At 38.8% G+C, this 130053-nt stretch overlaps 1 protein-coding gene, 1 long non-coding RNA gene and 1 other non-coding gene across 3 annotated transcripts; 2 read left to right on the top strand and 1 right to left on the bottom strand.

The window, feature by feature from the left end:
- Nucleotides 1–9138: 9138 nt before the first annotated feature.
- LOC121067153 lies at nucleotides 9139–29455 on the top strand. Its single transcript, XR_005818137.1, has 4 exons — nucleotides 9139–9308; nucleotides 27428–27517; nucleotides 28911–29016; nucleotides 29157–29455. It is a non-coding gene; the product is annotated as an uncharacterized LOC121067153 (long non-coding RNA).
- Nucleotides 29456–40497: 11042 nt separating this feature from the next.
- HAAO (3-hydroxyanthranilate 3,4-dioxygenase) lies at nucleotides 40498–80146 on the bottom strand. The gene is made up of 10 exons (XM_040551539.1): nucleotides 79883–80146; nucleotides 75502–75580; nucleotides 67215–67298; nucleotides 65454–65560; nucleotides 62485–62574; nucleotides 61672–61715; nucleotides 49762–49907; nucleotides 48573–48641; nucleotides 47317–47399; nucleotides 40498–45907 (listed from the first exon to the last, which is right to left on the bottom strand). The coding sequence occupies exons 1-10, from the start codon at nucleotides 80110–80112 to the stop codon at nucleotides 45829–45831; spliced, it is 1011 nt and encodes a 336-aa protein (XP_040407473.1). The 5' UTR covers nucleotides 80113–80146; the 3' UTR covers nucleotides 40498–45828.
- Nucleotides 80147–84495: 4349 nt separating this feature from the next.
- TRNAI-UAU lies at nucleotides 84496–84590 on the top strand. The gene is made up of 2 exons: nucleotides 84496–84533; nucleotides 84555–84590. It is a non-coding gene; the product is annotated as a tRNA-Ile (tRNA).
- Nucleotides 84591–130053: the final 45463 nt, after the last annotated feature.

The following is a 130053-nucleotide window of genomic DNA, read 5'->3' as shown; positions in this document are numbered from 1 at the left end:
TGATTTTAAATTATCTAAGCTCTTGATCTTTCGTCAGGGACTAGGCACAACCAATCTGACTTTTGCTGCTTAAGACAGTTCCTGTCTCCATTGGTTTATCAGCACAGATCTCTGACTCCATTTCATACCATCAGATTTGTCTATCATGTCAGATCCACAGCCAACTCTTAGCAGCTGTAAATCAATGCACCTTTTCTTGGTTTTGGTGTTAACATATTTCCTGTTCACCAGCTGAAGACCAGACCAAGAATTCGCTGGCTTGCTTTCTCATGTGGATTGTATTCTCTATTTATAGTTAGATGCTCACAGAAACTGTATTTTTTTCTGGCTTCAACTTTTGCTCTGGGTTTATTTGCTAGATTACAGCTGTATTTTAATGCATTCCTCCTATTCTAGCAAGTTACCTTGAAGTAGCTTACTGAACCAGAAATTACAGCAGTATGTTTTTATGATATAAGAAAATTTGGAATCTCCATCATAAAATTTCCGGTCTTCAGAATTATTGCCCGTAAGTAGTTGGTACACTTCTGGGCTTTGGTTTAATCCAACCTTTATTTTGAATTTTTTTTTTATCAAGCATTTCCAGACTGTAGTAGACAGTGATGTAGGTGTGTGAAGCTGTATAGCTTCTCTTTCTTGTGAAAAAGTACAGAGCAGAATAGTGGTAGTATGATTTTGTGTCTTTCTTTTCATAGATGTACATAAAAACTGTGGAACAAGTCCAAGGATTTCCTTAAAAGCAAAAAGTTGCAATATATTAACTTGCCAGTTCTGCACAGAGCCCCACTAAATCACAGAACTATAGAATGGTTTGGGTTGGAAGGGACCTTAAAGACCATCCAATTCCAACCCCCCTGCCATGGGCAGGGACACCTCCCACCAGACCAGGCTGCCCAAAGCCCCATCCGGCCTGGCCTTGAGCACCTCCAGGGATGGGGCATCCACAGCTTCTCTGGGCAGCCTGTGCCAGTGCCTCACCACCCTCTGAGTGAAGAATTTCCGCCTAACATCTAATCTAAAATATGTTTGTAAAGGCTGGAGAGGTTCATTTTGTAAAGCGGACATTTCCATTTGCAGTAAGTGAACAGAAAATGTGGACCTACATTTAATTAAAATTTTATAGATGTTTAGGCTTCTTAGTAATAAAGTGTGAGAAAAGGTATCCCACATTTTACTGGCAATGCATATTTGGACCATCCATGTTTCAGTACTCATTTAGCTGTTGTTATCCCTTGATCCTGAGCCTTAGCAAGAAGTGTTGCTTAAACAACATGATTTCTTTGTGAAAGTTTTCTGTTCTGTGAGAGATGCTTCTTTCCAGCCCACCTGTAGGTATACTGTGAGCCATGCTTCTCCAAGACTCTCAAGAGGGAAGGCTGCTATCAGTGCATAATGCACCCATTTAAACAGTTCAGTCATAACCAAAACCTCAGATTCAAGCCCCTGTGTTTATCACTTGCTGGAGGGAAAATTTGGAGCTAGGTGGCTTTTCATGTTCCTACTCAAGCTTTTTAAAAATCTAAAGATTAGGATTCAAATATATGTTTTATTGTATTAGAATCATATTCAAATGCATATTTTCTTGTATTTTCTATTACAAAAGCAGTATCTCAGCAAGCGTTTGCAGATGTAGCAACTATTATAAGTGTGTTACTTGGGGTGAATGTTCTCTTTGTGCTGTAACCTTTTAGTAGATGTGCATTTAGCTCTCTTTATGCAGAAAGCTTTTCTGAAGAAGCTCACCTCATTTTTCACCTCATCCAGAAATCAGTGTATCAAATTGCTGTCTTCTGTTCAAAGCTTTCAGAAGTGGAGATGCCAGCTGGAAAGGGCATTGTCTTCCCTTCCCAAGTACTTACTCAAGATACGCTCTTGCCATTAAGCAATGGCAAGTATTACTTAAAATAACTAGTGTAGCTACAGGTAGTGAGCTCTTTTCACTTCAAAATTGGATTGGAGGTACATTTACAGGCACTTAGGAATGTTCTGATAGAGGTTTTTGAGAAAGAAGGGGAAAACACCTTCCTAGGGCCTCCTTCATCATGAATGGTTGTGATGCTGTACAGTCAGGGTCAAGAAGAGAACATTAGGATCTCTCTGTATCCCTTTTACTGTTTTGTCTTCGGGGTAAACTCCCTCTCAAAAGCCTAACAGAGGGATGCTGTCTACTTGCTGACAGTAGACTCTGAACTTTTGAAAGGGGTAAGTGATCTGTGGCAGTACCTGAGTCATGATCACTGCACAGCGTGATGTGCAGTGTCATGGGTTGACTGTCAGGCTTATGGAAGAGGAAACAAAGGGAACTCTGTTTTCAGTCAAAAGGAAAGTGACCAAACCTCCAGCTCCTTGAAAGTTGTTTTTTTTTTTTTTTTTTTTTTTTAGCAATTCATTTCAATTTAAAATGAAGGAAGTAGATTTATTGCTGTGAAAATCACGCTTCCTGAAATGATACAGCTCCTTGGATGAGCAGGACAAAAAAACAGGCATTTGCAATGCCACTCATCGTAAAGAATGCAATAATGTGCTGTTAAAAATGTCATTGACACAGTGTAGACTGTGTGGCAGAAACATACTCAAGCGCTGAAAAATAGCTGGGTATGAGTGTCCATTGTTACAAGCTCTCATTACAGTCTGGATAATTTTCAATGGGTGGAATAGAACATTGTCAATAGGCTCTTGCTAAGTTTCAAAGTAAGAATTTTGATGTGGTTCAAACATGAATGATATTTTTGTCTGTATGAAACCGGTGACTTTTCCTAGATAGGGTGGGGAATAAATAGCAATGGTTGGTTTTGTTTTGCATAAAAATATAGCTTTGAGCATTATGTTCATATTGGTAGGAAAGGGGTGCCAGCTGCTTGTAAAGGCTTTTCTTTAGATTTAAGTGTGCTTATTAATGACTTTATCTTTTACTATTTCCTACGGCATGAGGATTAGTAGGATGCCTTTTACAGTTGATTCTGTTTTACAGTTCTGCTGCTCGGATATGGCATGGGGTAGTAAGGGAATTTCTGAGCTCTTAAAGCTGGGAAGTGCTTCCGTGTCCATTTTAACACAGCTTGGCTGTGGTTGGAGTTTCTAACCGGTGATTAGATGGGGTGTTCTGGTGTAACTCCATTCCCACAGAACAGCTTGGATGAACTGCTCCATTTCCTAGAGGGGGCAGTTCATCATGGCTCCTTTGAGTTAGGGAGGAGAGGACAGTATTTCCACTGTACTGAAGACATCATGTCATATCTGCCAGATTGAATGGGTAACCTAGTATCTGATTGAGACAGATATATCAAGTAGGATAAACAAACAGATGTTTGAACAAATATAAAGTTGAAAAGTTAAGAAAATAGCTATGTTTTGTATTAGCACTTGATACTTGCATTTTATATTAGCATTTATGTGCTGCTGTTTATTCTGCTTCATCCTTTAGAAACCTTATTAGCTTCTGGACAGGTTCTGGATGTTCTCAATAGCTGCAGTCAAGAAGAACGAAGAGTCTTTTTCCAGGTCTCGGCTTTGATGTAATTGCCATTTTTGCTGTAATGCTTTTATTTATTGTTATTTATATTTATTTATATTTTTATTTATGCTAATGATAACATTCCATCTTTGGGCTCTGATCTCTCCAACTCACTCTGTTTTGCTTTGCAGGGCAATATGTCAAAATATAAAGTAAAAAATCTCACAGATCACATAACAAATTTTGGCCATTGGCTTCCTTGCTGTGGGATGTGCCATAGTGCCTTGCTCTTCTGTAACTTGCACTGGCTGTCCAACATAGCTGACTGGTGTTTGTATCTGTAGACAAAATACCTACAGCTACTCAATGAGTTCCAGAAAAGGTCCGTAGTTGAGTCACTGATATGGCAAATTTCATTTGACACAACAGGTAGGGTGTGGGACAAACCCTTGCGACATTTCTTAGCAAATGGAAAGCAGTCACCTAAAATGACTTTCGTGTGTTCACAAAAATGATGAGGGATTTTAACAAGGCAAAGAGAAAGTGAGAACAGCTCATGCACTTTCCCCTGCTCTGTTATGTAGTGCACAATGGAGACATGCTGTGGAGGGACAAGTTTGATGTGTGAATCACCAAGAACTGGTCACAAAAGATATATTAGTACTTGAGTATTCTTGATGTGGGATGTTTAAGTATATTTATATTTCTCTCTTTTTTTTTTTTTTTTTTTCTCCTTTGGTAGAGGTTTTCTTGGTGTCTGCCCCTCCTCTACCCCACAGTGTAGTAGCGTAGTGACATGTTTTGTGTGTTTAACCTGTGCTGCTTCACAGGTCAAAACAGTCAGTTCATAGAGGCTGGGGGCCCTACACCTCCTTGGACCTTCACAGGATGAGAACAGGGCTTGTGTGGGGCTTAGCTGCCTGCTGGGGTTAAACCACACCACAGATATATGTTCCAGGGAGCATCCCTCTGCCTCAGCTACCAGGGGGAAGTCCAGTCAAAAAATTTCATACTGCCCTTTCAGGGCGGATGGAGCAGCTGCTCCTCCCTTCGCCCATCTGCTGGTGGCACATCTGTGCGGTCCCAGAGGGCTGCCTCTGGGAAAGCGCTGCTCTGCCTTCCAGCTACTGCTGGCTTTGGCAGCTGCTCAAGAGTTCTGCATGAATTTTGACTGTGCCTTTAGACCAGAAGGTTTTGAATTCCAGTGGAGTTGTGCTGGTGTAATACAAGGGAGAACAGCATCTGCTTCCCACTTGCTTTCAAATGGGTTACTAAATGAAGATGTTGGGTTGTGTATATTGCAGACTATTCCATACTACTCATATAACAACCTGATGTGTAAGTACCATTGCATACAAAGAATTAGAGTGTAAACCTTTTAGGAGGTTCTTTCAGTATATTACAGGAACTAATATTTAGGTCACATGGATCCCAAATTAATTAGGAAATTGAAATAAAAGGCAATGGAAAAAAAAATCTTTTTTTTTTTTTTTTTAACGTAAATTCACTCTACTCTTTAAAACTTGAGGATATAAATAAAATTATAGAACAGTAATTAATCCATTAAATGATAAATTAAATGAAATGTCTAAAGGGGAATTTTTCAATGTCATCTCAGTAGCCAAAAAAAACCATTAGGGTAAATAAGCAAAGTTGGATATCTTTACTCAAGAGTGCATGCTACATTTGTCACTTCCATCGAATAGTCTGCAATTCATCTGGATTGCTATTTTTAATTAAATTTGGTGTTTAGTTTTTTTTTTTTTTTTTTTTTTTTTTTTTTAATACTACAACAGAAGTCTAAGAACAAAGCATAAAAATGTATATAGGCTGTGTACAACTCAGATCAGCAACAACAAAATCTTTCCTTGTATCTAAGATAGTACAAGAAGGAATTAAGTAACGGGTATTAAGTAATGGCTACTCTGGAAATCACCTTCAGCCAGGGACTATCGTTTGTTCATAGATGTGTAAGGGCAAAATGTAAATTCAAGGATGTGACATACCACAGTGCTTCACAGTAAAACATTTCCTTTCTCTACTTCCTAAACTTTGCATCTAAAAATTGGAGGGGAAGATGAAGGGGAAGGAATCAGGCTCTGTTCTCCTGGAGGTATTCAGCCATTTTCCTATCTATGTGAAATGAATCCCATTTATTTTTTGACTTCAGGAGGCTTCTGTATCAGAAACATGAAAGAAACCAAACCAAACTCTGTGTGTTTGTGTATAATGTATCCTAATTTAGGGATTGTCTGAAACTTAAGAAAATGGTAAAAATCTTATTTTGAAATTAAAAAAAAAAAAAAAAAAAAGCCTTTTATATGAATAACTTGTACCCAGCTCTAAGATTCTGTTGGTAAACATAAAACATATATTTTTATGTTACATAAAACTGTTTTTCCAGGACTTGGTATTAGCCAGGAGTTCATAAGTGTCAGCGCAAGCACATCCCAAGAAATTAAGTTGTCAAAGTATGCAAAATCTTATCTCTAATTTCTAATCTCCATCAGAAGATAGACAAAAAGCTAATGAGATAAAAATATTACATAAAACAATCCCATCAAATGTTCTACTTTTGTAAGTTTTTAAATCTAGATATCTCCTGTGATCCTAAACTTAGCCTATGTAAATACCACAGGCCTGCAAGTGGCTGGAAGCACATAATTTCGTAAGGCTTCATTGTGATATTTGAACATTTTATCCATAACTTTAGATATGCAAGGAATATCATTAAGTTGGTTGACTGCAAGGTCCTTGGACAAAGTTTTCTAGAAAAATTGCTATTTTAATATTTTGTGATGACCCATGGTGCTATTACGTGCAAAAGAAAAATCTACATATTCAATTGATTTTTTAATTAATTATACTGTGTGAATATATTTGTATTAGTGTAATAAACTCATTTCCTTTATTATTTGCTACCTTAAAATGGCTAAACATTTTTAAGAAACAGTTTAAATCTCTGAAAATAAATTCTCAAGAAATACTTCAGAAATAAATTTTTTGAAGCCAAACTGATAATGTTTGCTGTTGGCAAGTACCAATAAACCTTTCTATTTCAAAGGCAGAACAGTCTTCTACCAGAAAGGTTGAAGCATGAATAAATGCAGTTACTCTAAAGCAAATAATATTTCTTTTCTGTGCTGGAGATCTTTTCTCCCCATAACACATGTTCGTATTGTGTCCAAATCAATTATTTCACATAATGACAGTAAAGGCGTGGTAATGGTTCTGTCACAGTAGGAATATTTCCCCCTTTAAAAATGAATGTCTTGTCTTTGCTGTGTTTGTTGACAATGTGAGCGAGACCATTTATTATTGAATAACATGGCATTATCTCTCCACTAAATTACAAGAGCCTTATTTAAAGACAGCTTTGTTCAACACAGTTTGTTTTTTTTTTGGCAAGCAAAGAATGGCTCATCCTAGTTGCACATGCAAGCTATGTTCCTAACATTGTGCATGTTTTTGGAAGCTTTCTCTGATCTTATTGCATGAAAATGTTATTTTAAAGACATGAGCTAGCAAAAATAAGCTCTTCTTTCAATATTTATTACAACAGCAAACAATAATTCAAATCCTCAAACAGTTTATTATCTTGTTGACATCATTTCAACATGCACCTGGGTCTCCCCAAACAAGATATAATTTTTTATGTTGACAAATACTGTTGACCCTGCTCTAAGCAGTAGGCTGGATTAGGTGACCTTCTGAAGTGTCTTCTAATCTAAATTATCCTATGACATCTTCTAATTTTATTTGGAAAATATTAAAAGTCACTTTTAATTAAAAGTTGAATAAAGTATCAAATGCGTCATTTTCCGCAAAGCTTACTTTATTTTAAGCAATATTTATTGCCCTTTTGTTGCTGAAATGCTGCTGATTTTCACAGGTATATGCTGTATTGGCAGGTTCCTATGCAATCTATTTGTATTCTTTGATCAAAGCTGCATCCCTAAATAAATTTAACCAGATGATAGCTGCAGTTACATAATCTAAAAATATCATTGATGGAAAATTTTAAAGCATTTGGTTGCTGTAAGGAACACAGGCCCAGTGAGAGTGACAGGTAACTGGATTCTTCATTTGATGAGGCATCCTGGAGCATTCAGAGCTGATTACCTGGATGCAGGCCACCATGCTGCATGGCAGACAGCATGGGGCATGTTTGTGCATCAAAATGGAGAGGGAAGGTAGCGAGAAATGTGACTTCCCACCACCCCTATGGCTTCCAGCTGGGAACACCTCTGTGAGCTGAGAGCCCTGAAATGGCTGCCCTGAAATGGCCGCCATTCAGGTGAGCTGTCATGGAGGCCAGTGGGTGGGCGTGCCTCAGGTGGGCACCTGGGCCTTGATGGCCTGCATTTATAGCACTGTGCTCATAGCACACACATGAGTGCTGTGGTAAAATCTCCAGAGTTCTAGTGATGGATATTCCCTTGGTGTGCTACAGAGGTTTTTTTTTTTTTTTTTTTAAGTAATACTAGTAGTGCTTTCTGCCTTGCCCTGCTACTTTAGGAAAAAGCTTTTCAAAATCTGAAGCACTTTCAGTCACTTGAGGAGTTTGGGCAGTAAAGTCCCATGGGCTGCTAATGGAAGTAGGGATAGTGTTTTATGCCTGCTTCAGGTCCTGGCCTGAGACAGATTGCTCTTCAAAGTCCATTACAAACTAGTCATGAAGGGGCTGTTGCTTCAGTAAAAGTCTGTAATGCAGATGGTTTTATTCCTTTGTCTGGAGTGGAAAAAGTGGCTTTTCACATGTGTAACTCTGCTAGACCTGGGCTGCTTACTGCATTGGACACCCACCCTGTACCATATTAAATAGACAACTTCTTTTACATAACAAAGAGCTAATCAAACTCATATTTAAAAAAAAAAAAAAAGTCAGAATGGAGTCATACTTCTAAAAAAACCCTAAACTTTCAGACTCAGTAAAAATATACATTTTTTTTTTCAAAAAGCATTCAGCTCTCTGAACCTTGAGATTGTGTGTGAGATGTATTCTCACGTCTTTCTGTCCCCTTTAAAAAAATTGTTATGTTTTTCTTCTAGTTTCTGGACTGTAGAAAAGTGGGCATTGAAAGTGTGCTCATTGTGGTAATCAGGATATAAGAATTCACACTCTGCTGTTTGGTTTCTTCTGGGATTGATTTCTCATGTACTTTTGGATCGACAGTTCAGTTAAGAGAAAAGAAGTGGATAAATAAGGTGAAGAAAGCAATGACAATTCTTTTTCTAGTTTTTTTTTTTTTTTTTTTTTTTTAACTAAGCCACTGCAAAATGCATAATTAGAAAATGCACTATTTTCTGTGTCTGATTTATGACAAAGCTTTGAATTAATAATTGGGTAATCCATTATACGAACTATTTTAGAACTAGCAAGAGCAATGTTCAAATGCATTTCAATACAGTAAACATTCAAAAGAAGCAATAACACTATTGGTAGATGGCAAGCAGAGACATAATTGCCTTTGGATCAAAAACTGCAGTTTAGGCCCCCATCAAAGGTTGTCTGTTAGATGTTCTTTCAACCCAGGTGCATGCAATTAATCTCACAGAAATCAATGAAATTGTATGTGGGTGCGTGAGAGAAAAAAAGATCTTATTAAATAAGAAATTATTCTATTTAATAAAGTTCCCTGCTTATGTTTATCTTGCTTCCACATTTCAAAAGCTTCTAAATAGTATTTACTTTAAAGGTTGGTCTGCATGTCACTCATTCTACATGCACAGTGTCAGAGTGAGCTGTGGGTATTGTTTCTTTCTCCACCACTGAACTGCTGGAGCAATATACTGCTGTGAAACCGAGCCTTTCCAACAGAAATAGAAATACTGTCACACCTTAAATGCAAAGGTAAAGAGGTAAATAGTTTCTAGGAGCAATATAGCTATTTTTATTTACATCTATTTCCTCTAAATAGTTGGGCTGACTGTACTTTTTTTTTTCTTTTTTAGTAATATAGTTATTTTGTAGAAAAAGTGGATTTTGTTTGACAAAAATATTTTCAGAGGTGTCTTACTTGGGTGGATTACTTTCCTTCAAATGGTTTACCATGCCAGTATTTGGCTGATAATAAGGTATTTCATTCAAATATTCTGTTACAGTACGTTCTGGAAATCATGGTTGTTTTTTCTTAGGTTATTATAAGATTGGGCTCCCCAGCTCTGCTAAATTTTTCCTGATGTGCTCTGTCCACAGACTTCCGTGATATACCTGGCTTTTGTCATGGTGAGAAAGAGTATGTTGCACCATTGAAAACGTAGTGCAACCTAGAAAAAAATAATCTGTGAACGAGACTAATAATATGAAATGTTAGAACTACAACTCCACTGGATCTCCCAGTTGGCAATATTTCTGATCTGAAATATATTTTCTTCTCTAATATTTCTTTTCAGCTTCTTTTAAAGGAGTGGGAATGGTTGTGAAGAACAGAAGTAGTTCCATATAGAAGTGCTGATAGCTCTGTTTCATTGTTTTTCATTTCTGTTAGCATTTTTCTGGGAAAAATCCATTCTTTTTCTGCCAGCCTTTTTAATCAGGTACTTAGTATTCATGATTAATAATCAAGCTGTGTGATATGTTATGAATGTACTTCACTTCTTTAGTTCTTTAGCTATACAAATGAACCTTTAAAAATGTCTTACACATGGAGGAAAAAAAAGAAATCTCCTTCTGTATCTCAGCCGTGCACCCAGAAATCATTTCTGTGAATATTCTTATGAACAAAATGTCAAACATATGGATGTTTTAAAACGGAAACAAAAAAGGCTGTTAAAAACATTAAGCCACATTTCTAATTAGAAGCCAGTTGAATCTGTTTGGTGATGTTAATGCTACTCAAACTGTTGCACTGGCAACTCTTGGCAAATATTTATTTTTGAAATGGTGACTACCGTGTGGTTGTTGTAGGGAACTGACTTGATAGTTATATTTAATGCTGAAAGAAAGGATAAGACAATCTAAATTGGAGTTGTGAATATGATCTCCAGGTTCAGATGTGTACACTGAACTTTTGTCTTGGTGCTTTCTTCCATATTGGAAGGAAATATGATAACAAGAAATGGGAAGGAGCTATAGTTCAGGCCACTGGGTTGAATGTACCATGGAAAATATTTGGGTTTTACTGAATAATACGTGCAAATTAGGTTATATGGCAGTCACATAGCTGTAATAAGTGTAAACTCAAATGATATGGCAAATATTCCCCAGGGAATATGGTCTGACTTCTAGGAATATACATGTTTTTTGTTTTGTTTTGTTTTTAAATTCATGTTTTGAATAGTTGCAGAAAAGCAACAAATTGCTAATTACTAAAAAAAACTCTGCTCATGGATCATTTGCAAGAAGGGAAAACTGTTAAGAAGTACTTCAATCAGTGCAATGTTTCATCTGTAATTGATGAGGAAGGCACGCAGAGGCAGCTGAAAGGCAGTCTACAGTCACTGATCTGAAATCTAAAAGTACTGGCTTCTTATTCCAACGGGATTGCCAACTCTGATTTGGTAGTCAGTTCAGGTTGTGCTGTTTTTATCCTGGCTAGTATTTGGCATCATGTGAGCTATAGATAATAACAGAAGGGTGAGCTATACACTGTAGGTAGCTCATCTGGCTCAGCCATTATTCCCCTGTGAAGGAAATGGCACCTGGAAGGGGAAAGCTGGAAATATGTGCCAGTGGAAAAGATAAACAAAAAGTTACAAGTTGAGCAATAAACGCTGTCCATAGGATAGCAATAGCATGATTTAGTAACACATGCAACAGCCATTGTTTTTGAGATGAGAGCAACCATTGTTTGTCGTGTGTCAGGATGATCAATGGATTGTTTTTCTGTTACAATAACACAGCTTTACTTCAATATGTTGCAGCATTGAATCAACATATTACAATGCCTGAACGCAACTCTGAAGAGAACAAAGGTTGTTGGTCCAGTGGCAGGAACTAATACTTTTCTTGTATAAGACATCAATTATTACAATGAATAGATGCCCTGAAAGTATATTCTCCAAAAGCTGGCTGCTACCGTGTACTTCGAGAGATATGTTGAACAGAGTAAAAGCTCTCCTGGTAGCTGTTGTAAATGAGGATTTGTCTCTCATCTCGGTACATGCAAATTGCCTCAGGGTTTTCTTATGGAAAAATGTCAACAGCAAACAGAGCCTGTGCTGAAAGGAAATCATGCCAGAGGATCATAGAAAACCAGAGTTTGGAAAGGACCTTGTAGACTGGGAAGGGCATCTGATCCAGTCCCTAATCAAAGTAAGGCCAAATTGGAAAAGTTTTCTCAGGGCATTGCCTAGCTGGATTTGTGTGGGGACTTCCTTTTGGAATAGATGGATCATTTGCTACCTGATCATGTGCACAAGCACTCTCAGTAAAGTCTGGATATTTAAGGTGTATCTAGACAATGGGAACGGAGCTCTGTGCAGAGCATGCTATGGGAACTTCTTTGTATTTTCTGGTTTCCTTCTCTGAATGATTCCTCAAGAAGTCAGAGAGACTGTTAGAGGGAAAATAAAGAGGAAAAAGGGGCCCGGCCAGTTGTTGCAGGAGCATCCTAGCTATGCCTTGATCCTGAGCTGAGATACTGAGTATGACTAATTGCAGACGGGACAACGCAAGCGAGAGCTGAGTGTATTGAGCCTTGGCATGGGCTGGAAAGATGTATAGTGATATTGCTGGTACCGATTTAGTTGGCAGCCTGTGCCAACACCTGGCTAGAAACCCCTCCAGCATTTGAGATCAAGGGAAGCACTGCTGTGCAGACATCCAACGCTGCATAGAAGAAGAGGACCCAAGGTGAAACTGCCGCTTGTTGGTGCACAGCTGATGGGTATCCTGCTTTCTCCAGGTCATACTGTGCTGACTAACTGCTGCGGTACCTGGGTCGAGGCTCAGTTTGCGTCTATGAGAGTGTAACACTTTTGCAGCCAAACCCAATGCCTGCTTGGTCTGCTTAATCAGTTCAGTTTAGCAGCGTCACATTGCCTGGTGTTCTCTTTCCCTGTGACACTGGTCAACATCACTCTGTGGGTCAGTAGCTCCCAGCACAGCTTTTTGGCTGCTGCAAAACATGGCAGTGGGCTAGGCTGATGACAGATGAGCAGATGTGGATCAGCTGAAAACTACTTTTGCATGCAATGCAAGCACCAATCTTCACCCCCTGATTGTGGAAGCAGATTGCTTGCGAAGATGTTATTTTAATAGTAGTTGAACTTGCGTCCCAGAAATCTTTCTTTCCTTTTTCAGATAAGTGAAAAGCTTATAATTAATTCAAAACTCTGAGCATTGTGTTACTGATAAGCATTCTCTCTGGCTAGAGTCTTGTATACTTCACATTACGTCAAAAGAAAGCAAAGCAAGTGCAAGATACTTCAAAAGGAAAAAGGCTGCTAACTAAACAGAAATATTTCCCATTATTGTTTTAGCATAATAAATGCCTCAAAAAAAAAATGTATGCAAATTTGTTTGTTCTTGACCAGGGCCAGTGTACGTAGCTGTTTTGCTCCTTTGCAGGGAAAAATTTCAGGAAGTATAGGAATATCCTGAAGTATGACTGATGCACCTGTCATTGACTGTTTTGACAGTCTGAATCAGAATGTATGGTAATACTCTGTAGGCACAGGAAAAACACTTCATGCCAAATAGGTTTAGCAAGTTTTAATTTTACACAGTTATACCCAACTACAGCATACTTAGAATAATAACCCATTCAGTGAGGAAAACATGTTTGGACAGGTGTTTGGCGGAGAACTCCCATTGCATACAAGAATTGCAATAAACCCAATCACTGGTTACCAAAGTTTTTGGAGTAATGCCCACTGCATCTTACTCTGTACCAGCTGAAAGCCAAAAATATAAGACTAGCATACTGGAGGAACCCTTGTCAGTTTAAAATACTCCTTGAAATACATATCAGCAGATTCCATACCATCAGTTGCTCTTTGCTTAACTTCGTGGTGCATAGCGTGCAAGGTATCAGTGAATGCAAGCAGCGCTTGGTTGTCTCTGCTGAATAAGTTCTTCATTTCTGCTCAGTTGTCTGGCTACAAAAATATCATGAGATGTAATTAAATACTACGGAGGAATCACTTTAGCCCACAAGGAAGGAGCTAATTCCACACACAAATGAAAGGCTTATGGAACTCAGCTGTGGCTCTGGCCATGTGCAGGGTTTGAAATTTACCATAAAAACCCAACATATTTTATCAGGGTTTTTAAGCAGCTTCTCCCTTTAAAGCAGAGGGCCTGACTTTATCCTCATGGTATCAGCATAAGGTAGATTTCATTCAGTTGGAAGAAGATCAGCTCAGCGTTTTGTAGCAATATGGCATTGCCTTTCCTTCTGGAATTTTTAAATGAAAATTGAATCTGGATGGTAATTCTGAATATATCCACAGTGAGCCTCTCTAATAAGAATTACTGCTGATCTGTTACCACTTCCCACCCAGCAGCCTATCAAGGAACTAATTTAACAACAAACCTTTAAGGTAGAAATGAACATTAGAGGGATGTACGGGTGGTGGGAGGTGGGGAGAGCTGGAAGTAGAGTTAAATTATTTTTCTCAAAGAATCCCTTCTTTTCCATGGCCATTTAAAAGAATACCTAAAAGGGTCAAGTTCCTCTTACCACTAGCTACTAAGTTCACTTAGCTCTGGAATAAGCAGAGAAGCAGGTGAGGTTAACTATATTTCTCCTACTGAAGGTGTTTTGTTTTATTTTGTCTTAATGCTTTCAGCCACTTAACTATAGTCTGCTCTGTGATAGTTTAGAAATTTTAAATTAACTTTGAACTCTAGCGAGCTTTGTAACTGATGTAATTCGACGTTGCTCCATTGACTTTGCAGTGTCAACTGTCACCAAAGGAAGAGATGGCGTGCCATTTCCAATGTTTGCAGAGGCAAGAAGAGTTCAGCCCTTACAAAAATTTAAACATTGTGATCTTTGAAGGAAGTGTATGTGAATTCTAAGTAACCTCATCTCTCTTTGAAAGTAACAAGCATGCCCTGAAAAGTAAACATTAAAAAAAAAAAGTCTTGTGTTAACACAGAGTTAACACAAGGTTAATCAATGGTAACAGAACTGAGCTGCTGCTTTGGGAAAATACTGTGAAACCATAGCTGGATCAGCTGGTTCCACTAACAAAAGCATATTCCTGGGTTATTTTCTGCATGACTTGAAGGCGATAATTCATAACATGATATGTGCATCCTAAAAGAAACTGCTCTTGCAATCTAGCTGTTTTCTAGAGATTAGGTAGTAATGGAAACAAGGGACTTGGACCTGACTTCTCAAAGCCCGCTCTTCGCTGCGTTGTTCGTTCTGCACTGGATACTCAGAGAAGCAAATTTGGATTAAGAAATTTGGCTTGATTCTAGATTGTAATAATCAAGTCACAGAAAATTGATTTTTTTTTTTTTTTTTTTATAACCCAGGCAAAATTCACTCTATGAGAAGCCATCTCATTAGTTGAGTGTCAGTCTGGAGCGGTCCCATGACTTCAAAGCCCTTTTTCTCTTTTTTTCTGCTAATGCTCCATCTGTTCCTCTCCGCCTTCACTTTATGATTGTGTCTTCTGCTTCATACCTCAGTGCTTCTTTTGATGTATGTCCCATGCCTGGACCAGCCTTTCATTTTGTGTGTCAAGCATGTAAACTGCATTATTGAAAGTGCCTCTGAAAACCTGTTTCTGATACTTTGATTCTCATTGCATATTTCTATTTCATAAATGAAATTTTGACCGTATTGAAATAATGACAAAACTCCCAATGGCACCATGAGAGACAGGATTCATTGTCTGTGTCTGGATTTGTATACAAGAGATTGAAAAGTTTTTGGGACAGAGACAATTGGATAGATTTCCAGTTCCTGTGGTGGTACATTGGCCAGATTTTTAATATTTAGAGTGCCTAGCTCTTCTAAAAAGATTTTTCCACTCCTGTTAAATGAAAGCTTAGGCCCATCTGAGATTGGGACATTTTTATTTGCCAGACACTTTATTTGCCATACACATTTTAAAAATGTGTATTTCCACTACCTAAAAAAAAATATAAATGCCTCGACTCCTTGATTATCATTAATTTCAGAGGTAATAACATTTACACCCTGATTCATCCTACCTGCTATCAGCAATTTAGCTAAGGTCTGTATTGAGATCTGCATCATGCTACATTTCCTCTGTAACTGGTAGCTAGAGAGAAGCAGTTTAGGGAGACAGGTCTGCTTCTCTATGATCTGCATCACCCTCTGATGTGCTGCTACTCTCTTGTGTGACTATACAGTGTAGTTTTTGTCTGACTAGGCTCCTACTCTGAGCAACTTGGATAAGATGAAACCTTAATGCCTCAGAAAATCAAACAAAGCTTTAGCTGAATACATACAAAAGTAAGTGAAGCCAAGTCCACAACTCAGGCCTATTGGCTTACCCAAAGTTTTACCTGGTGAATAAAGACTATAAATGCTATCCAAGGGTTCCTTCACACTCCTTTTCTCTAAGTGCAGGGCCACAATGCCCTATTGTATCCAACTCACACCATGTGCTTTCTGTATACGTACTTTTTACATACTGCCTGATACTCAGCAATGACCCCAATGCTCACGTACCGTTGCAGTCACCTTGACCTTGTGTAAGCAACAGTGCTCAGACTGAGGCTGTGTATCAGACTTGTCTCTTACCTCTGTGTTTCATTGTCTAGCCACCTCCTTTGGCTGTAAAATCCAAAAGCAACCTTTTCATTTAGTGAATAATTATCAGGAGTCACAGGGGGATGCAAACACAATTCTGAAGTAGTTCTACCATCACAGCATTAATGCTTTGAGAGACTGCTGTCTTCATTCTACATTTTTTGCAGAACCCTCATTTTCATCTGTCTAAACAGGTGCAGCTTTTTTTTTTTGCTTTTTTTTTTTTTTCTCATCTCTTTATGAACTCTGGACTTTAGAAACAACACAGAGCTGATTCAGGCATACTCGTTAGATATGTAAGGGCAACTGAGACATGGAGTAAGGCAGCTACAGCAGTCTTTGGTATGCTTTCCATAGTGCTGATCAGAACAAACAGAAGAGCAGGAAGGAAGCAGGTGATTTATATAATAATGTACAAAGAACATTGCCTGTTAGCACTTTTTAGTACTTTGGACTGTGTTCCTTTTAGCCAACTGCTTCAGTTTAAGATGATGCAGAAAATACTGAAGAAAATACCTAAGAAACAGGAAAGAAATCAAGAAAAAGGTGAAGTTTTAAGCCATACAACTGCTGCTTGCATCTTACTGGTCAGGTATGTAATTTTAACAAGTGAAAAATGAAAAACGTTTATGTCAACAATGTGGAGGTAGATCACCACAGCAGTAATCCAGACCATAACTGCTATTTTTATAGCACAAGGTGTTGGTATTTTATTCAACTGGTAGTGCAGATGAACCACTTTAAATAACCTATCTAATGTGATGGCAGCAATGAATACAACCACGCCCTGTCCTGTTCAGTGGCAACATGAATAGATTAAAACTGTAGAGAAATTCTTTGGAAGACCAGTACTCTCTGTTCAGGTAGTACCCCATATGAAATGACAGACTGATCAGCATTAAGAAATAAGCAAATATGCTGAATAGATATATGGTGATTGGTCTCCAGCTATTCCTCTAAAAGCTCAAAAGATGCTGCGAGCAATTTCACTGCCAAGCGCAGGGACAAGAATGATCAAAAATGTTCACTTGTCATTTTACTCATTGCTGCAGTTCTAGAGCTTTTCCTGGCTTCACTGTTGTTGTTGCTCGAAGTCTGCTGCCCACATTTGGATGGTAAATTCAGCTGCTTTCTAGCCAAGAGTCTGTGAAGTGAGCTGCAGAGGAAGTACAATGAAGTCTCAAGATGTGATATATTTATTAGCATGTTATGAGTCACTATGAGTATGATGGACTCTTTCAAACTGTGGAAACAAGTATCTTATGAACATCAAACAAATATCTTAGTGGCTAGTGAAATACTTGCTCAGAGAAAGAATGCAAAACCTAGCAGTACTGGCTTTAGGTCTCCAGCAAAACTACATTTAGATGAAAAACATTAGTTTTGTTCTTGCTCTCTTTCATTTGGTAAGAATTGGTCCATCACCAACAAATGGCTTCCATTTTTTTGGGGTGGGAAGGTGAGAATACCAAGTGTCTATACCTGTGTAAATTCAGCAACAAGTACAACATAATCATCGGAGTCGTATCTGCCAAAACATTTAGTCATCCGACATCCTTTTGATGTACGTTAATATCCATTGGTCTTTGTATGTGACAGCTCCGTACTTTGTTCCTAAAAGTGCTGTAAGCACCTGTATCACAGGGAAGGAACTCATATTGCTAAGAAGCCAGCTCATAAAGAAAGACATCTTGTGCTCCATTATCAGATGTACTGGACTATTCCGTGAAACAAAATGTTTAATGTTTTGATATCTGTGGGGTTTTTGTTTGTTTGTTCATTTAATTTTAAATTGTCATTAATTAAACTTATTTTCTTTCCTTTTGTTCCTTAAAATATTTCTGGGGAATCTTTCTAAGCCTTTCACTTTATTCTATTTATTGTACTGTGTAGCAGACACCCTTTGCTTGCATATGGTCTTATCTGCCAGCAGTTGAATCAAAGTATGAACAGGGGCTTAGACTGAAGGTTTATAGAAAGACTAGATGTAGTTGAAGCTATCTAGCAGAATTAAGTTTTAGAGGCATGACTGTACCTCATAAAATGATGTGTTCTTATGGATTAATTTCAGGTACATTGTCTTGTGGAATACCCCCTTGTTCTTGAGCTGTCAGGGGAAATAAGAAAGGGCTTCTTTATTTTCAAAGTGTTTATCGCAGTACTTCTTATTCATTTTATCAGTGATGTAAATAATTTGGGTTTTATTATTATATCACAGCTGTCAGAACACCAGAAGTTCTCAAATTGAGACAAACCATCCTGAAATAGAATTTAAAAAGGCATGATTTTATGTCATACAATGTGAAGTAAGACCTTTATTTTGAAGGAGAGAATAAGAAAATGGTGATTTGACCTTTACAAAACATTTCTACAGTTGTCTAGGATGTTCAGAACACCTACAGCCTGTTAGTTTGCTAGCTTAACAGCAGTGAAAAGCCAGAGACGGAGTTTCCTAGGCTTCTTCATCACTGGGAGTGATGTTGCCTGTTTTGGGAGCCCAGAGGGAGGTAGGACCCATGAAGCTGACCCATGAACTGGTAGGACCCAAGAAGATGAGGTCTAAAGGAGTTGCCCGTGAGAAAGGCAACCAGCATGCTTGCTATCAGTCAGATGTAAGCAACGCTACCCCCATGCTACTTGATTCTAGACCTCCAAATCAACCTTCGTGTGGGAAAGCAGCATTTAGGGGACAACAGTCAGCCCGCTGTTTTTTCCTACAGCTACACTTTTGTCTGTGCTCTGGTCCATTTCATTCTGTATCTTTCACTCTGGTCAACTAATTAAGGATCATGACATGGTTTTGTGAGGATCTTTCATTGGAACTTTTATAAATTAAAGGTTGTTTTGCCTATGACCTCTGAAGGAGGGAATTTGCTCTCCGTTGTCTTTGTTACACAATGTTACATGTGCAGTCAGGGTCCATGCTGCCTCGAAGGTAGTAGGAGCTTAGTGTCACTCTCTGGATTTCATTTCTGAGGAATTCTTGAGATTTAGCAAAAGGAAATTGCTCTGTAAATTTGAGTTAACAGTAGTATGTTTGACATAGCAGCAATGGAAAGATTAGACTGAATGGTTTCTTAGCATAACCCCCGACTAAAATTTACAGCAGCATTTGTCTTTCATGACACGTTTCAGAACTGTTACAGTTTGCTAATATGAAAAATTGCATAATTTTGCAGGGGTTTATCGAGTTTAACAGGATGGTTCCACCTGCAGAGCTTCTGACTTTCTTTGAACTTTTGGTGCCTCATTATATTCTAGACATGTTGGTTATTCTTGATGCAGCTTCTACATATGCAAGAAAGTGACAGTTTATACAAGATTTCTCAAATATATAAAAAACAACAAACAAATTTCTTCTGTTTATACACAGCTACCTTTGGATAACATAAGGCCAAATGAAGTGTGTGATTGGCAAGCCATGATCCTGGATGTAGAAAAGTACCAGTAACGTCAGACATAGGTTCAGCATGGATGTATGTTTAAAATTAATCTTGGGGAAAATCTAGAATCAAAGTGGCATTTTTATGGGTTTTTGTCAGTTATTGCATATATATTGTGTTGCACATGTGTGTTCGTAGAATATTAAAAAAAAATTTAAAAAAAGTTGTCTATGGGATGGCATTGGTGTTCCAGTTTATTCCTAAAATTCTGGTTTCTTCTCCCAATATTACTGACTTAGAAATAGTTGTGAAGAAATGCATTATTCTGGAGCGTTAAGAAGAGCAAGCATTACAGAGTGTAGCAAACAGCTAATTTTGACATGTTTCTCTTCCCCTTCTCCTGGCATTGACCATAAAAAGAGTGACCCAAGTTAACACAGGAAGCAGCCAAAGAGACTGCGTGGCACCAATCAATAAGGTTAATTTTGTGCACGTTAATCCCAGTAAAAGTTTCCGAATGACAGATTGTCCTCTTGATTGAAACGTGTTTGGCTGTGAGAGAGAGCTGGGGTGACAGTGACCCCATCCTGCGCTGCTCCGATCACCTTCTAGTGCTGTGCCACGCGTTGTGGCAGCTGTCCTAGCTGCAGTCTAAGACACCTGTAACTGCTTGCTGACAAAACACCCAGGATACCTGCGGCAGCTGGATGTTTTGACAGTATGGGGGACACAGCTGTGTTCGATCACGATTGCAGTCACCTTCGAGTGAAGGATGGAGGTTTGTGCACACTCAGTGTATCTTTGGGCTGTGGGTTTGGAGCCCGTGCTCTCCAGATGTGGAAACCAAATCCTGTCTCACTTGGCTCACCCCGAGCCTGTCTTGTCCAGGATGCTCTCTGAGTGCTTGTTTGTACGAGGCTTGAGAAACGAAACAGGATTATTGGACTGTGGCTCGACTGTACATAACTGCTGTTTAGTTTTTGTTCCAACTGTTTACGTTAATTGAATTTTTAATAAAAGCCCAAGCAATTCACACAGCTGGTGTTCTCTGAGGCTACTCGTAGCCAGAGGTCATCATGGCTTTCATGTGCAATTTTGCATCTTTTTATTTGTTCCCTGCAGTTTTGCTTTGTTTTGTTTTCTGTAGGTGCCCAAGAGAGAAATAATTTTGTTTTCTTTCTCATTGACTGTGTTTGTAGAGAGATTGTACAACCTTGTGATCATTCCAGTACTTCCTCTGTGAGTCCCTCCTCAGATCGTTGTGGTGAAAGTATAATGTGCTTTTCTAACTACTGGCTCACTGACTGCTTGTTGTAGTGTTTCCTCTTTTCTGCTACTCATTCTACCCATAATTCCATTGATTTTTCTAGCTCCCCTTTCTAAATTAGACTTTGGCTAATGCAGACTTCTCAAGAGTCTCCTGTTCTGTAAGACTCTGGGCACTAATCAGTGTAAGAAACTTGACAGGTTATTATTATTATTATTTAAGTGCTCCTTTCTACCAGAGAAGCCATTAGACAAAATGCAATATATATACGTGTATGTGTGCGTGTGTTTATATATATATATATATATATATATATTCCCCCACCCCCCCCCCCCCCCCCCCCCCCCCCCAAATTTTAGGGGGAGAAACATGAGTGAGGCACAGGCAAGTATCTGGAATTGCCAGACTGCAGAATGGTCCCTAGGATGCAGGAATGTTGTGAGCCTTTTGGCTCCATGGGTTTGTACCCTACCAAGCAGAGAGCGTTGTGCACATCTCAGGGCTGCAGCTCATGAATCCTATGTTTGCTTCCCTGCACAGAAGCTCCCAGAGGATCCCTGGAAGTTCACCTTGATTCTTCCAAGGCCTTCAGATGGTCTGGATTTGTCTATGAGCTTCCTGGCCTTCTATAGCACAGCAGACTATAAGAGAAACCTAGGTGTTACTGCTTTGGTCTCCCTAAATATTCATATCTTTAGCTGCTTTATGTGGTCTCTCTAGACATGAGCAGACTCCAAATCACATGCTTTAGCATTTAAGCCAATGACTACTGATAGATGATAGGCAGGAAGGTATTAAGGCCTGATCTTGTAACAGTCCTGATACTGGGAGTATGCAACCACTTACTGAAAATCATTGCCTTCCTGTAACAGTATCTTCATGTACCAGTGAGACCTCAAGTTGGCTTTCTCAAAGATGGAATGGCTTTTAGGACCAAGATCTTCACGTAAATGCATTTACTTCAATTTATATTCTAAGAAAAGTTAAATAACCATTGATGAGACTTCTTAAGTACCATGTACTGAAGGTTTGATCTGCATGCAGTTTTTTCCTGGCACAAAAGTTTGTCCTGGGTATGACTTTTTTTTTTTTTTTTAATCTTCTCTTCCAGATTTGTTATTCCTGATGAGACATATGAATAAAATTGCAATGATATAATTTAATTTGCTTCTCATACTTGAATTAGCCCAAAATACTGCTATGATTGCATGGGTACTAATGCATGGGAATAAAGCAACTTTTCTATGCACAGGCAATCCCTAAGATATATCTTTCTCTAACATTTAATATCATAGGAGATCCTGCTAGTGTTTTGAGAACATTAAGGGAAGCTAGATGAACTATTTTATCTTAAAAGCAGTCCTGCTGTCTTTCCTTGTGTGCTATGAAAAGGGACAGCTGATGTTAATAAAATCCCCTTATCCCAGCTTTTGAAATTACTTTTTTTCTCCACTTTAAGTCCTGAATATCTGAAAAAAACTTTAGTCCTCTGAAAATAAATTCCAGTTATTTCCACTGTAAAGGAGCTGAGCTTCTTCTTGAGTACTACAAAAAAAAAAAAAAAAAGAAAAAAAAAAGGTCGTATGGGGATAGAAATGAGTGCAATAATATGAATTTTACTAATACACACAGGCACAACCTATTTTCTGATTGTATATTATTATTATTTTTTTTAGGTATTTCATTATTTATAGGCCTTTATGCAGACAAAAGGGCTCGTTAGAAATACATTTAATGTACATCAAGGTCATGCCTGAACTGCCTTTTCCACATGCAGGGAAAATTTAAAAGTTGAGATTGCCTGAGTTGTGAGCATGGTGTAATACTTATCAACAGCTGTTTTTAGCAGAGCTGACCACGGAGTTCATTTATTCTTCTTTAAACAATAAGAGACTTTTGGCTCTTGGTTCCTTTAGAACAAGCTAATTTGCATTCCCAAGTCTGCTCCCTGGATTTGTGCCCCACAGAGCTCTTGCTTAATAGACACCCAATATTGCCCTCACAGTGCAAGTGTGAGCATGGTACTGCAGCAGCTGGCAAGACCAGGTAATGTTAAGCTGATTGCAAGATGTCTGTACTGAAGATGAGAGAGGAAAGGGGGTCTTCTGATCTTTCTGAACATCAAACACTGCTCAGAAGACCCTTTGTTCCAAAGGGCACTGGCATCTGTGATACAGTTTAGCATGTTTAGATGATCTATTCAATACTAGACATCTGAGTATAACAGTGTTACCATCCTGATAGCAAATCCTTGCAGAATTTTTGAAATAAAAGAAATATCTACTCTGGTATATTATAAGTCTTAAACTGTTGGGTTGTCCTCGTACTTTCCTACAGACCATTAAATAATGTTTCCTTACGATGATCTATAATGATATGAAGCCTGTATTTTATTTGTTTTGAGGGCGTGATTGATATCAGCATGGCTTCAGCTGCTGTTTTAAGCAAGATATAGACCTGTAGGTCTAACAACCCTAGCTGCAGCTTTGCTTTCCTTTTTTTTTTTTTTTTTTTGCTAATTACTTTGTTTTTTCTTTTTCAAGTGTAGCTTCAGTCATATGCCTAACCTGTGTCCTCATGTTGCACCTTGTGAGCTGCTAACGCACCCCTGCACCCTTTCCCCTCTCCAAAACCTTTGCACTCTGGTTTCTCCATAGCTCAGTCTGGCAATATTCCTTGTAGTAATAGCTGAAAGCTGTCTAACACAAATGAGAAGTGAAAAATACATTTCAGTGGAGATGGGCTGTCAAATGTATAATGATGTCATGAACTTTAAGTCTCTGTTGTTGGATTTTTTGTGCCATATGGGAAGAACAGCATAGCAACATAACTGCTACTCCTAATTGCATAATATAAATGTCAAGCTTGTTCAAAATTCAAGGATTACATATTGCCAGAAGAAACTCTTTTCTGTAGACTGAAGCTTTTTGGCAAAAGGGTCTGAAGGCAGAAGCACTTACTGTCTATGATCTCATCAGCCTATTTCTTCAACAGCAGGGCGATGGACAGAAAAAGGCATTTTTACAATGTCTCTGCCAAGGGACAAGATAATTTCTTGCTTTCAGCTCTGAAAAACTTCCAAGATACTTCCAAAAATTTCCAGTACACAAATCTTCATCTTAAGATTAGAAGAGTTAACAAATATTGACTGGGGGCTTAAGCATAACAATGTTATACAGCACATTCATAGAAAATTCACAGATGAATATAACTAGCTGTCTTTTTTGTTGCAGAAATGTAAGAAAAAAATGCTTAGAAATGATTAGCTGAGTATTTATCAAAGGTTTATAAATTATTGCTGAGAAAAATAAAAGATTTATTATTTTGGTAATTTTAATATACCTACTGGAATTAATAAAAATAAAATATATAGTGCCTGTGGTAAAAAGCTATCACTATCCAAGGATCTTATGAGTTTAAAAGCACACAAAACAGTATATTTATAAAGGAAAAAGTCTTATCTCCACTGCACAGTGGAGAACTGAAAGTGAGGTTTATGCCAATGTTATAAGGGAAATCTATGACAAAAATGATCATCTGCTAAGTGATGTCTTAGAGAGCTTCGCAACTGCTTCTTGTAGAATAGATAGTGCATGAAAAGCTGGGTAGGTGCTTGTCTTGATTCAAGTTGATTCTGAACAGCTTTTATTTAAGTTATTCGTAATCCACTTAATGACTTCCGCAGTGATTGTTTCATAAGCAGTGACAAATCAACTGGATTTCTTAAGAAACCTTTTTTATTTGTTTTTCAATAAAATTGCAGGTCAAGCAATATACAATCCATTATTTTAAAAGTCTGTTTCATATAGACATTCTTATTAAAATTACCTGAAAAGACACTTTGCAGAAAAATGGAATGTTAAGTGACTTACGTGGCATTTTAATTTAATTTAAATGGTTAGGGAAATTCTTACCAGACCCTTTTATTTATTACCTAATGTAGCTTGAGTTAAAGACAGCAAAACATATCGGTCAAATTTCTGACTTGACCAAGTGGCAGAGGACACACATATCATGTATTTAGAATTGGCAAAGGCTTGTCTTGGTGAAGAGTGCTTTAAATTACTTTTGATTAAAAAAATCAGCAGAGGAAATGAAAAATCAGTACGACCAGAACAAGAGCAATAAAACATTAATTCTGTGTGTAAAGATTGATGGGTAGTTGAGAAGCTGATTTGTAAAAGTCACCAGTACCACAGGGCATGAGTTTATTAAGCGTATGAAAGAGGCAGAGTGAAAAATGAAGTCATACTTTAATCAACGGAAATGGAAAATAAACAATTCAATATTTGTAGGCTTCTTTCAGTGCAATTTTAGTTTGAAGTAAGCTACCTCTGCAAACCACTTCCCAAAGAATTTCACCACTTGAAGATGAGCCTCCCCAAACCCTGTTTTGTCTGAGCAGCTAAAGACAGATGATAATGGGTGGAGAGGGATACGGGGAATGTTGGCACTTCATCTTCTTTCTGATAATTATAGTATATATGGAAATACATGGAAAATGTGTGATTTCTTCTTCTCTGCTTCCTACATAAGCTGTCGTTTTCATTACCTTATTTGTATTATATGTAGTACCTTACACAAAGAAATAAATTGCTCATTCCTAGTGGGACAAGCTGTGACTCATGCAGAAATAGACAAGAGAATTAGAGCTCTAGGTTTGGAAGCTGGTAGCTGGGCTCCTACCTTCATATCTCTTTCTACACAAGCACCCTATAAATTGTGCCATCTTACTGGTGGTCTGACCACTCCAGTGTTATACAAACTCATAGTAGCTTTATCTGCTCTAGAAAGAAGTAAAAATACTAAATACTTCAGTGAAAACAATTGTCTAAAATCAGCGATTAGTTGACCAGGCCTTCACAGTCCCAGAAACAGCTATCATATGTTTGACACTAATTGTATTTGGTGTCCTAGCTGAAAAGTCAGACCAGAAAGCCTGAGGATCTCACAGGCATATAACGTCTTCTATTTGGAGGGATGAGTCACGCAGATAAGGAAGTACAGAGATGCTGGTGACTACATGTATTTCTGTGTACTGTTTCCACTGTTGCTCTAGAACAGGAAACTTTCCAGATAAAAGTCCATGTACAAAATTATAGTCTTGTAAGCTGCCAAACCAACAGCCTTCATACCACTGGCAGAGGTAACATGCATTTCTTATTCTATCTAGCCAATATGCCTATATTTTACTCTGATCTAAAAGCACTGAGATACAGTATAAGGAATATATTTTGTCTTCTTGCTCATTTATGGTTACTGCAAGATGCTGAGCTTTTCTGGGAGCTGGTGGGATTTTTTAACTCCCACTGGCTTCGTTGAAAATTTGGTATAAATATTTCACAAGAATGCCTGCCATTTTGTGGAGACAAACTGAGTCCTTCACCTCTCCTCTGAGAGTTCAACAAGCACTTCACTACAAGCTCACCAAATATATTGGTGTAATTATCAGACATAGATTTCCAAGTATCTAATTGTTTAGTTAACTTCCCTTTCAGTAAGCTTATTTATATGCCTTTATGTTTGCGTGATCTGGATTTCATCTAGAAGCGGGGCTAAGTCTAAAAGAGTCTTTCAGTGCCTGAAAGGGGGAGGCACCATTTAACCTTGGAAAAGCCTCAAAGTCAGAAGTCAGTTCCCTCTTTGGCCTAAGAAATGATCAACCTTTTCTAAAAATGCATGATATCATGTCTCTGTCATATATATAGTAATTATATATGACTATTTCCATTCACGCTTTAATGCCATTTATAGTTCAATATTCCTGGGATTTCATGGGTTTTTGTTGAGGTGTAGTCATTTTTGTCATTTATCTTTCATGAGGTTTTATATTCATCATCTATACATTTTTTATTTTTTTTTTAACGGCGGGTGGATTATATGCATCTCTTTCTAAAAAGCTTAGTATTTTAAAAATGAAAATGTGTGGTAAATGTCACAATTTGAAATAAAGAGTAATATAACTGCATTTTTCAGACATAAAGGGAATAAAATGAGACCTGGGGAGAAGAGGGTACACTATTTTCCTTCATTAGGGCCACTCTTATGAGCTATAATGTGTAGAAAGATAAGGAACAAATTAATGTTAGCTTTCCAGAAATTGACTTTCTGTATGAATAGTTATTGAAACTTTACTACTGTGGACAAAACTACTGCTGCTAGAGTATAAAGTTTTCAAACATCAGTTTTTAAACAGCAGTGAAATGAATAAGGAGCTAATATGGATCAATACATCATTTTTGTGTAATGGCAATACTAATACACAGCACTCCTGTGTTTCTTATAACAGCTGGATGCTACGGAAGTCATGGCATACCCGCTATTCCCTGGGCATTAGCAATAGCGAATGTCTTGTTACAAAGCAGACTTAGGTAGAATAACAGTGCAATATATAGCCCCTGCTGAAACCATGGTGAACTTCTCTGTCTGTGTGATTAATTTGGTGAGCCCCTTCCAGGAGACAAATAGCGGTAACAAGAGCTTTGTAGAGCTTGTGGAACATGGCTGGTTTAGCATTGCACTACGGGGCAAAAAGGCTAAGAATTTGTGTAGCTGCTTATTTTTCTGGGGAAGCATCAACAAAAAGTGCTGGGTGATTGAACAGGAGATCTGATACATATGCTTTTTTTTTCATGAACAGAGCTACAGCCAGATCCACCAAGAAGAACAGATCCACCAAGTCCAGCCTTGTCAAGTTCTTTGAAGAGGAATGGGAGGGGAAAAAATAGTGGTAAACTATGTGATAAATTTTCTATATAAAGTATGAATCACTCAGCTTTCAGTTAAACATCTTAATCACAATGATTAAAAAAAAAAAACTTGCCTGGTCAACCACGAGGAGGCAGACGTAATTTTGCAAATGGTCTGTGTCTCAGATGACATTTACAAATTAATTGTACTCTGAACCTAGAGATGACTGTTCAGCAACAGATTACCCTACAAACTGATCCTGCTTACAAATATGGGAAAATGTTTAATCATCTGTTTTAATCTGATCTTTGTCCAGTGATACTGGGATTCTTTCTCCAAAGAGCTCCATGTGAAAAAAAGTACTTAGCTACTTTTGGCCCTTTCAAAAGCTGTTTTATTATGATGGTAGAGAGCACTGCCAAGTATTGTTAGTATTGTTAAGACACCTGAAGTTCTCTTTCAGTGTAACACAAGTGCTCAGGGGGCAAGGTGTATTTGTCCCATTCTTCTCCAGGCTGAACCATAAATTCTCTTGCTGAACATATAGCTGTTGTCACAACCAAAGTCCTTCAACTCTCACGTCCTGAATCATAGGTGAAATGCTGTTTTTTTTAGCACGTTTCTCTGGACATGTGGTGTTGAATACTGTTTCTATGGCTTCGAGGAGACTATTTAGTCTTGGACTCTTTTAAAATAGCAGATATACGTGGCTGCATTTTGGTATCATATTGTCATCTCAGTTTCTGAATCATTCCCTAGAACACTGTAGAGAAAATTATCTCTCTATGAGGCTGTCAGTTTGAGTACGTGCAGAACGTGGCTTCCAAAACAACACTTTCACTTACCTGCCAGGATGCTGCTAGGGCATTCCAAGTTAGTGTCTAGGGCTTGGTATTTTTAATGTTATTGGAAAGGGAGCATCTATTCATATAGGGCAGTGCGATTTTTTTTTCCATATTTACATCTAATACTTGCTCTCTTCTGCATTATAACTTTTAGCCCTGTAATTCTTTGGCAAATCCTTTTGTTTAATTGACAGTTGGTAGTTTGTATGTTACTTAAAAGGAAGCTTGAGCACAATGGAGCTGAGCTTCTTTTGGTTCCTATCTATTAAGCTGGTACTTTCCCGCACATTTTTAATAGCTTTTGTAAATCTCACTGTTTTTCTGAAAAACCTCGTCTGAGCGCCACTGTTATGACAATTTCATTATTTTCAGGTGTGGGGTTTGTTGTTTTTCTTTTTGACCCTCCTTTTCTTCACTGTTATGCATTTTTCCCTTTCTCACACATTTCTTCAGTCTGTTCTGGTTCTTTTACTTCTGTTTGACCTTCAGTGTCATAAACTATTCCCATTGAAGAAGTTTCTGTTTACATCTCACAAATGGGTGACAAGCATGAACACAGGAGTGCTGGCTGTACTTCATGTACTTCAGTGTCTTCAGGAGTCCGTGAAAGGCAAAACCTGCCTCAGACTGACCCCAGTGATCTCTCCTACTCTTCTCCTTGACTGAAGAGCATTTCTGTGACTTGAAGAAACAGGTCTGTTGAGAGCAAGCGGAGTTATTGTATTTTATCTATTTATTTTGGGGGGTAGGTGGCAGGGTTATGCCTTTAACCTAAAGTTAGACTTGTTAAAGATTTCTTGCTTGGTTACAGATTTCCTGTTTTCTGCCTTACAGAGATTGCAGTCTTTTCTGCCTGGAAAGAGAAGCTAATCTGTGAAAGAGGAATGAAGTTGGATAGCCTAACTCATCAATGACAGCAAAAATGCTTTAATACCTGGACAGTAACGCTGGATATATGTTGTTTCTGTGGTACTTCATCGTGACAGTACGGGAATTTTGATCCACTCCTAAAGGATGCCTCGTAATCTTGTGCTGTCTTTTACTAATAGAGATTGTGGTAACAGAAGTGTACAGTTGCAATTTTTTTTTCTGAAGGAGAGAGAAAAAATTGTCCCTCCAGAAATCCTGCAGAAGGCCTGTGTAATTTTGATGTCTTTTAAGTTTTGGTTTGAAAACTTCTGGCCCTTTACACAGTAATTACTTTCATTGAGGAAGTGCACACATTCTGCTACTCGCTAATTACTGATAAGGAAAATGCAGGAAAGCTCAGTGATGAAACATGTCTCATGTGCTTGTCTTTCTTTTACTGAGCCAAGTTCTGCAGAGCTAGCAGCAGTTGCAAAGAGTGCCTTCTGAAATCATTCCCCCCTCCCTGTGACTTGAAATATCCTTCTTTTCTTTCCATCAAAAATAAAATGGCAGCAGCTCGTGTCTTGTCAAAACGGGCTTCGCATGCTACATGCCCTGTGTGGCAGGCAGGTAGTTAGGCAAGAAGCCAAGCAGATGAGGAAGAAAAAGGGAAAATTTCCTCATTTCTTTAACTTTGCTACTCACTATGAAGACTCAAGGAACAGATGCTGTTATAAATATGAGGAAAGGGAGGGAGCAACAGCTTGGCTGGATTACGGATATGGACCCCAGACATCCAGTTTGTCATCTTAATTCAGATAATCAGGATTGCCAACTCTTCTTCAGTCACATACTTGGCAGTGAGAAAGTGAGTGAGAGAAATCCCAGCAGACTTCCTGCTTTCTAGATGTCTCTAGCTCTTGAGATAATGCTGTTAAGTTTGTAAATGAGATGGGTTAAACCTTAACTAGATGGATAAAAATAAAAATCCTAAATACATTTTAAAAAACAATTTTTAAATCAGTTTTGTGACTCAGATTTTTTAAATATCTAAGAGTAGCAATATTGACTATTAAGGGATAAACTCATACATTTTTTTTTTAAACTTTTCATCTGAGATGATAGAAATGTTTTGTTATATCCAGTACAATGTCTAAGTATTGTTTTTTTGTTTGTTTTGTTTAGAAAATATATTCTGATATAACTTGAGGTTATTGAAAATAGCACCGATTCCCCTAACTTTATTTGGTATTACTTTAGATTTACGTTAATAAAAGTGGGGCCAAAATTAGATTTTTCTTGCTGTATGTCAAAGCAACAAGCCTGAGAATATTTAAAAAAAAATCTAAGCAGCCTTAATATTCACAGAGCAGTGGCCAAGTGTGGAGAGTTTTGCCTGGAGTTTATAAGGTTTTATAATTTTAAAGAAATTCTAAGGATGGGGAAAGAAGGATAAAAAAAGAAGGATAAAAAGAAGGATAAATTGCCCTCAGAGGAATGAAACAGTAATTATGCCCTCTTGGGCGGTAATAGCAGAAATTGAAATAATTTTACATTGACAGAAATTTTACAAATTTTACAATGACAGAAATTGAATAATTTTACTGTGCTTCAGTTCAACATTAACACAGGCAGTCTTTTGGCTACTCTGAGGTCATTTTCATTTAAGGTTCTTGATTTCTGCTTGGTATCGTTAGCTAGATACAGCTCTCTTTTTGTCTGTTATGGCTTCCGTGGTGTCTGTATCAGGGATGAATAGATCAAGTCTTTCTAATTTGAAGCCTGTGAGGAATGACAAAAAGAATAACCACTTGATACAGAGAAGCCCCTTTGCTAATCAAAGCTTTTCACATTTTATAAGCCATACTTAAAACTAATATTTGTGTGAAGAAATAACCTATATCTAGATAATAAAATGGTTTTTGTATCAGTTTTGGGAAGAAAACTAACAAGTTTTTTAAATCTGAAAATAACAATTTGGAGATTTAAGAAAGTGTACAATATCATAGGAATCATTGAAAATGCTTTGTTGTTACAAGTCTAACATTTTTTATGAAGACTCATGAACAAGTGTCTCTTCTATCTTAGCATAAAAAGTATTCAGATTTTGCATATTATCAGAATTGCATATTATCTTTTTTTTTCAGATTTTTTTTTTTTGGGTTGTTGAGGATAACTATGTATTTCAAACTTTCCCAGAAGACTGCTTGATTCTAGTGTTCCTATGTCAGACCTCTTCAAGTTACCCCTCAGGATGATGGCCTTCCTTTCCCTGAGAAACCTGCCTCAGTGATCGGTGTAAACCACTGAATGATTTTCCAGCATCATATGTGAGAAGAAAACGTGATACAATACAGTAAGATGCATCTTTATCTAATCCATCCTGCTCCCTGAGAATGACTTTTCTAAAAAAATGCTTTTTTACCTGATTTTTGTAAAGTAGCATTAGTGGTGAACATTCACAAACTCCAAGGCCACGTACATTGCCTCTAGACTTTCAGAAATGTTTTCTTGCTATGCTTATCTTATTATATTGTGTCATAGCTTCCACAGTCATGTAGAAACAAACTTTCCTCTTTCTACCAGCCTTTTAGATACTGAATAGGTATTCTTGCTGTGTCTGTCTCTTCTCACAATTACCTCTTTTTTTGAGGTAGCCAATTCTTGTATCTTCCAACTTTCCCCACAGGACTTGCCACCCTTGTTCATTTTCTTGTCTGGAGTCTTTCCAGTTGGCCAATCTCTCTCCTTCGACGTACACACAACTGGAAACAAGCCTTACCTGTGGCACTGTGAACCACAGTCCCCCATAGACTGGAAGGAATTCCTTCAGGAGTTGCTTGTACATCTCCTTATAGTGTGTACTTTCCTTTCCAGTAGTCTACTCATGGTTTGTTTTCATCTTGCAGTCCACAAAGACCTCCAAATATTTTCCTGAAAAGCTTTCACGTAATGAGTTGACTTTGTTTCTATGCACTTGATTTGTTTATGTACATAACATTATAGTTGCCCCCACTGAATTTCACTCTGTTGTTTTAGAACAGATTTATGAAGAAAGTTTTGAATTCTAATCCTGCTCTTTAGTTTACTGCAGTTCATACCCATTTGGGATCATTTTAAAACCATATGTTGTTTAATACATCATCTAGGTTACTGTGACCATGCAGCATTGAACGCAGGACCATTTGGCCAGTCAATGACTAACAAGTCTCTGTAGTATTTAATTCTCTGTAATATTTTATTCAACTACCTTTCAGTATTGCTTTAATTTCAACTGAGAGTATTTTCATCTAGCTTGTACTTTTTTGATTTTCTTTTCACTTATGAGAACCAGTGTTTGGGGCCTTACTGTGGTCAAAATACACTTTTTAAAATATTTTTTATTATTATTATTTTATTTCCCTTGTCTCTAGAAGGGCATTAGATTGGCTTCACCAAATTTCAGTGCTAACCAATTCTAGTTGCTAACCTATTCAAACAACTGTAGACTTAAACATTATTAACTTATACATTCTATGCATTTTTGTAGAAAAAATACTGATTTGTTACACTGTTCTATGCTGGGTGTCAAGAAGACTAATAATATACAGAAAAATATTTAAAAAACCTGGTAGCCTCTATAAACCACGCATAATATCAGTAATACCCAAAGACCAAACAAGGAGGACTATTCCTGGTTGAACTATGGTGTAGTCAAATGTGTTCATTAATAATATAAAACACCTGGATCATTGTCTTTAACCAGTCTAAAGGATGTTTAACAGAAGCAATGAGAAATAATAGGAATTGCAAACAAGATACCTCCAGGAAGCTGAAAGGACGTTTTTCATAACTGCATAATATCTGGGAGCCACAGATTTGAACGTGGTGAAACAATCCCATATTTATTAAGTGGATTCTGTTGCCAAGATTGGACTATAGCAGTGTTTTGATACAGTGTGATGTGAGAGGGAAAAGCTCTTGCTGCATATTTGGAGATTATGTTCATATGGCTTATTAATTCTAGGAAAAAGAATATGAAGTGCAGCTGAACAAATGCTCAGGAAAAAAAAAAGTGGAATAGTCAATCATCCCTGGAGAAGATAGGTAAAATATGAATATAGTGCAACTGTGCAGTGCTTTGCCATAGAAAATCTTAATTTAATTATCGAAAGGTTTTCAAAAACACTTCATAGTATAGCCAGCTCTTCCAGATCTCAAAACAGGTAGTGTTTTTCCGAATTCCAGCGGAAGTGACTTGCTTAAAGAAAACTTAAACTGCTTAAAGGGGTCCTACAGAAAAGCTGGGGAAGAACTCTTCATCAGGGATAGTGTAGATTTAGATTATATTTAAGGAAGAAATTCTTTACCATGAGGGTGGTGAGGCATCAGAACAGGGCAGTGAAGTTGTGGATGCCCCATCCCTAGAAGTTTTCAAGGCCAGGTTGGATGGGGCTCTAAGCAACCTGACCTGGTGGGAGGTGTCCCTGCCCATGGCAGGGGGGTTGGATTAGATGTTCTTTAAGGTCCCTTCCAACCCAAACTATTCTGTCATTCTATGAAATCAAAACTTTTATTTTAAAAAAAAAAGAGAGAAAAGAAAAAAAAAGAAATAAAGGAAAAGAAAAATACCCTACTCTAGCCCTTGTCATTATTGAGAAGAATTAATTGTGACCTTATCTCAGAGTAAGATCTGAAAGATCAGGACTAGGAAGGTGAATAAAATGAAACTGTAAGAAATTGGCATGAAAAACAAGATCATGGAGTGGTAGGTCTACTAGTTTTTGAGTGCATTGGTGGGATTGTATAATACTCAAATGTACAGCTAAACCTAAATATTGTGTTAGATTAACAGTGCAAAGACCAAACCATGGAGGGACGTATAGCAAACAGATGATATATACAGAATGATTAAAGAGAAGGTAATGTGGTATTGATCACAGTCCAGTAAATCTAACTCAATCTTCCTTAAAGGCATAAATATTAGGGGAATAAAAATCTATTAGTGTATAAGGGTAATAGACCAAGGAGCATGAGATGATGATGGAGGAAAAATCATGTCACATAAACTTGATTAATATTTTGGAGATTGAATTACAGATGGCTGCAATGAAACAGATGTAATTTGTATGGCTGTCAGATCCTGCTCATATTTATACAGATGAAAATCCCAACTGACTCTGTTGACATCCATTGAATTTTTGTTGATTGAACTCAGAGACCAGGGAACACATCTCTGGCCTTCACTGAAACAATGTTTTTATTGTAAATGTTCATTCAAAAATGATTATGTGTATTGGCATAGTTGGGTAAATTTATACCTCATAGAAAGAGGATAAATGTATAAATATGTGGTACTGGAGAAAGTGGGAAGATGAGCTGTGGACAGTAACACAAGCTTGTGATTTGAAAACAAGATGGTCTAAATGAGAAGTTTCCAAAAGATAGCACATTTACTGAGAGGACATGGATAAATATGTTGTAATATTTATATATATTATATATTGTAATATTTATATATATTATATTTATGTTGCAGGAAGTGGTCCTTAAGAATGCCCCTTCCTCAAAATATTCCCTAGTTTTGAAGAAAGTCAGACAGAAGACCCCAGAACAGAGCTGCGGGATGACTGGGAACAGCTCCCAGCCCCCCTTCCTGCACTAGCCTGTTCAGCAATGGAGATGCATCCTGAATAATGGGATAGTCTAAGGCAATTTACTGAGTGCACTTATGCCATGCTCATGGTGTCCAAAATGTTTCCTTTTTTGCAATGGAATTAAGATCCCCTAGACAATGTCTAAGCTGATGATAAAGTGTGTACTCAGATTATGAAGGTTATTAAGCTATGAGGTAGTGACAGGACAGTAAGTCAGGACTTACTGATCAGTCACCACAGATCTGATTAAAGCAGAAATATGGGTAAAAACATTGCCTGACAGGACAGTAATATTATAGAAACTGATCTGATTAAAGTAAAAATATGGGTTAAAAAGTTGCCTTGGATAAAAGTTATTTTTTAAGGCTAGGAAATATTAGGATTATTTTTAAGCAGTCCTCTGAAACTGGTTTGGATAATGCTGGATTCCAGATTCCCTACAACAAATTCAAGTGGTGTGTGAGAGAGTCCTGAGTGTAGGAAAACAGGTCTCGAAGTAACGTCCTGGCTCACTGACCCCTGCTACTGCAGCCAGCTGTGGCATACACTTCTCTCTCTAAAATGGCAGCACAAGTGCTGATAAGATTCAAAGTTATGAAGTTAGTACAGACAGATAGAATAATTGGAATTTAATAGGGTCTGCAGCACAGGGATACATTTTGAAGTATACTCGGTGTGCCAAATACTGAGGAAAAGACAGTAGGACAAGAGAGCGCCTAGCTGTCGCTGTATAGCTGGAAGGAATTATTTGATTGCAGTGTTACTGTTCACCCTGAGAATATTGCTAATTTGATGTTTACACATCAAGAGGTAATATCTTGATACAAAGCAATTAAAGTGGCAGGAATCTTTTTCTTAGCCATCTCTGCTGTACCCTAGATGTTTTTTTCTCAGTCAGACACTTGAATTTTCACAACATAGAGTGATTAGACAAGCAAAGGCTTAACGCGATAACTCAGAGGGCTATGCAGTCTTTGTTTCTCACTGCTGGATACTCAGGATAAGCATTGAGCATACAGACCTACAGAAATGCCAGCTCTGAGAAGAAACAAACATATGCTGTGGGTAAAGGAAATGACACGCTAATGAGGCTTTTGTCAGATGCCTTTCTCTGCTTGTTGTGCAGCTCCATTTTTCTCGCTTGCTATTTAGCCTATAAACCTCAGGGAAACAGATTGTCTCAATCTAAGTTTGTGCAGTGCCTTGCTGAGCATGGGAGCCTTATATCATAGAGTATTTGCTTTATTTATCACTTAAATATAGCAGGATTTGCCTTCTGTGCAGCTTTTCTTCTCCTTCCTGGTCTCCAGCAACAGCACAAGCCTATGGAGAGAGAGGGTTAGCTTTCTGCCACAGCACAGGGAATCCTAAAGGAAAACTCCTCTGAGCATCCAGCAATAGCAATATCTATCCAAGCCACGGGGGACCACACTGTGTTATCTACATGCTTTGTAGCTGAATGTGGTAGTGAATGCAGTAGAAAACCTACACACAGCATGTTCAGGAGCTCACTATTTTCATCACTGGTGAAGAAAAGCATTTAATGAACTCAGTGGGAACAAATAAAGACAAGGAGGATATGCCATGTTCCAGTACCCAGCTTGAGATGTAGTGCATTATCTGCGGGAGGCAGCAAGGATGAATATCCGCTCCCCAGTCAGCTCTGGCAATGGATTTGTTTCAGTGCTCAGTCCCTGCTTTGAGGACACTAGCTGATGAGAAGGTATGGGAATTTTGTATTAGCAAATTCTGCCTTAGTACTAGCTCAGCTCATCCTTTCCTTTGTCCCATCTGAAGGGTACTTGTGGCAAAGGCTCTGATGCCTATCAGTACCATCCCAGGACGAGCCCCTTTAAACCTTGCCATCTTCTTCCCAAAAGAAGAAAATAGTTTTTCAGAATTGTTCCGCCTGTTCCTGTGCAGCCTGACTGTATGTGGCTTCCTCCAGCTTGATGTGGCTGCTCACAATCTGCCCCACTGCTCTTCCTTGATATCTGTTTCTCCATCACTGTTATGCCTCTCATGAATGAGTCCTTAAATGTCCTTTTGAAATGAATTATACAGTTTTGCCACTGTTTGACCATTCAGAGGGTAAGGAGATGAGATGGTGCATCACAGAGAACAGTTATTTCCAGGATTTTTTACTTATACTGTAAGACACAGTCTCTGTGAGCATAGCTCTGAATTATAACCCTTACAAGAAAAAAAGGACACCTGTTCAGGCCATTAACATTAACTTCATGCAGAAAAGTTCCAACAGGAGACTACAACACTTTCTTGAATAAATCAACATTATGGGGTTTTAATGGATGTCTGAAATATATGTGAGAATTAAAGAGAATATAAAAACTAGGTTTTCTGTTGAGCTTTACTTTCATTGGTATAAAATTATCTCTTTCAAATGACTGCATAAAAGTAAACTGTATTTTTCAAGCTAGCTTTAATGATCTATATCAGCTGTACTATGTTGCAGAAGGAAAGCTATTTAAGTATTACTTTAGCTGATGAGTAAAGGTATCATCCATCAGCTCTGAGAGATGAATACATTCAGCTGGATTAAACAATCACTTGGAAGACTGGGGCAGGGAAATGTTAGATGGGGCCAAGAGGTTTTAGAGCTTGTTGCATATCAGCCCCATCCCATTACAAATTAACCTTGAATTAAGTCTGTGCTGAGTGGTTGTGATCTCTAAAGAGTCTGCAGGTTGAGATTATCAGATTGCACTTACCTCCCGCCCCTACCTCATGCCTGGTAAAACCTGGACTACATCTGAAGGAGAGGGAAACATGTATAAAGGATCTGGCTGCTGGCCTTTTGGGTTTGCTAAGGCAGGTGTTGGGTTGTTTGTTTTTGCTTCTTTCCTCTGGAGCAAAGCTTGTTAATTTAGACCCCCTATTTTTACCGCTATACTGTCAGAACTTCAGTATGTTATAGCAGCTTCAATTCAATTCAAGACATTGGTGAGTACTTATTTCCTAAATATTTTCATTAAGGATGAGAGAGAACTTGTCATCTTTTTGGAATCTCTTTGCAGGTTGATTTCAATAGAATTGGAAATGTTCTCGAAAATCCATTTTTGTCTCTTTGGGTTGACCTCATTATAGTCTTCTTCATGTAGACTTTCATCAGGCCACCTGATGTAGTTTGTAATTTTAAGAACTTATCAGTTCATCTGTATCTGTGTATGTAAACACATTATTGTTTCTTGTAAAGAAAAAAAAAAGGAATTTAATGGTTTTTTTTTTCTAATTTAGTGGATGATTCTGAAGTTGGTTGCCATGGAGGAAAAGGCAAGTTGGTTTACTTGGCCCTGAACAAAAGATCTCTGTTTGGGTGGTTTACATAGTATAATTGCTGTAGCTAATCATGTCCCTGGACTCTCAATTTCAAAAAGGAACACTTATGTCAATGTAAGTAGTTGCCATGGAAATCCTCACAGCATGAACCTCCTCAGTGAAGACCTTATGGCAGGTAACACAAACTATGTCTATGATTTCCCTAAACACATCAGACACCAAAGTGAAAGGTTTTTTGTATGCCTTTAAAACGTGTGCAATAACTACTATTTGCCTGTTCTAGCATACTTTTCCTAACCTTACTTCTTTAAGTCAGATAAAATGAAGGTCACATTCTAACAGCATGTATTCATTTGAAGAAACAATACAAGGAATTGAAGAAATCTCTTTCAATTGCTAGTGCCCTAAAATATTTTCAGGTGAAACTTTTCCATCCATTCATTCATCTATCCATCCAAAGACTTCTACATATTGAGCTTTTAAAAATACAAGCATGAGAAGCACTGTTGGCATTTGAATGCCTCCTTCTTTCCTTTTCTTCTCACTGATCTACAGTGCTTTCTTCTGTGTAGATCTAGATGTTAACATTTCAGTCATCTAGAAGGTGCTTCTTTTCAACAGGATGCAGCTGCCAATTTTTGGTTTTATAGCATTTCTGGAAAGCCAAATTCAGCTGTAACAAAAATTACAAAGTTTCCAAAAGGATTGTTCTATTATCTTGAATAAGGTGCAGTATTAGAGTGAAATTATAACCTGCAGAAGATTAGAAGCAGTATATTGGTGCATACCCTTTGTTAAGCAGTATTCGTGTGCCAATGCAGTTCCACCTTGTGTCAAGAATTAGATTTGGAAAATAACAGTTTAATGACAGAATGCGCAAGATGCATAAATTAATCTGTAAAACAGCTTTTTCAAATATATCTGACTGTTTCTGTGTGTCTTATATTAAGCAAGAAGAATATTATCACCTTTTACAAAGAGTTTATTTTTTTTGTTCTGCAGGGCAAGGAACTTTAAGATGACCATTCAAGTGATCACACAAACTGTATTTATCTCTGTCCAGCTCCCACTGGACTGATGTTGATGTCATGGAAATACCATTCATGACTAACTTGGTGCCAGCTGTAGCAAAGGCCAATTCCAAGCAGAGGTGGAGATGTCAGTGATGGTGGGTTTAAGCACACAGACGAGCAAGAATAGAGAAGTTCACTTTAACAGCTGCCCCCATAGTAGATAAAAGAAGTACTTCATTCCCCAGAGCTTTCAGTCTGTCTCTCCATTCACTATATTCTTTTAAAATTGAGTCTGTTTAGCTTCCACTGCCAGACACTCTGGCACAGTTCCTCAGGCACTTAAATATCATTGCAGATTTGGGCTTCCGAGCCTACATCTTATTTCCCTCTGAGGGGGAGGAAGCTTTGCAAGTAGAGTTAATTTTGCTATGGAGGAAATAAATGCCATGAAACCTTTCTATTAGATTAAAACTGATAATAAAAAAACAACCTCTGGCCCTCCATGAGGTATGTCTGTGAGCTGCAAAGCCCCGATTCCCTGGGATGCTGTGGAAAGGCTGGCTTAGGTGAGCATCTTATGTGGTTGGCTTCCAGTGAATCCCAGGATAGTTCTTTCCTCCTGTACAATCTCCTCCTTTTTCTGTCCTCCAGCAGCATGTATGGAGTGCATCCAACCCTCAGAGAGCACAGATGTAGCTACTCCATAAAAGCTTCTGAAACATCCTGTGTCTGACATAAATAAAAATGACCTTTAGTATCAATCTCTATCTCTGGCTGACAATAATTGGCTAGTCGTTTTATAAAATGACAAGTACACGCAGTATGCTTGGCACAAACTTCACCAGTATGGGCAAGATGAGATTTCACAATTCTTTACTGCACAAAGATACTCAGAAGGCATATATGTGTGTTTGTATTTATGTCTCTGTGTCTGTATATGTGTGTACACACATACACACACGTATATAGTCTACAAAACTATGCAATAGTATTTTGCACACAGAAAACCAACACTTATTGTAGTGTAGCAGCCTGATTCTGTTAACATGCCAGCATAAATCAAGGCAGCTGTATCTAAATCAGCGAAGATGTAAGTAGAGGCAAACTGCTTTCAGTGAAGAATTGGGTGTAGATTGCCTAGCTTATCTGGAAGATGGAAGAAATAGCTTTAGACAGTTTAATATTGTCATTTGTCTTGGAAATAGAAACCAGAGAGTTGGCTAATTTTTGTTTTAAACTCCTAGGTCTGATGGGATAAGGCTGTCTGATTCTAATGCTAGCATATAATTTCCTGTCCTGATTTAAAAATACAGCTAATCTAGTAGATTTTTGGATTAAATAAAATCTTGTCACTGCAGTGTGTGTGATATTTCTGGAAATCACTATATGATTTATTGAGTGAAACCTAGTAGCTGAAAATACTTTATGAATATTAAAAATATATTCTAGGAAGTTTCATGTTTTCTCTGAAATGTCTATGGCAGTTTCATTTCCTGTGGTTTCATAGTTATTAAATGTCATTGTTTCCTCTTGGAGCATATGATCTGAGCTCTCTAAACCAAAAGTATGTCTGGAAGGGACTCATTCAATTTTCTTGCTTTATATCCTGTGTCTTTCCACTACATAAAAGAACTTTGAATCAATGCTTTCTGCATCATTCAGCATTTCTAATTACCTACACTTTCAACATCAGTTACTCTCTTATGTCACACTGCAGGTTCACTGTTTGTCTGTTGGGGTTCTTGATTACAGATGATAGTTAATGCTGGCCAGTTTATGACTCCTACAGGTCTCATCAGGTGTTAGCAAGTTCTCATTTTCTTCTGCTTCCACTTACATGCTGTGGATGGAGAGAGATAGTGGTCCTGAAATGAGCTTGCATGGGTTTTGCTTAATATTCAGGTGCATGTGCTTGTCCTTTTTAATGATGTGTCTCTCAGACTTCACAATGTCATACAAAAAGCAGAGAGTTTTCAAGCTTTTACTTAGTTTCATTCAATATTTGCCATTCTTCTTCTTCTGAAGAGAATAACAGGATATTATCCGGTACAGGGCCTGATGCATTTGATGTTTATCTGCCATTCACTAATAAAGCACATAGGGTTTGAACCATGTGGGTTGTTAGTCACCAGTATCAAGAAGCAATCGGTAACTGTTAACATTTTTCTCAGATTGATGTAAACAAACTGATCTATTTGTGGTCTGACAATCTGCTGATTATTTTTCCCAAGTCAAAATGTGTTGTTTACTTTCATTTTGTAATGTATGCCAAGATGCTAACAGGCAGCTCAGATCACAAATGTGTTCAGGCAAATAATTGTCACTGAAACAATGGCTTTGTAATGATATGTGCTTTCTGTCAGTGCTAGCTTTTATTTTATAGAGTAATGTTTTCTGTAACTCCATTCGGGGAGTAGGAATTATCCTCTAGTTCACTAGCAATACTGGGGTATGAGCAACCCTGTATGGCTCAGTTTATTTTGCCACAGTAGCACAGAGCTTTACCAAGTGGGCATGGAGATGCCCCTAACAGTGTGCCCTGCGATGGGGATGTTCCTGCAAGACACCAAAATAAGTGTTTGACTTCCCACCTCTGCACAGAGATAGGAGCTGTCTCTAGGTCGTCGTCTTGTGACATTGACCTTTTCCTGAGACTTTTGGGTTATAGATCTCTGGCTGTGATTTGCAAGAAGAGAATGAGCTTGGCTCAAATCTTGGAAAGAGTAGAAACCAAGCCCTGTGGGTCCTCAGTGGAGGTGGCTGCACCCTCAAAGCAAAGCATGGCAGGGTGGCATTTAAATGTTTGTAGAACCCAAATAATTTTGCCCTGACTTCAGCATAATTTGTCTCCCAAACCTGGGACATATGTTTTTATTTAGCTATGTAATGGTCATATATATACACCTGTTGAGTTGCTCTTCAAAAATATAAAGTGGTGTTCAAATCTTTGTGGTTGTGATACAATTTAATTGAATTACCTGGTCAAAGATCTTGGAGGTATATTTAACCTAAAGCAACATCAATTTGGAAAGAGTTGTTTTATATGATTCACAGATCTCTGAACAGGACAGCTGTCTGCAGAAGTGAATCTGATGCATGCATTTGGGTTTGATTTACCTAACAGCAGGGTTTATTTCTGCGAAGGTGCTGAACAGGAACTGTTGGATACATATTGATTTGATATGTATTTTCCCCCTAGCTTTCAAGCTTTAATAAAAATTTCAGTAATACTAAAAGGGAGAGTTTTTATGCACTTCCACAATTTCTGTACAATCACTGATATCACTGGCTGGATCCACCATAAGATTGTTTTGTGCCAGATAGTGCTGGCACTTGTGGGTTGAGATATTTACTCTGAGCTGCAGGGTGTATATTAACTTTGTATTCTTCATTATTACTTTAAAATCAACACTTTTAATTTGGGTCCAACCAGCTGTTATTCTGCATAGTTTGATGCTGAAGAATTGCTTTACAACTGTGTGTGTCTTCAATCAGAAACAGTCCAGGAGGCGATGACCTTTATTAGCCTGGTATGTTTATTAAAGTGCACTCTGAATTATTAACTGGAAATAAAATAAGTAGAAAGAACCCACAACTCACTGAAATCTGCATCATGAACACAAGCTGGTTTCGTAGGAATTTGTAAAAAAAAAAAAAAAAAAAAAAAAAAATATGCTATGATGGTGGGAGTGTTGTTTTACGTGCATCTGTTCTACAACATAAATGTGGTTGGAGATCTGAAATTGGACTACAATGAATGCTTTTAACACCAGAATGAAAGTATTATCTTCATAAAATTAGAGAAGATTGGTTTACAAGCATTAATAAATGCTGTATGGGTTTGAGGAAAGAGTTTACTACAACACACCTGATCAGTTAATTGATCCATCTAGTCTGGTTTTCTGGCTCTGGTAGTTTGTTACTTCAAAGGAACAAGCAGGATCTAAAAATAAAGCAAGCATGGAGGAAGGAGAGTTCATCTTTTGACTTTTGCAAGCTATCAATTTATTCATTGCAACATGAAATGTAGTTGGCATCTGATCATTATCTTGCCTTAACTGTTCTCTGTCACTTTTAAGAACAATGGGATAGTCTTGAGCTCTGCTGTTGATTTCTGTGATATGTTACAACATGATCTGTGAGGGTCACTGTTTACCTGTGTTTTGCATAAAGTTGTGTTGGATTTTACTGGTGCAGATACATAATGTAACTGTGCTAATCAACATATTTTATTATTGTCTCATAATTCAACACTTAATAAGGAAGAATATATTGAGACTGTATCGAAATTTATTTCAATAATTTTTATAATGCAGCTTAGCTCAAAACAAGAAAAAAAAGTACACTATCAGGTCAGACCTATCTAGCTTAGTTGGCAATTGGAGGCAGTAGTTACTATAAATATTTCTGATCTACGTTGCTGATTTATAACTGACTCTAACGTAAGGTCTCTTGCTCAATTTGAAATGCTATCATAATGTTTATATCGCTCATATAAATTTAAATGCTGTGATAATAGAAAACAATATATTAGTAGCTAAAAGGGTGTGTCTTATCTTTCTTTTCACAAAACTTAGCATTTTTCTCACTGTGTTCAAACATTTTAAAGGCACTGAAAAATCCACAACCTCTCTTGATAGTTTGCCAAACAACTGGCAACATTGGGCCACTTGCCTCTTCCCATTTGAAGTTAAAGGGAAAACTCCAGCTGACTTCCAGGCTAGGTGAAATACAGGCTTGGGTAACTGCAGATGCCTGTAGGTAGGTTCAGACTCCTTTGAGTGTGCTTCTAAGTTTTCAGGTCAGCCAGCTCTGGTTTGTGACTCTGGACAGTCCTGAGTGTGTCGCAGTAATAATTCATTTTTGAAGTGTAGTGCAGGTATGTTTTTTCTCTTCTGTGTAGTAGAGTAAATTGTAGTTTAGAATTCATATTTGTATAAAGGCATTGTTTCTGAGTCTTGGAGAAACCATGGGCAATAGATGGACTGAATAGGTGTATGATTCGGATTGAAAATCAGTACCCAAATCAAACAGCAGGTGCGCCTTATTTAGAAAGAGAAGGAATATGTTTGAGTGGAGCCTTAATTCTAAACCCTGAAGTCTTTAAAGATGCAAAGTATCTGTAATCTAGAGGTGCTTAAATTTGCATTCTGAAATTTCCATGGCTCACAGTGCTTCTGAATGTGTGAAGAGCTGCTGCAGATCATCCTACATACTAGTGTATCTTATCCAATTACCATTGTGTGAAATACAAACATTTCTGTGATATGAAGTAAACCCAGAACTAGCACTGCAGTAGTTACCTCCAAACTGGTAAACTGAAAATACAACGCTTTGGTACCCTAGATGGTACCCTAGATTCTTCAGCTGTAGATGTTGACTCAGGGAGCAGGCAATCCTGCAGGCAGACAGGCCTATCAATACCAAAGGTAATCAGATAAATTACTCCCTCATTCAAGGGACACTTGTCTGTTGTAGGTCGCAACCATAATAGTCTTAAGGACAGGGCTCAGGTTCTCAAATTAGATCCCCTGTTATTAGGAGAACGGAGCAAAATTCTGCTGTATGCTTTACTAGAAAAGCTAATGAACCTAAATATATTATAAATTAAGGCCAACATATCTCAGTTTTTCTCACCAGAAGTACGAACACTTGTGTAAAACACATACAACATTTCAGTTTACTGATCTTTGTGGGTGATAGATATATTAAAGAAATATTTTCTGAACTTTCATTAGAGTTATTACAAAAATCAAGACATGGTAACTTCATGCTTTTTCAAGCATGTAATTGATAAAGCTCAACATCAGAAAACAGGTTAGTTAAATGTTTAATAATGTAAAGTGCAACATGTTTTTTTTTTTTTTAAACAAACAAAACCCACATGTTTTAGGCTATTTTAAATAGAGACTGCTACAGCTGGAAATTCAGGACCAAGATGCCATGATGATAGTGTGGTGCATAGGCAGCAACCCACACGGTATATCTGGCATGTTACTACCAGCTGTGATTGGTACTGCATTGCCAGATTTGCTAAGCAGCTAAAGTTACCTGAAGCAAGTACAGTGATGATCTAAGTAATGTGTGATGTTACTGCTTCTACTGCTTCCCCCTTTACTAACACACATTCCACTTTGCACCAAGGGATTGAGATCCTCAAGTAGTAGAGCAGATAAAGCTTTTTTTTTTTTTAATTTTTAAGGGCTTTTTATCTAAAGATCTCAGAAGATCTGTAAACTACCACAAATATAAGCCCCTGTGCTGTGGGTTTGATAACTAACATACCTAATCTATTACTAATGGCAAAATTGAGGCAAAGAAATGAAGAATGTTCTGTAAATAAGCACAACAATATCTGTCCTATCTCCTTTTCTTCACCTCACAGAGGACACTTGCACTTGAAAAGCTTTCAATTTATTCCAGATACTAACACTTATATTACTATATAGCTAATCCTGCTACATGGATCTGTTTTCATTTGCTTTCATGTAAGAATTCTTGCTTTGCTTGTTTTTAACAAAATTACAGATTGTAGATTTTGCTGAAACATTAACTACTTGGGGAAAAAAAAGTTACAATAGGGTATAGCACTTGATTCCAGTGTAATTATTGTGTTAGACTGTTCAGATTTACAGGTGTTCTGACTATAAATTTATTAAGATGACACAAATAGGTTAAAATTTTTCTCATCAATGTCAACTGTTACGGAAACTAACTATAAGGCTGCTTGCGTTTTGGATCCTGAGCAATGTAAAGAGCAACACATTCTTCTTCTCTTTTCCAGAAGTACCTGGAAAAATAGAAAGAGAGGTGATTGAATGTGTAGGGGAGGTGGGGAGGACAAACCAACTACCAAACCTAACAACTAAATACCTTGATGCTCCTGAAAAGTAGAGGAATTACAAACAATTTCTCTTCTGACTACATTTGTTCTATTTCCATATGGGTATATCTTGCTATATTTTTCAGAACAGCTCTTCGTAATCATCCATGTAAGCCAAACATCATGACACAATGGGGAAGAACATCTCTCTTCTTATAGATGAAGCAAGGGGAAATTCTGATCTCGGTGATGTAAGGATTTAAACAGATATTATTTTAACAATATAAGCATCTAAGAATTGAGGAGTATTTTTGCCTTGTGGTCATCACCTTTGTATTAGGTGTTTATGCCAGTTTCAGAGATGGCCAGAGATCAGTATCAGCATACAGCAGTGACATGTACAATAGTATGTGCCTGCTGTACAGGTCTGATAAATGTCTTAATCCAATATGATCTGTGCTGGCAGATCTCTGCACATGCATCATGCCAGGATTTTGAAAACAGTCTCATTGATTGACTGCAGGACTGGGAATTAATTTAAGAGAAGTGATTTCATAAAAGCAGTGGACATAATGGTAGAGGGAGGAGGGGAGGAGGTGCTTGTTGGAATCACAGGTGCAGAGAACCATTCTGTGCAGCTTGACGGTTTCAGGTCTTTCAGCAATGGCTTCTGGTGTTATTTAGTGATTAGCAAACATAATCATTACTACTTATTAGTTTTTGTTTGTTTGCTTGCCTTTTTTTTTTTTTTTCCTGCAGGAAAGCAGGCCATTTGTAATCATCTGCCTATAGTTTGCTGCATTGTATTACCAGTGGGTGTATGCAATTCTTCACGATGGGCACTTTATCGACCTATGCCACTTTTCACAAGAGTTGGCAAATACTTTCCGTTCCTTCTGGAAACTATTTTCACCAGTTTTTCTTTTTACATATATTATGTGTACCATGATTGTGAAACAGCCTTATGCATCCTACTACAGGAAGAAAACTGTGCTGTTGGTCTGGCACCCAGATCTCACTGTATTGATTTTGATTAAGGCTGATCTGAAGCTTAGAGTATTTGCTGTTGCCATTTAGTATTAGTATTCTTGCTATCTACCTTTATGCATGGTCTTTTGTGTGCTGCCTTTTCTTGGTGTTTATCTTTTATTTTCCCCAGCTTAACCATACAAGGTGAACTAGAATGAATGCCTGGCTTTGTTTCCTCCAAAAGACACTTCTGCCCTAAGGAATAATGCAGGCTATTGCGAATCCTGCAATCACAGAGGCTATGTTTCTGCACCAGCTGATGCCCAGCTTGATATGGACCAAATAGACAGAATTTATGTTGTCGGAGTCTGGAAAATCATGCTGTTGAATTGCTAGTCTCTACTCACAGAGATTGGGCACGGACAAGCAGGCTGTCACCAGCAGTTAGAGTCAGGGTTTTACCATCCATAGTAACTGTAGATGCACCCTCCTGAAGGGAAAGAAGAGACAGACAGCTTTTAGTTTTCCATGTCCTATCACCAGCAGAAAGAAAATGCTGCAGGTAAGTATGGAAATCTTTCCTGCTGAAAGATACTTCAAACAAAACACTGTTTTACAAGGCCTAGTTAAATATTCAGCTGATCTTCCCCATCTGACGCTATTAGCATCAATAAAAACATGCTTCATGGTTCGTTGTTCCTCATCATAAAGCAGCAACCTATTGCCTGATGCCTTGGGGATGTGCTGCTACCAATCTAACACAGCAGCCTGCAAGTTGGTATGACTCTCTGGAAACTTACAGGGATAACCTGCTGGAGTACTTCAAGCTCCTCTTCTACTTCCCTGATTCCTAATACCTTTTTAAGTCTTGAAAAGAAATTCACAAGTCAGCAGGGAGCTGACAGAAATCAGTAATAGGCATCCGTCTGCACTGGAACAGACTCATCATTATCTTGTCAAGCAGAGGAACCAGATTCCTGCCAGCAGCAAGGTCTTGATTGCACAGGCTGCAGTGTAAACAAGTGTCTTTCAAGAATATTATGTCTTTAATTAGTATTTGATAGTCCCTGTGAATTTCAACAGAACAGGAACTGATGGAAATACCTGCCTTTTGAGCTAGTTTGACTTGTGTAAAGGGAAACCAGCTTTTCTCTGCTGTTTTTCCCTTGGGCTGCAGGTGTTTCTTTGAAGCCAGGAGAAAGAAGAGCATCTGGATCAACCACCACTGTGCTTTAGCATAAAAATGTTCTTGAATTTTTACTAGCTTTGTCTACTTAATTCCAGCTGGAGTTCAGTATGAGGACAAAAACTTCAAGGCAAGTACTAATAGGTGATGATTTTATCACCCAGAGGCATTCTGATGTATTTGCAAGGTACACCCTAGCAGGAATCAAAATCCCCACCTAGAACTGATAGAAGATGGCAGTAGTTTTGTCCTCCTAATACAAGATGAGGGAAAAGAGGGATTATTTTTATGGTGGCAGTTTACAGACTTTTTTTCTTCATGATAGTTTAAAGTCAAACGATGATTCCTGTCAATGATGGTTTCTGTGAGAAGGAAGGTAATCATTAATTTTTGTTGCTGGTAGTAAGAGGCTTTACAACTGTGCAGTTTGCTCTGAAATGTGAATTCATGGGTTAATATGTGTGAATTGTCACATACCAGCTGCCATATCCAGATATCTGAATTACTTTTACTTTTTTCAGTTGTTCCTAGTCCATAAGCTATAACCTAGAAAAAAAAAAAAGGGGAAAGAAAAGTAATGGATTCATCCCAGTGACTGAAGTGTACACATTCATCTTTCTACAGCATTTAAACATTCTATTTTTAAAGAAAAATGTTCATAGAGGATGACATTATTTTTACAGACATTAAAATTCACATTACGTTTGGTATTCTCATATTGATTCCTACTGATAAAAAGGGAACTGATCACACCTGCCACTCCTTATGCTCTTCTGCATCCTCACTTATCTACTCCTTCTGCCTCCTCCCACTCTCTGCTTTGCATCTATATCCTTCCTGCTTCTGTTCTTGGAACAGGCGCTTCCTCCTCATGAACTCGGGGCCCTGTCAAGAGTGTGTTGAAGTCAAAAAGATTCTTCCATTAACATTAAAAAGGCTATAGACCAGACCTTATTTTTCTCATTATCTGCCCTTTTTGTGTTCTTCCTGACAGTCCCACACTCTCTGTCACTCTGCTGTCAAACGTATTGGATTCTTCAGAATACGACTCCAAGTAACCCAGGGAGAAAATATGTTTTGTAAACCATAGTGCGTGCAGCACAGACATCAGATGGTGACAGCTTCATTTACACTCAAGCTGGACTGCGTTTGACAAGGCTGAGAAGTACAGTGCTCTAGCATGGCCTGGGCTGTCCAGGGGCTGTCCAGGTCTTTGTTTCCATTTTATGTAGATTAAGGAGGGAAAAAAAAAGTGTATTTACACACTTGAATTAGATTTGGCACCAAGAGTGCTGTACAAACATATAGGGAAGCTGAACACACTTGTGAGCAGTGTTAGCATCTTGCTGGTATTTCTGCTGTGGGAAATAAGGGGGCGGGGGAGCTCTTTTAATCCCAAAGGAGGTGAGTGGAAATAAAGTTCGGGTTGATTCTGCAAATGGAAGTATCTGAGACAGGAGTCCCCCGCCCTAGGCGAGTCGGATCAGTGGCCAAAGGTGGGCATTTCCAAGGGGGCAGGGCAGGCTACAAGTGAATTGCTTTTTAAAGGTGCATGATTTTCTCAGCAGATAGGGTTGCAAGGCCTGGATTCGTTCAGTCTGAACACGAGGCACCTATTACCTGTACCTTTAAAAATCTCCTCTTTCATAGAAATTAAAACACCTACCTCTGTTTCAAAGTTATCTCCAAAGATACTCAAGGATTGCTTCTGTTTTATTTCTCCGCGATGGTCGTTCAACCAGCCGTGTAAGGATAATGGCTCCATAACAGAAGTGGAATTCAGTGGGAAAGGCATTTCTTTCAGGAGTTCGTCTGTAAACGCAGCAGAGGACTATCAGTCGCATTTCCCTTGAGCTTTGCAAACTTTTTACGGTTGCTTACAGCTTGAAGTGTTCGATTCACAGGCATTACCTAGGTAAAAGTCAATGACCATAGCACTGTTTGCTATTACAGTTATCACGATGTACCGCTTGAGTTTAAGACGCGTCTTACTTGCCTGTCTTGGTGAAGTTGCTTCTCTGAAGCTGTTGTCAGAATTGTGCATCCAGGCTTCTTAAAAACAAGTTCAAACAGTATGTGATAGACTAGATAGTCCTTCTGGACATGCTCTTTGCTCTCTTTCAGACCAGCTTGTGCCTTTCTAAAAACTGATGTATTGTTTTTGAGCCTTTGCTGAGCAAACCCTAACACGTCCCCATAGGAGAGGAATGAGACCCCCTGAATCACCTTCCTCTCTTTCACATAGTCAGTACTGGCCTTTGTGCTTCTTCTCCCCTATGTGCTAAAAACACTGGCCACAATGAAGCAACCTGGTTATCACAATGTTAAATTGAATATAAAGGCTTTTCTTGTGGTGCTCTTGGATTTGTAGGTGGATTTAATTTCCAGTAATTCTCCTTCATAACTGATTTACTTTAAAATAGCTGGAGGACTGAATGCAGTTTCACTGTAGCTAGTAAAATTCAAGACTTGTGCTCCGTGTTGCTGTGAGTTGGTAAATGACTAAAGTTAAAATTGTCTAGCAATGAAGTTCAGAGACAGGGTAATCACCTTGGGGATCCTAGGTAGATCCTAGGATCCTCAGATCCTAGGCTTCTGAGAAGCCACAGGGGAACACCTCTAGAACAATTTCATGTCAGGATGCCAACTAGATGCAGGAAAAGCTCACCATATGTCTGTCTCCCAAAGGCATTGAGCTAATAAACTCACAGCTGAATTCTAGTTACAACACAAGGAAGAGTAGGTTTTTTCAAGTATTAGGGTATTTCTTAGGCAGAATTCTTCTGGTTCTTTTCTAAAACCACATTTCATGGCACTGGAGTGTTTTGAAAGCATCACTGCAGTTTTTCATGGAAGGCCATTTCAGATGCAGTTTTTGAACAGTGTGAGAAGGTGGTCAGTGCATCCAGGCCACGGCAGTATATTGCATAAGCTGCTGCTATTTGATGGATCATAGTATGCACCAAATATCCATGTTTATCTCCAGAAGATCTGGATGGGATGTTAGCTCTTTTTTGTTGTGGAAACAGGTTTTGTCATTAGAATAAATTCTCTTTAAGACTAAATTCTATTCTAAATAGAATTTATTTATTTAATTTTTTTTTAAGAACAAAAAAACCCAACACTTTACATTAGATTTATTCTAATCTGGGCCTGGAAACAGTAACAGGAGCTAGTCTAAACACTAGATTTTATTGTTTTATGACACTACAAAGCAATGTTAGGGTCCTTGCTTCGTGATTTATTTTCACACTGCAATATGTCTGATTTTATTTCTCAATTTCACAGGTTCATCAAACTTGCTTTGGAGGTATTTAGAAACACTTGTACACTTTGTCCTTAAATTATAGATACATCCAACTATACCCACTGCAAAGTTATTGTTTTTTTTTGGTTAGGGAGTAATACAAAATAAATATCTAAAACATCATGATGCATAATCTCACACAGAAGAAAAAAAAATCAAGATGTTTTATCAAAAGGTACTCAGAGCAATTAGGATTCCGATAGCTTTTAAATACTTCATTAATAGTAGCAATCTTCACTTTCTAAAGTAATATGAAGATAGCAGAGATTTTTCTGTTATCAGACTAAAACAGGTCACTTGAAATTAGAAAAGCCTTTTGTAATACAAGAAAGACAATAGTAGGGCTTTAGTAAAAAAAATAGTATTTTGTAATACATGTGTGTTTGTGTATATATACACATGCACACATATATATATATATAGATTTTTCATCTCTTACTCTATCACATACTATATCTATCTGTATCTACATCTCTCCCTATATATATATATATATATATATATAGGTATACATATAGACACACACACACACACCAAGATGCCATGACAGTCCTGCTCAGCTCATGGGGTTACACCTTGATCAAGAATTCCAGCATCAGGCCAACATCAGTTCTGGCTTCATATGCTGGAGAGTGGATAGCAACAGGTTGAGTCTCTAGGATGGGCACTGTGAAGTTTTTTGCAAGCGGAACTATAAATGCTCCCAATGATTTACAAGGAATTTGGGGTTAAAAAAAAAGGAAAAAAAAAAAAGTGTTCTGAGCAAGAAGCAACACAAATCTAACAATGAAAATTAATTATCAATTTCTTAGTCGGTATCTTAACTTCTGTCACTTATTCATAGTAAGCATAATTTTGCTAGTTTTCCTCTTTCTAGTGATCAACTCTTGATCAACAGGATACAGGATGTCCCATTACACAGGGCTACAGGAAAGCAATCTACTCATACTTAGGGTCAAGGCAGAGTGTAACACATCCTGCTTTTTTTTTATTATTATTTTTTACAAAGAGCCCACACATTGCAAGTAGAGCTTCATTTCACGTGAAGCCCTGAAGAAGTTTCAGTCTTCTGATATTTTCTTGTCAGTGGGCCGTAGTTTGTGATGGGGTTTGAGTTTATTCCTAATTCAGACAAGTTAACAATACTTGGCCAGTAGTAGGACAATGACCTCTGAAAACAGTCTGGATGAAGTCGATGTTTGTTGTGAGCCACTATGATGATTCTCTTGCCTGTTATTGCAGAACAAATAGGAGAGCACTGTGATGATGGCGTATATGACATGATGCGTCTGACATTGTTAATGACCTGCTTGACTGAGTCCTCATCTAAAGTCCTCATCTGCAGATTATCCCTTGAAGCTGAAAGCTGCGCATGCCCTGATCCCTGTGAACTTGAGCTAATAAAATACAATGAGGAGGATCCTGTACTTTGCAATCTCACATGTACTGGGATTAAAGCCTGGTGCTTTCAAAGGAACTGAGTCTTTCTTATCAGCCCAATGGCTTAAATTTAGCTACTGTTGCATATATTTCTGCTTAGCCTGTATATTGGCTTTCAGTAACAGGATATGTGAGTTGGTGTGTTTCTGGATTTATTACTTTATATTAACACTGTGAGACAAGGAGACCTTAGTGATAATAAGGGTAAAAAATAAAAAATGCTAGAATTGACATCTTACATTTTGCTAAGCTAGTCAGCTGAAAGCCTTGTGTATTTGTCTCCAAGTGATGCATCACTAAGTGGAATATCAAATCTAATATGTTCCTACATGTTGCACTGTTCAGGAGATCCATTTAAATAGTTCAATAGTTAAGTCCATTTTTGGAGTTCATTACTATTAAATATTCATACCCCAGCAATGCATTCTTTATGGTTTTTATAGCTCTTTCCAGCTTTAAATTAGAATGTGATGATATCATGTTAAGCTGAAAAATACATCATGTTTACGGAATGAATTTATAAATATTTAAAAACAGAAAATTACAGTTTTCATTGGATGTTGATTTCAGTTAAACAATAGAGACTCTATTGAGACCGAGAATATGAAGTTGTGGGGAAAAAAGGAAAAGGACAGACGGTATGCAATAAAACTGCCAGTGCTCATACGGCTTGTTCCTGTCTCAGCTTTCCAACGTGCATGGTCCCAGGTTTTGTGAGCACAACCTTGACAGAGACAGTCTAAGGGAGAGCTGGGGACTTGCTGGGATTACTGTATTTCTGATAGCAATAAAGAGGATTGCTATTGGCTAACAGGTAGATGTGTGTGCATTTGTTTACCCTAAACTTGCATGCTACTTGGGAGCTCCCCTTCCCCTACTCCAGTGATATACCTAAACTTTCTTGTCAAGCATCATCTCATTCTCCCAGAGCGTTTCTTAAGATCTACTAACCCCAAGCTCTTTCCATAGCTTTCTTGCAAACCTTGTTTTTTGAGATTTGTTGCAAAGGAAAAAAAAGCAATAAAGTCTATAAAATACAATACACTGAAATAGTGTCAACTATGAAACTGATTACGTTGGCTTTATGAAAAACTGTATTTTTTCAGTGACGTGGCATTCTTCACTTCTAGGCAGTGCAGTCTAGATGGAAAAATCATTGACTCTTTAAATCACCTGGTATGTTCTTACTAATTGAGAAAGGCCCTCCACCCTGAGTGACGGTGCTGCCTTAGAAACAACCCATCTCTGCATGCTGTGGGCCCATCTCTGAACAAGGACATGAGAAATTCCCTTACGAATAGTGTCTCCTTCTGTAAAAGAGGTAGGCATCCTTATCCAAAGGGGAACACTTAGATCCTCTTTATTTTGTTCTTATCCTTTAAAAAGCATAAAAATGGCCCATGCTAGGGATAAGGAGTTATTTTAGAATTGTGTATTCATTTATTTCTATCTACTTTATAAGCATCCCTTCCATCTCTTAAATAATACTATATAGTAATGAATAGTTCTGACATGACAGTTTTGCAGATTTTCATGTTAAATTGCCAATGCTGGCAATAATTTATACACTGGGATGTTATTCCCAACATGCCTACCTAATTCCTTTGAAAAGTCAGCTTCATTCTCAGTGCTAACAGAAAAGTCAATGAGACTAGTAGGAGTTTAATACCTCTGCAAATCAAGTCAGTTAGAACCTGTGGACCCAGGGACATAATTCTAGGCACCTGTGTTTAAAAAAAAAAACAAAAACAAACAAACAAACAAAAAAAAGTAGTTAACTCATTCCATATAAAAATCCAGAATGAGAGCACTGATGATGACTGATTACATAGGAGGTTAGTTAGTTCATTTCAGTGTTGTTAAGTATAGATGTGGAAAAATTTAGCTGAAAATTCAGCACTCACATGGTGTAATCATACCTTTCCCTGTGTAACTGTATTTGTTTCTGTAGTGTGCCCTGAGAGCTGGCACGACTGCTAACTTATGACTCGTCCATGTAATTATTTCTGGGCACATTTTTCTTTGTGTCATTAAATCTATGTTAGAGACTAAACAACATTTTTTTTCCTAATTGAAACAGGAGTTTGATGTAGAAAGCCTTGAAAAATATTTTTGTAATAAAGAAATATTGCATCTTCAAAAGGAGACATCACCAGCCAGGAGGAAGGGAGTAAATTAGAACAACAAAAATGCAGGATTTAGGCCATATTTCTGTTTAAAGGCTTGTCGTGATCTAGCTGGGTCATTGTAATTAAGAATGCTAAACTGTATTGAGATACACTGGCTAGGGTTCCAAGTACAATCCTAAACTCGGGAATCTTACCTTTTGTTTCTGAATCTGCCTTTTATATGACTGTGGGCATTTCATTAATTGTCTTTGTGTGTAACTTCTCCCCCCATAGAAGAGGAAGTCCTGTGAGACCTCGCTACATTTGTGAGATAAGGCTTTTTACAGCATGTGTGAGCTATTATTACTAAATAGCCTTAGAAACACTAGTGAAAATGTCAGACTGACACTATAAGTGAGTTTTCTGATTCAGATGTTACTGTCTGGGGGACACTTAAGAACATGAGGATAAAAAGAAGCTACCTTATTAGAGAAGATGTACCTGCTGTGAAACTGCTCTGAGCTTTAGAGCTTTAAAAATATTATATATATATATATATATATATATATATATATATATATTTACCAAAGTCTGAACAGAAAGGAAAACAATTTTATATGGTGTTTCTTTCAATTTCCACGATGTGTTTATTATATACATTATGTACTTAAGGGTCAGCAGTGGCTTGTTTCCCACGGTGAAGCATTGGGATAGATCTCAGAGAATACGGTTTATGTTCTGCCTTCCTTTGAGGAGGCTCAGCTGTGACTATTGTAGGAGACGCACTCTTCTTCCCAGAGATTTTTTGTTGTTGTTGTTTGATGACTGCTGTCATTAGTGGTTCTGGGTCCCTAATGAACTGCTTGGAGTGCTCCTGGCTTCAGGAAACATGCAGCCGGCAGGCCTGGCTTTTGGATGATACCAGGTTTGGGATTGAAGAGTTTAGCAGAAGTTTTCATATGACAAATTATAGCAGCCAGTGTATTTCAGACATAGTAAAGGTATTTTATTAGTGTGTTAAGTGTTACTAACTTAGGTTGGTTGTGGCCTATCTGGTTTGTCTGAACTCTTCATCTACAGTATTAGCTATATACTCACTGGGTGTATATATACCTGTGTGGTATAGAGAGTTGTTAAATATGAAGGAAGGGGAAATGGATGAAGCCAGTGAGAGGCTGTGTGGTTATATAGGACTGTAGGAGTATGTTAGATGATTCTAGTCCCTTCTTCAACTTAGGCAGCCTTTGCTGTTCAAGTGGGCTTCAGGAGAGAGATGAACGTGACTTAGGAAATTCTTACAGTTTCTTGTGCAATTTTGGTGGGTCCAGGCAGTTCAAAATGCTTGACCATTTTTGTCACCTTGAATACCATTCTGTCCTGGAGATCTCCTGCTGGCTGTTTGCAAAATACATTCCCAAGAGAAACACTTAATGTCTAAATGCTCATATGCTTGTTCTTTTAATACAAGCGTTTGAATCAGAAGGAAGTCACATATTATAGAAGACAAGTAGTAATCTAGTTATGTTGGAAGTACTTAAAAGACGAGAGGAAAGAGAATCAAATATTCAGTTTTCTAAGCTACGTTTTCTACCAAATTAAACTTATTTCCAAAACGTTTGTTATTATTTAAAATAAAATTTAAAAAAAACATATCTTTAGAATTATTTCAGTGTACCTTCAACAGAACAATAAATACCTATATAATTATATTAAATTCAAAAGAATGACCATATATTTGCCGTTTTGTAAATGAAGACAGAATTTCTTCCTTTCCCTCTTTTTATTATTCAGAGGTACAGTTTTAATTGAACTCATTTTTCCCCCTAGCCAGTTATCTTTATAATTTATTTTTTCTTATTTTCAGTTATACTTTTCTTTTGATCCACTTGACTTTGTATGCCAGTGAAACAACTGCAAATACTGTCTACAGAGGTTGTACTAGATTAGTTACAGACTTCTATAGCACTGAGCTTACTCTTATATCTTGTTTAATAGCAGTACTGAAACTAGAAACATTTATTTATAGGCTATACCTTAGGCTGTATGGTATTCCTACTCCAACAGATTGAATAAACTGTTCAATTTTTCCTACACATTCAGATACTTGGGTTTTGTCAGGTCTGAATCACAAGCATAGAACTGTGGTGTACTCTAACAATACTAACCGAATTTAAAGTCCAAATGGTGAATTACCCTAGATACTCCTAGAATCAATGCAAGTTTTGGAAGTGAAGTCACTACAGGACTGGTATTCGTGTCATATTTCTTCTACATGTCCATTGACTATAAATCTTTTATGGGAATTAAAATCTCATTGATGATTAGAAGTAGATTAAATAATTTGGATAAGTCAAAAAATGATATTCTGCCTACACCATCAATATTCCTAAAGAACATTTAAAATCCTAACTTAGGAAAAGTCTTTTCTCACACCTTTTCTTCCATCATATTTCACATAAAAAGCTTGGATTATTTCAGTGAGTACTAGCAAGGTAAACTTTTGAACTTCTGAGTACTTTTGTGAACAAAGTTCAGCCATTACTGTTTCTTAGAACCAGTGTTTGTGTCTGTCTGAACTGTATTTAAATGTCTCTTGCCCGCACTATAAAATTGTGATGAAATAGAAACTGTGAGAGCCTTGCTTCCAGGCTGGTTCAACCAAAACCAGCAAGAATTGTTTTGATAACTGTCATTCCTGATGTCAAAATTTGTGTAAAGGAAAACAAACAGGCAAACATACCTTGAGTGATCCATGTTTAGCCTATGTCCTAAATATATTCATCCTTATTGATAAAGGAAGCGAGACGTTTTCTCAGGCCTTACCTCTATACAAAAGAGGCTAATAATTTAGTAAAAAACAGTTCCACGGAAAGTGCCTCAGGTAAGGACTGCATGAAATGTGTGTTTCTGATTGATTGTACTTGAATATTCTTAACTCACTCTTCTAAAAATGTGTCTTTTTAATAGCTATTGCTGCCTCTTCATATGTTCTGAGTACCCTGGTTTGAGGGACTTGCCGTAGTGTTGGCCGAGACAGAAAGCATAAATAAATCAAGAAGTCTGGACTTAGATGTGGTGGGTTTTTTTCCTTTTTTTTTTTATTTGTTATTTTTTTAAAAAGGCAATTGAAGCTTGATTGGTTCCATTTATAGCTTTCCCGTATGAATAAGCTGCAATCAAGGTTTTCTTTGAAGATGTTTGTCATCCCTTTCTCTCTGAAAAGGGGAGGCAACAGTTCAGATTTATGTAAAGAAGAACCTGAGAGTGCTTCAGCTGACACTTTAACACTGAAGAGATCCTGGATTTTCAGAAGAGAAACTAAAAGAGGCTGAAATCCAGCTCTCTGCATAGATCAACTTAAATTTTGTTAAAACATGTCGTGAGTGAAACATCATGAGACACTGGTGGTAGCTTGTTAAATATTACAAGTGTTATTCTGATTGTTGAATTCTGCTTCTTAGGGAAAAAAGAAAGAAAGAGAGAGGAGGAGAGGGAGAGATGTGCAAGAGAGGGAGAGAGAGGAGAAAGAGGAAAAGAAGGAATGGGAGAATGCTTAAAGGGGGAGAGAGCAAGCAAGCGAGCGAGAGTGTGAGAAGGGGGGAGGGAGGGGAGAAGGAGAAAGAGAAGCTGAGAAAGAATGAGAGAGAGAGAGATGGGGAAAGGGAGAAGAGGGGAAGAAAGAGGCAAGTGAGAAAATGAGCGAGAAGGGGGGAGCATGAGCAAGGAAGGAGGAGGGAGAGGATGCAAGCAAGAGAGAAAGCAGGAGAGGAAAAGAACAAGCAGGAGAGAAAAAATGAAAGCAAGAGAGTGAGAACAGGGAGGGCAAGGAGAGAGGAGGTGTGAGAAAGTGAGAGGGCAAGAGTGTGCAAGAAAGAGGGAAGCCAAGAGAGAATGAGAGAATGTGAGAAAGAGAGAAGGAGGAGAGAGTGAGAGCAGAAGAAAGCTAGTGGGAAAGAGAAGTAAGCAAGAAGTGGAGAGAAAGTGCATGACTGAGAAAGGAAGTTTTTAGTTTTTCTGCTTGCTTGCTTGTTTCTCACAAGTCTCACTGACAGGAGCTGCTACCTTAAAATTCTGTAACTAACGATGTGGGGTCTTTTTGCCATGTACAAGACACCACTGAGACTTTCAACTTCTTATTGTCAATGAGTACTGAAAATTGCAAAACCTGAGCTGTTTGGTAGGCTGAAGTTCTGCCATTGAAGTTTGTTGACTCCCTTTTGCTTGTAGCGATAGTTAAGTCACGAACATTTCAAATATTTGTTGTCTTGACTTGGAGGCTAATCCAAAGGAAGAAACTATTCAGGGAAAAAAGATGTATTGAGCTCTGAGCAAAACAGGTACCTTTATTGCTTTACTGTTTTCTTTGTTGTTGTTGTTGTTTTTCCTCTTGAAAGAAACAAAACTTTTTTCAGCTTTAATTAAAGTTTTATGGCTTTTGGCTTTTGCACAGCTTTTGAATAACTTACAAGGAAAGGACTTTACTGGATTTATCAATAAGAATTTCTCAGAGTTCTGTGCTTAAAAAAAAAGGCAGGAATATATATTATAACTTCTGATTGGCTGTCAGGTCTATTCTTTAGCTCTAATCTTCTGCAAAAATATTGACAATATAAATCTTTAATCTCCTTTCTTTTCTGCTTTGATATTTAATAGTTGGTTTCTGTCATAAGCTCTTACTTCATACTGGTGAGGGACACTTACTGGAAATCACCGTATTGAACAAGATAGCAAGTGTGAGAGGATTTTTTTTTTTTATTACAGCAGCATCTAGAGGCTTCATCTGAAATTATACTTCCTGTGCTAGACACTGTGAAGACAGTGAGACAGTAGCTGCCCTAACACCATCCCTCCCCCACCCAAAAAAAAAAAAAAAGGTGGGGGGGGCAAAAGGCAAATATAAAGGAATTATTTGCCTATTGGGATAGTAAGGCATGCCATTTGGGTCATCTAGATCTGTGAGTGCTAATTTAATGCGTTAACCAAGATCACTACTACCTGGACAACCTTGAGGAGTGGGCCCATGTGAAGCTAATGAGGTTCAACAAGGTCAAGTGGAAGGTGCTGCACCTGGGTTGTGGCAATCCCAGACATGAGCACAAACTGGGAGAAGAACTCATTCAGAGAAAGACTTGGGGTTTCTGGTGGACAAAAAGCTCCACATGATCCAGCAGTGAGCGCTTGCAGCCCAGATGGCCAACTGCATCCTGGGCTGCCTCAACAGAGGAGTGGCCAGCAGGGCAAGGGAGGGGATTGTCCCCCCCTGCTCTGCCCTCGTGAGGCCCCACCTGGAGTGCAGCATCCAGCCCTGCAGTCTCCAGTACAAGGAACAACGTGGATCTGTTAGAGAGGGTTCAGAGGAGACCATGGAAGTGAACACAGGGCTGGAGCACCTCTCCTATGAAGAAAGGCTGAAAGAGCTGGGGATGTTCAGCCTGAAGAGGACAAGGCTCCAGGGAGACCTCATTGCAGCCCTTCAGTGCTTAAGGAGGGCTTATAAAAAAGATGGAGAACAACTTTTTACTCAGACAGATAATGATAGTACGAGGAGTAATGGCTTTAAACTAAAAGACGGTAAATTCAGATTAGATGTTAGGAGGAAATTCTTTGCTTAGAGGGTGGTGAGGCACTGGCACAGGCTGCCCAGAGAAGCTGTGGATGTCCCATCCCTGGAGGTGTTCAAGGCCAGACTGGATGGGGCTTTAGGCAGCCTGGTCTGGTGGGAGGTGTCCCTGCCCATGGCAGCGGGGTTGGAACTAGGTGGTTTTTAAGGTCCCTTCCAACCCAAGCTGTTCTATGATTCAGGCTGGTGTGATAATAGCCTTTTGGAAGACTGGAAAAGCCCAAATTAAGAGAGAAGCATTTTCATGGTGCATATAGATAGAGAGAAGTAAGATTATGGAGACAAGACTTTCTCTTTTAAGAAACAGAGAGTCTTTTTGGAGAAGAACATTTCCTAGTCAAAGACACAATGCTGAAAGCTGCTTCAGCTGCAGTCTTTCAGGCAGTTTTTTGTCTGGCTTACTGTTCCCTAAGTGCAGGGGCTTGTAGGGTTGCTGTCCTGTATACAGGACTCTTCTGTGAATTTTTCATTTTGGTCGGGATTATTACCTATCACTATCCATGTTCTAGGTCTCTGCCCAACAAACTCAAGAGTGCAGTTATGACTGGAGTGTCTACTCCAGTGTGGAAGTTTCAGTTTTTATCCAAAAATAGATGCAAAATAAAAATAGGGCAAGACAGCATGGAAATGAAATATTAAATGAATCAGACCCTACATGAACTAAAAGCACATGTCTTTCCTTGGGCATCTTTATTTCCTGAGTGTATAGTTATAGGTAAAGGAGAACAAGTAGCTATATAGTGTGTAGGACCAACTCACTAAAACCTCATTCTCCAAAGTCAGAGATGATTTTTTCTTAATATAAGACTGGAATCGCATGCAAGAAAAATATAAATACTGAGGTTTCACACTGTAGAGTTAACTGATAGGTCATTGTGATGTCCTCACATGAACAGACAGGATTTTGGCTTTTTCTTTTTGATAATCATGTATATGGATTTTATTTGTGGTTGGGGTAATGAAAGGAAGTACTTCCCCAAACAATTTTCATTTACATCACAGAGAAAGAAAAACAGAAACTTAGTCATTTTACGTGGACAGAATCCTTGTTGTTCAATCAGATATAAGAATTGTTCTAATTCTGAAATTAATTTACATTACCTGGATTTGGTTTTCCAGTTTTATACTGCCTTGAATTGAAAAACCTGAAATAATAAACATTAAGCAAGAGTAAAAATTTATGTTCATGTTCTGTAGGTTAACAGAGATTAGGCAGCAATGCAAAAAAATAGCTGTGCCAGATCCTCAGCTACTATCAAATATATTCAACAGGGCTACCCCTATTTTGTTGACAGAGGGTTTGGCTGAAAATCCTCAAAAATTCATGCCACTAAAAAATTTCCTATTCTGGTGTTATACTGATTTTGATTTTCCTTGCTTGCTACTTGCACAAGTTTACTTGGATCATAGTTCACATTTAGCAAACGTTTCACAAATCAATAAGTTAATTGATGACATTCACACATTTCCTGGAAAGCAGCTGCTTTTTACAATATCTAACAAATTTGCCACAGTCCTGATTATTGATGAATAATATGGATTAACAGTATTTAAACTAAGGCAAGCAGTAAGAGTGAAAAGCTCTGAGTTAGCTTAGAGTTTTACCTAGTTAACCTAGCATCAATTTAGTCTTAAATTTTCATTCAGTTTTTGTATTTAGCAAAAATGTATGCTTACTTGTTCACAAAGTATGTTCCAAGTTTCAGTGGGTGACATTTTTTTTTTTTTAAATCTGATTTAATGATTTTAGGGTATACAAGATAAAATTAAAGATCTACAGAGCAGCAATTAACTTCTAACAAGGCTATGAAAAATGCAGCATAAATAGAAAATGAAGTATATAAGTCACAGGCTGATAAAGATCCATTAGATCATTTCAAATGTCTTTTAAAATTTACACAGAAAAAGGCTTACTCTTGAATTATTGGTGTAAGTTGAGTGCCAAGATCTTCACAGTGAAACCACTTTTCAAATAGGACATTAGTTGATTCTCCAACATAGTACCTGACAAAGTAAAAACATTATTCATTTTTTTTTTATTAACTAACAGATCACACATTCTTTTCAATAAAATATCTACTTGATGTATGTAAGTGTGTATTATTCTCAAGCGTGGTGTACTTCATTCTGAAATGTGGTTATTTAGGGAAGCTTTATTTTTCCCTTATTAGCTGACTGGTGAGGTGCTTAAATTTCTGTCAAGGGCCTAGTAGTTCTGCTGATCAACTACGGATAAGTCACCAAATTCCTTTCGCAAACTTTCCAGATTTAATCCTAGAAATTGTTTTGTGCCATAACTCTTTGGGACCAATAAACCCCACTTCGGGTATGGTTACTACAAAAATACCTGTCCCCAAATACAGTTTCCAATAACAGCTTCCAAGCAGCTGTTAGATAAATGTTCATTTCTAAGAGAGTCCTCTTGCTTATTGCTCATGCATGGGCAGATAAGAATACAAGATGGCTTATGGATGTGTTTGAAAAAATTTGGTTGCATAAATTTGGAAAGTGTTGTTTAGCTTGCCACTCTGCAAAGTCACTTTGTGTTTTACTTGCATTATTTTGTCTTAATGAATAAATAAATTGTACTGAGATCAACAGGACAAAGTAGCTGTTGTCTCTGGGATGACAAATATAGAATTTACCTACAGATTAAAAAAGAATGACTACATGGCAAGGGAGGGATATTCCAGCACAGTCACTCATAGTGACAAGTGATTGTAAATAGGACCTGTGTCCTTTGGGTTAAAGTGACTGGAATTCAGGTTTAAAGGGGTAAACAAGGCTTATATGATTATACTCTGCATATATGTGTATTTGTGTATTCATGTCTGTCTTATATATCCGTATTAGTATTGTCCAGCAACTTTCTAAGAGCTCTGCACTTCTTCCAGTTTTGCAAAAAGAGTGTACTGGGAAGAGAGTAACGTTATTAATGCCTCCAACATAAGAAAAGCTGTGCTATGAGCACAAATTTTGGATACCTGAGAATCTACAGAGAAGGGAAATGTTATAAATGTCTCTGTTGGAAGAAATATGCACCTTGGTAGGCGTTAAAGAAAGAATACAATCTAAAAACTAAAATCAAACTTAGATGGCTTAGTTTGCCATAGGATTAAGTTTTGTTAGTGCACTTTTATTATAATACAAGGCATGTAATCATTACCTAGGTTGAAACACTGAAACAGGCTCTTTATTCTTCACTTGCACAATAATCAGCATGCTAGTGTCTCTGATTTATGACTGAAGCTTGTAGGCATGGTAAATAATGTAATGGTAACATAACATTAGACCTCGAGTCTGCATACTTCAAAGCAATCTTTGCTGCAGGTGGGTGGAAGTGAGAAGCTTCACAAGAACAGAAGTTCTGGTTGTAAATCCCATCTCCCAGGAGCATGCACAGAGCCAGTGTCACTTCAAAAGTACAACATGATTGTTCACTTCCCAAACTTCAGGCATCTTTGTTCGTGTCAGTGTGAAACCATGGCCACTAAACACCTCTAAGTGATTTATTTTCAGGTACTTGATTAGATATTTTCAATTAAGAGTGTGTTTTGTTAATCCAATTATTTTTTCCACCTGCAAACCATATGGTAGCTTCTAATTAGTTTAAATTCTCACCAAAAGGATGACTATATCAAAGTGCAAATCCCTAGATCTACCTGGGGTTCCTTGTAAAGCCGTTCAGTATCTTTGTAACTCATGGCATCCACAAGCTTCATGTATGAGGTAGGTTACTTTATTTGAAGTTACCTACAGCTACTTATGTTCTTTTATTACAAGTGAACGTCATTTTCTGAATCACTAGCCAATTGTTTCTAGCTCAAAATATCTTTTTTAATAATGCCAGTGCTCAGGATTTATGGACCTGCTATGAAAATAAAAATAAAAAAAAGTGCACGGATAAACGCTGCTTCAAGTTAAGTGGATTTGTCTTCAGCTTCAAATCCATTCAGGTGACTTTCTGAATTATCCTCCTCTTAATTTCCTATTTCTTTCTCTAGAGTTCTTTGTTTGAAAAGTGTGTGTATATATATATACGCATATATATATACACACACACACATATATATATATATATTTCTAGCTCACATATTCAAAATTCCCCTGTTTTGATATGGCCCATGCAACAATCAAAACTGTAGACAAAAGGACAAAACAGCACATTACAGATATTACTGCAATTTTAAATCTTTATAAACTACGTGAGTAGCTGCGAACTCACTTTGGTCAGCTGAATCCAGTTAATAACAAATCAGCTTTTCTAACTTGGCTATCACTGCTGTGACTTGCATTCTTAGACTTATGAATTTTGCAAGGCTACAGAACAAGGCTCAGTCCTGCTCCCACTAGAATAGAAAATAAATCTCTTGTTTATTTGAAGACATTGTTCTCATAAGGCAATAAAAGCTAGGCAGAGGTGTTTACAATGTAGAGGGGTTAGTGTTAAGAAAATTGACTTTTGTTTCTAGCTACCCACACACTTGCCAGGAAAGCTGCTCTTCATCTTTTTGTTTTCAGTGCCTACCAAGGAATTAACGTTCTACTTGCCAGAACTGATATGAAAATCTCTTTTGATTTGTGCTGTTACAAAACTCTGAGATTTTAAACTTCAGGTGATATTCATACGCAATATATAGGTTGATAGCTCTAACCACAGGACATGTTGTAAAGATAACTCAATGTGTTCCTTGCTAGACTAAACCAAATGCTAAATGAGATCTGTTTGTGTATTGATAAACACATGTGTGGACAAAACTAGTAAAAAATTGCCAGGGTGAATCTATTGAATTATTGCAAATGTATAATACAGTATTGTATTGACATGAGAAATTAATTCTATATTATGTATCCTAATAAAATAGCCAACAGTTATACTTCACCTGAGCCCATCAATTTCTGTCTTTAATCTTTCCCTCTCAATCACGAGACCCACAGTGTCTGCGTATCTCTGAGGAGAATGAGGTATCCTGGCAGGTAGGAGAAACATCTGTTCAGACAAAGAAATGGGAAAGCATCAGTGGTAGGAGGTCTTTGTTTTGCGTATCATCCTTCTCCTGTCCCAAACCTGCAAAGTCCTCTGTTCACTGTCCCCACCTTCCCCCTGCTCCTTGTTGATCTGTGCTGCTCCCTTGCAGCTGCATTCAATTTGGTACCAACAGCCAAGCAGATACTGCTTTTTGCTTTCTCAATGAATGATGACCATTGATTCAGCAATCAGGATTGCCTTTATTGCAGTGAGGTGCTCTCCTCCCAGACTGATCATTGTTGCTAGACACAATTAAAATGAAAATCTAACCAGTTACTCTATCTGGAATCTGTAAATTTACTGCAATTTCTCAGTAGCAGAAATGGAAATAAAAAGCAAGTTTGTTGTCAGCTCAAGAAGACTTCTAACGTAATCATCTGTGTGTGTCCCTCCAACACAGTGAGACCTGTGATTGTGTGATGAGGAGAATTCTCCAGAATTAATTAACAAACACAAGGGGCTACTTACTCATGCAAGTCACAGAGAATGGGCAACATTTGGCTGGGAGAAGCCTATTACTGAAGCCTGAAAATAAATTTTCTTCTAGCAGCTATTTGACTATGTAGGAAGGTGGTAAGCATGTGCTGTTTTTGAGTGTAACAGATTTCATAGCTGAGTTTGGGCACGTCATTGCAACTTCACTGTCTGCAGGACAGAGCGAATGATAGAGCAAGACTGGTGTTGGTCTTCCCGCTACAGATATCGTGTGCTCCTCCTTATTAATGCTTCTGGTAAATGCCCAGATCTCAGGTGTGGAGTCTATTACCAGACTGAAAGTTTAGATCTGTTTCTTCATTGAAAAGGTCGTAATGCTTCTTCTAGTGACTGTGCTTTGTCACAATGCTTCTTCTAGTGACTTTAAGCTGTTGGGTCTAATACATGTCCTTCCCTTTAAAGACTGACCCCATTAGATCTAATATTTGATCCTCTCAAAGACTGAGAGCAGTTCAAGCTTTTGACAATGATAATGAGTAGCAGTAGTGACACATCTAATAACTTGTAGTAACAGCAAGTAAAACATCTAGTCACAAGCTCATTAATAGCATTGAAATCTGTGCTTTAGTAAGTCTGCTACTACATGGAAAAACATCTGAATGAAGGTGGATACATTTTGTCCATAAATTGCTCTTTAAAAACTGTTCTGGTATTATGATGGTTGTGAAAGCTAGCTGTGATGACTAAAGAAGGCTGAAAATAGCCCAATCTCTTAACTTCTAACATTCTAAGTAGTTTATTTAATGTGGTGTTTGGGTGGGTGGGCAGTATTTACCTGACAGTGTGTAAGTAAAAGACTAATTCGCTTGAATTCACGTGGCTGATTCTATGCCATGAAGGGGAGTAAGAACTCCTTTCAGTATTTTCTTGGCTGTCTGAATGGATATCCCAAGTACCCACAGATTTTTATCTCTTACTGAAATTGTGAAATGTTGGACAGAGTATTGTATTTTGCTGTTACTTATAAAGAATTTGTTATAGCACATTCAAGCACTTATTTATTTTTTAATCCTGATGCCATTTCTTACACAGCAGCAATAAATTGATTTTGATATACTTCATGAAATATAAATTTAGCATACCTATGTACAACAATAACAGAAAAACAAGTGTGTTTTACCTCCCCTTCTCGGATGACAATGTCTTTTTGCTTCCCATTTTCAATTATCTTTAAACACATGTCTCCTTTCACTTGGTAAAAAAGCTGAAGGAATAGGAAAATAGCAATAGGTCAACTGCTCCAAAACATTCTGTACTTCATATTCTGTTTTTAAAGGATGTATGTACGAATACATTCAATCTGTTTGCAAATACTTACAGCTTTTTTTCTAACAATACATAACAGACTTCCAACCTTCATTGCTTTTGAAAATTTTCTGAAATATGTATTATTTCCATTATCCGCATACATATGACAGTCTGTACAAGAGATCTGTAATTGCTTGAAGAACTCTTCCACAAACACAGTGGAACCCTGCTCTACTGTCTTTAATCCTGGGGATTACACTTTGTAGGGCCAGGACTTTATGGTTGAGACATCTGTTAATTGTACTGCATATAAAGCTTAATTTCTGTTGTTTTTCAGCTCAGATGTATCAGGGTCTTCACTTTTACATTCAGTCAGATTAAGCGCCCCTTTTCCAAAAATAATTCAGATATGCATGCCCACTTTTTTTTTTTTTCTTTTAACAGAGCTTTCTCACGTGGGAATAATTGCTCATTTAGAAGCTGTTCTGCTTTATTTCTGTGGTCACTCTGAAGCCCTGCAACAGCTGCTCCTCATCCTACTGTGTGTGTAAAAGGATTATGTTCTAAGCTTACATAAGGACAGGGCTACTGAACCTGTAATTCTGCCTTCAGTGACCTTTCCACGGTTCTGTTTTCAGAGTAGCTTTGTGAGGGCTCAGAGGTGCTCAGACCTGGCCTTGTGCTTCATGGAAGAGCTGTCCTATGATCTGTAAGCAGGTCTGTCGTTGACCTGGAATAATGGGCACATTTTTACTCGTACTGTATAATGATGGGCAATAATACTTCAAAAAGTCAACTTTACCTTTCTCATTCTGCCTCTCTGCCCAATTTCTGTATACTTTTCATATTCTGTCTGCTGTAGCTAGAAACCAAGCAGACTAATACATATAGTTGCTGAAATTCAGGTTAAAATTGCCTGAAATCTGACTCAAGGTTAGAACTACAGTGGAAATTATTTTATCTGTAGTTATTCACTATAATTTTAGCAAAATGGAAATAAAGAGCTCATGAAATATAAATAAGAGAAAGAAGAAATCACCCAAGTATTATGAAAACCCTGAAACAAACCTTTTCCATTAGAAAAGCTTAATCAAATTTTTAAATCAGTTTTTTTTTCTGACACAGTTTTTGATATATTGATTGATATATGTCTGAAAATCCAAGGAACACACTTACGAACATAAGAATAAATACACTACCAAGGGAATGAAACAGTGGAGAGAACTGAAGATGCACTGGAAAAAAGCTCATGCTGAGAGCTCTTACATGAGTGGAAAGCTCACCTTGTGCCAAGGAGATCACCACGGCTAAATTAAACTCTTGTCTGGATGGCCATATTGCCAGGTTACTTATCCTCATTGCACTCCATTTCCCGGTGTTCTTTTCATATCATTTTCTTGCGTGTTACTGAATGACTGTATAAATGCAATATTAGCCCTCGTTACAGAGCGTGTCAGGCTCCTTGTACAACATAGTCATTTGGGTGGAGAGATGATCTCTCCTCCATTTCAAAAAAGACCCATCTTATCTAAGAATATAAGGTTCTGATGGATTATCACACAGGCCATTGGTAATATGGCACCGGCAATGCAGAAATTGAAAGATCTTTTTGGAAATGACGACTTTTGGAGTGGTATCTTCCCTATAGCTACTGAGGGAACTGTTTCTAAATGCTTGCACAGACATGTTGATGATGCAAAGAACAACAGGAGGAGAGTTTTGTGCTGCTCGTGAGTACAAATTGCACGGATAAGCATCTTTCTGGTAATGGAAGGCTGAGGAGTGGAAAGGAGCCTTTCAGCTCAACAGTAGAGCATTGCAGTCACAAGAAAAGATTCTTGACACAGCACTGAATTTTGAATTAAAAGAATTATTTTGTAGTGGGAAAGGAGGAGGGAGGTGGGCTATGCATTGTTCCATTGTCAATATATATATATATATTTTTTAATGTCTGAACTACCTACCATTGTAAATTATGGTCTGTTCTTCAAAAAGCTTTTTTTTTCTTTGAATAACGTCTGAGTGCTTTAGGCTTCCATAAATCATCTGATGTCACTGTGATGCATTAAAGTGGCAGTAATTACTGAATCTACTGATGTCCTTATATTATACCCTGAACTTTTATTGAGGAAACTGTCAAATGTTTAACATCTCTGTGAGTTATAGTCCATGCCTGTTTCATAGGACAGTTTGCCAATATAGTATTATACTGTCATTTTACTGGGACTTTTTCCTTTTTTTTTCCTTATTTTATTTTTTCCTTTTTCCTTTTTTTATTTTTTCCTTTTTCCTTTTTTTATTTTTTCCTTTTTCCTTTTTTCCTCAGTGCTGACCAAGCTTTGCATTCCAGGCAAATATAAGCTCTTCCTACATATCCCCCCGCCCGCCCCCCCCCCCCAAAAAAAAAAAAAAAAAAAAGACACATGAGTAATGAAGTAGTGGTGTGTGTGTGCGTGTGCTTGATTGTGCTTCAAACTGGATAGCATTGTGTCAAACTGTGATGAAAGGCAGTGGGATCAGTGCTGAATTTCTGTCTGGTTTGCACAGTCCAAGTACAATACAAGATGTGCTCTAGGTGATCCTGCTCGGCAGGGGGGTGATGACGATCTTCAGAGGCCCCTTCCAACCTCAGCCATTCTGTGATTCTGTTTTATGCTCAGAAGTTCAGTGTATGGCTTGCTAATTTAGATCCACATTTGATATCAAACTCTGCCTAGATATAGTAGCCCAGAGCTCTGTGAGCACTCTTCTGGCTGACAATTTATTCATGGGCCTCTAAAGAAATCTACAGTTTGCAGTATACTTTGATCACTGATTTTGAAAGTGGAATTTAGGATTGCTTAGCCACTTCTGGAATGAGGTTCTGACTTGGCGTATCCTGGTTTGCATTGCATGTCAGATTGTTAAGTACTAAATTAATATGAAGAGCAAATCAAATTCTGAAGTGGGAGTAAAGGCTGGGTGTTCTCCAGACTTCAGCAGTGACTGATCTATATGAGCACAGAAAAACAATTTTCTCCCTTACTCATCACAAGGCTTTTCAGCCATCAGAAGTCTGGAAGGCAAATAGATGAGGAAGGCAGAGCAAACTGTTTGTTTTTTCTCTGCTCATTTACATGTCACCTGTGAAACATGAATACTAGCCAAGACTCATCCCAACAATTTTATGCAGCAAACATATTTCTGAAGACACAATCTCTTTCTGATGCAAGGGGATCATCACTCTTATTGCTTTCTAATATGAGCTTTGTTTCTTATTAAAATATTCAGAGTTTTCACCAGATCAATGTGTTTTTAAAATATAAGGAGCAAAAAGATCTCGCTTGCTTTGCTGAGACTCGTGTTCTTAATTTTACTCGGGAGATAAGCACTGCAATACCACCTACTGGAATGATCGTTCTAGCCACTTTCCCCGCTCCTTAGGCATCCATTATCCGCATACAATCTAAAGGGAGAATGAAGTTGCTCGGGGAGTTTCTCCAAAGCATGCTGCCTGGAGAGCAGCATAAGCTAGAAGAAGGGGTCAGGCTTCATTTAAGCAGATTTGTCAGAAACTGGAGCCAAATCCTACTTGTGGTGTGTATGTGAGGAGGAGAAAAAGAGAAATCAAAGCTCAGGCTAGGAAATGCAGACGAGCTGTGACAGATACGACTTGAAATTTTTATCGCTTTTCAGAGCACAACAACTGTATCCCAAACAGAAAGTGTAAATATGCTATAAGAAGCTGAAGGGATTGGCCAAGGTGATCAGAGGAGAGGGGGTTTCTGTTCTGAAAATCCTCTGCAGGAGTGCAGTGTTAGGGCTCCGACCTGTGGGCCTGCATCAGTTTGTAGATGGCTGCATACACTGGAAACAACCTAGATGCCAAGAGCAGAAACTTCAGGCACTCATGCCACAATGAGAAGCAGGGCTTTGAACACCAAGTGCAGTATTGTGCCAATGCAATTGTGTTGCAGGTGGTAGATGAAAGGCTGATTTGAATTTCTCTGCATGGAACTGCGCTGTTATATGTAGACTCAACATCAGGTGTGAGGAGAATATGAATTGTTATGAAAGTAAAGGCAGCTATTGGAGATGTTATGTTTAAGTGGGGGACTGAAATGGGTAAAGAGATGGGAGCCTAACTACTTTTCTGATCCTAGATTTAGCATATCTCACCTTCCCCCAAAGCAGCCCACACTGTGCAATAAATAAAATCTGAAACTGATTTTACTACAGTTAAGCTTTGTTATGATCATGGTTTTTATATGTCATTAATGTCCTTTGAAGCAAACAGTTCCCTTCATCTTTCACTTATCGTATAAATTCCCAGAAATAAGGTGAATAAGATAAAAGAATAGCTTTTCCCCTACTCAGGCTTTGCAAGTAAGCAAAAATGCAGTAAATACACTGTGAATTTTGAGAGCTGTGTGAACACCTTAACTCTTCACATCACAAATGCTATCATATGATGAAAAGTTCAAGAGACCAAGTTATGTCCAGGACTGGAACCTGAAAAACACCTATGACCCTCAGCCACGAGGGGCTGAGCATTGTCAGGACTGCCCTACAATCTTTCCATACAAGCTTTTCATTAGTACTTCATGAAGGGTTTGTATAAAAACTTACAAAACTAGATATGTATATATAGCACAATCTATTTAGCGCATATTAAGAAAGTCTTGTCTGTGTAGCTATACAAATGTTTTCTCACAGCATTTTGCTGTTTTAACAGAAGATGTATGTCCTAAAGCAAATACAGGAAAAAGAATGAATATGACATAGTGGTAAATTCAAGCCTAAGAATGTGACTAGCTTATCTCTTGTAAGGTGCAGCTAAATTTTACCATTTATAAAATCTGTCTGATAGAAAACAATGTCCTGGGTATGAGACAGTACTTCTCTGCAGAAGGCTGGCAAATAAGTAGTGCATGGAAAATTAGAAGGAGCGAGATATCAAGCTACAGATTTAGGAAACCCCTGATAAGCAGGAAAAAATTTGTGAGACTGGGCACTGTTTTAGTCTCCATGGATTCCAAATCAAATCTCCAGACCCTCTCATAATTAGAACCGATTTTTCTGATACACCTGCACACTAAAGGTGCCAGCAGAGAACAGCTCAGGAGGAGGAGGATGCTCCTAAACCCTCATCTCTGCATGTGAACTGCTTCCTGTTGTGAACTGCAGGCTGACAGCACACGTACCATAGGACACAATATAAGCTGTGTCTGATAACAGGCACAAAATCATGTCTGAACAAATACAAACAATCCTAAAGTTAACTTTCTTTTCTAAACCATTTTTTTGAGGGTATCAGAATACTAGTAGAACAGTATCAGCTACATTTGCGAAGAGGACTGTGAGTTTTTGCATTCATGATTTGGTTAACAGTATGCCTCTATTTTGGGTTTCAAATTATCACTCAGAACTATAAAGGACCTGTTTTGAATGTTTGGGTTTTTCTTCTTTTCTTGTTTGTTTTGTTTTTAATCCCAAATTCTATTTAGGAATATGCCCTTTTACTAGGAAACTCTCTCACAATTTTTAAATGAAAAACATAAATTTAAAGGATTAATTAGGTCACAGGAAGGTGCATATGTATTTGGTAAAATACAACATGGGACTGTACTGCATCTATGTGAAATCGGGCAAAATTGGCCCATCTGATATTGCAAATTCTCCTATGTTCCGGGGGCACAAATGGTATCCATGATGGGAATTTTACATTTCCATTCATTATCACTAAGTAATTGTTGAAAAATTGCTATGTAAAAGAAAATTTTAGTTATTAATACATCTTCAATCTAGATGAATTAGCAATGATTTACTTATGCACATTGATATATATTATGACTTCACATATATGTCTAAATTTTATGCTGTTGGAAAGTCATAAGTCACCCTTATTAAAGGTTGGTCAAATTCTCCAATACATGAGCATCTTGAAGAAAAAAAAAAAAAAACTGATGTAAATGATATTCATCTGACTTTTGTTTTATGGGAAGAAGAAAAGAAATTTTTAAAACGCGACAGGACAGAAACTAGTCAGGGACCACAGACAATCTAGCATAAACTGGGAGATGCAGAGAGAAACAAGATCATAAAAAAGAGAAATAAATATATCGTATTTATATACCTCACAGTTGGAAGGTATCCCTACCCGTGGGAGGGAGGTTGGAACTAGGTGATCTTTAAGGTCCCTTTCAACACAAACCAGTCTGTGATTCTGTGATATTTAACACTTTAGTGCAGACTGTTATTTCAGTTAAACTTTAGCTTTTTTTTTTTTTTTCCTGTTTTGCTCTTAGTATATGCCTCTTGCACATTCTTCAGAGCACGAAAATAAGTTAATTGTATAAAAACAATTTTGTTAAGTTGCAGGAAAAAATTATTTGGACTCATTCATTTCCATACCTACATTTAGTTTATGCTTGGTAGAAACTTAATGTCACTGACCTTAACAAAATTCACTTTGTTAATCTAACACATAACGCTTAAAAACATGCTAAATAGATGTGATATTCTTTTCAGTGCTTTCTGAGCAGTCATGCTACAGATGTGGTTAATCCTTTCCCAAGGACGCAATTGTGTTGACAAAACCACACTTTGTTTTCCCCAACTAAGTATCTCTGGAATTTCCTTGTCAAATACGTGCTGGATGCTAAATTCCTCTGGTCAGTGACAACTGCTTTGTACTGCGCTGCCCTGAGGTCTGCCCTCCATGCTTCCCACCCTGAGGGACCTGCTGGCATGGTACAGCTGACGAAAAGGGATATCCTGAGCGTGGTGGGTAGCCCGGTGCCTTACCAGACATGGCTGTGCCCACAGGCAAGGGCAGGCTGTGAGACCCATGTTACAATTTTGATAGGTTTCTACCTTTTCTTCCTATATTCTGCACTTGGCCCAACAACTTCTCACAACTCAAAGCTTTGAGTTGGATGGCTTTGTTTCGATACAGAAGATGTCAGAGAGGGGGACTGATTTGAAAAATATGGAGAGATTCTATTCTCATAGAACCATTGGATATCCTGAGTTGGAAGGGACCCACAAGGATCATGGAAACCAACTCATGGGTCCCCCAAGGACCACCCAGAGCTTTGTCTGAGATCTTTGTCCAAATAGTTCTTGAACTCTGGTAGGCTTAGGGCTGTGACTACTGCCCTGGGGAGCCTGTCCCAGTGCCTGACCACCCTCTGGGTGCAGAACCTCTCCCTAACACCCAGCCTCACCCTCCCCTGTCCCAGCTCCATGCCGTTCCCTCGGGTCCTGTCTCTGTCCCCAGAGAGCAGAGCTCAGCGCCTGCCCCTCCGCTCCCCTCGTGAGGGAGCTGCAGGCTGCCATGAGGCCTCCCCTCAGCCTGCTCTGCTAGGCTGAACAAACCAAGGGACCTCAGTTGTCCCTCATACATCTTCCCCTCTAGGCCTTTCATCACCTTTATAGCCCTCCTTTGGACACTCTCTAACAGTTTTATGTCCTTCTTATATTGTGGGGCCCAAAACTGCACATAGTACTTGAGGTGAGGCCGCACCAGCACAGAGCAGAGTGGGACAATCCCTTCCCTGGACTGGCTGGCAGTGCTGTGCCTGATGCACCCCAGAGTATGGTTGGTTCTCCTGGCTGCCAGAGGACACACTGCTGGCTCATAGTCAACATGACATCAGTTAGAACCCACAGATCTCTTTCTTTGGGAAAAGAGCATATTCCGCAGGATATTCTTTATCCTTCAAAATATGAATGAAAGTAGAATATGCTGTTATCTTTCACAGAGTCCACTGGCTTGAAATTATTATTTTTTTCTGAAAATAATATTGATTTTTGAATTTCAAAATTATTTTTGAAATATAAACTGATACTCTGTAACAAAATATCACTTTAAAAATATTCGTACCTTTCTAAAGTTTCATTCCAAAATATTGATGTGACACATTTTGATGTGTAAGAGTACTTTCTGTAGTTTCCTGTTGGAAATGAACTATAGCAAAATAGATCTGATCTCATCACGTAGTTTGTTTAAAAGGAAATGAACAGATGGTTTATGGTTCAGGTGCATAATTCTGCTCAAGTCTTTGAATAGATCTAGTAAGTACAACCCCACAGAGCCTGGCATTGCTAGGCTTCTGTAGCTTCAAATGTAGCTGCATTATAACCATACAGATCAATTAAAACAACCTATAGGTTACCTCTTCTCCTTCTTCAATATGATAATCCTTCCTTTCATTTGGTCCTCCAACAAACATCACATTCAATTGATGTCGATGCCTAGAAAAGAAAAGTGACAATTTAAAGCTACCTCTATACGTGGTTTCCCTTATTTCATGGATTTTTTTTTTTAATGCTTTGACTACAGCGAGTCAATGAAACAATAGCAAGTGACAAGTAGTAACCAGAATGAGAGAAAAGACCTAGATGCATCTTCCTGCTCTGCCACTGGCCTGCTGGATGACCTGAGGCCATCTACTTCCCACCTGGTGTTTCCTCCAGCTGTGAAAAGGTAACCAAGATACTTACCAACAGTGGAAAGAGCTTTGAAATGTAAAGACAAAGAATGATATGTAAGAGACAGGAAAGACAGGAAAAATGCTGTCTCAATGTGATTTGATTAATTCAGGATTCTGTAAAGGTAATCTCTTTTTAAGCTTAATAAAGGTAAAATCATACTTGGTTCCCAGTGGCAGAATTACTAGAGATTCTGATGGTAGGAATTATCAGCTAATTTCTCTTCTATTTATATCGGTTTTGCTGAGGTGGAACAACATTACAATGGTTTCTTTGTGGCTGTGGTTGATTCAGAAAAAAGAGATTCAGGTCCTTTATCTTAATTCTGTCCCTTGTAAGAGCCTCAGCGAGCTCTTTTCTCAGCTGTCACAAAGAATAGATAGAACCCCAATTATCTATCAGTACGCGTATATTAATAAAGAGGTAAGGTAGCAGTTTTCCATTTCCTATGTGTGGGGAAAAAAAAAACAACACTATAAACCAGAATTGTTAACTGTGATTCAGAATTTATCCTTAAGCTCTCTTTGATGTGTGAGCTGAAGGGTGTTGACCTCTACTTTTCAATGAGGAAATACTTGAGCTAACTGGAGATCCCAGTAATACAGAACCAGCAGGACTATGCTCTCCTGCAATTCAGGAAAGAAATACGTGCCTCTGTGTCAGCACTTCAAAGCCTTAATTGAGAGAAACCAAACTATTCTGAATTGCTGAACATATCTATGTGATCTGGTACTTATATCATGCTTGCTTTGAAGAGAAGTTAAATTATAAAGAACACCACAGTAAGGATTAGTAAAGCAGAAATAACAATTGTGACAAACTATTCCTTGATCAAATTAAAATCTAAAGAAATAAATTAGATTACAATACTTAAATTTACTATTCTCACCATAGGAACTTGTACACATTACAGCTCCTGGCTTCATGCCAATATCTTAAAATAAGGAACTGAAATCAGAACTGGCTGTATCAGGCAGATTTAATACTTGTTTTCAAGGACATGCTGAAATACTTCTGTATTAATGAACCCTTCCACTAGAGAAGGGTAGGAAGACCAAAACAGTAAAAAACATAGCTAATTATTCATGAAATAAATTCAAAGCAACTCTGAAGAATAAGAGAAATATGATCTATGTGCATCTTGTAGCCTACTTTTAAGATTAATTAATTTTTACAGAAACCCATTGAATTTGATTCAAATGATTAATTTTATTAGTTCAATAATTAAAAGGGAAACTATTTCTCTCAAAACCATTGTTCCTTAACATTTTTTTAAAACTGTTTAGCAAATCTAACATCAATTCTGGTACCCTATGGATTTAGCTGGGTTTTGCATAATAAACTGGCAACAATGGGTTAATTCTTGCTATCATTAAGAGTTATATAATGGCACTATCAAAAAACTCTAACTATCAAATACAAGCAGGAATTCAACGAGGTTTGTTTGTCCACACTGCTAAATAAAGTTGTCCAGTTAATATAATTGCATTGAAATAAGAGAAATCATAAGAAAGAAAAGGAAGTTCAGCTAAGACCGTCTGGGAGATAGTTAATGCGGTTTCAGTATCATAAAGGTTACAGGAGTGTGGAAATTACTTGATTGCATTATTTTTAGAATGAGCTGCAAATCAATGGCCTATTAAGTTTTACATACCCTTATATTTTTCTTCCTAATCACATAAAGAAAATATGACCAGCAGGCAACCTTTTGAAAATGTCTCAAGACCACGAAGAATGAGATACTCCATGACCGTAATGAGGTCTCCTTACAGTAAGTATCATATTCTGAACTCAAAGAAAAGCTTTAAAAGTGCCTTAGCAACCCTGTAAAAATCAGCTATCACAAGGGTTCTGATTTTGCACTAATTGTTCCTTGAGGTTAAAAAGTATTTAAGCTTGCAAGACAGCGTAATTAAAATATATATAATTAAATTGTAGCTCTTACATCACATTGTTTTCTTGACTCCGGCAAAACTCTAAGCAGATGAAGATTCAGTAACTGAGGTTTTGTTTTGAAATCCCATATAGGTACTTAAAACTTTCGATCATCACAATTGTGTGGAACATAACTGAATAAAAGTCTGAAAGCTGTAACAAATTTATAGATGGGAAGTCCTACTGGTACACTGTAAGACCTAGATTTTAACCTTTAATTCTCTTTTGAAACTTAGGATCATAAGTTACTTAATTTTTTTAAGGTGTTTGCCTTCTTGCGGCGTAGAAGGCAGTGAGAAGATTTCTTTACACATCTGCACTCGGCACATAAAGTATCATAGCCTTTGAAAACAATCTTGGAAATCTATTAGTCACATCTTGGAAAACTGCCTAAAGCTTTTTTGGAAAATCCAAAAAAAAAAAATGTAGATATCACTAGGAGCAGGTGGTGAGAAACTCAGAATCTATATAGTACATGGTTTTTCTCTCCTCCTCCACAGGCTGAAGCTTCAATGGAGAAATTGATTTTTATTTTTTTTTTTAATCTATGCAAACTTTATCATGAAAAAAATGTTCCTTGTTTCACTCTAGCTTCTTGCAGTGTTTATGGGGGAGACTTATCAACACCAACTACTTAGGGATACGTGTAACTTTCTGACCTCTGACAGACCTCATATTCCAGAGCTACTTCAGAATTACACAGAGCTGCTGGTAGGCTGTGCAGAATAGTGCAGTAATAACAAAAAGGTTAATCTTACTGATGAAGAATGAAAAAATGAATATTTCACATGCTCTAAAATACTAAAGCTTTACCACTGTCATTGGTAAGCTTTAGAAATAGCTATGCTTTTATGCTTCCTAAATCCATTCCCAAAATGAAATAAATGAAAGCACTTGTAAAAAGACATTTTCTTCTCTTTCCCACTGTGAAACTATTGCAGTGATTCAAGTTTCATAATTTCTCATTTAGAACATAAACTGTAGTTTCAACAGAGACATCTTGCTAAGGATGTACCTCTTACCTTATTTTTGTCTTGCAACCATTACTTTGAAAAGCAAACTCTTGCAGCTTTGAATGGAAATTAATATCACTGCCACTGCTACAGTAGTGCCCAATCAGCTTTTGATTAGAAGTAGCAGTGCAGGGTAGGGGCAACAGGCACATTCTTTGCTTTTTGTAGTCGTTAAAATTCAAATGCAAGAAAAATAAATATAGAAGAGCAAGAACACCTGCTTTTTATGTTCTTCATAAAACTCAGTCTTCTGTAATTTCTGGTACATTATCCTTTCTTATGAAAACCTTTATACAGAGGCAGTGTTGGACTAAATGTATTGTCCTCAAGTTCACTGATAAAAGAAATCCTTGGTAACATGACCAGAATGTGCCACACATTGGACCACTTACACTGGAACTTGTTCATGGGCTTTGACGCTGGCAATATGCATACTGTAAACCTGCATAATACACACACTTTTTTCTTATATTCGCTGTATAATTATTCAGGATACAGTTCATAGCTCCAAGTTCTCAGTCAGTGCCCCGAAATGTTGCCTTTTCAGCCTCATGCTGAACAGAGCATCCTACCCTGCCCTGACAGCTCTGAAATGCCCTGGAAACCTGCTCTTTCAGCCCTGCTCCCCTTCGATTCTCCTTATCTTCATGTGATATATCCTGTCAGTTTTGATTGCTCCTGCAGATTCAGCTCCTCTGCAATATTGGAATGACCCTTAGCAGCTCTAGCAGCTGTTCCAGGTTGTAGGATGGTAGCATGAATCTATTTGCTAAATCTTACAGTCTATGGATGCAATGCCATCTCCTCAGATTTCTATGAGGTTATTGTCAAAGGGCATGACACAAAGTCCCTTAGCAGCCTAATTGCCTACAAGGGACTTTGAATTGAGGCAGACATATTGAAACTGATCTTCACAGCTTCTGCAGAGTTACCACAAAAAGATTTCAGTTACTTCCTGTCCTTCAAAACTGTGGTATGACTGGCTGTAGCCTGAGAGGAACTACGGTTCCTTACTAGTCTTTACCATGTATGCATTTTAGCAGCTTCCTCTGGTAGCTAAGAATATTTACATATCTAAGAACAAAATTAAAACAAAACAAAACCTTCATTTACTCACATAAGTTTATTGCACACAGGAGGTAAAAAGGCTGCCTTGTTTTCTTCAATCCATTTTCTGACATTTACCAGAAGCTCCATGGTCCACCAGCTATGAAACTTCTGATGAAGATGGAGTTTGCCTAGTGCTCGCTCCGTTAGCAAGCTACATGTGACTCCATCCCCCCAGTTCAGGGATTGGTTGGTAGAAGAGGTGTCTTCAGGCTTGAGTGTCAAAGGGGACAGGTCCATCGGCCAAAGGTCACTTTGCAAAGAGTGCTGGTGCTCCAGCAGCTTAGCTAATAATTGACCAGTGTTTTTTTAAAAAAATTATTTTCATCTGAGACTCATACTGCCCACAGGAGGTTGCTTCCTTCTCTTTACTGCATCAGCTGCAGTAACTTTCTCTCTACAGAAACTGCCTTGCTACATACGGTTATGAAAACTTGGGCACTTAATATAAAAACATCAGGTTTCAAAGCTAAATGCATGTTGAGAGCCATTGCTCAAAGTTTAGTTACATGTATACAATATAGATAAAATTTATTTTTATACATACTTAAATATCTACATGTTTCGGGCATGATAATAGAGTCCTATTTCCTTTTCCCACTTTCCCTCAACCTTGTTAGGCTGAATGATTGAGGTTGTGATTGAAAATACTGGGAACTACTTCTGCCAAATAACAAAAATAAAGATATCTCCTGTATTTGTAAGACCAAAAGCAGTTGTTCATAAATGATCTTTTTAATTTGTCTTACTCTTTGCCAGGGTTGTGGCAGGCCTTGCTGGAGAGCTGAATGTGATTCTTTGATGACCTTTGGGAAAATGCAGCATGCTGTCAACAAATTAGCAGGCAAAGAAGAAATGGAGAATTATCAGGCATTCCTGGTCTGTATTAGGCTTTATTCCTTCATTGGTTTCTTTTCCATGTCTATGGAGTTTCTAACAGATTGATCACTGCTCCCCCCTCCCCCTTCACTTTTAATAACCAAATCTATAAACATTTCTTTTCAAACTTGGAATACACAAAAAGGGTGGTTGACAAAAAAACAAAAATTCATTACTAAATATGAGAGTTTTTCAGTTGCTCTTGATATAGCTTAGTCTTCTGACTACATCTATACTGTGCTTAGCATGTCAGTGTGCATGGGTATAAAAGTATCATATGATTTGTTTAGAAGTGAGCTGTATAGCCGCCGTGACTTGTGCATATGGGCTGTGTAGCTTCTGGATTGATGAGTCAGGATGCTGGAATGGTATAACCTTGGGAGTTCTTTAGCTTGTACCATTGTAACTTTCCTATGAGTGGGAAAAAAAAGGTGACGGAATGTGAATTGAAACTAATACTGTACTCTTCTTTCAGTAAGTGTGAGGGTGACTTTCTGCTTTACTTTCATCTCTATGACTTCTTTGCAATTTAATTTAAACTCCTTACATAATTGATCCAAAAAACTCCATTCATTTTGGGATACAAAAATCCACATGAGGATTACAGTTCTGCTATATTTGTACAATCATAATGGTATTGGCAATACTTTTCTCTGATGTAAGCCCAGAGTATGCATTATTTCACTCAATTATAAATAATAATAAAAAATGTAACATTATTTATTTAGCACATGGAATTTCTACCATCAGAATGACTGTGGTGAGACATCACTGTGTAGCAAAGTCATTAGGCCTGGTTTTGGACCTAGACCGGAACATTTTGGTGCTTTTTGCACTGTAGGCTGACGGCATGCTATTTAGCTATGAAGGAAAGCAATCTTCCATTTAAAATGCTTTCACTGAGAGGATTGTGACCCAGCCAGAACTGAAGACTCTCTTAATGACAATGGTTTTGTAAAGCTCTACCTCATTGTTAGTAACAGGTATTGAAGAGCAGGACTCCATTTGTCAGGCCTAAAAACCAAGAGGTTGTACAGATCCACAGCAGGAAAAAAACAAAGGTCCTGGACTTGATAGAGCTGATATTAATGCACAAGTTTTAACTGCAGGGTTATTCTGTCTCAAACTCCTACTTTCATCACTAGACTCTGCTCTTTTCCCCGCTAGGCAGAATACAAGGTGCTATTACCTGCAGAGAAAACTATCTCAGTCACAGGCTGATAAATCCATTTTTATGGCTAAAGTGGGGGTGGGTGTGGGGGGGAAATATATAGCTAGAACTATGCAGGGAGGGCACCAATGAAGTTCACTTATAAAATCCACCATTACCAGGAATCTGAGGTTACTGTCACAGGAGAAGTACTTTCTGCAACCCTCGGAAATCAGTGCATTTTGAAAAAAGCAGTTAATGGGCTCTCCATGTGTGCAGCAGGTATAAGGGAACATTGTTTCTTTTGAGGAGGGATAAGAAATGGTCTGTGCAGCCTGGAAGTAGTGGGCCATGAAACCTTATTTCTGTGAAGTAAGTGTATTGGAGAGGCAAAGAAAAAAGCGAGTGTTGCAGGCTCTGTGAGTTTCAAGTAAGTACGGACACTTCATGACCTGACTGGGGACCTGGATTTTTCTAGCTAGTCCGCTTTGCTGTGGCCCTTCACATCCATCAAAGTCTGTTCCAGAAGCTCAGGTTTCTACATCTGCTTTTGGCTCAGATCCTTCCCTCAGGTAGGGAAGGAAAAGGCTCTTGACTTGTCAGCTTTTGCTGACAGAGTTGTGCAAGACTACTGAAGCACAAAACTGCTCCTCAAAAATAAGCCATCTTTTACATTGTGGGTGCAGGAAAAAGCATTAGTGGAAAAAAACCAAACACCTGAACATGCTTCCTTTTTTTTTTTTTTTTTATCAATTCTATTCTTTCTCTGCTGTGAAAGATTCTTTGAGAACAAATATATATATATATATTTACTTTATTAAAATGAAAACATTATATAATTATTTATAGTTTTAAAATCCTGCATAGTTGTTGGAAATAAAGTCAAATTGGTAACAAACCTACTACATGAGTACAGTTATGTTCCCACCTAACTAATTCACATGGCCAATTTTTGACTATTTGAATTATAAACATATTATCAAGGGCCTCAGTCTTGGTGGGGACACATGCAGGAAACAAGTGGATCACATAGCACAGTAGAAGAATTAAATATCCCACAAAATTTACTAGGATCTTTACTATTGCTCTCACTATTACGGGAAGGCTGATTGAAATACAACAGCAGTGATTATCATCTATATGTAAATAACAAAAGCAGATTCACTTGGTCCTCCTCTTGCCTGAGTCTAAGGCTGAAGCTGCAGTAAAGAACTTGTCATAGCTTCAGCTTTGATTCTTCCTGACAATTTTTCATTCACCAAAAGGGCACCTGTTTGGATGAAATTGTACAAAGATTGCTGCAAACATAATACAGTATATTTTATTTGCTAGTGTAATGATGCACTGGTAAGGGTAATGAAGGTAGCTGCAGTTTTCTGGTATGCCAACTAAATATATGTGATGATGTAAAATTGCTCTAAAAAATGAACTGACAGCAATTTTCTTCTCTCTGCCATCATCTTCATCAACAGCCAGATACAGCAATTGCACATTACTTCACCTGTCAGTGGTGTATACTACTGAAACATGTTCTAAGTAGCGCCCACAGTAATAGTACTAGCAGCAGAACAGCTGTGTTGACAAGTGAGAAGCATCCTGTCTCCATCCAGAACAGTCTCAAAATGTTTCTGCTCTGTTAGGAATAGGAGGAGGAGGTAATGAAGTCATGTATACCTGCCACTCAATCTTGGAGGTCACTGCTATCTACTTGAAACTGTCCAAGTGCCTGTCCCCTGCTGCCAGGCCATAAATATTTCAGTTTAGAAGCCATGGAAGTCCAGGCACTGTGCGGCACTGTACAATCATCCACTCGGTAATGACAGGTCCAGAGCTTGTTACTTTGCCCATGCTTCGCAGATGTAGAAAGCAGAATGCTTTCTGGTAATTGTGTCCGTAACCCAGCAGAGCTGTCTCAGTTCTAGGAACATAAATACGGTGACAAAGCTTAATGATAGCAAGAAAAATAGAAAGGGTATGTCTTTGTGTCAACTGTAACAGGACTGGAGCATTAAATAGGGTTTAAATGTCTGCTGATGCCGATTCCATTTCTCTTCTTCCTGTCACTCAGCGATAGTGGAAGTGACAGAGCTTACTGCAGAAGTTCACGCTTTATCAACAAACACGTACATAAGGCTGTTTTTTTTTCTAATAACTGTTTCTCAGCAAGTAATACACCATATGCATACATTGTGCTTTGTTCTACGTATAAGCAACGGTTGGCTTTTAGCAATGGTTGCTGACAATTCAGCATTTTCTGAGCAGGGTACCTGCCCGGGGCCCTACCAGCTGAGGGGCCGAGCCCTCCCCGCCGCCACCGGCCGGCGGGCACGCAGGGGGCGGGAGGCCTCATCCCGGGCCCCGCCGCCGCTCCCCGCCCTCCTGCACCTCACGGCACCGCCCTCCCAGGACGGGAGCCTCCCGCCCGGCCGTTCCGGCCCCCTCCTCGCGCCGCTGGTAACGGCGAGGGCCCGGCGTCGGCCGGGGGTCGGGGCGCGGCGGGGCCATTACGCGTAGCGGGCGGGCGGCTCGCCGCCATTTCCCGGCCCGCGCGCAGCGAGTGGTTGATAAAGCGTTCGGGAGCAGCCGGTGTCAGGGCTCCAGTGGCGCAATCGGTTAGCGCGCGGTACTTATACAGCAGTACTAAAGCCGAGCAATGCCGAGGTTGTGAGTTCGAGCCTCACCTGGAGCACAGAGCTTTTTTGGGAGGAGGAACCCGGTTTTTTTGGGGAGTGCTCAACAGGAAGAGAAGAAATGCGAAAGTTCACGGAAAAATTATGCGTGGGCCCGCACGCGTGCACCCTGCAGGGCCGGAGAGGTGCTGGAGCACGTCCAGGGGGCGGCAGCTTGCAGCTGAACGGACTGGTGGTGGTGGTCGGGAACGCAGGCAGCGCCTGCGTGAGGCCGGGCTTTAAAAGATGCACGTATGGAAACACTCTGAGGTCTATGCTCGGTTGGTTTAGCGTAGCTTTTCGGTGTGGAATAGTTATCGGTTTCCTTGTAACAGCTGCATGTGACACACTGCAGGAAATAAAAGATTATTTTATTGGAGGTTACTTAATACAGGGTAAATAAATAGTCACCAGTAGCGTCACTACAACTGAAGAGTAACAAAATCTCCTTTACTTTGCTTCCTTCAGCAGTGATATTCATTGTAACTACTTACTACCACAGTAATCTTTTAGGAATGTGTAGTCCAGAGGAAGAGAAGAATTCAAATAATTTTACCTTCATAATTGAAGAGGTGGCAGGGCCACAGAAAAAGGCAATTTCCAGAAAGAGAAAGTTGAGGGACACTGCCCCGCAGGTTTAGGCCCAGATCTTGTAAACATGCATGTTAACATCTAATCTACTATTGCAGCAGTGCAGTTTATACTAAAAAGCTCTGCGAGAACCTCAGGATCATGCAGCCAGACACATCACCATTGCCCGATCAGCCCATTAGTGTGTGTGCTGCAGGGGTTAGCTCCATATTGTACCACTTTTAATTACCATGCCTTCCCTGTTCTAGGAACCACCTTGTCCCCTCAGAACTTTGCAGGAACTTTGCCACTGATTTCAGTGGCGGTACGCTCATGCCTGAACTGCACACCATATTAATATAATAACGTCTAAATAAACAGAGATCTGTACTATATCAAAGTGTAAATACAATTCATCCTTTCTCTGCTGGGAGTTTCACATTTTCTCTGTCATATATGAGTACCATGTCAAAATGCTGGGGAGTAAAGACAGCATGGAGGAATATTTGCAGAGATATTAGAAACAGTAAAAAATGAAAATACTGTTTTTGTGTAACTGAAAAAAATAGCAGAAGGCTTATTGATTGTCATTGCAGAGGGACTCCATTCCCCAGGTTAGACCCACTTTTTTAACCTTTTTAATTAACTCTCACCTTCCTACTTGTCTTTATGCTTTCAGGAACACTATAGCTCCTGCTCTCCATGGCTGAGGAGGAGCCTTGTGTTTGTAATTGGGGCTTGGGTTTGGTTTGCTGGGGTGATTGTGCAATTTTTGCCAAATACAAGGAGCATAAAACAGATGCTGTTTGGTGCATGCACAGCAGTGATCCAGCTTGTCTACAACTTGTTTCCACCACACCAGAGAGCGGCAGGACAAGCGGTTGGAATTGGCACAGTGCTGCAGCCTCCTTCACAAGGCCTCCCTCATCTGCTCCATCCTACCTGGCTCTTAGTCTGTCTCCAAAGTGATTTTATCTGAAAAAAAAAAGTAGAAAAGAAAAAAAAAAGAAAAAAAAAATTGCCAAGTAAGCAATACCTGTTATCATTTCTGTAACAGAGGCCTATGCTCCTGTTTGACTCCAATGCTTAACACCTGAGAGAAACAGTCTGAGATGGGGATTTCACACAGAAAATTATGTAACATTAGGACAACTAATGGTGAATTTACTAGGCTAACACAATGAAAGAATGTTATTTATCTGTGTGCAGTGGCTGTTCATGAAATAAAGTGAACAGAACTGCTACGAAAGCGTGAGAGCATCCTGATGGAGGCAGGGCTGTGAGATAAGATAAATTAAAGCACCTGGGGTGGGGTGGCTCATTGTGACCTGGCTGTGGGCACCTGGGCTGGGGTGGTGCTGGGCCCTTCTCCTGTCCCATTGTGAGGGGCCTTGCAGGGCTTGTGGAAGAAGGGTGCTGTTTTGGAACCGGGGTTGGTGAGCTTGTGCTTTCTTTGCTTACTGGAGGGGGGTCTGCTGGCTTGTTTGTTGTAATATGCCTTGTTCTTTGCTGCAGGGAGGATGTGAGGTTGGGGCCGGGGGCCTGTGCCTGCTGGGGAAGCTGTGGTGCTGATAGGGTGAGAACCAGAGTACCTCTGGTTGTCATTGATATTTATAACTTTTTCCTGAGGAGTAAGCATTTTAGGGCTTATGAGATGAAAGTGTATGCTGTTGTTTACAGTGAGGTGTGTTTTTTGTTGGGCTTCTTGGTCCTGAATTATTGCTTAGTGCTTTAATTCTAGTTGATAGTGACCTGTAACTGTAAGCACATATATATTTATGTATATATGTGTGAAGATATCTTTATACTGTTACTGGAAAGCTCCCAGTGCTTGTGTGTGATCACTATCTTCTTTTTTTAAAGCTTTAATATAAGTAGATGACACATTAAGAAGGCACTTGCATGTGTGATGCAATGTGTCAGCTGTACCAAGCTGTATCTAGGGAGAGCTATCAGCTTCTTCTCCTTCCCACCTCTTCCCCTTACAATAACTTGCTTACCTGTGCCACATTTTCCATTTGAAAGTAGATGGCGAGATGTTGTCTGTCTCCCTCTGAGCCACTGCTATATGTCACCGTCCTCGCAGGGCGACATTGGCTTGGCCAGGGTTATGAGCTGCTGGGCACTTGGACAGTCCCTGGGTGTTGCTGGAGGCTTCCTCAGGAGGATTTCCCCATGTAGGCACTGTGTTGATTACTCTGTGCTCTTCTGTTTACTTAGGGATGTACATCTTGTAGCCTATACTATATATATATATTATTTCTCTTTTAATATGTCTGGTGTGAATGTCATGCTTGCAGGTCTATAACCACCTAGCTCCTCTGAAATCTTTCAAGGATCCCTCTTTTTAAACTTCTTTTTGCTATTTATTCAATGTCATGTATGGACTGTAGTTGCTCTGCGGTATTTTTCTGGTTACTTTGTGTTCCTGCTGACTGTGGAATTAGAACTCACTTTATAGATACATAGAGAAACTTTATGTACCTGTTGCTTTTTGCTCAGGGGAGAATTTACAAAGATCCCGCTATTGTGTGGTTTTAATAAACAGCTAGGGAGCAGGCTTAAAGTGTTTGCATGATACTTCTCACCTGAGGAGTCCCACTGGAGCGGGAGATGCAGGGTGTAGGAGAAGGAAAGGCAGGACTATTGCACAGGCTTACTCATGATATCCCTTCCTGACATTTATTTTTAAAAGTGGCAACTTCTTTTTCTCACATGTTTTTCTAGTTCTGAGCTTTGTGAGGCTCTTAAGTGTTTGCTTAACTTGGTTTATTTGAACGTATTGGTCTTGAACTTTGAACAGTATGGGGTTTTGTATATTGTAACAAATGTCTATAAAAGCTTATGATAAAGACCTGGTACACTTAGTTATTTTGAAACTAAAATAATAAATGTTTTAGTCTTAACTTAAAAATGCGTGTATGTGTTAAACAGCAAATAGGAGTACGTTTTTCTTTTTTTCCGATAGATGGCACTGTGATCACACAAAGTGAAAAAGAAAACCGAAGCAAAGCATTCCCAGACATCCTAAAAATAGAACTCACTTGCCAAATGGTTCGTTGTGGGCAGCAGAGAACAATAGGCAAAAATTCCAAGGGTTGCTTAGAAAACAAAGTCAACTAGAGGTGCAGATACTTTTGTGTGTGTGTGTGTGGTGGTGTTTTTTGTTTTTGCTTTTTGTTTTCATTTTGTGTGTAACATCTTGAGGACCTTTCTGAAATTAAAAATCTATTGATTAGTTGTGTTTGGAGCAGCAGAGGTAGATGGGATGTGCCATGTGTTTTAAAGTCTGTATGAATTCAGTACTGTTTCAAAGTGCCAACAAAGCAGGCCAAGCTTAGATTCTCTTAAGCTAGTTCAAGAAGAGCTGCTGCTGCTTGAGGCTTTCATGCAGCGCTGCCTGAAGTCCAGGCAGCTGCTTCCCATCGAGGCTCTCCATGCTGTGGAGGTATTAGACTAGGATACAACAGCTGGGGGGAGAGGAACAAAGTGCAGATGCTTGCAAACTAAGGGGAAGGACTTGTTTAGCCCAAATATTAATATGCGGTGGAGGAGAAGGATAACGAAGGATGCATCTGTCCAATGGTGACATGAAAGCTTCCTTGGTGAAAAGAATGGCTGAAAGATGAAGGGGGTCCTTGGGCTTATATGGGTTGACAGAAGGAAGAGAAATAAGGAAAAACTAGATAGAATCCATCTATTCATCTATTGCTCTCTGAAACCCAGGAAGTGGGTGTTACAAGGAGGGAATGAGCAAAGGAGAGGGGAGACAACAAAAAAAAAAAAAAAGGAAAGGAGGAGGGAACAGAGGGAGCTGGTAAAAGAACATAGGTGAGGAAGCTTTTTTAAAAAAAGATAGAACTAGACAATCCACTATATGAATGTGCTGTGTAGGGCAATGAAAAACAAATGAATAAGCATGAGCCAAGCGTATTAGTCTAAGATAGAGTTCCTATAGAAAGTAAATTGGCCTGCCCATTTTGCCTGAGCAAAGAGTGATCTCAAAAGGTTTTTCTTCTCCGTGTGTTCTGAGTGGTTACTTCAGTGTGCTAATGTAAGGGACCCCTCGGCCTCTCTCAGGATTAGAGCTGGTGTTGGGAGGGCTGGAGAGCTCGGCTTTCTGGTTTGGAAAAGGAAGGAAGTGGACAATCAGCACTGGTGTTTGTGCCCATGTAATTTTCTTGCTTATGCTGAGTTTTCTGTGTTAGGTTCTGCTCTTAAGGTGGAAAAAGTCTCTTGGTTTCCTCAAATAGTTTTGGTGCAGCCTAAATATTTGGAACCTTGGAAAAGGCTCAAAACACAGTAAGACGAACTAAACCAGATCCAGAGAGAGAACAAGCTAGCGAAGTGGCTGAAATGGCAGGGGATAGTCTGTTTGTCTGTAATTAAAAATGCTGGTGGAGGCATGCTCTCTTGAAGGAGGGAGTTGAGCCTGCACTGCCTGCTTTGTATGAGGTCTTTGTTCATTGGCAGCCAATTTAGGATATTGCTAGGAAATGTATTTAAAATTTTTAACATGGAATTAGACATATGAAGGTTGTTGAGGAGGGGAGAAACAATTTTTAAAGGTTTATCTTCTGAAAAAAAATGAGTAAAATATCAGAGGCATTGTGCTGCAGGTCATGTAGGCATGTGTGACTTGGAGACTTGGCTGGTTTTTGTTTTTTTGTGAAGAGAGGCTGTCAAACCGATCAACATTAAAAACTAAAAGTACTTGCAAGGAAGAGAATAATAAAACTGAGTCAATTGACTTCATTGCTTGCATTTGCTTTCTGTATATCCCGGCCATTGGATGAGGATTAGAGTTGGTTAACTATAATGCTTGATTTTTTAAGTACTGTTTACACACAGTTTGAAAGAATTTAAAGAAGGATGTGCCTTTATCTTTAAGCAGAGGCATGCCAGGCTTGTTCCAGCAAGGGTAAAGCCTGGTTAATATTGAAGTTGCATTACTGAAAGCTTTTTATATAGCTTTGCCTGTGAACTGCATCCTGCAAAGGGCATCTGCAGCTTTCGTGTACAGTTGTATGCCGTTGCACCAAGCTGAAAGCATGTTCCAAGTGAAAATATGAGTCCTCGTTTAGGGCCTGGGGAGCTTTGTAGCAAAGTGGTGCTAGATTCAAGGGCTCTTTCAGCTGAGGGGAGCAGTGAGTGTCTCTCTGCTCAGTGCCCGGGCCCAAGGCCGGGGTCTTGCCTCTCCCCGCTGGCTTTGCTCTGCCTCTCCTTCCCATCACAGGGGGCTCAGCTTCAGGAGGAGAGGGGCACCTGCTGGGGGAAAGCTCTCATCACCGGAGTCATTGACAGGGTTTTTTTTTAGATTCTTAGAGCACTTGGCCAAATTTTCAAGGCTGCTTAGGACATGCCCATGCGATGTTGATATTTGTCTGCTTCTAAGCATCTGATGTTGCAAAAAGTTGTTCTGATACAAGTGTGACATTTTAAGTGTTCTTGCCTGAGTGGTTACTCTGGGGCTTGGAAAATCAGTATTTGTAACTCCTGCTTTCTTTCTGTTGTTTCTTGTCCCTGTACGTTAGGCTCAACATTGGTACTCCTTTTTCCAGGCATGTCGTTAACCAACTCTGAAGAATGCTGTCCTGTCTGAGAGCTGTGTGGCTGCCCAGTACTGCAGAGCTCACTTGCTGGGGCTCGTGGCTGCTATGAGGCAAATGTGAAACCTGATGGCTTGCACACAGCTGTGTGCGCAAATTGCCTGTGCATGGTGGTGTGGGTGGCTTCACTTTTCAGGAATGTAAAGCTCGAAAGTCTTGTGAGATGGTCGGACATAAAAATCCTCTTAAATGATGTTTGGGCACCTCAGTGTTCTCCTGCGGTTTTCTGAATGCACTCGATCTGTAGCCTGTCATCTAAATGCCTCCAAAAGTGAAGATAAAACTGTCAAGGAATGGAGATTGGTGCCTGTTTTTGAGATGTAGTATTAAAGAATAATACAAACGGGTACATTTTCACTATGTCAGTGAACTTGCCTCATGCTGTATAAGAGGATAAATTTTGGCCCAAAGTAATGGGAAGCTTATGTCTGGCTGCAAGGAAACCAGGAATTTCATGGGGCTTTAAAGTATGACCCACTGCATTATTCAATATGTGTGATTTTTGGCATGATGGAGCAGTAAATACTGGTTGAAAACAGAAGCAGAAATTATAGGGTAAATAATTCAGGCCAAAGAGAGGCCTCTGCTTATGCATGCATAGTAAAGGAAATGGAAGCAGAACCACAAAATACAATTTCTGGGAAGAAGAGCAGCAGTTTGGAACATATGAATTTACCATTTGCTGCTAAAACTGAGTATGATCCTCTGAGGTGACACCTGAAATTAGGAGCGTGCAATCACCTCCTCTGAGTGCAGGCTGACCAGTACATCACGTGAAGACTGCTGCACTTGGCAGGCATCATTTTTGGGGGGGGCCTTCCTGTGCTGCAGCCACTGGGTTGGAGGATATAGTGCTCCTTTGGTAGATAACTAACAAATGTCTGTGACTTGACTTTTAAAAATCTTCAGATCTTTGGAAAGAGATGGCCATCGGGCTAGGTGCATTGCACTCTGTATGAAGGGAACTTCTTTATGCTAAATTGTTTTTCTCATCTGTCATTTTTTATTTAGTATTTACTTAGATGGCTTTGGTTACTGACATAGGACGGTGCTAGCATCCTTCTCCATACATAGAGTGCTACCTAAGCTATGCTTCTGCATATAATTTGATTTGATGCTGCTTTCTGTTTAGGCAAAAAAGAGCCAAAGTAGTGCTGATAGAAATGTTTGAGCTCTGTGGCTGAGCAGTGTGGTTTCGGTTTGCTTCATTTGGAATGAGAGGGATCTTCAGAAATCTGCAGGACCCTTGCGCAAGTGAGGTGCGAATTAAGGCAAATAGCAGAAAGAACTGTTAGCACAGTAATTTCTCTAGCTTGGGCATGCTTTAGTTGCTCTTGGAGCTTAGACTGCCTTGGCTGGATGTGTACGAGTGTTTTGACAATGGGAAGGGTTATCACTGGGGTGTGACATCTGGGAAGCCATGGGTTGAGGAGAACAGTTAGTGGTGCTGATCAGACGTGACCCATGGGGAGCTGCTGCTTCAAGATCGCTTCCTTGCGCAGCGTGATAATTGGAAGACTGTAGTTCCTTGATGTCTCCAATGAATTCTGGTTTGAAATACAAATCTTGACTGTACTTAATTTTTACACGGAATATTTCTACTTATTAAGTTGCTTATTTTCTCTGGAAGCTAATCTGTTGGATAATAGGGTGAAAATTCCTGTAGCTTACCCCGCTAAATGACTGCTGGACAATGAAAGAAAAGAGGGTTTAAGGGTCAATTTGGAAAGTAACTTAGACCAGAAGTTTCCAATAACAGTTGTGGTTTGGATACAGTTGAAAAAAGAACAGCACATCTAAATTCAATTGTACTTGCATTGGCTGAGTAATAATCTTAGAGTAGATGTGAACAATACGCGTTGGAGACTAACAAGCCATATCCTGAAAGAAAATTGTAACTGATGCAGACAAACTGGGAGAAAAACTGGTAGTGATTACAAGCGATGAAAGTGCTGGTCCTGGCTGTCCTACTCAATAAATAATCTTGAAGGGGTATTAGCAGCGTTAGTAGTAGCAACATTTAACCATCTGGCTCGGCTTCTGTGGGATGTTTTCTTAAAAAAATAAATACCAGTTAGTGGAACTGCGTCCATTGAAATCATAGGCGAACTTGGCACCGTGTTACTGTGTTGGCAGTTCCTTGTGTGCTGTGCATCCTGTGCTTGGTTTGCCTGAGATCACTTGACTTGATAGGGCAGATGTTTTCGTGATGTTCAGGGACCATTAGTGGTCTATGAAGTCCTAGTAAGTGCTTGTTGAAGTTACCATGCATCGGTCTAACCATGCTGGTGGTCTGCAATAAACCTGGAGGTGGCTTCAGACCTACAAAATTCTGTCCTGGAGCGTTGGTGGCTGCAACTCCAAACTTCTCTTGACTGTTGCACAGCAGCAAAAAAAATATATAAAAAAAAATCACAGTCTCTGTCTCTTGCATAATCAAATCTCGTGTTTTTACTATCTCATTGGCTTAGAAAGAATTGTAAACATGAATGTTGATCTGGCAAAAGTTCTTCTTGCATATTTACCACGCAGACATTTACAGACTACCCTGAGTACATGAGCGCTTGCCGTAGCTTAGAGTCGCTGTTGACCGTATTTCCCATGTGTTCTGCTTGTGCCTTGCTTTACTGATAAACTCTTTCCATCTTGTTTTTGTCTTTAACAGTCTAATGTTCATAAAATTATCAATTTGGTGCAAAATGTCAGCTTACTATATGTATTTTTTTATTTGATTTATCTTTTCCTAAAATCTGGCTTTTTTCACCCCATAAGCAAATGGAATTAAGGATTAATGTTTTAATCTCTGAGCAATGCATTCCTCCCACCCTGCCAGTACCGCTAAAACTACTTTGAAATACACAGTGATAGTATTTCTTGGTATTTGATTCATCCTGTAATCAAACTGACAGACATCAATGGAGCACTTAGGAGTTAATGCTTGGAATTAAGTCCAGTTGAGTGCTTCCGGAATCTTCTGGTAACTTTCTTTTATCAGTGTAAGTGATGCAGCATGATTCCATCATAATTACTGCGGAGCTGCACCAGATTAGATGATATGATTGAGGCTGATTTTTTTCCTAAGAACTTTTTTTTTCTTGGAAATTAAGAGATGGTAGCAGAGAGGCAGGCTGTGTAACATTCACCACTTGCTGGATTTGTTTGCCATCCTGTATATAAAAAAGACCTATTCCTTCTGTTCAGTATTCCGTGATAGATTGCTTGCAGTCTGCTCGAAACAAGTATCAGGTACTATTCTAATGCAGTGGTGTTATAATATGATTCTGTTCTTGCTTCCGTGCAAGGCATGGGAAAATCAGACTTGTACTGTTAAGCATCTGCGTCTAGTAAACCCATGCATGACTGGAAGTTGGTGTACAGGCTCACATCCTCCATTTGTTTACATTGAGAGAAATGGAGGTTCATGTTAACTCAGTGAAGTGAGGTTATTTCAGATTTGTACTGGTAAAATGGGAACAAAAATATCTGGCACATGCTTTTAAGTATTGTACGAAGATAAACAATACTAAAGACTTTTTCAGAGAAATGTCAATCAAACAGAACTGCATGAATTGCAGACATCTTCGTTGGCGATGTTTGTGCGGTACAGACCGTGCTGGGAGACAACTCTGTACATGTACCTGAATTTATCTGCCACTGCCTATCTGGGTTGCAGTAAATAAGACACTGTGGTACTTTTATAGAATCAGAGAATATCCCAAGTTGGAAGGGACCCACAAGGATCATCAAGTCCAACTTCTGGGTCCCCAAAGGACCACCCAAAAATCAAACCCTGTGTCTGAGAGCTTTGTTCAAACGCTTCCTGAACTTGGGGCTGTGACTACTGCCCTGGGGAGCCTGTCCCAGTGCCTGACCACCCTCTGGGTGCAGAACCTTTCCCTAACACCCAGCCTGACCCTCCCCTGTCCCAGCTCCATGCCGTTCCCTCGGGTCCTGTCGCTGTCCCCAGAGAGCAGAGCTCAGGGCCTGCCCCTCCGCTCCCCTCGTGAGGGAGCTGCAGGCCGCCATGAGGCCTCCCCTCAGCCTGCTCTGCTCTGGGCTGAGCAAACCAAGGGGCCTCAGCCACGTTTCATGTGTCTTCCTCTCTAGGCCCTTCACCATCTATGTAGTTCTCCTTTGGATACTCTCTTGTGATTTTATGTCTTTGTGTTGTGGTGCCCAGAACTGCACACAGTACTTGAGATGAGGCAGCACCTGTAACAAAAGCTTTGCTGAAATCCAAGATCATATCTTTTTATCTTTTGCATTAGTTTTTTTATTTTTTTTACATCCACCCCTTGGAAGAGAAGATAACTTATTATTCTGCGACTAGATGCAGGGAAACAAAATCAGTAATATGGGCTCTTCAGTTTTTTGATAAGGCTGCGCCCAAGTGTTGTAGACCTGGTAGGTGGAATACCTGCCCAGGCTGTGGGAGGGGATGATGTCCTCCCTGATCAGCGGTTTCCTCTCTGCACATCCAGGGGAACCTGTGGGCTTGGGTGTCCTTCCTACCCCAGAGCTGTCACTATGCACAAAATGATAGTTTTAGGGGCCTGCTGTGAACAGGAGGCACCTTCCCCAGGGCTTCTGTGCTGCATTGTGCACAGTGCATGGAAATCTGTGGGGTTTTAATGAGTGTTGGTGGCCCTCCCATTAATGGGAAGTACAGCTGCTGTCCTTGACTGCAGTAGAACTTGTCTGTATGCACAAATGCTTGATTCGAAAATGTTACTTTTTCTCAAATCGATTAGATTAAATAGATTTAAATAGGTTTGAATGCTCAAAAGCCTGTAACCGAGCCTTTGGAAACAGCTATTAGGCCATTAAGACAAGCAATTTTCAGCAGATGGCAGCATTGTACTCTGTAACTTTATTTTTCTAGCAGTGGCTCTGACTCTTTACTCAGGCTGGTAGGAAGCTGCCAACTAAGCCAAAACCACTTCTAAAATGTTTTGAAATACAGGTCTCAATAGATGAGTCTGTAACAATACCTAAATATCATCATGGCTTTCGTATGGAGAATACCAGTGTGCTGCGTAAGAAAATACTGTACTAAAAAGCAATACTAGTATACCCATTTTTTGTTAACTCTTTAAGTAATTGCTTTGAGATAGAAGGAGGCAATCTGATAGACTTGTTCTTATTTGTAAAAATATTAGCAAATACCTTAAAGATGCCAGACTTTGAACTGGAACCATGTGCATAGAGCTGTAAGTGCCTTCCTGCTTATTAGGCCTTTAAGACTGGAATCCCTTTTCTTCTCTAGAAAAAAATAAACTGAGTTTCCTAGTGCTTTATACTGTATCTTGTAGACAACTTGGTTACAGGCTCTGATCAATATACAAGCAGATGTTACCTTGTTAAAAGTTGTAGTGGTTACAGGTTCAGATGCAATACTGTTGTGTTTTTTTCTGTGAGGAATCAGTTAAGAATACTACACTTGTATACGAAGCATGTGCATGATTCTACACTATAACTTGTCAATGTATAGCAATAATAGAAAAATTGGAGAGGGTCCCCACCAGCACGTTTTGCTGATTCATGGGCGTTCCACTAAGAAGGTGAAGGAAACGAAAGTTCTTGCTGCTTCTAAAGGGCTGACTTCAGTGACCTCTCAGAGAAAAGCTTCTAGTTCCAGGTAGACATCTATCCATGATGAACGACTATATACATAATCCTAAACTGTGCAAGAGAACTCATTTTTCATGTGCTTCCTTAGGGAGAACACGGAGCTATTTTTAGGTTTGAGACAAGGCGCACTTTGAATGGACTGTATTGCAAGCAGCTAGCACTGATGTAAATGGCAGTGCAAAACACAAAGCAATAAGAAATGGAAATAAGGTCCAACTAGTGCAGCTATTCAGAGGTTAAAACATACCTCTGCTGCAGATTATGGTCACAAAACTGTTGGGTAGAAACAAGTATGATGATACAAATGGAAAGGAATGTACCTACATTAGAGTTTCACTTGAGAGTGACTGAAGAGAAGAAACCTTTCTCCTTTCCTCCCCCCCTCTCCTTCCTTGCAGGTCAAAATAAGTGTATATTAGTATAAGCAAAGCAAAGTTCAAGCTGAATAATTTGGGCTACCCTCTGGTATGATTCTGCCCTTTGTCAAGCAAATAAACCACAATCAAAATTGTGAAACTCTTATCCTTATTTTTGCAATCAAAGTAGAATGTTGCAGGTGCCAGACTAGTTTGCAGAGATGAATGAATAGTTCTCCAGCTATATGCTGTCAGGACGTGATATTCTGGAATGAATTTAGCACATGCAAATATCACTTGGATGGGAGAATTTTGAGAATATCAGTGTCATGGGAATTGGGTTGTTCTTGGAGCATGCATAAGCCTGCTTAAAACAAAATGCAAAACAAGAGCTTTCTTAATGTTGCAGGAGAAAAATATTTTGAAAAGATTAGTGACCTTTTATTTTATTCTTTAAAGGTGCACAAGGAGGCTGGGAATCACTGCCATGTGTGCATATACTGTTAAAAGGGGGTATTAATTATCTTTCATCTTGGGTGCATTTTAAAGCTTTGGCACAGAGACTCTGGATGCTTTGAGCATCCTTTGCTTTAACTGTGGGGAGCAGGATGTTGTGTTCTTTTGTAGGGGAGAATTATGTCTTCTGTAAGAAGTGGTCAGTATTGCTTTTATAGAGTAACATCCCCTTTGCCAAAGGAAGAGGGTCTTAAATAAATGAAATTTAAAAAAATAAAAGGGGGGGGGGGGGGGGGGAAGGAAAGCAACCAAACCACAACAAAAACTCTTAAGTATATCTCCATTCAAGGGATCTTACCAAAAGCCAAATGAGTTTCCAGAGTTCTTTGTTTCAGAATTAAATCAGATGATCAAGCTCCTATGTCTGTTTGGGCATTACGTTTCTGAGATAAGGCACTTATTCTAAACCAGCATTCACACATCACTTCAGAGTAAATCCTGAGGATGTATAACGTTTGTGTGTCATTAGAAATAATAATGAAAAAAGCTTAAAAGAACAGAAAATAGGTCTGTCTTTGAGAGAGTTGTCCTACCTGTGTGTACTCCCTTCCTTTGCTTTGTCTGAACAGTTCTGGGGAGGGTGGTTACTTTGAATGGCTTCTGCTGCTGGAAGGTTTTATGGCATAATATCTTCTGATGTCTATCACTGAATTTGGGATAACATTTTATATCAAGAAAAATCACACTACAGTAACAATAGGCTTAAAGGGGTGTTAATTCCTGGTGTTGCTTTGGCAGTAGCATAGAATATATCTTGAATTTGACATAGTCTAAAAGAAAAAAAAAAGACTCCTCATCTACAATATACACTTATGTGTTCGTTCAGGATTAAATGAACTTGCTTCTGGTCAGTTTAAATGACCGTGTTTTCATATTTTAATGAAATGTTGGATTTTGTGACTGGTGTTCTCAGAGGATGTTACAAACAACTTAAATCTGTTTTATCTTCAAGATGGTGAGCAACACTGACTGTGGAGATGAGTTGAATGTGTGGATATTCAGCAGTTCCCCAGCAGTTCCAGCAGTGGACATAGCTGAGGTAGTAATTATTTTAAATGGTACTTATACCGTGGAGTGTGTATAACCAAATGTGGAGTACTGGTAGCTCAGTGTTTATGGGTTATGTAGTCTCAGTGTGACAAAAATTGCCATCACTTTCCTCTTTGATGCTCTTAATGAATGAGTTGGGTTTTTTAACAGTAAGCCAGCAATTCTGAAGGCAGTGGGTTTGATCTTTGTTTCCTAAATAACTTTTTTTTAGTAGACTGTATTTCGTAGTTGCCTATACTTCCTGAATATGAGATGTGTTCTTCATTTACAGGTTCAATTAAACAGCATAAAAGATGTGTTTTCATGTGTTACTGCTCTGTAACAGTTATTTGCATATCATGTACATTTTAGAAGGAACCTATTCAAATTGCTATGTAAACCTTACAGAAAGACTCCCTTGGGCTCTGTTGTTTGCTTTTATAGGGCAGATAATTTAAGAATTGTTTCTTTTTAAAGGATTAACAGCTTTAACAAAGTGCTTTCTAAAGAGTTGCTTTTGTTTTCAAAGTGGGACAAAGTCAGTTGGCGAAGGGCTTTCAAAGCATCTCAGTCCTTTGGAACTTGGAGTCTAAAGTTTGCCTAAAGAAATGATTTCCTGGCCTTTATAGACAGCATTTCTTTTTGAGTAAAAGGCCTCTGAAAGCCTTCTAGGAAGACTCCCCAACATTTGGAAAAAGAAGAGATCCTTATAGCTGCTAAAAAACTTTATGAACTGGACTGGGAATGCTGCATATTTTACATGCTGAAATTGGACAAATATGCTTGCAGAACTTGCAATCTGTTTCATCTTTCCAGAGAGTAAATTATCGTGTTCTGAGATTTTGTCATTGTTATGTGGTGTGTTGTTTATTTGTGTGTAGTGATTTTGGCAGAGCTGTGTAAGGACATGAGGAAAAAAACCTGTGCCTAGTAACGTCTGTCTCAGAGCTGGGCTGGTACAGCTGGTAAAAGCAGACCAGTTTTCGGGTACCCAAGGCCAGGCACCCATGTTTATGTGTGTGGGGGCCAGCGTTGGGCTCCAAAGTTAAGTACAAGGGGAGAACAGGACTGCTTAGATCAGCTCTGTCAGAGGGGCATCTTGTACCTCTGGGGCAGCAGCCATACTTGGGATGTGGAGGTGGTAGCGAGGATGCAGCTATTTCTGTTGGGGAAAGGGCTCTGAAACATGAAAAGGTGCAGAGCTTCTGCTTGGGAGTGGGGGAGAGGCTCTGTGTGGAAAAGCAGAGGAGAGATGTCCCACCTCTATCAAGTATGATGTGTGGTATCCAGCGCAGCTGTGACTTTCACTTTACAGGGTTACTGCTTGACATGACAGCATGAAGTCACAATGTCATGTAATGTATGAATCAGTTATTTCCTCATTCCATGAGGAAACAAAGGATTTTAAAACATTGATATTCAACTCTTCAGTTTGGTGAAATCAAAGGAATGACTTACTCTGTTTGGTTTGCAGCAAGAAAATGGTAATGATCCTTGCTGGTGGAAGGGTCTGGTCGTGACTCAGTGGTGCTGTGTACGTGGCTGATGGTCTCCGTTTCACTGAGTGAATGATGAAGCGTAGTAGTCTTCTGTTTCTCACATGGGAAGTGGGATAGTTGCATGGCAAGGCTCAACTTTTAAGGTTTGGATTTCAGCTAAAGCATTAGTTCAAACTCTGTGGTCCTTCCCATCTTATCTGTGAACACTCTGTGTTGTTGGCTCTGTTTTCTTGCTGCTGTAACGTCCCACAAATATTTAAATGATTCCTCTGTAGCATCCCTTCGAAATGAAGACATAATATCCTCTTCTTACAGATAAGGAACAAAAGCAAAGGGATTTGTGTCTCCTTGGAGTTGGATGTTTAGCATATTTAACTTCTCTGGGCAAGAACAGAACAAGCATTATAAAATACAGTATTTGCTTCTATGTAGGATTTTTTTAATATTACACTTTTAAAGTCTTTCATTTTTATGTTGAAGGCTGCAGTTTTTCATAAAAGTTGCAGTGGGAATGAGAACGGCAAAAGTAATACTTATCACTCAAGACAAATGCCTTTTTTAAAGTTGTACTTGGACGACTATTTGCTTGCATCTTCTGGAACATCCCATTTGCCAGCAGGATAGTGTCTTTATGACTCAGCTCCTAAATGAGAAAATGGAGTGCTCTGTCTTCGTTGTGTAGCATGAAAGTACAGAGCATGTATTTGAAGTGAATTGCTCGGGAATTTGTTTAGCTCTCTATTTCAATGTGGTATTTTGAATGTCTAGGCTGTTTGTTTTGAAGTCTAATAAAGCCACGTGTTTCACCTGAATTCAGGCAATCCAAAACTCTTATTAGGGTTCTGCAGAAACATGATACTATGCCTACACTTATCCTTGCAGGATATAGGAACTTCAAAACTACTTTTCAACAGAGAAATTATAAACTGGGATGTTGAATTTATGATATCTAATATTTTCTTTGGCTCCTTTCATATTTTAATATCTGGAGTAGCAACAGAGCAAATCATCGGTTGTAATTGTATTACTTTAACCCCTCATTGCAATTCATGCCTGTATTCCTTTTTCATGTATGTGGAGTCTTAGGCCACTGCTGATAGCTACTTGCGATAGCACCCATTTCACCCTTCCTTTTGAGAAATCCCACACGCGCAAACAAACCAGCAAAATGAACAACCCTCCTCCTTAAATGTTAAGGAATATGTTCCCTGACAAACCAAAGAGCATTATGCCACCCCTTACGGCAATTTCAACATGCAATTCTAACTCTTAATTCAGAAATGTAGAAGGGGAAGTGCTACTATAAAGGGATAACCAGATCTGAAGCACCAGCACATCTTGTGGCAGCACGCATCTCCTACAGAGCCAAGGGTTTCTCAGAAATAGAAGCAGGGATGGTTCTCTGCTTAGCAAAGCAGGCAGATCCAGCTGGCCCTCGGGGGAGCGGTGGAGTTCTTCTGGTCTGAGTTTCACTCTTCTCTCGCTGCAGTTGGAAATCAAAGTGGATGCAGCAGCAATTCCTTTGTCATTAGCGCACTTGCCACAGGCCTCTGCTGCCGATAGGGAAATGTGTATGGGAGTGAGACTGTGGTTTTTGACTTTACCCTATGGCTTTAAGAGAAAAACTAGACCTTATTTGACTGGCATTTTTGTTGCACTTCTTTTCCAATAGAATTAAAGTGACTTCCCAAGATCCAGCGGTTTTTGTTGTTTCCAAGTCACATTTTTTTTCCCTTCTTCAAGTAGAGAAGCATAAACAATGCACAGCTCTTTTGTGTGCTGTGGGTATTGTCGGTGCTCAAGCTTTGCAACCCTGTGTCTGCTGGACTTGAACCAAGTCTTTGTGTGTTTACTTTGTATCTGTTGTCAATCAGTTCAGGTATACTGGCACACAGTTTGAAGACGCAAAAGAAGAAGCAGAGTTGGTAATTCAACTTTGTTTAGTTTGTCTAAATCAGTGGGGGTGCCATGCATATTTGAATCCACATAGGTATGCACATGCCTGTCATTTTACCTTAGCAAATAGAAGAATCTGGCCAGAAAGTAGAGCACGCTATTGTGCAAGCTTATTATTCTAGGTCATCCATAACACAGCTTTGATAAAACTAACACTCACTCATCTATTCTGTGGGCAGTGGTACTCAATGCAAGACTTATTACTCTAAAACATTTAGTTTTATGTTGGGATTTCATCATTGTTAAAAGCTCTTAAAAATCTAATAAGTCGCAATTTGAGGTAGTGGTCTGTCCAAAAGATGAGAAACAAAATTTGTAGGTTTCCAGTCTCTCTGGGCACTGATAATCATTTACTTGACACTATCTGCTATGCACTGGAACTAGAAAAAAAAAATATGAAAGGTCAGTTATTCTCTGGCAGAGGAGTTGGTAAGATATTAAAATAGGTTAACATAAGCCAGAGCTGGCAGTGATTTAGACTTGTGGTAGGTAATATTTATGAGAACTTAAAAATGTCTAAGCAGTCCTGCCAACTTATTTCTTATCCTTTCAGTCCTTAGAAAATTAAAGTTGTTTCTTCAGTGTTCTGGCATTTATGGCCTATACAAAAATGTTTATTTCTGTTTATTTTTACAGAAAGCAATTTCTACAGCTTCTATGAGAGGATGATCATGATGGGATTAGTGTTTTTTCCCCTAATTGTTTTCTTTCCAAAATTGTCCAGTTACAATTACAGAATGTTCTGATTTTTTGTCTTTTTTTCTTTTCCTCATATGACTCCAAGCAAAACTTTAGTTTTGCATTTGTTTTATGGTAATACCAGTACTGTACAGTCTCTCTGGTTAATGTCTTTTCAGTAATAAGCTTAGTGATGTCTAAAACCCAAATTCATGGAAAATTCTGCTGGAAAGCCTGAGAAAAGTCATGCTTCTGCTTTCTGCATCCACTGGAAGCATTCTGTGGAAAGCTCAGCAGAGCATCTAACCAGCTGCTTTACTGAGATGAAATAAAGGTAATAGGATGTTGGCTTCACTAACAACACTGTTTTCTTTATTTCCCCAAGCTAATAATTTGGATTTATTTTATAAACTCTGTAAGCTAGTTAATGATCCTGTGTTGAAGACATAAGGCTTGGCAAGGACCTGCCACATGGCTATTCATGCTGGATTTGGACCACAATCTTCATGGTCTTCCTACAAAACCATCTCCTTAGCATAGCCTCTCTTGCTGGCGGAGGAAGCTGAATTTACTGATGCTGTGCTTGTGTGTCAGTGAGCTCCCAGGCAGAAACCATAGGGAGAGACCCAGGAGCACTGGTGAATAATGCAGCCGAAGGTCCCAGACTCAGCCGGCAGCAAGTTCTGCTTCTTCGTCTGTGTTCTCCCTGGATGCCCACGTGTGCTGCTGACACCTGCACAAGTCACCTCCAGAGGTTCTTGCAAGCAAGTACATGCTGTGAGTGCAAGATCTCTGAAATCTCAAAATTGGTACAACCTGAGGGTGCTGCGCAGTCAACAGCATCAACATTTGAAGTTTTTTTAGTACCAATGGGAAATCTGGCTCTAGTACTTGTCGGTACCTGTCTGCTGTGACATTTCTAGATATAGACAGGAGGAGGGCTTGAAAAACATGAATGAACTGAAATGTGGAGATGTATTTTGGAAAACGGTTTGATAATCATTTTGATGTAATAAGGTAGTAACATCTGTATTTATCCGCACTTATAAAACATATTATTATAGGCTCTAGACATATGGACGAGAGACCTTTCTAATTTGTTCAAGTGTTTATAGCAGTGTCAGCTGTGCACCTGAATTAAGTTTCTCATACTGCTGTATTAAATCTGTTTAGGGGTAGGAAGAAATCAAATAGCGATGCCCTTCACTGGCAACTTGGTCAAATCAATTCAGAGCAAGCCGATTTAGATTTAAGTTTTACTTCCTGTATCTTCATGTTCTGAAATGCATTCTCTGTGTAAAACTGACATTTCTCTTTCTCTGGTGCAGCCCCATCAACCATAATGCAATTATCCCAGGGAAATACTGGGCAACTCAGACTTGTTGCTGATCCCGATGGAAAACAGCGGGGCAGACAATAAATCCATTAACTGTAACATGAATGTTCTCATGCCTGTAACAATGCCTGTAACATAAATGTTCTCATGCATTTCAACATAAAGATGCTCTTGGTTGAGGTGACTGGCTTTGCAAAGTGTTGGACAAAGTTGCCGTTCTATCTCTATTTTAATTTTAAAAGTGAAATGTTGAAATGCAGCTTTGTGTTAGTTTATGCAATGAGTCCTGTTAGTTTTTCTTGTAATATTTCTCTGTATGGGATGCAGACCTCAAAAGAGGAGCCAAAGGGAGGACCAAATATTTTATCGGCTTGGACCTAGGGTTGATGGAAGAAGGAGACCTTGCTTAAGGTAGCTGGGGGAGCTGAAAGAAGCAAACTGACATCTAGTCAAAAATGGCTGCACTGATAAATTATATCACTGTCTGTTCTAATGAAGCCTAGGGGAAATGAAATTATATAAGCATTTGTCAATACCTTAGGGAAAGGCAAAATGTGTTACTGGATTCTTCATTTTCATTCACACACGCCTCCCTCAAATTTATTATGTAAGAGAGTCATGAGTGGTGCTTGAGCTGGGTGGAAAATGATTTTCCCATTTCATGTACTTTTGAGTTTGTAACTATTTAAGTGTGTCAAAGTCTCCTTCTCTATGAAAAGATAAATTTACTCCTAAGTAAGTTGTTTCATTCAGCGTTTTTAATTTTTTATCACTTTCTATGTTTAAACTTAAAAGTTGTATAAACAAGGATTAGCTAGAAAATGATGAATCAGTTGCTAGAACTTTGTTCCCAGCTTGATGAGTCAAATTTGGCACACAGTCCCTTGTTTGAAAACCTAATTTTTTCTTGGTTTGCAGTGAAGTTTAGGGAAGCAGAGAAAATAATTTAAGGTGGGTACAAGGTTCTAAATATGGTCTGGATAGCAGAGAACAACACCTAACAGATCTATGAATTACAGGTTTAATTCAGTTCTTCCCCCCTTCCCCGCCTTGGCTGTAAAGTCGTCATGACAAATGGTGTTATTTCCTTTCTCGGCATATGCCACATGCTGCTGGAAAATACGCAACAAAATGTAACATTAACATTTCCCTGACACTTCTAAAATTAAACAACTCCTTCAGGGGAAGGAAGCTTCTCATTAATTTATGTATTCCTCAGCTTTCATGCTGGGGAACAAGGGTGGACACCACCCATAGCAACTGCTTAAACCAAAGTTATTTCTAGGTTAATACAAATACAAAGTAAAACCTGATGAGCAGAATGCTTGAGTGATGATTTAAAAGAGGAAAAAAAAAAAGGTAAATATCCATTTGTCTCCATGTGTTGACTGTATTCTTCAATATTTTGTTCAAGGTGCTTCTTGAATGAATATTTTAAACTGGTAGTCTGTGGACTATGAAACAAACTCCATTTGTATTTTTTTAATGGAAATAACTGCCAGCAGCTCTCTGGATGTACCTCAGATGGCTAGCCTACTCCATCAGGGTGCCTGCTCTGTATCTCCTTAGTTTGGGAGAGCGGACTTTGGGACTTGGTGTCTGTAGAGTAAGATAGATAGTGGGCTGCTTCGAAAGGGAGGGAGGCAGGAGAGAGCTGCAGAGCAGATTGATCTGGGTCTTTGGTGGTGGGGGCCCATTTTATTAGTTCTTATATCTGCTGCAGTAGGTCCGTCCAGAAAGTGATCAGCAACTCCTCTTGTACTGGGAACTTACTGCATCTCTGGACTGAAGACACTAAAGAGCTGAAGCTCCACATCTAAAATACTGGATAGATGGGAAAAGTAGTCACTCTGCCATAATAAACTTATAATTTGGCTAATATGACAAATTCTGGTTTATTGTTTCATTGTAAAATATGCTGCTGTTTTACTCCTTTATATCAATCTCTACTGAAATGCATTTGTTTTGTACAAAATTTTGTTTTAATTTCTTTTGTATGTGCTGAAGGCAGACTCATGAGCTCAAGTACCTGCTTGTGGTGGCACCTTATCTGTGAAGGTGATCTTGAGTGGCAGCCCACCCCTTCTTGTGATCCCAAATGCTGCCATAACGGATGTTGTGGGGTTTTCTGAAGAAGTCATACTTCTCACTGGAACAGACAAATGCGGTGTATGATTTTTTTTCTTTTTTAGTTCTTCCTACCACAGTAGCATGTAGCAACAAGAAACTAACCTGTCTTGAGGGTGGAGGAGGTTTTCTGGAAATACAAACCAGTCACTAAAGCAAAAAAGGAAGCTATAGATTTTGAGCAGCCAATTATTTGAAGTACATCCAGTTCTCACTCCTTTGTAATCTCCTGTTAACCTTAATGATCTATACAAGGAAGAAACTTCAAACTATGTAGATTTTGTTGAGAAATTTGCACAACGTTCCTATTTATGCATTTCTTCATGTGATGTCTATGCTTTCACTGTCTGACTTCTAATCCCCCTTCCCACCATTTCTCCCTGGGGTTTTTGGTGGAGTAGTCCTTACTGTACGCTGCATGAAGGTAAGAACAGAAATATTTCATTTTGCTCATCCTGGTCAAACACATTTATAGGGAAGATATGAACTTCAACTTTGTTCAAGACCCTAGAGGCATACAAGATACTCTGTCACAACTGCTATTCAGATTTCGTCTTTTCTTCCAGAATAAATTCAGTTTGGACTGCATATTTTTCTGGCTTACTTTACCTGAGGCATTGATTTCTTTGAAGATATAACCACAAGGTTTTGGGCAATGATCCTCCTCTTTGTGTAGAGATTACACCTTGGTGATCAGATATTAAAATCTTCTCTGTTCTTTGTAGTGCACGAAGGGAAGCTTTTGCTTGCAAGTTGTGTAACCCAGTAGTATATTTTGTGCCCTACCTTAATTTTGTATGTTCTGGGAAGTCTCTTTCATGGATTAATGAACAAGTTATAGAATAGCCAAGAATCATAAATTACCTCAGAGGAATTGCAGAACACTATGATACATCAAACAATTTTCAGTCAACTCTCTCTTTGTATAAGCAATGGTGGGTGTTTCCTCTCCAGCATACTTTTGTTCTAAATTTAGGGATATATTTTCTCATCGGCGTATGTGTAAGTGCTTCATGTAACTTGTGTTAACATTAATGGTTGTCAGATGGGGTCCAGTAGTTCAATGGAACAGCTAAGAAAGAATAGATCCCTGTAGCTGTTTTTTTTAAGCTTAGTTGTTGGATTTTAGCAACAGTCTTTTTCACACTGTATCAAGCAATTTTAGTGCCAATGCCAAGGGTTTTCAACCACAGAGGTAGCCTTGAAGTAGATTTTCCTGAAGATCAAAGCTTCCAAAACATTAAAAATACTTTCCAAACAAGTTATATGGTAATGGCTGTGTTCTGTTATCTCTCCTGTGTCATTTGCTAGTTACCCAAATGAAAGAGGAAGGGGGCTGCATGGAGACGCCCACAGTCCCACAGCAACGCACAATGTGTCTACCCACAGCTTTCCCCCTTAGAGTGGCATTGGCATGCCGGTGTTTGCAGTGTGCTAACACTTCTGGTCTGGCATGGCTCACAAAGGATGCAGTAGGCTACCTTGGAGGAAGGTGCCATTTGCTAGAATTACTTGTGCCTTATGGGCTGCCCAAGGAGCAATTTGTGTAATACCGAAGAGGCCTGCTTGATAGTGAGTCACATAACGGTTCTCATGTGCTTTGTGACTCAGGTGTTTCAGACAGGCACATTGATCATTTGTCTTGCTAGCTGAAATCTGTTAATGTAGTGTGACAGGCTAGGTGCAGAGGTAGTTACACGTGGGAAGTTTTGGGATTTGTCCTGAAGTGCTGTTCATACATGTGGCCTAATTCCAGTATATTCAGGCAATTACTTAATAGAAATGCACTGCTGTTAAACTCCTCCATATCTCACTGCATTAGTGTCCGTGAATTTGCCCTCTACCCAGAAGAGAATGTACCCATGGAGAGGGACTCCCCTTTACTCTGTCTGTGAAAGTCAGGTCCCTGTGCTGCATAAACATGAACCTCTCGAGACAGGAATTGAGAACTGAGTTGTAGAGAAACTCAGGGAGCCAGCAGTTGGTGACTGAAGTTGTTGAAGGCCAGAAGTTGTGCCTTAGGGCTGTAGGAGATGGTGTACAGAAAATCTAGCCATCGACTTTGTCATGTTGCCCAAACTTGATACGAAGTTTTGGAAGATGTTGATAGTGACCAGAGTGGATAGAGCAGTCTATATTTAATAACTTTTTTTAACATATTGTTCTGTGACTTATAATGCGGCTGTTCAGTGTATTGAATTAAAAGGGGAAGAAGACAGTTAATAAAACCATGGGAAGACGGACAATGAGTATGGAACAGCTTCATCAAAACATTCAAATAGGTTAAAATGAAACGTGTAATCATGGTGAAACATTTTGAGAACGTAGCCAATGTATCTTTAAGTCATTTGGCATGCATAGAAAGATTTATAACTATAAATCTGCTGTAATTGTATGATTTTGTGAGCATTTACAGGCTGTTTGTGGCTCTAATTATTAACCTCAATGTGAAATTAGTTTGTCAAGTTATAACATGGTCTAGACAGAGTCACTTACCAGCATATTGCTAATATTGTGGAGATCTTGATAAAATGAACCATCAAAGTTACCCAGATATAATGTGCATTTGTGCCTACAAATCAAGGCTGAACTTGGGTTGTGTAAGATTTGCTGAAGGCTTACATGTTGGCACTCACTCAGTACATTAACATAAATATGTTAGCTGCAGTATTTTCAGTTTAAGATCATGGTTTCACAAATTATTTACAGACTTCTTAATCATTGAATGGAAGAGTAGGGGGAAGAATCAGCAGCTAGCAGTTTGTGTTTGTGCTCATGAAGCTTCATGTCATCAAGAGTATGGCTTCCACTGTAGACGTGTAGAAGAAGGTTGGAAGATCTCACAAAACATGCTCAAAAACATCAGAAAGATATTTTCTATGAGCATCATCATACTTTTATGCAAAGTAATGATGAAGCTTCTGCTTTGTGTTTGAACAATGTCAGGATGAAAGGGACAGCTTCAAATTTTAAAATGATTCAAAGTATAAATGAAATATAGGCAATGAAGGGAAGAATTCCTTTTTTTAATGTAACTTCACTGCCTTCAGGTCAACCTCTTTAAGTATCCTATTCATGCTGAAGTGATTAGTTGGTTTTTTTTTTTCATATAAAATTATTAATAAACTCCCTTGCTCATTCCACCCCCTGAAAATAAAATACAACCCAAACCAGAAGGTACATGATGAGTACCTGAAGATTTTCCTTTAAAATTGAATCCAGCTGTGCTCTTCAGACTTCGCTTTTTGTAAGTTTGCATGTGAGACTTGACCAAAAAGTCATTCTACAACAGGAGACTTTCAATGAGAGTTTTTAATTGCTGAAAGCAGAAACCAACATCTACAAACGTAGCACTTCCACGTCCATATCCTCCCTGGGGAGGAAAAAAATAAAATAAAACAATTATGCCCTAGAGAAAGAAAAACTTGGCGTGATGGAGAAATCTTAGAGGGGGTCTGAATACAATAACCTACGGTAAAGTAATTTGACAGCTTGGGCAATCTGAAAATTTCTAATGCTTATATCACCCCTCACCACTTTCCCTTTTTCCAATATTAAGCCTTTTCAAATCTGTAGAACATGATTTCAAATGGGAGTGCAAAGAATATTTAGCTTTGGAGCACTGTTAGAATAGAGTTAGTTTAGTTTTCTCCATCTTATGTGGCCTCGTGGAGATTTGAATGGGTATTGCTGCCCAGCTTGTCTGACACTTCTGTCCTACTCTGAGAAGCTTTGTTCAGCTAAGAAATGAATTTGGGAAAATTATATATTAATGGTCTTTTTAAATGCAAACAGAACTCATTTTGTTTTCTGTTCTTGGCATGGTTAAGTGAGAGTTAATTTGATCCTAGATACAAACAACACCTGGATTGGAATGAGCATGCACTTAGTCTTGAGCATGACAGAAACCTATATTTACTTTTCTAAGAGTACTTTGTGTTCAAAAGGGCATACTTATCCAATTATTTTTTTCATAGGGCAGCAACTCAAGCATATGACCAAATGCTAATAGCTAATAGTGAGGAGTGACCTACAGTGCTATGTGTCTCCCACCAAACAATAAAAGGAGGTGGGTGTGAAGCGTCTAAGGCATACCATGTTTATAAGTAGATTTAAGATTCCAAACTTTGCGAAAGCTGTGCAAACACAGAAGTGTATGCTAAAATATGTTGCTAAATAAATACAAATCAGCTTACTGCTGTGTATTTAAACCAACGTTCAAATCAAATTTTTAGATTAGGATTTGTAAAGGCATTTAGCACTTCATAAAAAGACTGCTGATTTTATTTAGGGTCCTTAAATTCATTTTATAAGCATCATAGAATGAACTTGTTAATTCTTTTAGTTAATCTTCAGTAGCGCTAAATCTTTTATGCTTGAAGCCACCTATCTTATTCTATAAGGGGAAAAAAATAAAGTAGTTGTCTGTTCCAGAGTGTCCAGCAAGTCCCTGCACTTTGAGCTGGTGGAGAAGGATAAAATTCAGGATTTCAGTTCTGGCTGGATTGTGTGCAGTCAAAATCCCTGGGTATGTTTAGAATGGAAATAGTGCACTAACTTTAGAACTCTTCTTCTGGAAATGTTTACAACAGACACAATCTTATGCTGAAAACTCATGACAGATTAAAAACAAAAAAGCCTGCTTATGTCTGTCACGTAAAGCCTGTCATGCAAAACCTGCAGAATATTTGGGTTACGCTAAGGATTTTTCTTAAGAAAACAACATCAAAAACGAAATACCCCAAACCAAAACACCTTTCTTGGTCAACTTCTGCAAAGATGCAATACTTTCATTCGTGCGTGATGCTATCCTTGTATATCAGGTACTATTACAAACCTTCCACTGACTGAAGACCACTAAGTTTCACTTTTTTAGTACTGAGCTACTTGCAACTGCTTGTCTCGTGTCTGCCCATTCTTGAGAGCACTGTCATTTTAAGGATTCCTTTAATATTTGTGTTTCAGTTTGACTTTTGTGTTTTTAATATAACAGATCTTCAAATCTAAACACATAGGAAAGATGAAAATGGAATCAGTTCTGCCTTTATACCTCTTCTCTAGAAAGTGTGAGACTTGTTTTTTCTTCTGGAATGCATCGTTGTTCCTCACTTTTTCAACTCTTGTAACAAGGAAAATGTACAAAAATAATAGAGTAGGGAGTTGATATTTCAATAGTTCCAGTTTCTAAAGAATGAATTGTGAAGAAACTGTAGGAAAGGTATTTCTTCAGAAATTCTTCTATAGAAGTTAGTAAACATAAGTGATACGATATCTTAGTCTTGTTTTCCTCCCTAAAACACATACGCTTAGCAGTTACTTGCATCGCATTGTGTAGGGTTTGAAGTAGTAATCATTTCTAATTTCCTTCCAAAGTTCATATATTGTTTTTTTTCCTAATGTGGAGTATAAGAAAGAGCTTTCAGCTTTGTTTTGAAACAAAGACCCAATATATAGCATTGATGGAAGCAATGGGAGAAAGACAAACAGAGAAAGGAATACTGAGAACATGCAGGTAAACTGTTCAGCCGGGAGTGACACTTTACTGTACAAGCAGTATGACCCATGAGATGCACTGCATGTGCCACTTGGTTTGCATATTTACCAAACACCAACAGGCACAAGGAAACCTGCAGTAAGCCTAACCAGAATGATCATAGCGTGAGCACTCTGGCTGGCACCTTCCCTGTGATTTCTGTCACAGATTGCATGCCTTACTCTGAAGCATATGCTTTGCTCTCTCTTCTCTTTTCTGTGGCCCTGAATCAGTTAATCATCCACTGAGGGAATACTTTCTTATCTCAGTTTGTTTTCCAAGGAGTGCACTCTAATGATTATTAAATTCCATCACTTCTGTCTTAACTTGCAGAACCATTTCTAAGTTTGTCCCAAGGTTCCAACCTGGAGTTTTCATCCAGTCCTCTAAAATTGGAACAGATAACTCATGTAAACAATGTAGAATAAATTAATCATCATTCCCATTAGTTTTCAAAATCTTGTCAAATCTGATTCTTGAAAAGGTTATCAGATAGTTGTCAGTTCTGTCATTCAGCTGTTCCCCTTCTACATTAGCAACATCATACTGCAGAAGTGATTGACCTCCTTTCAGAGGTGTAGTGATACATTAGTGTTTTTTTCATGAAAGTCATTGGTAGGGAGATAATTCTATATTGTTTTTTTCCCCCCAAGGAGGATGTTGTGGAAAATCTCTTGGTCCGTTTTAATCAATACAACCTCCTTTAATTTCTAATTATTTTAATCTGTAATCAGACAGACTTGTAACTGATATTCTGATAACTCTTTCCATGTTTGTCTCCTAGATAATTTTCCTATCTCTGGAAAAGATAATGCAGTGTTGAGTGTTGAGATGTTGATAGCTGTAGCTTGCTCCACACTTTTGTCTTACTGTACATAGTAGTGTATGTATAGTTCTTATAGTTCATATATATATATATATATATACACACACACACACATGCAATAAGATGTCAAGCAAATGCAGCTTAGTTTTTCAAGTTTCATGTTATGTTACTATAGTAGTCATCTTGTTTATAAAACCTGTTCTTGTTCTTAAAGATTCACTTTCTTTAACTTTCTTTAACTTCTTTTTTTAACTACTGCTGTCAGCATGCAAAGGTAGAAGCAGCATGACTCTTCAGCAAACTGGTAACAGTGCCTTGACTCCTGACAGCTTCATTGCTCTTGGGTTTCAGTTGTCTAACCTTGTTCCCAAAGTTTTCCTGTTTAAAAAAAAAAAAGTGAAATCTGCAAGCACGACATTTGAATACTACCACTTGAACTAGCAGTCAAAGAACTTGGTTTTGAGAGCATGCATTAATAGATACATGTATTAAAATACAGGAGTTCTTCATGCAGTGTGTAGGCATGGAGCTGCATGTGGATGAGACTGCTTCATCTCTTTGGGGAGAGACAGAGGAAAGAAAGAGATGGAAAGTAAGGCACAAAGGGCTCTTGTAACAAGTGTAAGCAAAATGGGAAGAGAAGCTTGATTTAAGGAACTTCTTAGTGAATTAGCCTCTGCCAAGAATTTTCTGAAATGGCTCAGGCTGTCATTCCTCAAGGTGACAAAGGATGAGTCAAAACTTTGGAATCTGAAGACTAACATACGTTTATACAGGAGGAGGGTGGGGTTTGGTTTTACAATACAACAAAAACTTAATACTGTACTCTAATAATGAGAACTTACTAATCAGTATTTCACAGTTGCCTTGGAAAAAGCATATTTTACCTTTTGTGAGTGCATTAATAGGCCTTGTCCATGTGGAAGCAGGACATTTTACAATTAGAGAATAAGGAACAGTGCCCTGATTTTAAAATTCAGTAAGCATAGCAAAGAGCTGACTTTGTGGTAGCAAAGGTATCTAAGATGACTAAATTCTTATAATAATGAGAGAATGAAATGATTGCCAGGAAACTCCCATACAAAAGACAAGCAAAACAGGAACAAAAAGATCCTCTTGACATAATGAAACCTGCATTCTAAACACAACTGAAACTAATTAAAAAGTGAATATAGCAGGATTGATCAAGTTGATCTGGAAAAGCTGTTGCCTGTTTTTGTTAGGGGGTGTGATTACCTAGTAGACTATAACAGCAGTAAGATTCGGGGTAGTTAATTTTCTTTTCATTTTCTACAAAAAAAAAAAAAATGATTTTTTGTTTTAAGATCTGGAAGGAAATTGCTAGTCTCTGCTCAGTGCGCTCCCCTGCCCACCTCAAGAATATCAAGAGATACCTTGAAAGCAAATTGTTTTCTTTTTAAACAAAATTTAAAAATACATATATTTAAAAGTAATTTCATAACAATCCAGACATAGCCTGTAACTAGTATACTGCTTAGATTAAGTAGGCCAGATGTCATAGTTCTTGGAATTTCATATTTCTAAATATTTTGCTGGTTAACATCATAACTTCTAGAATAATTTTTCAGATCATGAGCTTCCCCTTGAGTTTTGTCTGTACAGTACTCTTTAAAAAAAGTAGATATTCAGTTGTTGTGGAAGGATACCATGCTTTTGTTCAAATTTGTTTTGAACAAATATCAAGTGAATTGAAATTCATTATGGGGATGGGAGGCTGAACAAATAACACTTTCATTAAGGGATGTCAGTATGTGGTTGCAAAGAAAGGGTTAGGAGGATGAGGAACACTTAGAGCTCTATGAGCAGTACAGCATTCACAGAATCATCTAGGTTGGAAGAAGAGGATTATTGTTAAGATAGAACCTTTTCTTCAGACTGTCATATGGATAATGCTGATATCTGCATCTGCTGGAGAGCATCTTGCTTCAGAATTCATGAATGATTCAAAGTAAACAGGTTACATGAGTGAATGTGGTGCACACATAGCCCGAACACGCATTTCTTAAGGTTTTGCTGTTCTGTGATATATATGGGAGCCTGTATAGAGAATAACCTGTGCTTTCTGGTATGGGTTAAGGACCATGTAGGTATTATATTGTTCTCATTACCTGAGATAGCAGAAAAGACCAGCTACCTGGCCAGCTCTGCTATTAATTTATATTAATAAATATGCCAGAGAACTGAAATAGGTGTGCCCCTGCCCATGGCAGGGTGGCTGGAATTAGATGATCTTTAAGGTCCCTTCTCAATGTAAACCGATGGATTAGGTTGGAAGGATTCTATGAAATGGTTAAAGGGCACTGTGGAAACCACACTGCTCATCAGCTCATGCCTTAAGGGGCTGGGGCTGCTCTGCTAGTAGAGTAGTGTTGCAGCAGTATCAGGAGTCTCGTAACCTCCTTCCTGCTCTGGGGTGAGGAAATGGTGTGCATAAAATTCAAGTTGATGAATAGTATCTTCTTGAAGATCCCAAACTGGAGACTGTTCAACAGCTGTGCCCTTGGCACGAAGATCCTGAACCAAGTCTTGGACAATCCTGCTGGACCGTTGGACACCTATAATTAGGGCTGCAGAGCTGTAGTGTGGGAGAGGTGGGAGGATACAACAGGCTCAGCTCTGTTCCTAGATCCCCTTTCTGGAGAAATGATCCTGAAGAGAGCATATGGACATCCAAGGATGCCTGTTCTCCATCTGAAGGGTTATAAAGTGGCAAGTTAGGCACGTTATGGGTACTCCTCTTATATTTTTCTTTTGCATGGCTGATGAGTAAGCTCAGCGTTGGAGTGAGGCTCAGTATGGTGACGCTGCTTGACACGATACACGAGTTGCTGTCGCTTCTGAGTAAGCAGGAGCAAAGAGATGGTTTGCTTCCATGTGGGGAAGTGGTAGCGTGCTGCTGACACTTGTGTTAGACAGCTGCCAAGGCAGCACGATGCTTGCTAGAGTGGTCTGCTGAGGTTTCGGCAAAGCAGACAGCAAAGGCTTGTTGGGAAGTCCTCCTTCGCACAGCTTCCAATTGCACGTGCAGTGAGGACCCGTGGTCTAAAGAATCAAAATAAACTGAAGTAGAAACACATGAAAAATGTACAGAATAATACAGTCTGCTCCTGCTGCAGAGTTTTACCAGGCCAAAATCGCCATGCCTCTCTGAAACTGCACTTGGGGAATTTGTCCTGAGCTGTGTGTGAAGGCTTCTGTGCCACTTGAGGTTTCACATCAGCTTCAGCCGAACTGCTTTAGCAAATAAAGCTATTCTTTGTTTTTGCAATAATAGACTTTGTGATATTCTATTAATTAGCTTCATAATCAAGGACAAAAAGGATATGGGGAACCTGGGGAAAGGCCTCAGCTGTGATGAATGAAGAAAGATAAAGAGCTGATATTCCTGCAGAGTTCTTGTTTTGGAAATGAATAGCAGAGGGAAAACAGGGATCTAGTCAAGATTATGCTTTCACAGGTTAACTTGTGGTGTATAAGTAGCTCATAACACTTTAAGGTATAGTGGGAAACTGGGCAGATGTCGGTTCTGATGAATAAGATGCTTTACACAGAAGAACAGAAATCTTGACAGTTGCTGAATGGCTGCACGTAAATATCTGCTGCTAAAACAGAACAATTATTCATCTCAGCTTCTGGTTTCTAGAAACTCCAAAATATGTAGAGTTTTGGTGTTGTCCAAAGCCTGAATATCTCCACGGTTTGTTTCTGTGTGTATGCGATTGAGGTTTCATTATTCGCTGTTCTTTAAACACTTCCTCAGTATTACAACTTGTTCAAGTGTTAGAGGTTCTTGTGAACTAATGGTTTGTTTCATTGATTAAGTAAGAGTTGTGTATAGGAAAGGCTTTGTAATGACAACTGAAGCTATACACACAAATGCATAGTTTCCACTCTATAAAAAGTGATCTGCAAAGCTGGAAGATATCATTAGACTTGTGTTTATAACTCAGGATGGCCTCATTTCACCAGCTTTTCTTGCAAATTAGTTCCCAGATGTCAGAAGTATTGTCTGGCTGCCAGCTATTGCATAAACTCTTCAAGTGTGAGATATGACTTACTGCTCTTGCACTGACCTCAACTGTCAACAGGAAAATAAATGATAATGAAATAAATTGGATGAAGCAAGATTCAGAAAAACAAACTTAATATCTAATTTTAAGTGGCCTTTGATTACACAACCACCTCAGTTGTATCTGAGATGCATGTTTTTAATGTTCCTGAGCTGTTAGTAAAAAGCTATGTATTCTTGGACAACCAGAAAACCTTTCACAGAAGTTGGCAGCCAGGTTTAAAGCCTCTAGCTCTGTCTGCTAACAGTATTTGAAGTGTACCATGTAGAAATGAAAACTGCTACTTTTAATTTGGGGTTGGGGAAGTGGCTCCGAAGCCTCTGTCCCAGGCTGCTAATGTTGGCATTTTAAGATCAGATGCTTCCGATAAGTGCCCCACGCCTTTCATTACAAGGTGTTGTAGAGCACGAACCCTCTCGACATTGAAAGCAGTATTTTTGCCCCATTTGGTATGTTGCATGCCAGTGTAAGTCCCCAAAACCAGCCTGGCATGTTATGGTTTGGGTGTCCGTATGTGTGTTTGTTTGTTTTAAACGATTTAGTTGATATTTGTAGCATAGACAATGTTCCTGTTTTTCATCTAACCCCAGACCTGCAGAATCTACCTGGCCAGTACTAATCTTGGCACTCAAATATCATGAGCTAAATCCTAGGAAGACTGGATTATTATTGTTTTTAGTAGGGTTTTATTTAGTTTATATTTCCTGAATTTGGGGGAGATCTTGTGTGTAGGGTGTCTGTGTGAACTGAGCCTTAAAAACTTTCTAAACAAGCAAGAATCTTATAAGATCTCGTCTCCACTTTAGGACCATAAATGTCCTCTCCAAATACAAGGGCCAGGATAGTATCATGAATTTGCAGGTAATATCCTCTGTACTTGTGTGATATCTTCTTGCCTATTGCGTGTGTTTGTAAATCTGAAATGGATGAAGATGTGACTGATGAAACAGCTGGTCAGATGAGTAACATTTACAAAGAACACTTGTAAAGATAATCATTCTGTAGTAACTGGACTAGAAGCTGGTCAGATGGACTTGTTCTTGTTCCCTTGGCTTTAGGCTTTGTTTTCAAACACCAAGCTCGTTCTCCTAACTAAGAGTGCGTTGCTGTGTTACTCAGCAAAAAATTCAAGGGAGTTGACTGTAGTTTGCAACAGCCTTGCTTTATTCCAAATCCGCGGGCTGAAATGATTAATAGCAGGCAGATGGCAGGCAGCTTGCTGTAAGTCACGCAGCCTTGTCAGCTCGCTAGTCACTGAATGTCAGCTCTAAAAAGTGACATTGGGTTAACTGTCCCATTTTGTATAGGCAGAACTGCATTCACAAAGTTGTTTCTCACTCAAATTGATTTGTAAAATGACTCCACTGTACATTTCCTTAGATGATTGTTTGTCTGTTTAACTTAATTTGTTGTCTATGTGTAGACTCATTAGCTTCATAATGAAATTGTAAAACTGGCCATAATTATGCAGTCAAATGGGCTAATGGGTTCAATTCGAACCATAAGTTTGAGTTGGAAAACTTTAGAGAGGGTAATTTTGAAGACTTTTTTTAAAAAGAAAATTAGCTTAAGTTGAGCTTTTCATTGCAGAATTAAAAGATATTTGCTGATCAGAACATGTCACGGTTTGTCTTTTTGAAGACTAAATGTTGCTGGAGATGTAGTGCTAAACCAATATATATAGCTACTTTGGCTTTAATCAAAATTCCAGATCTCGGTGCACCAAATCTTGGGGGCCTTTTAGCCCAGGTACACAAATAAATGTTGGGTAAAGAAACAAGAGCTGCTAAGTTTACTCTGAAAGCTAAGTTTACACTGAATTTTGTAAGGTTTATGGCCTGGTCTGTTTGCTGCGTAGTTCAAACTTACTGGTAGTTTTGGGGTATGTTTGTTATGCTGTTTTATTTTCATTGAATAGGTTAGCATATCTACCTGAGATGCAGGTATTTTAAAAGAATGTCACATACTGTCTTCCTCCCCCTCTAAAATTTCCAGAGAAAATGCCTGGAGTGTAGACTCTCCTTGGGGTAGGGAAATCATTTTGTTCTGTTTAGAAACATTAAGAGTTTTCATAAAGTCACGCTTACTTTATTTCCACTTCATTTACTAGGATCATATTTAGAAAGACAAATTTGAAATATTTTGGCTTCTATATGGCATGCTCTGGTGGGTAAAATATCTTAACATGTGTTGTTTTGAATAAGATACAAAATACTTCTTGATATATATCATATATGTATGTGTGTATGTACACAGACAAAGAGTTTGGGAAATATCTGCTCCAAAACTTATTTTAAAAAAAAAAAAGACAAACAATAACAAAAAACAAAGCAACAACAAATAACAAAAATGACAAGACCCACAGAATTTTCCTATTAGAAGTTTCACTACTTCTAAAGCAGATTTTCTTCCTCACACCTAGGCAGTCACTTTCATGAACTGCAAGACAGGAGACTTAAGTTAAGCTACAATTTCCAATATTGACAACTTAACCAGGGGATTTCCTTCAATTCATAGGAAACTTCTGTTCACTGAATTATTTTTATACCTGCATGTTTATAGCTTATATTTGGAACATATGAGATCATTCCTTGGCCAAACTTCATTACAGTGATTTTATTTTATTTTTGTAAGCTAACTTCAGCTATGATTAAAGTATTGCTTCAGGCGTTAAGGTATTTTTGCATGCAGTGACATTTTTACGGAGCAGATACAGTGATGAAAGACATGAAGAAAGATGATAAATATGCAGTTCCCACTGCCTGCGTTTAAATTGCTAAGTAGGCACAGAGCTGGACTCTTCCCCTTTTTTCTTTTAGTAAAACAAGCCCCGAGAAAGGGAAGACACTGGTTCTTGTTGCCACCTCCTCTGTTCCTTCTGGCTGTACACAGCAGCTGCCTGTGGTGCGCCGCTGCACTCTAGTCACTGCTTTCCCCTTGGCAGTCCTGGAACAGGAAACACTGGCCAGCACTGCTGAAGGACTTCAGCAGTGGCCTCACAAACCTAGTGTTTTGCAGCGGAATGGGATGGATAGAAATAAGGACATTAGGTCATGTAGAAGCTGAGCTACTTTGCAGGGTTGGAGCCAAGGAAGACTTGCTTTAAGCAAGAGAATAGTCTTAACGTTTCTGTGATAATACCTATGTGGCTAGTTGGGCTTTATCCTAGATGAGAAATTCCCAAGGCTGGTTATTGGATGTGTGAGGTAAGCCAGCTGGCTTAAAGTTCAGGGACACTACAGGATGTTGACTCTGACTTAGTTTTCTGCAGAAATGTTTGAAACTGCTTTAAAAGTTTAATGGATATTGCTAATTTCACTTTTCCTATCAGCAGTTTGTGTGGCTATCATAATAATGCTCGTCAGTAATAGCAAAACTACAATTGCATCTCTCATGGTGTGCTCCCTGGACAGGAATGAGAGAATCTGTGAACTGCTTTGAGGATGCTTGTCCAAGGCGATTTATTCTTTGGCAGTCAGATGCTTACCTGAGAAGTTTTTAAGCATCTGTTCAAATTTGCTGCAAAGTGAAAAGACCAAAAACTGCTCTAGCAATCTGAGCACATAAGGATGGTACTGCGCTTGAGAGATTCAACATAAAATGCTGAATTGGGAGAGAAGTGTGAAGAACAATAATTAAATACAAGGTGACTCTGTTCACAGTTTAGTGGTTGTGTAGCTAGAAGCAGGAAAGCTTCCTGCAGGCGTGTATATGCCTAAGTGCTTCTGTTGAGTGGTGGGGGTTCTCCTTTTTTTTTTTTTTGTTCTTTCACCCTCACTATTTAGTTTTCAAGTTCTTTGATCTCTGTCCATAAATATCTTAGACCATATCAAAGATACTTGACTTACCAAGAAATCAATTGTCATTCTATGAATTCAATGTTTGTGCACTCGCATTCTCCAACTATAGTATATTCTAGCAGAATCTGTGGGCTTTGTGGGCACTCTTTTAGGGTTTAATAATGTTTAATATTTAATCCCCTATTTAAATTTAATCCTCCTTTCAATTTTTAAGAATAGGGCCCTTTGTTTTAGGATTGGTTGTTATTAAGCACTGGTTGTCTTGTGTAGATGGTCTCACAAAACATGCCTGAGAAGATGTGATTGCAAATGAAAACATTTTTCTACGGTGATTTTTTCCATGTCAGTTGTGTTCCAGGTCTTCACCTAAAAAGCTGCTTTTGAAGATTTGCCTTGGTTACACTTTTTAAACTTTTTTTTTTTAAACTAAATGAGGGGGGTCAGTTTTTTTTTTCTTTGGAAGCAGGTTGGAAGTGACCTTGAAGGATCATGGAATCATTAAGGTTGGAAAAGACCTCCAAGGTCACCTAGTCCAAATGCTTTTTGTTCCTAAATATATTTGGATGGCCCAGTGCAGAGCTAAATCTTCCTACTGACATCATAGCAGCCTGAAAAATCATCTCTATGCTCTCAATACATTCTCACTTCTTGAGATAAGGCACTTGTCTATGTCAACAATCCTTCTTTCAGTTATTAGGTTTTACTCAGGCTTGTTTGAACTTGACTAATGTCTAACTTTTCTAAGCTACCTCCAAATGGAACATAGGTACACGTTATGAAATCAGACTCGGCAGTAATTCTGCCCTCAGGAATTGATGTAACATAGAAGACATTTCTTACAGTAAAATTTTCTGGTGTAAAATATTGAGAGGAAAATCCAGAAAACATTCCATATGTCCTTAATGTCCTCTAAGAATACCAGGCATTTTTTTGCTTTCTCTCTAACATTTACCACTTAATGAAATCTTAATGAGAAGAGACCATAAAATGCCATTGCATTTTATGAGAAACTTGAACAGCAGAGTCTACCTTGTTCGGCATGAAGCCTAACCTCAATTAATGATGAAGTTTAAAGCAACATTTTATAATGGAATATCAGATCCTATGTATCATTTATTCTCCACTGACATTTCCTTTTTTTTTCCATCCTCTGGTTTCTAGACACTTAATTGTTTTGGAAATATGTTTTTATGTTCCCCTGCAAAAGATGGTGAGCAAGATGAAGTTCATTGCGAAGAATGTCATACACTAGGGCTTCAAGGCAAATAGTTAACCCCCTGGAAGCATACTTTTGGATAGGAATAGCAGCCTATAGACAGCATGAACCTATATGATCACAGGAATGCTGAGAAAAGAGTAGTGACAAATGTTGACAAATACAAGGCATTGTGACTTATTTGTTCTGGCAGTCAACATCGATTCCTTAAAGTGCCTAAAATTTCTAGGGCTGCTTATGGGATTTCCACAGAAGCCACTGCATGGATATGCAGGTGGGAGGAATGTTGCCTAAAGAATAGGGGAAAATAGGATATTGCTATATAGCTGTATTGGCTAACCTATACAGACAATAAGGCATCTCCTAGCAATTTTTTTGCAATGTGAAAATTGGTTTTCAACCTGAATGGCTAAGCTTTTGATTGGATTGAGTACTTGGTAATGTTAAACACTTTTATGTGAACTAGCCTCTGTAAACCCATATTGTTAATGCTGCTTTCAACTCCTGTAATCTAAGGAGCTGGTAAACTTACTGTTGGGGCTAGGTAACCACACTGTGCCGTGAGCAGTGGAATAGCTCTTGGCTGGATGGATCAAGTTGATTTGCTCATGACTTCACAAAAAGATGTTTGAAGAGATTATTCTTATTCCCTGCTTTATTGTGTAATTAGTACATGGTTGTTAAAATACCACTGTTATTGAACTTAAGGAAGCCAAGCAGTTATTCAACATAACTGATCTCAAATTGGTCAAGCTGGGGCTGTTCAGCCTGATGAAGAGAAGGCTCCAGGGAGACCTTAGAGTGGCCTTCCAGCACCTAAATGGGGCTGCAGGAAAGCTGGGGAGGGACTCTGTCAGGGAGTTTAATGCTAACATAAGGGGTAATGGCTTTAAAATAAAAGAGGGTAGGTTTAGATTAGATGTTATGAGGAAATTCTTCACTCAGAGGGTGGTGAGGCACTGGCACAGGCTGCCCAGAGAAGCTGTGGATGCCCCATCCCTGGAGGTGCTCAAGGCCAGGCTGGATAGGGCTTTGGGCAGCCTGGTCTGGTGGGAGGTGTCCCTGCCCATGGCAGGGGGGTTGGAACTGGGTGGTCTTTAAGGTCCCTTCCAACCCAAACCATTCTGTGATTCCCTCATTCTAAGCTAAGGAAGAGCTTAGTTGGAAGCAAGTTGAAAAACTTCAGCCATGTCACTAATTGATACACTTGTAGGCCTCAAACTAAATTTACGCCTAATACATCTGGTACATTTACAGTTGAACTGCAACGTAAGTGACTTCTTCCTGGAAGGGTTTCTTTGTTTAGTGTCTCTAGCCAGTATTATTTTTACCTCTTGTAAAACTGAACTGCCTTGGAGACTTTACTCATATTTAAAAAAGTTTAGTTTGTATTTAAAGTAAATAAAATCCACAGATATCTAAAAACCTAAATCCATTTAAGTAATGTTTGCTGACTCCACACAGGCTGTAGTTAAATGAAAAACAAACTTCATTTTATTATTACTTGTTACAATCCAAGTGGATTCAAATTTTGCAATATGTAGCTGTGAAAAGAAAAAGCCTTTTTTTTTTTTTTGCTTCAATAATAGATATGCTAAAAGGCTAACAGATGTAAAGATTTTTGAGTGACATTCTGTAACAGTGCTTACTTACCTGCTTCTGACAGCCCCTAGATACTGCTAGTATTGACTTTACTTTTATACCTCATTTCTTACCTATGTGGAGAAAGGTGACAGTAGCCGTGTTTTGATTCCCTTCTGTTGTAGCAGGAACTTGGTAATTTATATTGTCTTCTCCTAATTCTTCTTGTAATCATGCCTAATTTTGACCTGATCGGTTTTGACATTTGAAACAGGTGCAGAAGACAAATCATGGAGGAAGCTCGCTGTGGTTGTGTCTAATGGGAGGAGAACTCTTCATAATTGTGAAGTTCAGAAGGGGTAGTGTTAGTTAACTGATGTCTTAAGTTTCCACAGCTGTTAACTTTTATTGCATATTTTACAGTTGTTTAATTTTATAGTTTGCACTGGGCTATTGTTTAGCTTTGCAAACACAGCTCTTTTTCCTCTTTAAATATTTGCAGAGTGGGCCACAGTGGCTTCTCCAGCCTGTTTGCTCCTGGAAGGTCAGGAGAGTGTTTCTCTGCACAGTGCCTTTTTTTGTGCTCCTGGTTATTCAGCCGCTTGCTCGATAACATCGGTCAGGCTGTTTGTTTACCTGGGAGCTGGAGATACGGAGTGTAAGGCAAAAGGCTATGATTAAACTTCTAAGAAGCCCCATGAATAGCAGCTAGTCGTGAGGGGTGGGGAGGGGGGAAAAAAAGCTGTACTTAGAAGTACCAGTTAAATCTGCATGCTCATCTGGGCCGGGGCTTTTATATGTTTGTGCTGAGTAGTTCCTTGCTTCCTGGCTTTGTGGGGTCTTTAAGGCAGCCTCAGCAAATGAGGTCTTCATACTCTGGTTTGTTTATTTAAAAAAAAAAAAAAAAAAAGGGCAACTCATTCCTCTTAAATCTGCTGCATCAAGGTGAGCGTAGCTAATTGTGAAGTAAAGCCTTGCACAGGGAAAGTTTATCCAGATTTAATACAACAGTAGTAAGACCCTCAGATGCCTGTGTATTTTCTCTGTTGAACAGAACAGCAGCTAGCGGGTGACTCTCTGCTGTGTCTCTGCCAGACAGCCAAGAGCATGGACTGCGACATGCAGCCACAGCTGGGCTGGTAGGGGTTTGGAGACACTTTAGCCTCTGCCGAAGTTGCTTGAAGCCTTCCACTTACATACTGTAAGGCAACTTCTGGGATAGTGCTGTTAACCTGTGCAACACTGTAGGCTTTATAACTTGTTCAAGTGGGAATTAAAAAGCAGTGTGTCCTGTGTCCAGTCAAAAGTGCAGTGCTAACAGTGAGTGTAAAATTGCCTCCTGTGAACTGCAGAGTCAAGAACACAGCAGTAATCTTCCAGGATAATTATAATTCCTCTCACATTAATTTACTACCTACAAGATGCTTGTGGTGTAATATGAGAAGAGAAAAACACACAGTTCACTAGAATAAACCAACATCTATTTTTCTGCCCAAAGTGAACTTTCCATATGATACCATAGTCCATTTTCTTCTATGCTCTGCATTTATCAGTGGTGGTTGTAAGCGGAAAATAATGTTGTGGCTTCCTTTATTCAAATCCTCTTATTTCTTATTGCACTTTCTCTCCCCTCCATCTTCCTTCCCCATCCCCAGGGTTATTTATTAAAAATAGATATTGAGTGCGTTCCAAGCTCTTGTTACCCCCTTTCAGCATCTTACATATTTCATGGCTAGATGAAGATACGAGTTCCAATTCCAGTTGCTCCTCAAACTGCACCTCTTGGACTGAGGAGATTGCTAGCAAATACCTGAGGGGGAGCAAGTTTTTCCTTACAGGAATACCTGGTGGGAGGAAAGAACTGCCAGAAACATCTTGTCCCCCCCATTTCTTCTCTTGATGAGGTGGCTCTGTGTGGGTGGGAGGTGTCATCATCTTGGAGAAGGCTGAGCAGGAGCGCATAGTTCTCATCACTTTGGATGAATGCCTGGATAAAATCAAACCTGGAAATATGGCAAGTCTGCTGTGGGACATCCCACTTCAGTATTTTATGCTTATGCTCAAACAGTTCCTAGTGTCTATGTAATGAAACATAGATTTCTAGCAGTAACAAAGAAATGATCTTTGTAGGGCATCTGTTTGTCATGAGTTCCTGAAAATGGAAATAGATGTTAAATAGCAAGTGAAATATAATGATTATGCAGCTTGTGCAAAGTTTAGGTTGAGTAGTACAGGAACAGGGGATTGCCTAAGAAACGGAAAAATAGGAAACAATAGACAGTTTTTCTCTTCCTATGCCTCTTCAGAAATCTGGTGCTATAGGTGCTACAAAGTATTTAGAAGTTACTTTGGAAGCCGTGAATTTTGGTGAAACGTTACAAGATTTCTAATAAATTCTACAGTATCTATATTCTACTTATTTTTTTTAAGGAAAAACTTACAAATGGAGGACTAAAATGTCTTGTAGCAGCGGCTGCCTCAACTGAGAACATAACCGCTTAGAAGGCAGCATGGCTATGGCTGTCTTCTGTGCTAAAAATATTCCGGTCTCACTTATAATGGACTCTCCTGGGGCAAGGACAGAAGAGAATAGGATGCTTTTATGCATAACAGCTCCAACAGTATACAACTGTTTTCTCTTTGAGACGGCTACTTAATTGCTGTTCCCCAGACTGTAATCTCAACAGTGAGTCTCAGCACTGCTGCAATGTATCTTTATTTTTAATCTTACCATGTCCTTCCCCTATTCCTTAATTTCTCCCCCATGATCCCTCAGTCATGCGGAAACATTAAAAGTAAGCTTTGTTGGTCAAATGAATGTTTCTTTTCCCCTCCTGTGGCATACAAAGTCTAGGAAGAGATGGTGTTTCTTGAACCAACTTTTGTCTTTAATCTTTCCCATTTCCTATTATGAAAAATAAAAGAAATATATAACATTAGTCTTCTAACAAGTGCACCCATAATTTGCAAATTGCATAAGCATATAGCTTTACTAAGCATATAGTCATATTTTTTTCTGTAGTGTATGCCTCCATGTATATTGGGAGAGCATCTCGTGACTTGTCTGGTTTAAATGTACTTCCAGCCTTTTACAGGGATATTGTGCTGTTTTGTTTTGCTTGTTTTTTCTTAAGCTGTGTTTCCTTTTTATTTTTTTAGTATAGATAGGCTTCTGTGTGTGTGTGTCAGAAGAAAAGTCTGCTGGTCAAACATGTTTCCTGAAGCTGGTATTTAATCGTTCTGTGATCTGGAGCCTTCAATTGGCGGTTGCCTGGAAAATCTCAGTACAAAGTGAGGAGTTCATGCATGGTCCTTTTCTTAGCTGAAAACATTAGATTTCATAATGAAATGTCCTTGTAAACCTGGAAATGAACTTGAAAATATCTGGCAGAAGGGGAACTGGAAAACTTTTCAGGATTTCAGTGTCCTTTCTTCTTAATACCAATGGCAGTTTTACTTTAAAAAACAAAAAACAAAAACAAACAAACCAAAAAACCTGAGTGTACCCACATTTACCTCATAAGTGGCTTCACTTTTTTTTAATGAGAACTGAAGACTCTGGGTGCTCAGTGGATATCGGGTACTGCAGTGCTACAGCTATGATGCTGCAGAATTGCCTAAGATGCTGTTCTCCTCTTGTCAGTGCAGTTTGGTGCTTCTCCACTGAGGGAGAACTAGACTGCTAGTCCTCGTAGAATGGGAGCCTTGGCAAAAAATCTGTTACTTCAAATTTTCTTCTATATTTGTATGTCCACTGAGTTGTCTTATCTATCTGACTTGCACCTAGTGTCTGTGCTCAAACCATTAGAAACAGTTATAACTTGCACAATTCAAACACTTATTCAGACTTCAATAATATTTGTTACCTCACAAAAAACACATACTGGACAGATATTTCCAGCCTGGGGCTAGAGCAAAAGCAGAGGGGGCCATCTGACAACCTTTAGTCAGAGCTCCCCATTCCCATCAAGGCTGAAGCTTATGGGGATGCCTTTGTAGGCTGTCTCTCCATTTCATCTAAGCTAGCCATTTCCAGTTCTGCTGTTATCTTGATTGTGTGGCTGTGCTGTATGTCCAGTCCCCACAGCATCATCCTTGTGTCTGGCTGCAAAAGGTCAAGTCTGAAAAATGAGTAGTGGTGAAGTGACTGAATGCCCAGTGAGAGATAACTACCACAGAGTCCTATTGAAATGTTTGTGATCTTGTAAACGTGCAAAAATTGATGCCTATGTGGTTTGTTTGTATTTGCAAGTGGTTGCTTATGTTCAGATTCAGCTATGTTAGCTGTAACACAACCCTGTAATTTGCCCTTGAAACAACCAAGGCACAAGGTGACAACTGATTTTGCTGTTAGCTGTAGTTGTAGTAGACAGGCATTTCTTTTACTAGTATATTAACTGTAATATGACTGCTTTGAAATGCAGAGTATGAGTTGCAAGTGATTTGGGTGCATGTGTCTGGCTTTGAAATGATCATCGTTTCCATCTGGATCAAGGATTACTAAGCATTGCTGCCCCACTGCCTTCTGCTGAGGAATAAAGCTTGAGTTTCTCAAAGTAGGGTCAACAGCTGCTATGCTGAGCTCTTTTAACTGCTTTCACCTACTTTCTTTCATATCAAAGTATGAGGTGAAGTGTTAATAACCTGGGTGGATTTTACTGCACTTACAGGCACCTAAATTGGATGCAGTTACAGCAGGGAGCTGTGCTTTGGATAATTTAGCTGAGAATGCTGTCCTAAGCTGCTTGTGACTGCTTGAGCCCCATGCTACATGTTTCACGTGGATGCTGTGCTCCTCACTTCCCAATAACAGCATTGGCAGTAGTGTACGTGGATAACATCGTGATCCTGTGACACACGTCCTGTTCATCTGTTGTAAAATCTGACGGTTCTTGAAGTATGTTCTCCCTTTCTCAAAATATGAACTCATGGTATCTATCTTTTGGGGGATGAGACGATGTTTTCAACCAAACTGTGTAAATTAAAAGCTTGAGGTATGTGGTAAGGATCGGATTTCCCTTCTTTCACTTTGTCAAAAGTTGGGGGCAGGGAAAGTAAGTTAAGGCTTTGGATGTTTCTCCTTTGCCTTTGTATTTTCACTTTATTGCCTCCTTCATGTACAGTGAATTACAACTGATGCCCTTTTGAGCTCACATCAGCTTTGAGTACTTAGAGAAATTGTACAGGCTTCCTACGAACACCTTTCCTCATGTTAATTCTAGGTATTCCAATCTATTTCAAGTAGCCAGCTGACTCTTTTCTGTCCTAACATCTAAACTGAGAATTAGGGGGGGAAATGTACAATGAACAAAACAGACAAATCTCCATTTCCCTAAATCTGCCTTTCCCTCAGTCTGTCCAGCCTATACCTGGGTTGACAAGGGTTAAGGCTGAAGTCCAGAGTTTTTGCTGTGTTGAGCATTTTTTTTGTATGTGGTGTCTGAAGACAATAGCAAATATGTGCTAACTGATTCCTGGGGTGCTAATACATATCTGTAGGTTTGCTTTTGATAGAATCAATCCCCTTTATCTAGGAGAGGACTTGCAGGAAGCAAAATACTCTTTGACCATATCCCACCTATAGTACCATGCCTCTTAATGTATTGGATGGTTTTGAGATAGAGAATGGTGTTTGCCCCAACTTCTACTTCTAAATCAATAAGATAAGGCAATAAATAAGCTTGTTTGTAACTTTGGTAAGGCAGGTCTGGTGGGAGTATTGTATCACCTTGAGCAAAACTTAGCATAATTCATTCATCAAAGATAAGTTCTGCAGAAACATAGAAGTTACTTTTTTGAGGGCCAAACCACTTCTGTATCCCTCTCGGTTGAGCAGTGTTGTTTAAGGAGGATGTTGAATATCACGCTTTGAAGTCATTAACGTTCTTATAAAAATTGGCCTTCCACAGCTGGACATGACCGTTAATGTTAGGCATAGACTGTCCCTCCTGCAACATGGTGATTTTTCATCCCTTTAGTTGTGCTGGCACAGCTGCTCTGTGCTGTAGCTTTTTGTTGTTGGGCTGGTAGTTGCAAATAGCCCTGGGAGGCGACTGGCGTTTCAGTCTGTCTCATGGGATGCTTCAACGGCTGTGTGCAACCAGTGACTTGGAAGAAGCTTTTATTTTTTCTTCCACCCTCAGTAGGACTGAGCTTCATTATTACTGTCCTGTGGTGGTAAAGTAGGTGCCATGCTTACATTTCCAAGGTGTCCTGGGATGACAGACTAGTTTCCAGTGCTCTAGTTCATCCTTGCTGGCATTGAGAGCAAAATGCCATGTTAATCTGTTGCTTTAATTACACAACTACTGTCATACCAAGGAAGCACAGAGCGTATCTTACGCTGAACTTTAAAGTACGTTGACAAGACACAGAAAAACATACCCAATGCAAACACATAACAAGTATGTACGTCTGTGGCTCATTACTACCATTTGGTTGAAATGAGACACAGTAGCAAATGGTCTAGTGGTTCCCTTTTGCCTCCTCCCCTCCCAAACATTTTTCTTTTAAAAATATTGTGGCATCTGATTGTTTTGCTTACCATGGATTGCTTCAGTGACTCCTTGCAGTGTGGCTCTCCAAGCCGTTATGCACACGCACAAATGGTTGGTGGTAGGCAGGGGTTAAAAGCCCTTTTTTCCTAGCAAAGCTGTCTTTGAAATTAATCCTGAATCCAAGCAGAAATGGGTGGTTGTGCGTTCAGGTAGGTGCAGACATCAATTCTGGGCCATAAATGTGCTGTGTGAGCAGCGATGGCTGGGGATGTCTAGGAGCCCTCTTGTTGCTTCCTTCAAGATGCCAGGAGGATTTCCAAATAATGGCAAACTTGTAATGCAACTGTGTGCATTTCTTAGGCTGTATGACTGAATAATCTGCCTGTAAACAGTGTCCACTTTTGTAAATCTCTTTCATATTGGATGATAAGCTGTAATGCGTATTAGTTTGCTGCTTTGTTGGCTCATGCAAACACTGGATGTTTGTTCTTGCCATCAGGATCAGTTCTGCATGCAATGTTGGGCATGTGAAATCAAAAGCTGTCTTTTGTACTTAGACTCATTTTGAGACTGCGAGATGCTCTAACACGTTCTCCTGCAATCGCGATAGGGTAGAGGGTTAGTGTTGTTTC

Source organism: Cygnus olor, chromosome 3 (genome assembly GCF_009769625.2).
Source record: "Cygnus olor isolate bCygOlo1 chromosome 3, bCygOlo1.pri.v2, whole genome shotgun sequence".
NCBI lineage: Eukaryota > Metazoa > Chordata > Aves > Anseriformes > Anatidae > Cygnus > Cygnus olor.
Note: the sequence above shows the minus strand (reverse complement) of the source record. Positions and strands in the feature narration are given on the sequence as shown.

What these genes read in the sequence shown, in the direction of transcription:
- HAAO (XM_040551539.1), bottom strand. Translation starts at nt 80,112, where the DNA reads ATGGACCTGTCCCCTTTGACACTCAAGCCTGAAGACACCTCTTCTACC. An exon ending in TTGTCATCCGAGAAGGGGAG is followed by an intron (nt 65,561 to 67,214) that starts GTAAAACACACT and finishes TTGTCTGAACAG; the next exon opens with ATGTTTCTCCTACCTGCCAG. An exon ending in ATATCTGGATATGGCAGCTG is followed by an intron (nt 47,400 to 48,572) that starts GTATGTGACAAT and finishes CTTTCCCTTCAG; the next exon opens with GAGGGTGCATCTACAGTTAC.